At 47.4% G+C, this 144,179-nt stretch overlaps 1 protein-coding gene and 1 long non-coding RNA gene across 3 annotated transcripts; one reads left to right on the top strand and one right to left on the bottom strand.

Annotated features, from left to right (window-relative positions):
* Nucleotides 1-75,717: 75,717 nt before the first annotated feature.
* LOC111846986 (teashirt homolog 3) lies at nt 75,718-114,229 on the bottom strand. 2 transcript variants are annotated; one of them, XM_023817768.2, is made up of 3 exons: nt 113,936-114,229; nt 113,220-113,561; nt 75,718-80,340 (listed from the first exon to the last, which is right to left on the bottom strand). In XM_023817768.2, the coding sequence occupies exons 2-3, from the start codon at nt 113,257-113,259 to the stop codon at nt 77,081-77,083; spliced, it is 3,300 nt and encodes a 1,099-aa protein (XP_023673536.1). In that variant the 5' UTR covers nt 113,260-113,561; nt 113,936-114,229; the 3' UTR covers nt 75,718-77,080. The 2 variants fall into 2 exon arrangements, with proteins under 2 accessions (XP_023673536.1, XP_023673546.1); XM_023817778.2 differs by lacking the exons at nt 113,220-113,561; nt 113,936-114,229 and adding an exon at nt 93,448-93,614.
* A 184-nt stretch (nt 114,230-114,413) lies between these two features.
* On the top strand, nt 114,414-128,698 carry LOC140593452 (uncharacterized). The gene is made up of 3 exons (XR_011993829.1): nt 114,414-114,552; nt 114,751-114,840; nt 122,385-128,698. It is a non-coding gene; the product is annotated as an uncharacterized lncRNA (long non-coding RNA).
* Nucleotides 128,699-144,179: the final 15,481 nt, after the last annotated feature.

Raw genomic sequence — 144,179 nt, 5'->3', positions numbered from 1 at the left:
TTGGATGTTAAGTGCTACTAACTGAATAGTGAGAACAAGAGTTTCTATGTACTGATTTACAAAAGACAAATAAAGTAGCTCTCTACCTCCTGCTTACACACTCATGTCTGCTGAAAAAGTTTTACGACTCAAGACTGATCTATCCCCTGCGTAGAATCAGCACAGCCGCATACCCTATGCTACAGGCTATGCCGCTATGCTACAGGCTATGCCGCTATGCTACAGGCTATGCCGCTATGCTACAGGCTAAAGCTTACCTCCCCAGAACTGTATACCTACTGTACATGCTGTGCTGACGTAGACCACAACAACTGTGATTGGTCCGCTTGGTAGCATCGTACTTCCTCCAACGCAAATTTTTTGTTGTTGTTTGTTTTCAGCTGGGGGGATTTTAGTGTGGGACAAGTTGTGTTTAGCTTGTTGCTAGCCTGTCGTTTTTCCCCTGGTTGCAACCATTCGCGCTGTCAAAAAAAAAACATGGTTGTACGCATTCATGCTATTGGGAAATTGCGATATTTAAGAAATCAAGAAAGTAGTTAAAAAATAAATTTCTTACAAACCTATGAGTATGAGTCATTTAAACAGGAAGGATGAAAATGGATTGTGATTGGTTGGGAGAGTGCATGCAGCGCACATGCAAAAGTAGCAGCGGTTAACTTAACATATACTAGATAATCGTGAAAAGGAACAATCGTAATAATCGCAAAGCTTGCTGAGTTTTGTTTCCTATGACAGAGTTTTACCAAAACTTTAGCAAAACCTCCTGTGTTCAGCTAACTAGTGTTTCGACAGCGTAATTGCAGGACGACACCGGCACACCAGTATAAATGCTGGCAGCGGCGTAAGCAACGGCGCAAGGTATAAATTAGCGTTTATGCAGGTTCTGAACACACATCAGGACGTGAGGATCTATACCGCACCATTAAAACGATTCCTGTGATTATTACTCAAAAGTCACTTCATACCTATATAACTCACTCAATTATTTAATAGCCAAAGTACATTACGAAACTGATTACAGTTATGGTAGTAGGCTGGTGCAGTAGGTAACTTCTGCTGTGGACTTCTGTAACTTCCTAGCTAAATAAACCGACAAAAACAAAGTCACAGCGCAAACACCATGGAGTATCTGACATGTCAAAGTGAGGCGTGAGTTTTTAAAGGCTGGCTTTAAGATGCATCGCTGAAATGTAAACACAGTATCAAAACTGACACCATCAGGAATTCTCTATGATCTTTATTCGCGTGTAAGGAAAATGCCTCTTTCCACATTTATAATTATCTCTCACGTCCCATCCAATATTCTTCAAACGGGTTTGACTACTGAATGTCAGCGGGTCGCAGAGTGGGGTGTCGGGCTTTGGGGAGGGTGGTCCTACGGGGGTGACAATGAAACCCCCCCCCCCACCACATTAACTGCGTTATTAAAGGCAGATGTACTCATTTCCAGCTACCTGGTGCAGAACAATCTGTAACGGTCACGGCACAAAGGACAATATTTAGCTCTATTAATGACGATGGCACAGAGCTGCATTAGAGACGTTACTCTTTTAAACAGAGTGATGTTCCATAGTGGGGGGAAAGGCTGGAGGGGGCGCCGGGGAAAAAAATGCTAATTGGAAATACCTCACTAATGCTGAAGAGTCAAAGGGAGGAAACGTTAAGTTATTATTTTTAATAATGTTTACAAGTATATCCAGCTATTTCCACAGACTGAATAATGGCCACTTCGGGAAAAGCTGGCAGCCTAACTTTTCACCTGCTACGCTGCGCATCCTCTCCCTGATAGCGATCATTAGTTTTATTTTTTAACCCAGGTCTCAAATGAAGACGGATGAGAGCTGGGGTTTTCAACGTGCGACTGCTTATTGGCACCGGAATGGCGATGAGATCGCGGCCCCCTGGATCATAGACAGACCGGAAAACTGGAAGGCAGAGGACGCGTCATAGAAACGTAACACCAATGCAAACTTTCACGGTGCCGAAATGCTGCATTTCTGGAATAATTCGTAACTTGATGGCAGGAGTCTTGAACCCTTCCATGTTGGACCAGTAGGGGTCGACGCGATATGGCTGAGCGTGTTTTTATGGTCCTTTTAATCTGCTGATATTCTTTACTCCCACACCCTGTACCACTCGGGCAGAAACGCCGCTTCGGAAGCTTCCAGATGCTGGGGCGGCAGTGACGGGCCAGGGGAGGTGCATGCAGAACCATGCAGCAAGTGTGTCTGGGTCATCACTGTATTTAATCACCTGAACCCAGAAATCCGTGATGGGGGGGGGGCTGACAGAAGCTTATTGATCACTCACCTGTAGGTGTAATTACGGCATGTACCCCCACCCCATGTGACGGGCCCCCTCACGTGGCCCGTTCCCCAGCTGAGTCGCCCAGATGTCGCTCCAGGCTGCACCCCTAGACCTCCAGCTGCCTGCTAACAAAGCTAATGAAAGCCCACAAGCCACCCCCCCCAGCCGTCAGGGAGGGAGGGACTGATATTCCCAACCCCCTGCGCCCCCCCCCCCCCCCCCCACGTTAGGAAGGGAGGGCCTTGTTTCCCAACACACCCCCCAGCCCGCTTTCTAATGAGCGGCTTTTTAAGGGTATCAGGCGGATGTTAGCACAGTGCCCACAGCCCGTTTGTCTTTCTCGCTTGTTCGTGCATTTCCTCACTCTCTCTCTTTCTCTTCGGTCTTTCTTCTTCCCTCTTTTTGAGGCCAGACCTTGACTGGGCATCTCATTTCAGGTGGGTGGTGGTTGTGCTCTACCACCCATCCCCTCTTGTCTCTTAATGCCTCTCTCCCCCACTGCTGCTCTGACTAACGACACGATTGACTGACAGCGAGGGGTGGCTCCTCTCTACTGCCACGTGTCAGTGGGCCCCTTTGTCAGCGGGGGCCCCGGGGAGCCCCCTGACGACACTGGAACCCTCAACACGCCTCGTTAACCCCTAATGGCATTTATCTGGTTGAAGCTGCTTTCTCCTGTGACACTGGGCAGCAGGTGGGGTTTACGAATCTGCGACTTGGCACAACAAGCCGTCATGCCCAACCCCCACCACCACCACAGGGAGGATAAGCCGGGGCCTCCTTGGCTGTCTATCCCAGGCGCCTGCATTGTGGAGGGCGAGACAGGAAGTGATGCGTTCAAGGTGCTGGGGTTGAAATGTCCGCCACGTACTGTGCAATATAAAATGGGCCTCAGAACCTGCTGGGGACACCTTGTGAAGTGGGGGGGGGAGCTTGTCAGTCTCTCCTGTATCCGATCAACGTCAGGAGTGACTGAGGGACATGCCAGATGTGGAATTGATTTTTATATATTTTTAATATGTGACTGACAGGTAGGCAGCATAGGAATGTCAGACAGGGGGACTGAGAGGAGCTCTGACAGGGTCTGGGATGCACGGCAAGAAGGTGCCTGACGGGCCTGTGACTGTCACTCCGCCGTGACAGGCTTCTGACAGAGAACAGAGGTGTGTCACATCTTTCGGCAATAATTCCTAGCCTCGGGGAGCGCCGGCTGTACAGAGCGCGGCGTCCCCTTTTGTTCCGGACGCATTGAAAATGTGCCAAAGCAAATAAACCGAGAACCGAGGAAGGGGAATTAAAAGAAATAAATAAAGAGGATTATGTCAGCGGCATACAAAAAGAAAAAGAATGAAAAACAGAACAGGGGCAACCGTAAGTCTGTACTGTTACAGGCCAGGGCCTGAATTTTGGGAGCTGTGGTTAAAGTATGAGACATTGATTTTGGGGCTGGGGGGGGCTTGTTCTTCTGGAGTATTCTGGGTCCCTCGGCCTCTTTGCTGACCTTGAGGGATGTATCGGCGCCCCTGACTTCCGGCCAACGCCTCCGGCATGATTATCGGGTTTCGGAGCCGTTAAAGTGTCACGCATCTCGCCATGAATCACAGCGGAAGTTGCCGGACCCTCTGAGGCCCCCTTTTACTTGCTAATCCCTAACCGCTCACATCGATTCTAACGCCTTTGAGCAAAATACCGCAAGATTGATGTAGCCCCCCCCGCCGGAATCAAGGAGTGTATGTCTGAGATGACAAATTGGGGGGGGACAGTGCATAAATGCGTACTTTAAAGTTCCACGCCTAAAGAGATGCGAGTAACATCATCATGAAGGAGATGGAAAAGCGGTGGAACAGGAGTGCATTGTGGTCGCGGCCCTGACCTAGGGGAGCGGAGTGGACATGTGGTCGCGGCCCTGACCTCGGGGAGCGGAGTGGACATGTGGTCGCGGCCCTGACCTCAGGAAGCGGAGTGGACATGTGGTCGCGTCCCTGACATCGGGGAGAGAAGAGGACATGTGGTTGCGGCCCTGACCTAGGGGAGCGGAGTGGACATGTTGTCATGGCCCTGACCTAGGGGAGTGGAGTGGACATGTGGTCGCGGCCCTGACCTAGGGGAGTGGAGTGGACATGTGGTCGCGGCCCTGACCTAGGGGAGCGGAGTGGACATGTGGTCGCGGCCCTGACCTCGGGGAGCGGAGTGGACATGTGGTCGCGGCCCTGACCTAGGGGAGCGGAGTGGACATGTTGTCACGGCCCTGACCTAGGGGAGTGGAGTGGACATGTGGTCGTGGCCCTGACCTCAGGGAGCGGAGAGGACATGTGGTTGCGGCCCTGACCTCAGGGAGCGGAGAGGACATGTGGTCGCGGCCTTGACCTTGGGGAGCAGGGAGGAAGGGAAAATGAGATGCTCTGCATTTAGGTAATGCGTCTTTGCTGTGAGAGTGGCCACTAGATTGTCTGGAAGATGAAAGACAGTGTCACACCAGTACGCGACATGTACCTCAGACAGCAGGGCACTCAGTTTTTAGGGGGTACAGTGGGAGAATTCTTGTCTGCCACACAGGAGACCTAGGTTTGATTCACATCCAATGCAAGCACAAGTTTTGCAGCAGTGTGTGGCTCATCAGGTTGGCATTCTGTGTCTGTAATTGGAAGGTCATGGGTTCTAAGCCCTGGGTCAGCAGAGTGATTTCACCATCAAGACCTTTAACCCCCAATCATTCCAGTATTTATCTGACCCTCCTTTCTCAAAAAATATATGTTGCTTTGAAGGAAGCATTGAGTAAATATAAATAGGCTTGTGTTGCTAGTTTAGCTGCAGTTTCTCTGGTACCACTGAGCGGAGCATTAAGTTGCTTCAGCATTTTATCCCAGTAGATAAATCGGTAAAATATTTGAAAAATCTGTAAGTTACAGAATATCCAGTGAATTGCTTTGGATGCCGCAGTTGCCTAAGTGACTAAATATGAAAAATATCTGTCGTGTTGTGCCTCTCCTGTCAAATTGTACTCTGCACTTGTGAGAAGGCTCATCTATTCTGTTGTGCTAACAAGCCCGGAATTTTCTAAGGAATGAATGAAAAGGCTTTTGCTAAAGGGAGAGGAAAGAAATGTCATGCACATGATCCAGTGGAAGCACAATTTCGTTATGTGGGGGGATGGGGCCCGGAGCAGATGAATGGCCCGTTTGGGGGTCCCCAGGGTTTTGGGTCGGTTGAGGGGGGTAGCTCGGAACAGGGGTCCATGGTCCAAACCTCCAAGTTTGTTCCATGGGCTGATTATCTGTATGTGCGTGTGTGTTGGCTGGGAGGGGTGGTGGGGGGCATGGCCTCCCCAGGGGTGGAGTCAGTCACGCTGCCTTCCCAGCAAGCCTGTGGGCAGAAGTCGGCCAATTAGATGTCAGGCCTGCTGATCCTGGACTGAGATCTATCATTTTGACCACAAAACTCCAAAAATCATGTGACACATATGTCTGTTTTTATGAGAACCTGCAGAATCTTTACTCTCATTTTTTAAGTCTAATTGCAGGATGCTGGAAATTTAATGTCTAAGTACAGCGGTGCTCAAAACAGTGAAGGGACAGTTTTGTTGTTGTTGTTCTTTTTCTTTAACTTCTTCTTCTTATTATCATTATTATTATTATTATGTAAAATGGTGAACTAGCATTTGGAAGTTGAAGGGGAATAGAGCCAGTGTTTTGACACTGCTATCATCATCATCATCATCATCACCGTAGTTACAGAGTTGCTGAGGGATTCCCTCCCGACCAGCCAACGGACGTTGTGGGTAATCAAGTTCCACAGAGAAATCAACTGGAGAGTTTCAAATTTGCACTTCACTGTCACAGAGTCCGCCCCACAGCCGATAAACATCTCAATTTAAACTGTATCTAATAAGAAAAATAATTACCTTTGACTTCAGATGACTTTAAAGTGCATTTTATGTATTGCTTTTTTTATTTTTCCTTCTTGAGACTGAAAGCTCAATCAATCTTAGCTTACGGAATTTGCATTTTGGGGGGCGGTTGGGGGGTGCGACAGATTGCGATTGCTTTATTTTAATGCAGAAACCCTATCAACAAAGTCCAGATTGAGAGGATCCCAATTATTACAGCGGCGCGAGGAGATTCTTATCGGCGGAGGAGAGCTTCACCCACTCGTCCGAGAAAGTAAATTATTGATCAACCGTTGGATAGCTAATAACAAGGGGTTATCTCCATGTAGCGCTACACGCGGACCGGTTTCAATACAGGACGGGTATCGAGATTTAATGCGCCCTAGAGTCGACTCAAGTGAGGACGAAAGGTTACAGACGTCCAGCAGTCACCTAGCGCTAATGCTAATGCTGACGGCTTCAGTGGCAGGCCGCATTTCCAGATGGTCTGAGCATTCGAATGCATTGAAAGCAAACATCAAGGGCATAATTACAGTTTTCTAGGGTTACGGAATGGAGTGCTGGCTTGATGAAAATATTGTACTTGTAATGTTGGTGTGTCTGTAACACTGTCTGCCAGTCCGAGGAGAGCGAGAAACGGTAAATTACTGATCCTTAACACTCAATTAGCCAGCTGACCGCAGATCAGCTGCGCAAGGCCTGCCTCTCCATAAGAGACTTGCATGGGATCCAGGGTGAGCTGCTGAACTGCAGCAAATGCACAGTCCAGTCAATACCACCCGCACCTCAGATTTACTCATTCTGTTCATAGCAATCCCCGGATAACACAAAGGGAAATTTAAGGAATTTTGTAGAACCTGGTGTATGACAAGGGGTATCAGGTGCTCAAATGAAAATGTGATATTGGCCATTGGTAGTGATACCTGCTTTTAGCTTCATGTTGTAAGCCTAGGAGTTTAGTCATGGGATGGCTCAGAACATCCTGAAATGGGCATGATATCATTACACGGTCAGACATGTGACCACACATTACCATAAAGTACCTAATAAGCTGGCCACTGATATATAAATATAAAACAGAATGTTTTTTTGTCTATGTGTGGGGTTCTTGTTATTCATTTATACTTGACGTCCATCCCATGGTGTTGAGATTTAGCTGCTTCAAGTCATTTAACAGAAAGTACATTTTCATCCTAAATTCCACCTGGTCTGCTAACTGTGTCTATCCAATTACACTGCTGAATTCACACTCCCTCTTCCCAAATGGATTTGCCAAATGGCAAACAATCTCCTTTTCAGGAGGAAAAAATAAACATCGACTTGTAAATGAACTGTTATGAAGTCGACACGGGTGCCGTCAGTTAGCTGCGAAAAGCTAAAATGTACTTTTTGGTGGCCTGATTTATTGGCTAGGAAAGCAGTGTCAATGCTTCAAACATTGTTTTGAAGTAAAAATGTTGTTTTTAAAAATGTGGGGTAAGAACTGTGCAGAAATTAGCCAGGTGTGGCCTCTTCTCTGCAAAGGGAGCTGAATGTATATTAGGTTATGGGTTTAGCTAAAGGTGGATGGAATCTCGACCAAATAATTAGCGATGGATGGAGGCAGATTCATTCTTTGAGCATTTCTCCAGCATCTTACATGGGTTTGCAAGCCATATCAACCAAGTGAAACCATCATTTCTGTTTGGCCCCTTTTATCCAAACAAATTCCTCCAAATTCAAACAGGTAAACTTATGCATAAATCTTAGAGAGCAGATTCTAAACGGTATTAATAATTCAATAAACTGATAATATAAGTCAGTAGTAAAATAATTGTACAGGATGGGCGACTTTGCGTTAACTGTGTTCCAAGGGGCGGCCAGCGTCACACGGACGTCCCTTGGTGCCACCGTGCAGTTAAGGTTTGACTGAAGAACTTGCCGGCCGGACGAGAAGGCAATATATCAATGCAAAGTTAATAACATCTATTTGAATCTAACTAAAAATCAATATTTCATTACCAAATTGTTAGTGCGAATGAAGAAAAATGGCGGAAGTCGGGGCGCGGCGCGGTGGAAAGGGGAACCCGTCCTGACGCTCGATGCGGTGACGGGATGATTCATGGAGCCCCCGCCGGGGGCAGGGTGACGGCGGGCGCGGACCGGGGACAGCAGCCGCTCGACCTTGATGGAGGAAGAAAATGGGCAGAAATATATATAAAATATATAAAGAAAGGCCTCTGTCAAATTCCAGCCGCAGCTCGGCCTATAAATCATGTGGAGAAGGCAAAGCCGGAGAGGGCTTTAACCCTTGGCGGGACCGGCTGCAGCTGGTCAGGACAGCATGTGGATTGTTCACGGAGAAAGAGCAGGGGTCTTGCTCAAGACAAGGTCTTAGCCTGCGCGTTTACTAAAAAGGCTTTTGTCTGTAAGCCGTCTTAGTGCGGATTTCATCGCTTCCAACTGTATTCTGTTTCTCACCGTGCGGATGCATAGCTTATTAAAGAAAACTAGGTACCTTAATCCTTAGGTATCAGGCCCGGTGTGCATTAACGACCACCTCTGATTACACATAGATATACACATAGATTACACATAGACCACCAGATTCACTATCGCAAATAAGACACTATAGAAATATATAGAGATGTCTAAGAGAGGGTCTCTCAATAATTATCTACACACATTGGTGATCCATTGCGCAGAGCCAGAATCGAGATTAAGTACAGTACGTCTTACGATCGTGACTCGGAGGAGCACAGCGAGGTTATATGCTCCTACTCGGCACTTACAAAGGCTTCTGCAGAACCAAAATGGGTCAGGAAACATAATGTGCCGCATTTAAATAATGCGGCATGGCTTGAATTAACTCAGCGGCTGAAGAGTGCGGCACTCCGAATTCATTCCGGAAGCATCGTCCTGCCTTCCGAGTCCTGCAATGGCCGGCACCGCGAAAGAGCAGGAATTCAATTTCAGGAGCCGTGTAAAGCAGAGGTAAGAGCGGCAAGAGCTGCGGTAAATCATGGACGAGAGTGTAGCGCGGAACAGCACCCCTGATGACACGGGCCGACCCTCCGCCGCTGTCTCTTCCCGAACGTGTTTCCGTGATCCCTGCACATGGAACTTTATGTATATTACAGTCTCTCTCTCTATGTCTTTCTCAGAAAAAAACTTTATTCAGTTCCGAGCCTAAACAATCCTTACACCAGAAATTACATATGCTGATTTCTGTGCAATTCCTTGTTTTTTCTTATTCGGAGGTGTTTGTATGTATTTAAAATTCATGAACAACACATTTTTTTATTATATTAGCTTGACGTCGGGGATGCTGAGAGTGTGTGACATTACAGGCATGTCATCACCGCTTCATTTGGCTTCATCCGAATTGCGGTCCCTGTCGAGCATAATAATCATTTTATTTCCCTCACTGATTGCAATAAAATATATTATGACAATAGCACCCTTGGAGAATAGAACATTAAATATTCCACTAAACATTGGGCAAAAAAGGCTAAAAAATTATCGTTTATGGACCCGGGACAAAATTACTGCAACCGGGCCCCCATGCATGAGTCCTCCCACCTGGGCCTGACGGTCCTGAAGGTTAGCATGTGTCAGTATCTAAATGTTATAACAAATTCCACGAGAGTTTAGCATGAGACTAACTGTCAGATACATGCACACTTCTGCCTTCCCAGGCCCATAGTCTTGTCATTGCACATTGCAGGATTTTTGTAAACTTAGGACCTTAAATCCAGACACCTGCACATTTCCTAAATATATTCATGTGCACAGGCTGCCTATCGCCCCCTATTTCCAGCCAGCCGAGAATGCCGCGCTCCCATTAAATAATTCATCGGCTGCTAACATTAAACAACTGTTAACATGCTCAAATAATTAGTTATGCTTGCTTGACATGTTTGGATCTTTAATAATTAATGCATTTGTCTAAATTACCAACAACAGTATTTTGGCCTTGTTACTCCCTTTTCAACAAAAAAAATAGCAAAAAGCAATTATGCTATAAATATTAATTAGATATGCTTATTAAAACCCAAACGGAAGAGAATTTAGAGTATTAGCTGCTTATTCCTTTTGGAATTGAATACAGTTGCAAATGTCTCTCTCCCCCAACCCCCCCCCCCCCTCACTCCCCACCCCACCCAACATAGGTATCTCTGCAAAGCAAAAAAAGCCCCCATTTTTAAAGGAAGTATAGTAACATAATGCGTTTAAACGTGAATATATTTGCATAACCGTTTTTAGTCTGTCAATGGGTGAGATGATTAATGTAATGATTTTGATAATGTTATTGAGTGGAATTATATATGCGTACACATTAATCACACTTCCGTGCAGAATTGCGTCAGACCTGCGCCACTGCCTCGACACCCCCTCCCTGTGAATAATCACGGACATCCCTTAATAATTACTAACTTTCTAATCGGTCATCAAGATGCAGTACCGTCTGGTAACCTGATAGAGGCGCCAATCCACACATAACCGTGTCCCAGCATGCCCGCCCCCCCCGCTGGGCCTCCCTGTGTCACCCATTGTTCCTGAAGCGGGGATCCAGCTCATTGTGAGTCTCAATGACAGGTTTCACGCGACACGTCACACATTAGCTATATGAGGAGTGTCACCAACGTATCCTGGGAGATACATTGAGGTGTATCCTGTCACGCGCGTACTGGCGGAGTCACAGCGGGGAGAGGCTTGCCTGGGACCCGAAATTGGGAGAGACACATGTCAGCGCCGAGGCACCTCACACCGAGACCGGGTCCCAGGTGCAGTTCTGAACCACATCCTAGATTCGCCGCCGAGCAACACCAACCGGACACCTTCAGATTCTGGGCCTCGTGGCAGCTTGAGGAATGAGCTGCGTGTCGCTGACACCGGTTTGATGATCAGTTATTTTTGTGAGCCCAGTCCCACCCAGGAGGTCATGTGGGCCAATTACTTAAAATTGACACTATGGTGGATCCTCTGCGAGTCTTACGCAAGGACGTCATCGTACTATGTTTCTGGAGCCCCTTTTGTGTATCTTAGTGATGCTACTGTCACGTACTATGGGTGTGACCATCTTGACAGCCCCAAAGAGGAAGAGGACAAGACCTGCCCCCTAATATGGTACCTGCAGACCCATTGACCCTGTAGGGACTGCAGGAATCCTGCATTCCTGCTTAGCCGTGTGGCTCCTGTTGTTCTCGCTCCTGGTTCCTCATGCAGAGATGCTCTTCCTGCTTTAATATTCCTCGTTACTCCTATCACTTTGCAGTTATCTCTCTCTCTCCTCATTCATCTATCTCATTGGGGTCCCATCCGTTGCTGGTTCCTGTTTCTCTTCCTGACTGGTTTCCCCTCTCTGGACCAGCTCCCCTTTACTCTCTCCATCAGTCCCCCACTCTGAAGTCCTTGTCCTGCACATCTTCTACTCGAAACTATCCATCTAATCAGCAGCCCCAAATCCCACCAAATTTCCTTTTCCCGTGTCGTCTAGTGTGACAGACTTAGGAACCATCATGCGGTGTATCTGGCAGTAGGGTGGGACGGCCTGGTCCGGGCGGTTCCCCGAACCCTTTCCTGTTCTCTGTCTGGCTTTTGAGGTAATAAAGTTTCCTGTGTCCAACGGTACACTTGAACTTTTACTTAAGGCCATTATTAAAGAATAATTTATAATCAGATCATTATAATGTTGTCTATACTTATATTTTTATATGCTTAACGGTAAATAATTAAAAAAAACCCTGTAATATTTCAGATAATTTGTATTATTCGAGAGAAAATTATACAAGAAAACAAAAAACCCTCTAATAATTTTCAACAATGACTCAACCTTAAGGTCAAAAATTAACTTCAATTCTTATCTCCACATTTTGTCGGGTAATGGCATTGAAAGGTGCCCTATCAGTGCCAACACAAATTGGAAATGTCCATATTAGGAAATATGCAAATTCTGTTGACAGCATATAAATTCCAGGGCATGACAGTGAACCGCCGTGGCCTGATTAAATCCAGCGTGGGGGCGGAGCAGATTGTGGACGAATGTGACGAAATCCCAGGAGATAGGCATCGAGCGACCCGGACCCGGTCAAAGAGGCGACCACCGAATTCCGTGTCCTACATGCGTGACCCGGCGGGAAGATGCAAATCCGATTCGATGACCAAAGAGACCGCCTGGCGACCTCCATCGCTTTTTAATTGGCACGTCCTCGGTGGGCGAATCCACGGCGCTTTAAGTCGGCCGTCTTGCTTTTCTCTGACGTCCTCGGCACCTTCACGGCCCCCTCCCCTGTCAAGCAGTCTACCGGGGATAAAATAAAATAAAAAAAATAAATAAAATCACCCCGGGTAAGGAAGTGCATCATATTCAGTTTGAAAATGTCACAAAAACAGATTTACAGTCTTTTCTTCTGAGTACATTATTTTAGCCCTGACAGTATTAATCATTTATGCTTTCCTCTTTCATTTTTCTGCCCGCCATGGATTATTGAAATAGAAAATAACAGCTGGAAAAGGCCGAGAGCTGTATCAAAATGTCAAGCCTGTACTTACAGCCCTATTCAGGTAGACAGGGTCAAGGGCTTCAATTATTTGTATATGTACACAGCGGTATAACATGAAAGGTTATGTCACCCTCAGCTGTTTACAGACAGATTTGAATGGGATGGAGATTCGACTCCGCAGGCTGGACACTTGTGTTATTTATTTTTTTTTATTTTAGCTGCAGACCATCCTGCACTGGGGGGATTGGGGGCCCCCGAACAGCATTGTGGGAAGGGGAAGACGCAGCTGGGGCCAACCTACTGGAGATGGGGGGGGGGTGGCGTGTTTTAAATTACCTCGCCTCGCCGCCGCTGACCTGGGGCCTGTTGTTTAGGAGTGGGGGGGCTGGCTGTCGGGGATGGGGGAGGATGGTGTGAAAAACGTAAGACATTTCCCAGAAATCGGATGATGGCATTCCACAGAGGACGAAATATGAGTTTATTCTGAAAATGTTATGATGTCTGTGCGCATGTTGGAGGGGGGGGGGGGGGTGGATGTGAAGAATTTCACCTGTTAGGCGATTTGAAAGGCTGGTACACAGAGCACGTAGAAATGGTGTGTCTATGTGCACACATTCTCCTACAAAAACATCTATTCTTGATTGGGTGATGCCTCACTAATTCGAACCCGTGACAGGAACACCGAAGGGGGACCAGCACAGATCACGGAGCAGCCCTAGCCAGCGTGCCCCCATAAAAACCTGCCGACTTCTGGGGACCGATGTGGAATTTCTGAATGTCATTAATTGTCACCTTTCAGGCAGGAAGATGACGCTGCGGGGGTGAGGCGTTTACGGTGTGAATAATGGCTGTCATTAAGGACGGGGATGGATGGTTATCCCGTCACACGCCCTTCGTGATACAGGGAACCTGCACCCAGAGCTGATAACACATTACATAGGTTATGTATTTATTTTACTTTCACCCTATAATGGACAATTAGTGATCACACCTTACTGTGTGATGACACCTGCAAATGGCAGCGAATGGCCTAGTCTTATGCTACCTTGGCGAGGTCCTTGAATGGTGTGGAAAAGGAGCACAAATGTTTATATTTCTTTTTGTCCTACGATGATAATGTTCTTTCATAAAAATACATTTTTAAAAACTTCTGGTTATGATAAGTGAAAATCCATAATGAGTGAAAACTGTGGGCAAGATGCCACTCTGTCTCAGGGCGTGTACACACACGCACGCGCGCGCACACATACAGACACAGAAACTACACACTTGTACACTAACACACAGACACAACACACACCTATACACACACAGACACGGCGCAAACCCTAATCCCAGTCACAACACCCTTAACCCTTACCCAGCCCTAACATTAATCATAAGTAAGGAACGGGGAGCAGTGGTAGTGGGAGGGGAGAGAGAGAGAGATAGAGTTAATCTGCCCTTCCCAAAAACGCCCAGCAGGAGCCATCGTCCTGTAGGTTTTCCGCATACGGCATTTCTCCGTGTCTGGTGTGTGTAGTCACTGTGAGACCGTAAGGAACGTTCCAGATTCTCTGCGACTCCGGTGCCGCTCAGCAGCATTAAAGCTGAAGCCGGCGTCTCTTTGGGCCGACAGATGTTTGTGTTTCAGCTCAGACCTCCTCGTTCGCTTTTCCAGGCATCTGGCACAGAGTGAGTGCGACGTGAAAGCGCGTCTTTCAGCCTTGAGGAAACTGGGGGGGGGGGGGGGCGTCCGGGGCCGCCGCCTGAGCTAAGCGGGCCGCTGTTCCCGACCCCCCCCCACCCCCGCGGCCATGGGGGGGGAGTCGGTTCATTTACACTGAATATTATGCTACATAACCACTTGGCATTTAGCTTGAAAAATGACTTTCTGCTTCACCTGTCAGCCAGCACGTGCTCATCATACAAGGGGGGGGCTTGCGGGGAGCTGGGGGGGGGTCACATTTCCCTATTTCCTGATGCTATTAAACGGTACTTCCTCTATCCTTAAGCAGCTCGGGGGGGCGTGCGGGACCCCTTTTGGTATGCGCACGGAACACCCCTCCTCCCTCCCAAGTGTCCCGCTGAAAGGGTAAGGAGATGCAGAGATTTTTATCGGGATGGTAAGACGAATGTCTCATCGGGACATGGGCAGTGGGAGGGCACTGCGTGTGTGTGTGTGCATGTGTGTGTGTGCGTGTGTGTATGGCCGGCCCCTTCATGCTACACTGAGCCCAGCTGTAAGGCCCTGTGCCCAAACCCCGGCCCTTAAGCCCCCCTGGATCTCCCCCCTGAGAGTCCGCCCACCTTCTGCCGTCGGCCAGATTACTGCACTCGAGCTATCGCTCCGTGTGATGCCCCCCCCCCCCCCCCTTCCGAAAGAAAAAAACATGGAAACCCGGAATGAATGCTGACGGGAATGAGATGAGCAGCAGAGTGACTTCCAGGCTAATCTTCCGCAGCAAAGAAGCTGAACGGGATAATGGCCATCGCGTTAAAGGCGATGCCGACCTGTGTTTTCTGAGCACCGGGATAATGAGATCACAATGCGGACTCATAGCTAATTATGGAGATTAGTCTGAGAAAAAGCGCCATTAGATTTAATAATTCGATCCATATCCCCTTGAATGAAGCCTGAATGTTCAAAGCCGCTTCAGTTTGAACCCGGATCTCCGTCTAGAGGGGATGTGTTTCACATGCCAAGACGAACAGCTGGAAAAATGTTCCAGAGGTTTTTTAAGGGTGTTTCTGTGTCTTGAAATGGCACGCAGACATCGGTTTCCCGAAATGTGGGTAACCTCGTCATAAAACAGTAAAATTGTCTGGGGGGTGTGGTCACACTCCTTTTAAGGGCTGAAACTGTCAGGTGACAAACATCCTGCTCCAATCCCAGGCTTTGCCTGCTCTCACCTGTCCCTCCCTTCGTCTGGTGCTTATACTCTATATGGACAAAAGTATTGGGACACATGGCCATTACACCCAGAGGAACTTTTATGACATTCTAAATCCTTAGGCACTAATATGGAGTCGGTCCCCCCCTTTGTAGCTGTAACAGCTGCCACTCTTCTGGGAAGGATTTCTACAAGTTTATGAAGTGTGTTTGTGGGTATTTTTGCTCCTTCATCCACAGTCATGCTGGAACAGAAAAGGGCTGCCGTCCCCAAACTGTTCCCACAAATTTGGAAGCATAGAATTGTCCAAAATGTCTCGGTATGCTGAAGCATTAAGAGTTCCCTTCAGTGGAACTAAGAGGCCTAGCCTAACCCCCCAAAAACAACCCCATGCCATTATCCCCCCTCCACTAAACATTAAAGTTGGCACAATGCAGTCAGGCAGGTAACACTCTCCTTGCATCTGCCACACCCAGACTCACCCATCATACTGTCAGACAGAGAAACGTAATTTGTCACTCGACAGAACACGTTATCACTGCTCCAGTGTCCAGTGGCAGTGTGCTTTATAACACTCCATCCTATACTTGGCACTGGGCTTGGTGATGTGAGGCATGCATGCAACTGCACGGCCATGGAAGCCCATTCCACGAAGCTCCCAGTGCACAGCTTTTGTACTGCAGTTAATGCCAGAGGAAGTTTGGAACTTGCAGTTATTGAGTCAGCAGAGCACTGGCGACTTTTACGCACAATGCGGCTCAGCATTTGACCACCCTGCTGTGTTACTTCTCCCACTTTTTGGCTGAGTTTCGGTTGCTCTTTAACAGCAATAACACCACCTACAGCTGACCTTGGAATATCTAGCAGGGAAGAAATTTCACAAATTGACTTATGGCATCCTATGACAGTACCACACTTGAATCCACTGTCCTCTTGAGAATTACTCATTTGTCCTTTGCAAACCTGACCTGGTGCTTGATTTTATACACGTGTGGCAATGGGTCTGAATTAAACATCTGAATTCAATGATTAAGAGGTGTGTCCCAATATTTTTGTACACATAGTGCATGTGTTCATCTGTGTTTATTTTTCAGGAAGACACTTTTTTGAACGATTATGTTTTTGTTTTGTTTCTCCCTAAACCTCTCCCTCGTTATCAATAAAACCAAGAACTCACATTCTCTTTCCTAACCTTAAGAAGGAAGTCTGTCTAGGAAAGGTGTGACATGGCGTGTCCTGTACATGTTCGGGGATGACCCCAGGCCCTCAGCTGCACTTCCATCACCAAAAACAAGGGGGCGTCAAACAGTGCAGTGTGACCAGTGTGATCAAGGTTACGGGTGATTAATCTCTCCTGGGACCTTTTTGTGATTCCGAATCCGATGGCAGTTCGTTCTTTTTATCAGTATGGAGAAAAGCAGAGTCTGGGTTCGAGTGCTGATGCTGAAGTGCTTAACCATATGGATGGTAAAAGTTATTAAATATCTTAGCACACGTAACTGTTCTTCTTCAGGATATTTAAGATGTGACTACAGATGAGAAGACTTGCCCAGCATTTTAGCAGAATGCTAGCAGCCATGTAGCAGCCAGTGTTCGTCCTGTTTACTAAAAGAGGACACCTTGCTTTTTATTTTTATTGTTTTATTTTGCTGTTTTATTTTATTTTGTTTGTATACTTATGTATATTTATTATTTTCCATCTTCTAGTATTTTTATTTCTTTGTATCACATATTTCCTTTTGAGAGGAATCCAGAAAGCCGTTGACAAGCATTTTGCTACACACATGTACAGTGTATGTCTGTGTACATGACACGCCACATGTCTGTGTACATGACACGCCACATGTCTGTGTACATGACACGCCACATGTCTGTGTACATGACGAGCCATATTCTGTGATAACGAAGGAAGCGTACTCAGTTAGCGTACAAAGCGTGTGCTATTAACACAGCATGTGAAGTTAACGTAGGAAGCATGTGCAGTTACTACAGGAAGTGTGAGCGATTAATGTGTGTGCAGTTAACATAGGAAGCGTGAGTAGTTACCACAGGAAGTGTGTGCAGTTAACATAGGAAGTGTGTGTAGTTAACATAGGAAGTGTGTGCAATTAACACAGAAAGCATGTGTAGTTAACACAGGAAACGTGTGCAGTTAAAGCAGGAATTGAGTGAGGTTCAGAACCAGCACATACAAGAGCGAAGGGAAAGAAACAGACCTCAGCATCCTGCCCAACATCACATCAAAGTATCATCTTCAAGATATTATTACAGCATAATTCTCAGCCATGCCCTGGGAAGAGGGAACCTGGGAAGGGCCCGGCAGGGAAACCAGAAACGTGGGATACGTAGTTTATTTATTACGTGGGATTATTGTTACACATGAGGACTCGTTATGACGAGCCAACAACAAACAGTAGCTTCCAAGTTTCCACCATCCCCTCTTGACATTTCCACATGCAGAAACATCCAAGAGGGCTTAATGAGGGTAAACCTTCTGACGCTAATAAAATATTAAAGTCTAATTTTAAACATTACAATAGCTGCCTTTCTGCTGATTACAATAAAACACTTTTATCACATACGAGGCAATTTTTTCCACATTATGGCTAAATGAGTTAGAGTTTACAAACTTTTTATGAAACTTTTTATACATAAATTTATAAGGCAGGAACATTTAATGAATTGTATTCAGGACAACAAAGTCTTTATTTGTTTTTCTTTTTTTAATTTAGTTTTTCATCGTCGTCAGACTTGGTGAGATAGAGAATCCAATATGTGGAATGTCTATTGCCTGTTTTCTTTCAGATGAAATGACTTCACTGCAATGAACTTTACTTTTAATAGTTTTGATCGAGATTTCCAGCACTCAGCACTGGAGAATCCCTCTTGAGGTGTTTCAAGCTCCAAGAAAGTGAGAGAAGGCATGAAAGCTGCTCCCTCAACACATTCTCTTAAAAACAATATATAAATTTATTTAGCAGCTGCTTTCACCCAAAGCAATATGCATATATTTTTTGAGAGAGCAGAGTCAGACAGTCCTTGGGGCACTGGGGGGTTAGGGCCTTGAGTGACATCACTCAAGCTCAGACTTGAACTGGTGGCCTTCTGATCACAGGCACAGTGTCCCGTTGAACCATAAATCTCCCCATCACACTGTATATGATGAATTTCAGTATAAAAACGTCAGGGGCTGGTGAAAAAAAACGTAACGCAGTACTATTGTGTGTTTGTGAGTGCGTAATTAGCTAGCATTCAGACAGCCATTATACTGTAGGAGGTCCACTTCTTCCTGGACTTGGCTATCATCACTACTTCACAATTCCCTCCAAAGCGTTCTTTAGTAGCCTGTGAAGTGCACTGTATGCTACTGGCGCTAGCTTGGCTGGCAGTGTGTGAAGTGCACTGTATGCTATTGGCGGTAGCTTCACTGGAAGTGTGTGAAGTACACTATATGCTACTGGCGCTAGCTTTCCTGGGAGTGTGTTAAGTGCACATTATGCTAATGGTGCTAGCTTAACTGGCAGTGTGTGAAGTGCACTATATGCCATTGGCGCTAGCTTGAGTGGCAGTGTATGAAGTGCACTGTATGCTACTGGCGCTAGCTTGACTGGCAGTGTATGAAGTGCACTGTATGCTACTGGCGCTAGCTTGACTGGCAGTGTATGAAGTGCACTGTATGCTACTGGCGCTAGCTTGACTGGCAGTGTGTGAAGTGCACTGTATACTATTGGCGCTAGCTTGACTGGCAGTGTGTGAACTGCACTATATGCTAATGTCGCTTGCTTAACTGGCAGTGCGTGAAGTGCACTTTATGATAATGGAGCTAGCTTGACTGGCAGTCTGTGAACTGCACTATATGCTAATGTCGCTTGCTTAACTGGCAGTGTATCAGGCCTGTGGTGAAGCTAGCACTGCAACGGTCAGCTGGGACAGACGGGTTCTGTTCACACTTTCGTTTTCGATCAGATGCTTTTTTACATAAACCAGTCGCACCTCGTCCATTCATACAGCTCCTGGTTTTCTTATTGCAGATTGTGTTTTCAAGGGGAATGTTAATTCAACATGCCTGTGCTTCAGTAGCTACGCCTGTAAGAGCAGAGCGGCAGCCCCTTTAGAGCGCCATAGCCTATGTGGGTTTATTACCTACAGGATCTCATAGGGAGCTGCTCCTGTGAAATACTGAGAATGACGGAGAGATGTTCACTGGGGATTGTGTGTAGCTACCAGTTACTGGCTCTGGTCCTGGTCCACAAGCTAGGGAACGTCACAAAATTCCTCATTTTATTCCTTCAAAATGTAAATAAAGTGGGGTAAGTCTCTGTGCCTATGAAAGGAAGGTTGCTGGTTTGAATCCCATCCTTGCCAAAATAGTCACAAGTGTGTTGGGCAGTTGAGCAAGACCCATAAGCCCTCCAGGATGGATGGCTGACCCTGCTCTCACGCCCCAAGCTTCACTCTCACCTCTATATGTACAAAACCAATTGGGAGCCACTTAAACCACCACTACCTGGATGATGTGACGACAACCATTCTGCACTAGTACACTCACCACACAGTAGCTAAGGTGGCGAAGGGGAAGGAGAGAATTCACCAGTTAGATATAGGAGATGCTTAGGAGGCCAGATATGATAGGGCCACAGTGGGTAATTTTAGCCAGGGTACCACCCCTCCCCTTTTATGGGGATCTTCTATGACCTCAGTGTCAGGACCTGGGTTTTCACGTGTCATTTGAAGAACAGCACTGTTTACTGTTTCCCAGACACTGCACAGGGTCATTGGGATCCACACAGACCACAGGATGGACTAAGCTGTAGGCCACACCAGGTCCTCTCTATGTACGGTCTCAAAGGAGAGCATGATGGGATATGTGAAAAACCAAAGAATTCCAAGGTACCTGTATTATTCATGGAAGCATATCCTATTGGGCCCCCAACCCGGACCAATCCAATTATGTTCCAAATGCTTTAGTCCTAACTTCCCCCTTTATGACGCCCCTGCTCGCACTTGTGCAAATGGCAAATAAAGCTTCACTTCATTTTGAATAGCATAGTAAATATGAAGAGCAGTAAACTGTTAATTATTTGAAGCATCATAAGCACTAGACTTCCTGATCCCACAAGAAGCAGATTTCCTGAAGGTCTGTCGAGTTCATCCATGCAGACGCCACCCAGGCACGATACCTGGGATGGGTTTGAGTCCCAGGCTTTACTTTGCCGTCAGTATTTTGGTTAGCGTGTCGAACAGAACTACGAGGTATGGGGATCAGAATAGAAATGGGGATGGGGGTTTTATTTGGGATGGGGCTGAAACAGGATTAACGGAAACAGTGGGGAAGATTTTTAAAAACGTAGTTTCAGCTTTGGGGTAAAAGGTGGAATATGGGTGACATTCTTTGGTCAGGGGACTGGGAGGGTATGGGAGGCTGAGCTGGATTAGTTCGGGGTGGCAGGGAGCGAAATCCAGAAAATTCTACACCCTGTGATTGCCAGGTAGAGGAGGAGAGGGTGCAGAAACTGGCTGGTGGTCTGACCCCACCACAGCCTCCTCAGTCTCACTCACACTCCACCCCAAACTTACATCAACATTTTATTTATATACATGATCTTTTGGTCACTGGGACAGTATCTCTCCCCGATGTCACCGCCCCATGCATGAACCCCCCCCTCCCCACATATATGCACACACACACACACACGTCGGGTAAACATATCTTTATGGGGACCGCTCATTCATTTCTATGGGAAAAATGCTAATGCTAACTATGACAACCTTAACCCCTACCCAGCCCTAACCATAACCATGTAACCAAGCAAAATACAAGAGTTTTTGCATTTTAAGTTTCCCCATAAGGTAAAAAAAAAAAATGGGTATTCATCACATTGTGGGGATATTTGGTCCCCACAAGGTAAGGTATACCTGGTCCACAAACACACACACACTCACACACGTGAACGTGAACATGTGCGACCCAGGTGGCAGAGAAACCGTGTTCATGGCCACGGGCTGAATCACCTGAGATAGTTTTCCCTGTGCTGTCATTTTCAATAACATCAAGTGATACAATCATAGCTCTGTGTAACTCAGACTGGCCGACATTTTTAGATCTTCTTACACAACCAATCATCGGCAGTAGAGCCAGTTTAAGGGCCCAGATAAACCTCCCCGGCTATGTGTCCCCCATCCCATCTCCACTGTCACCCCACACTGGCACCTACCTGGATGGACACTGGTCCCAGCTGAAAGCTGATTGGCACCCGGAGTGCCGCCTCCCCTGTCACTCAACAATTCAAAACATATCATTGGCTAATGACAAGGTTGGCCACTCTCTATGAATAATGGCCCCCACCTTAACAAAAGAAGGTAGACAAACAGGATATGACAAAACAGGCTCCTTTATGCTTCCTGCTCAGTTGGGTTATATAGGTCGAGCTCTGGTTTTTGCAGAATGAGCAGGATTTGAAATCCCACAGCTGTGTGATGAAGAAGCGACGGGCAGCAGTGGATTTATGCCAACGCAGGAGCGGGAACCCCCCCCACCCCACCTGGCGTGGATTTACGCACCACGTAATGCTTAGAGACAGCCATGCCCTTGATAGGCCCACCTGTCATTGGTGCTTAGGCCATGGGGTGGCATGGCGTGTGACTGGCGGCGTATCGTGTGTCATGCCTCACGCGAACGAACGTGTGTGCGTGTGCGAGGCTGAAGTCACACATCAAACATATGGGGAGTTTATGATCTGTGTATGGGTAGATAGCAAAATAATCCACCTCAGGGAATCGATAAAATTTTATCTTATCCTAAACAAAAGTATGACAGCATTCACTGTGAAATGTCTGCATTGTAAACTAGAAAAACTGTTTTACAAATATGACCAAGTGGGTCATCATTGTCCACGTCTTTTTGTCAAATCGTGTTGCTGTCGAAACAGGATTTATTTTTTAATCGCCAACTTTTGACGGCATGCTTTTAAAATTGACCGTGGCGGCCTCCCTTATTCCGAAACATTTTCTCTCAGCTGAGGTCTGTGAAATATGAGCCTGGAAAAAATACACGAAATGGTCACTGCATACGGCCACACGCTTTCCGGGATTTTCTAAATGGCTGGACTTTGGTATGTCTCTGATTTGATATATGAGCTTGAGGCCAGTAAATTACCAGGGTCCTTGTGTTAATGCGGCTCTCAGTGCTTCCCGCTATAATGTTGCGTTATAATGTTGTGACCGAGCTCTCTTTTTTACCGTGTTTCTGTGGGATCGTGTACCGTGTCGGGCTGCGTCTTCCTCTGAAGGGCCCTGTACTTTGTATTTTTGTTGCTTTGTAAAAGACGATTAAATAAAATGCGAAGAGCACAGAGGCTGAGGGACTTCATCACCACAGCAGCCTTTAAAGACGGCTTTTTAACAGGAAAAGTGTCCACCGGAGTCGGAAGGCGGCGTGACCCTCCCGAAAAGGGGCTGTTCCGTTTGGAGAGTCATTCTCCGCCCAGAGGTCTATGCATGAATGGCTGGGAGAGACACAAGAGCAAGAATGAACGATTAATTGACGAACGACAGAGGAAAGAAGCAGGGTGTATAGACAAAATGTTTAGAAATCCTCACTCTGTCGTCTGCAAAGTGGGGGCGTGTTTCACCTTTAGCTGGGACAACTTAAACTAGAAATCATGATTGTCCAATAAGAGTTTAGGTAAGGAGTATTCCTATTGGATAATCACAACATAACATCCAGCATAAATTAACCCAGCTAACTGAGAGATCCTGCTTTGTGGGACACCCCCCTGGTTTATTATAGTGATGTTTTTAATGTTTTAAGTCGCATTGTGCCACAATATGCTGGCTGCCATATGAGCATTCAGGGTCAATGTCACTGGACTTAAAAAGTGTCTCCTTGAAAGTGGTGTCCTGCTTGGGTGACAGGAAAACGGCACGCGCCCGGGTGTCACCGGCAAGGCGCTCTGCGGCAGCCGGAGGTGTCCGTCGGTATTCCTGTTTAACTGCTTCGCCAGGGAAACGCTGAGCTCAGGCTCTGCTGGCCAGCTTTGGCAGTCGATACGGTGAGGGGTGCCTCCGCCGCCGGGGGCTGGTGGGGGGGTGAATGGGGCCCCTGTCGGCATGCCCCGGTGCCCGTGCTCCCCCCAGCCCTCCATATGGGTGGGCTGGCATCGGCTTCGGCACCGGCACAGTCGGATCTGGCCCATCTGTGCGCCGGGTTGCAGGTGCTGTGAGCGATCGCGTTATTAGCTCTATCTGCCCGGCTCTGATTTTTATGGGGATTTCAGGGTCCTGGGTTTTTCATCTGGTCTGGAAACCGGGGAGGGAGGTGGATTAAAAAAGGGAAAAAAAAGCAGATATGCTCCACCATCTGTTTCAAAAATAGCATCTCTAGGAAACAGATTTTTTTTTCTTGCTTAAACACTATTCGGGCATTGTTGTTACTTAACTGCTTAGGTGGATGCCTTTATTATAAGAGGCTTGTGGTTTTACTGTGTTTTTACTGAAGCAGATCGCAGCTCCATCTGGGCTGTAGCCATTTCAGTTTCTTGGGTTGTTATACCTTTCGCTAAGACTCTTTAATGGGCCGCGCTGATCCACGTCCGTCCCGCATCTGTCCCCTCTCCGTCCCACATGCTCCCATATCACTCAGCCCCCGCCTCCCTGATGAGAGCCCCCGCAATGACAGGGCGCACAGATTCTAGGGCATTCAGCGCTGATTGCTGATGCTATCGCTGTAAATATGGTGGTCTAAGGCCTGGAAATCACTTCCTTAATTGCAGAGCCTTTTTTTTCTCCTTGTGCAAAGGAAAAATAAGGCAGGGTGTGTCTCCCCCCCCCACCCACCCACTGCTCAGTGTCCTACACATCCACCCACCCATGCTTGACAACATGGGGCCACTGTTGTGTAAAATCAGAGGGGCTGAGGATCAGCCCTGCTGTCTACCAGAGCTGGGGGGGGGGGGGTGCAATAATAAGCAGATTTTAACGATTTACTATAAATCAGCATTTTTGCTCTGTCAGTGAGATTGAGGAGGCCGGCAGAGCTGCGCTCGTCTGCTTTGCAAATGCCTCCCTGATGATGCCATGTGCCTGGAATCGCCAATCGCCGCCTCCCGCCGTGGCCGCGAATAATGAGAGGGGAGAAGCCCCCTCCCCTCTGTCATGCCTCTTTATCACGCACACGCGTGCACTCACACTCGCCTTTGCGTGCGACCTGATGGATCGGGGGAGGAGGGTGGTGGTCACATGACCGCAGACGTGCCCGGGAGAGCCTAATCCACTCCTCTCTCCATTATTGATCCCACTGATCCCAGATCTCACGCGCGATGAACACGGAACAGGACGGTGGGATACTGCTTTCGGCAGGATTGTTCATCTTCGGCCGCGTGGTGTCACAAAACATATAATCAGGCCTGATCCAAATGCCAACAGCCCTGCAGGGCTTTTATTTTATTCATTTTTGTTTATTTATTTGCTCGCTTACGTCCGAGAGCACGTCACCTGACTACCAGTCGCCCACTTCGGTTCAGTTTGGTTTTGAAGTGAAGTCGTGTCGAATTTCCTGAAAAAACAAAGATATGACGCCTTTCATTAAAACATGATGCCTTTGATGAAAACAGAAGTAATAAGGGCTGTGATATTCTCTCCCTGCATCGCGAGCGGCGGTGTCCTTCATTTCAGGTTTGCACTCCGGCCCTCATCGCGCGCCCGTCGCTCTGTGGAGCCGCTAGTTTGATAATGGCCATTTAGGGTAATCAATCGCTTCCTTTGAAGCTGCGAGATGAAGGGGGAGGGGGGTCTGACAATTAATGTGTGTCTATTCTGTGACGTGAATGGCATAACGATGGTGAGCAGGACAGGCACAGCCAGCCTGATCAACTGTTCTCTGTGAGGTACTTTCTGTACCCCGCTGTATCCTCTGTACCCCATTGTACCCTTCTGTTCCCCACTGTACCCTCTGCACCCCTCTATACCCTACTGTATCTTCTTTATCCCTCTCTGCTGTCTGTACCCCCCTCTATCCTTTGTACCCCACTATACCCTCTGTACACTGCAGTACCCTCTGCACTCTGCTGTACCCCTCTGAAACCCGTTGTAGCCTCTGTACCCCATTGTACCCTCTGCACCCCTCTGTACGCTCTGCAGCCCACTGTATTGTCTATACCCTGCTGTACTCTCTGTACCCCGCTGTACCCTTTGCACTCCACTGTACCCCCTGCACCCCTCTGTTCCCTGCCACACACTCTGCACCCCCCATACCCTCTGTATCCTCTGCATCACTCTGTACTCTCTGCACCCCGCTGTACTCTCTGTAACCCATTATACTCTACCCTTTGCACCACACTGTACTCTCTGTATCTCTCTGCACTTCTGTGTACCCACTATACACCAATGCACCCCTCTGTGCCCCCTGCACCCCAATATACCCCCTTGACCCCGTGCATTCCTCTGTACCCTGCTGTACCCTCTGCACTGCCCTATACCTATTTTACCCCCCTGTACCTCTGTACCCTGCTGTACCCCTTGATACCCATTGTACCCTCTGCACCCCATGGTACTCTTTGTACCCTCAGTACCATGTGTATCCCCTGCACCTCTGTATATATTTTGTACCCTCTGCACTTTGTTGTACCCTGCTATACCCTCTGCACCCTGCTGTACCCTATGTATCCCTCTGCACCCTGTGTATCCTCTGTACCCCGCTGTATCCCACTGTACCCCACTGTAGCCCTCTGCACCCTGCTGTACACCACTGTACCCTTTGCACCCCTTTTTCCCTCTTGTACCCCCCATACCCTCTACTTACAGACCCTGGATGATTTTTTCCCTCTGTTTACGTGGCACTCACATGTTCCCCTCATGTTATCATGGTACTTTTCCACATTAAAGTCTGCATTTCATGCCTGCTTTTCCCAGAGTGGAGTGACAAAAACAATAAAAGTCTGAGACAGTGTCACATGCTGCCACTTGCGGTTCTCTCCTGGAGCCACCGAGCCCAGAAGTCCAGAAGCTCTGCCAGCTCTTGACTTCACTCTGGAGAGCCATTAATATGATGTGCCCTCCCCATATCACTGCCCCCTCCAATGTCACTCGACTAAGCTGATGTTATTCAGGTGTTTATGCTACATCCTGCCTGCCATGTCCACTGTGACCCAAACAAGCCACGTTTGTCTGTTGTTCCTCACCCTTGTGTTAATCAATCCTAGCTGCCTCTCATTAGTTCCCTTGTATATATGTGCTTCCCAGTTCTGTGTTCCCCAGTCAAGTCATTGACATTGAACCTTCCTGCCTGTGCCCTCCCTAATTTCCAGTCCTCCTATTCTGATCCCTTATGGTCCAGTTTGTTTCCATACACTGTTCATTTAAGTTCAAAATAAACCCTTTTTGCTTCACTGCGGTGCCTGCCCCCAAGTCCTTTGTCCCGCAAGTCATGATAGTTTATACCAAATCTTTCAATAACAGTTTTTCCCATGGGGGTTTCACTAAGATCTGGGGGGTTCATACCAAGATGTTTTTTTTACAATAGTATTTTCCATCATATAATTTGGAATTCCAAATGTTGCAGAACCAGATGATTCTGGTGTGATGTGATGACGAGCACTGAGGTGACAGCAGGACAGGCTGCCCACACCTTCATAGCGTGTTAGTCATTAGCTGACTGAGGTGTCCCTGCTGGTCCGCCGCTGACCACAAAGCCGCTTCCCTGGCACAGATGCACCAGAAAGCCAGAAACATCCATGGGATAAGCGACCCCAAGACGTCCTGAAAATTAACCTGGGAGCACCTAAGGGACGCAGATCATCCGCAAATCTACAGCTTGAGGATTCTGCATCCTTTTAAATTTATAGACATCAATAAACAGACATATATAAATATTCTCCATATATTTATTAACACAACTTCAGCTGTCCTCTGTCATCTTTCTGTTAATACTTGCAAATTTCCATTCATCTCATATGTATGCATGATTATTTGAGACCATGCTTAACATAACAAAGAAATCTAACCCATCCTTCCATCTGGTATGTTCCCATACCTGTATAAGAGCACAATGACCCTAGAACCTATCTGAAGAAGCAGAGGACACGAGGGGAAAGGATGTCAGCCCATCGCAGGGCACGCACATGCAAACCCCGCCCCCACCACACACTCCCCCAGGGGCAGATGCAAGGTTTGAGACAGCAACCCCATACACTCTAGGTGACAGAGCTACAGACCACACCATCGAGCTGATCACCCCCAGCTATCATACAATAGAAAGATACACCGTATATGAAACATAGTCTTTCTTACGATGACCCTCTATGATGCTACTCCAGGGGCCTGGGCTTTCTGTTTAACCGCTACGGTTTGATCCTGCTTTTCCCCACCGTAAGGCTCTTTCTGGAAGCCCTGGTGATAGTGACATCCCGGAGGCTTGCTTATCTTTGTTTTACCTATTAAAGGTTTAAACCCCAGGCCACGGCAAAGATTTCCCCATAAGTTTTATCTACGCTCCTTTATCATGCACACGCAAGTCGTCGCTTTAATTCAAGTGTCATTTTCGGGGGAAATATCAGCGGCGTCTTTTGCATGTAACCTAAAGAAGTTTATAAATTGTTTACGCTTATTACCCCTCGGCTCAGATTAGGATAAGCCTGCATCCGGCCGTTCGGAGTAACTTAGGGGACATTTCTCAGATTCTTCCGAGAGACCGAATCACAGAAGGATGAAACACAATACTAGGAGTAATTTAAGAGGCTCGACATAAACAGAAGGGAAGGGAAAAAAAAAACCCTGAGAGGATTCGCTTCAGCCACGCTCCACTGTCAGCGCTTTCGGTGATTTGCCGCGATTTTGCCGAGGAGCATCGCTAGTGTGACGAGAATGTTATAAAAATGTAAATAGATCCGTAGGAAAAAAAAATAGGGTACATAGGTATTCTGGAGGCAATGGGAAATCAAAGTATCACATCTCCCAACGTTTGATTTATCTGCTAATTTGTTTACTGGGTGTTTCTCTGAGCCAAACTGCACCCACCGCGAGTATCCTGCAACTCAGCGCGGCTGGAAAGCCGTGCCTGTGATTGTCATCAACAGGGCGAGAGTGAATCACAACCCGGTTCTCTAATTGGTGGAATTCAGCCCGGGGTGGAGTCCCACCATGCGGCAGGTGCTCTCGTCGGGGGACAGTCAGCTCTGAACAAATCAACCCCCCCACCACTGCCTCTCCTCCTTACACATCTGATACCATTTCTTAGAAGTGGAGGTCAGATCCGGGGAACTAACGTGACAACACTCCCGGTCCGATGACAATGGCAGACGGAAAGATTTATGCCTTTCGGTTTGCTGTTGTGGGGGGGGGGGGAGATACAGGGGATCAAACGGTGAGTGCATGATAAAAAATGAAAAACAGCTTCCCGAGCCCGTAAATGAATGAGGGAGAGAGGGCGGCCGTTATTCGAGCAAGCCTTAGAGTAAGGGATGGAGGCCGGATGGCTGGGCCGAGATAGCCTGACGTCGGCTGAGTAATTGATGACTTAAAAATAAATAAATCCTGGGCTCGTCTTGGGAGGGAAGAAGGAAGAATAGTAGGAAGTTTCCGGTCAGCCTTTCAGGTCAAGAGCGAACTTAGCTACGTGTGTGTGTGTGTGTATGTGTGTGTGTGTGTGTATATATATATATATATATATATACTTTTCTCTGGCAGGGTGGACTGCAGCGCCCTGGGGCACTCAGGCAAAGAAGGGAGGGGGTTGCTGTTACAAATGCGTCTTTTATAATTGTCAGCCATGGGGCTGCCCCTCAGCTGACAGAGTGGGCCGCTTTAACTGAAGAAGTCGAACAGGTTAGAGATGAAAAAGCCGGCAGATCCCGTCAGCCGGGGCTAAACTTCCCCGGCTGTCCATCATTTCCCTTTGATTAGGCCTCTTTTGGACGTGTTTTTAGAAGTCTGACATGTTATTAATAAAACAAACTCTAATGGAAATATCATTTCACTTATTTTTCAATCAGGCTGCAGATCGCACTAAATCTGCGCGCCGCGACTTTAATTAAAGATTGATGGCTACACCATTCATCTCGAACGCCGTTGATCCAGTAATTAAAATGACAAAAAGATTTATTTATAGGAATTTGGTCGAACTCTTTTTCCTCCTTGCTTCCAATGTCCTTGATTTTTTTAATGAGGAAAAGTGTTGGTAATTTAGCGTTTTCTCCTCTCCCCTGGCAATCGATATGCCATGTCTGCATAAACACCACACTGGATTGCATTTGTGCCGCGCAAATATTAGCCTTTCAATTATTTTTTTAAGTAACTAAAGAAGTTTGTAACAATGACTTTCTTTTCTGACTGAGTTTGCATTTTTTTCCGGGAAAAGTTAGTTTTGTTTCAATGACCTTAGCTTTGCATTAATCAAATGGAGTATCCGTGCATTTTTATTTGGGTTAGTAATTATGAAGTCTCTTGGAGTTTTGACAACCCTTCTAATGAGTTCTCAAAGGACACTTGTTTTTATGTTTGTTTGTTATTTTTAAGCTTGATTAAGTCCCGAATATTTAGTTAACACAATAAACCAAAGGAAAAAAGAAATTCCTTTTCTTAACTAGGTATGGTTTTAAAATGCCTTCTGTATTCTGCCATGAAATTCGTTCTGGCATTAAAAACAGTTGAAGCATGTTTTGCCATATAACCCATGCGCTATTTGCATACAGTTTTGTTTTGTTGAAATATTAACACTTAGATCACAGGAGCGCACACGTGTCCTTAGCTTCGGGGGTGTGTAGCCTCAGGCAGTGCGCGCTTTCTCTCTCTTTGCTGTTAGGCTGGAGAATAATAACAGTGATCTTGTTGTCTTATTTCAGGCACGTTCCTTACAGACCAAACATAGCATCTCGAATCTGGCTGGAAACAAAACTGCTTCACACGTTTCCGAGGCGATTCAAATTAGCAGCGAACGTGTGGAAGCGACAGAGTCTGGGGGTACAGCTTTTTGTAAGGGAGGGAAGAATTTGCAAGTAGGAAACTGCAAAGAATGCAGCCCGTCAACAGAGATGTCACTAACAATGAAAACGGGGGTGACTGATTATAAGAACGGTTTACCCCAGTAGACTGAGATGCACACATGCACATTTGGGTAAACGAAAAATGCAACATTTTAAAATGCAACGTCATGTTGCCCAGTCAATAATCCATAGTGACGTTGATTAAAATCGCCACATCTAAATAATAATCCTTGAATCACATACACTGCGTGTCATTGTAACCCCCTAAAGCATCACTCTTAAACGAATTTCTGAGCATTTTGGCTATAAGGGGAAGAAGAATATAATTTCTCTATCCTTTTATAACTGTCAGGGAGACATCGTCAACCAGCCAGTATGGAGGACAGAATAATTAAGGAAAAAAAAATTGAGTTGATTCAATGGCCCCGTTTATCCACTGATCGCACCTACAGATGGCACACATTTTATAAATAAAACCACTTCTTTTCAGACCTGATCTTTACAATGAAGGGGGGGCAGGTCAGGATTTATAATCTTTGATTAAATTAGTGTAATACAGCTGAGATTGGTCTGCTCACTGCTGGCCCGACGTGATAAATACACATCGCGTGGGGTGATGAATGTTGTTATAAGTCACACCTGTGATAAGATTCACATGCTTACATTTCTATCGTGTTAGTGCGACGCGATAAACCGGCAGATCTTGTGTTGACCGTGCTGGTTATTATTCAACACCATAGCCCATTAGTCTGCCTCGCTGCGGTTACAGTAAGCGGCCGAAACGTGCCAGCAGAGCTGTTGTGGGCCCCTTCTTGCGGTTACTGAGGCTTGGGCCCCGCAGTTACGGTAAGTGGCCAAACCATGCGAGCCAAGAGCTGTTATGGTCCCCTCCTCGCGGTTGCTGAGGTCTGGCCATCGTGGTTATGGTAAGGGGCCAAAATGTGCAGACAGGAACCGTTTTGGGCCCCTCCTCATGGTTACTGAGGCCTGGCCGCCATGGTTACGGTAAGGGGCCAAAATATGCGGACAGGAACTGTTATGGGCCCCTCCTCATGGTTACTGAGGTCTGGCCACCATGGTTACGGTAAGGGGCCAAAATATGCGGACAGGAACTGTTATGGGCCCCTCCTCATGGTTACTGAGGCCAGGACCCCATGTTATGGTAAGGGGCCAAAATATGCGGACAGGAACTGTTATGGGCCCCTCCTCATAGTTACTGAGGCCAGGGCCCCATGTTATGGTAAGGGGCCAAAATATGCGGACAGGAACTGTTATGGGCCCCTCCTCATGGTTACTGAGGCCTGGCCACCATGGTTACGGTAAGGGGCCAAAATATGCGGACAGGAACTGTTATGGGCCCCTCCTCATGGTTACTGAGGTCTGGCCACCATGGTTATGGTAAGGGGCCAAAATATGCGGACAGGAACTGTTATGGGCCCCTCCTCATGGTTACTGAGGCCTGGCCACCATGGTTACGGTAAGGGGCCAAAATATGCGGACAGGAACTGTTATGGGCCCCTCCTCATGGTTACTAAGGCCAGGGCCCCATGTTATGGTAAGGGGCCAAAATATGCGGACAGGAACTGTTATGGGCCCCTCCTCATAGTTACTGAGGCCAGGGGCCCATGTTATGGTAAGGGGCCAAAATATGCGGACAGGAACTGTTATGGGCCCCTACTCATGGTTACTGAGGCCTGGCCACCATGGTTACGGTAAGGGGCCAAAATATGCGGACAGGAACTGTTATGGGCCCCTCCTCATGGTTACTGAGGCCAGGGCCCCACGTTACGGTAAGGGGCCAAAATATGTGGACAGGAACTGTTATGGGCCCCTCCTCATAGTTACTGAGGCCAGGGCCCCATGTTACGGTAAGGGGACAAAATATGCGGACAGGAACTGTTATGGGCCCCTCCTCATGGTTACTGAGGCCAGGGCCCCATGTTACGGTAAGGGGACAAAATATGCGGACAGGAACTGTTATGGGCCCCTCCTCATGGTTACTGAGACCAGGGCCCCACGTTACGGTATGCAGCAGAAACGTGCCGAGAGCGGTTCTGTCTGGCTTTATTTTTTTCTGTTGGTATTTACAAGGGCCGGGAAGGGTTACATCATCACACCGGACACTACAGATCTGGACGCGTGAAGGTGAGGTAAATCTGGTAGGAGGCGATGGATTTAGGCAGGGTTTTCTTTTGTTTCTTTTGCTCTCCTTCATTTTGCACAAAGCTTGCTTTCATAGGACAAACCTCATTATTCCGGCGCATTGGCGTTTGGGCTGGAGGGGGCCGCGTGCCCCCACTATGCCGAGTAGCCACATCTGATAAGGCAGGGCCTGTGCAGCCGGGTGTAATCATTCCCAGGAAGTGCGAGGCTCTTGGCCTGCTCACCATGCTAATTAGGAACAATTGGAAACAGCTCTTGATGGGGGGGAGGAATAATACCATGAGGTATAAGGGGGGGGGGGGGGCACCACATTGCCATGCTAGCTAAACCTCATCATCAGAGGAGGAGGGGGCACGGGGAACACACCTGCGGGGCATCCGGACGTTGGGCCGGACGCCGTTAATCAACTTCCCCTTAATGGGGGGGGGCATGCTGGGCAGCGCCGGTCCTGGCCGTGCTGGCAGTTGGCTGCACGGCGCATGGTAGGGGCCAGACGTGAAGGGCTGGCCCCCGGATCCCACCATTCCAGCCTGACAAAGGGCCCCAAGGCAACCTAACAACCTTGTAAACCAGAGCCGACGTCCGTGTACCAGCATCCGTGATGCTGTTAATTATTAAAGAGTGTGGGATGGCGTTAATTATTAAAGAGTGTGGGTCAGAGCAAGAAAATACAAGGAATGCGTAACTACTCCACCATGATATAAATGCAGTTAATTTCCAAAGAAAAGCCTTTGTATGGGCCAGAAACATGCACACACGCACACACACACACACAGAGCGAGATCTGGGAGGGCTCCCGCCATATTGGACAGCCTCCAGAATTAGCTATTTAAAATGAGAGGCAGCTGCTTGGATTATGAGATTACCGTGCTGCCCGTCGCACGCCATGCCATTAATACGATAAACAAACACCTTAACCGTGATTAATATTAGTTTCGATGTCTTTCCCAGTTGAAATGAGGACACGGTACTGAGTGTCAGGCCTGTACGGGGTATTATCCAGTCCCACCTCCTGGGCTCCTCGTAAGTGGGAGGGGTCTGTCAGACAGCAGCCAGCCTGTCCCTCTGCAAGTGGGAGGGGTCTGTCAGACAGCGGCCAGCCTGTCCCTCCGCAAGTGGGAGGGGTCTGTCAGACAGCAGACAGCCTGTCCCTATGTGAGTGGGAGGGGTCTATCAGACAGTGGCCGGTCTGTCCCTATGTGAGTGGGAGGGGTCTGTCAGACAGCAGCCAGCCTGTCCCTCTGCAAGTGGGAGGGGTCTGTCAGACAGCGGCCAGCCTGTCCCTCCGCAAGTGGGAGGGGTCTGTCAGACAGCAGACAGCCTGTCCCTATGTGAGTGGGAGGGGTCTATCAGACAGTGGCCAGTCTGTCCCTATGTGAGTGGGAGGGGTCTGTCAGACAGCAGCCAGCCTGTCCCTATGTGAGTGGGAGGGGTCTGTCAGCGGCTGGCCTGTCCCTATGTGAGTGGGAGGGGTCTGTCAGACAGCGGGCAGCCTGTCCTGTGTGAGTGGGAGGGGTCTGTCAGACAGCGGCTAGCCTGTCCCTATTTGAGTGGGAGGGGTCGGTCAGACAGCGGCTGGCCTGTCCCTATGTGAGTGGGAGGGGTCTGTCAGACAGCAGCCAGCCTGTCCCTATGTGAGTGGGAGGGGTCTGTCAGCGGCTGGCCTGTCCCTATGTGAGTGGGAGGGGTCTGTCAGACAGCGGGCAGCCTGTCCTGTGTGAGTGGGAGGGGTCTGTCAAACAGCGGCTAGCCTGTCCCTATTTGAGTGGGAGGGGTCGGTCAGACAGCGGCTGGCCTGTCCCTATGTGAGTGGGAGGGGTCTGTCAGACAGCGGCTGGCCTGTCCCTATGTGAGTGGGAGGGGTCTGTCAGACAGCGGGCAGCCTGTCCTGTGTGAGTGGGAGGGGTCTGTCAGACAGCGGCCTTCCTGCCCCTGTATGAGTTGGAGGGGTCTGTCAGACAGCGGCCGGCCTGTCCCTGTATGAGTTGGAGGGGTCTGTCAGACAGCGGGCAGCCTGTCCTGTGTGAGTGGGAGGGGTCTGTCAGACAGCGGCCTTCCTGCCCCTGTATGAGTTGGAGGGGTCTGTCAGACAGCGGCCGGCCTGTCCCTGTATGAGTTGGAGGGGTCTGTCAGACAGCGGCCGGCCTGTCCCTGTATGAGTTGGAGGGGTCTGTCAGACAGCGGCCGGCCTGTACCTATATGAGTTGGAGGGGTCTGTCAGACAGCGGCCGGCCTGTCCCTGTATGAGTTGGAGGGGTCTGTCAGACAGCGGCCGGCCTGTCCCTATTTGAGTGGGAGGGGTCTGTCAGACAGCGGCCGGCCTGTCCCTGTGCAAGTGGGAGGGATCTGTCAGACAGAGGCTGGGATTAAAACCATTAACCTTCCGATCAAAGGCACGCAGGCCTAACCCACCTAGCCATACACCACCCACCACTGAGAGACAGAGAAAGTTTCTTTTCCCTCCAATCTGCCCCAAAAGTGCCATTAATGTAACAACCAAAATCTAAAAACACAGGATAGCATTAAAATACAAGGCCCTGTACACGCACACACACACACACACACACACGCCGCCGTTCCCGGTGTGGCCCTCGATGTTCGACAGGGTCTCCCGGCACAACCTCCTTCTGTAGGCCATCTGACAGCCCGTATCCCAGAAGCATCAGGGGCCCAATTAGTAAGACACGTCTTATCAAGGAGCTTATTTTGCATAACTGAATACAAATGACGAATATGAATTTAATGTTTTAATAACTCAGTACAAAGACGACGGGGCTGTTGGTGTAGCGTGCCGGGAATTTTTTACGGCCGTTGTCAAACCCGGGATAAAAATGTAAGAGCCAAGGACAATTTGAAAAGGTTTTTTTTTCTCCATTACTCCTGTCTCAGTAATTGTGTTTTGAGAGGAATGCCACCTTAATGTAGTATGGGGTAAATAATCACTGTACCTTCAAATTTTTGTAAAACAGACATGAGTCTGACAGCTGTTTATGATGAATTTCACAGTGTTTCTCTTGTTCTGTCTCTTGGTGGGTTTGGTATATCAAGACAGAACCTCCAGAAATATCTATATTTAAATATTTCATGCAGAAACAGCAGTGGTACCGTTGTATGACTGTAAATCCAGTACTCATATAATGTTTAAAAAAGAATGAAAATGAAACTTAGTCAAAATAATTGAGAATGTGCCGTTTTTGTCTCGACGCCCACTGTCATGCCGCACAGAAATGCTGTATCCCAAACAGTGTTTATTCATTTTCTTTGATCACTTACCCTGTTGGGTGATGTATCCCATGATGCACTGGCGACCATAGTACAGACAACGCATCAGTCCATTATGGCTCTTTCCCTCAATACGGGCAATTTAGAGCCACCAGTTTGGCCAACAAGGGGTAGGGCTGGAAACCTCACAAAGAAACAGAAAAGCCGGTACCCACCCCGGACCCCACTCCTGCCGCGTTCATGCCTCTCACCCCCAGTGCCACAGCACCCTTCAAAATACATCGACCGCTCCTTAAGGACAATTTCCAGCGTTTCCTTGTTTTTCTTTCTGGAAATCGTCTTGAGCTAAACGACACTGACCCTGCACGTCCTCTGCTAACAGCCCTATCAATAAAGCCCGTCTCCGTGCAGCCCTTAGTACCGTCGTTTGGGAGTGGGGGGGACTGGGCCGATGGCGCCGCTCACTAAGTGCGGGGGGGGGGCATTAAATCTTCCGAATTGGGAGTTTTACCGGGCCGTTATGAGTAAAAAATGCCTTGTCAGCCACCTGCCATTTCCCCTCCTGGCGTCCGTATTTCCTGCGACCCACTGAGCGCCGGGGGGTGGGTTCCGGCAGGCCGGGCCCCCTCCGCGATTACCGTGCCGGGGCCAGCCAGCCGGCGGGTGAGGGCACGTCACGCCATGAGTACGCTCCGGATTCATTATGAATCCCTAATGAAAAGTGGTGACCCTATCACTCTGACAGACTGGCGGTTTAATGTATTATAGACTCCAGGAGAAGCAGAACTGGGAGGAAAAAAACACACACCGAGGCACCACACACGCATAAGCGGCGATGCAGCGGCACGCAAAGGCCGCAGGAAAAAAATCCTAATCACAGCTGATTAATCAGCTTCTAATTCCTCTGATCCAAAAAGGTTATTCAGTCAATAGTGTAAAACGAGCTCTCGCCTGCACGTCCGTCCCCGGCATGTGACAAGGCTCGGAGGGAAATGTCTCAGCGGGATCTCGAGTGCATCCTGCGGGTTTGGAATTGAGGGGGGACATGAAGCACGTTCTTTTCTCCTTGTTTCCCTCTCCGGCTCTTCCGAGGACTGGTCTCATTCCAGGTGTGTATCCAAATTTGACTTTTATACCGATGATCAGAAATATGTAGTCACGATGACTCGATCCAGCCCGGCCTGATCAAATCTGCTTCCAGATCTGCTTCTGCTCCCAGTAAAGGGCCTCACGTAACTTCCTAATGAAGATTGTCCAAAAGCTTCTTTTGAGTCCAAGGTCCAGGGGCCTTGTGCTCTGAGGGTGGATGCCTGGATCGGCTTATTTTGTCTCATTTGACGCACTTGTGTTATGAGGTCCCTATGTTGACACAGATGTAGTCATTTGCAGTTGCATATCAAGCCTGACGCTCCGCAAGGTGAATCTCCTGCCATGGACTCGCATCCAGACTGTTTGCTTTTATTCTTTACGGACTGCTGGTCTACAGAGGCACGGCGGTCTACAGAGGCGCGGCAGTCTACAGAGGCACAGCGGTCTACAGAGGCGCGGCGGTCTACAGAGGCACGGCATCAGCTAGAGCGAAGGCTTGTTACCAGCCGCTAGCAGCCGGCAAACAGCCCTGGGGCTGATGGCTTTGCCCCACAGTTCGGGCGAGACAGAGCGAGCGAGGGTCCGCTTTCAAATCAGCGAACCAGGATTTTGCTTTTAAGACAAGAGGCTAATTTCATAAGCACTGTGACTCTTTAAGCTTTATCTTAGTGACATATTACAGGATCCTTCTGTTTTGTTATGTCCTGTGTTTTGCACTTCAAGTCCTGTGAAAACCGTCCCTCTGTCACTTGCTGGTTGTTCAACACACCGTGGTCCTGGGGGGCATTATTTCATGCCACTGTGTGCCTGTATATCGATGATATGACATTAACCCTCAATGGGTCCTTGTCAGAAAGTTACGTTCCAGGTCCTTGGGGTTCAAGTTGCACCCCTATCCATTGGCATATATAATTCAATGGTACCAAGCTCAAATTCAATTAACTAAAGTTAAGATACATTTATTAGTTAACTGAATGATGCTTGCACAGCTTATGCAGTGAGATAGTGCAGTTAAAGGGGTTGCGGCAGTGGGGGGGGGCAGCAGAGGGGACTGGTCATATAATGCACATTCCGACTGTATCCTCTTGCAGAATGTGTCGAAGAGCTTCAGCTGTGGAATACCTAGCCATGGTGTTATATCTTTTCTAACAGTTGAAATGTAAACAAAACAAAATGGCTGACTTTTTTTAATATCCGAAAATGTTCTAGAATATAATAACATAAAAAATTATAGTAGCAATTATCACTAATTAACTGTATTTGTCGATCATATCAATGTCATAAATTAACCCTAAAAAGGGTTATGTAATAGCAACTGGACTTTGTTTTTCATAGAAGACGTTTTGCACTCCATCCAGAGTGCTTTCTCAATTCTGACTGACTGGCATAGCAGGTTGATGAACCCTGTGGAATCCTCAAGTTGTTAGCACTAGATGGTCACCTGTGGGTTTTTGTTGTTCCTCCTGGCTTTCATGTGTTTCACTGATACCACTTGAGGCCGAGCGTGAACGACTTTGGAAGCGTCTTGCCAAAGTTGAAAGAACTGCATTGTAGGTGGACCGGGAGGACAACTGCTTCAAATGAATGACCGTCGTTGAACAGAGGAGGTGGCCTAAGACGTCTATCACCTACCTACAATGCAGTTCTTTCAACTTTGCCCAGACGCTTCCACAGTCGTTCACGCTCAGCCTCAGGTGGTATCAGTGAAACACATGAAAGCCAGGGGGAACAACAACAACCCACAGGTGACCATCTAGTGCTAACGACTTGAGGATTCTACAGGGCTCATCAACCTGCTATGCCAACCAGTCAGTCAGAATTGAGAAAGCACTCTGGATGGAGTGCAACACTTCTTCTATGAAAAACAAAGTCCAGTTGCTATTGCATAACCCTTTTTTAGGATAACCATGACCTGGATAACTGAGAATCTCCACAGACATCTGTCATAAATTAAGTTTTTTTTGGGGTGCATTTTGCACCCCCGAAGAAAGTATGCCAGCGATAATTGACGTCAACACTTTTTCTATCATTTTCTGCATGACCGTATGTAAAACTGGTGCACTTACAATGTCCAAGAGGATAACTGCTGTAATTTTAATAACAACATGGTAGTAGCCATAGAAATGGGCAGGGGGTGCAGAACGCACCCCAAGGAACCATTGAGGGTTAAAGTCCACTTGACTTGACTAAATCACCTTGCAAATTAAATGTTCCCCTAAAACCTCCTACCAGACAGTGATTTTACCAGCCTGTCCTGCCAACAGAGTTACAGCCGGATCCCTTATACTGTGTCCCGTACCTGTGACAGCAGCCTGCCAGCTTGTGACAACTCTGAGTGTCACTGTGACGTTCCAAAATGGCGGCACGCAATGGTGCATGGCCTGTCATTCTTCTCTGTCGGGAAAAGGAGTGACGGATGAAACAGAGCCGGTGTTTTGTTTTCCCGAGCACATGTCGGGAGGCTGGACTGCGTTTTCTCACTGTCCCAGCTTATCCTCTGCAGGGCCTCCACTCCCCCCCCCCCAAAAAAAAAATCACTCTCTGGATCCAGGGGTATTCAGTGCATCTACCGTGGCGTAAGGTTCCTAACCCTGGGCTGGAACTCAAACCATCAGATTCCACCACCTGGCTTGACCGTTGACCATTTCTTTACAAAGCGATGATCCCTGCAGTTAACAGGCAGAGCTGGGATTCCTGGTGTTTTTATACAGAATGAAAGGCTGGCAGATGGAAAGAATGTAACATAAGCAAAAGCTGGCATGTATCGGACGGATTTTATTGAATGAGCTTACAGGATAACTGACAACATTGTACACAGAGTAATGCACTTGGTTAATGTGCTCTGCATATATTGGGTTTCCATTTATTTAATTCTTCTATGCAAAGCGACATACAATTGAGGAGGCAGGGTCAGTCAGTCCCTGGAGCTATTGGGGGTTAAGGGCCTTGTTCAAGGGCCCAACGGTGAAATCAGCCTTTCGACCCTGGGATTTGAACCGGTGACCTTCCGATCACATACAGAGTCCTAACTCACAGAGCATCAGATGACTATATAAAACAGCACAGCCACTCACATTCTTACATGATATTTGTGTTATAATTTGGCACTTGGAGTCACTATATACAGATGGATTGATTCCAATGGATATTAATGCCCAGCACTAAAATGTAAATCCAGAAACATAAATGTACATTAATATTTGGGCCAGCAAGCAGCCACTCCTGTTCTGGGTCCCAAGTCCGGTCTCTTACCCTCCCCCGTCACTTCTCTGCCATGTGCCTGCCCCGGGTGACGCCTCGCTTTCAGGCCCAAACCCCCCCAAGGGCTTTAGCTGTGATACATGCTAACCAGGCAGCCCTCTGCTTTATCTCAGGGCTTTTTCTGACACGGATCCCTCCTGTGGAACGTTAGCCTGTCACCGGTCCCCGTCACTGGTCCCCGTCACGTGTGGGATCGTTAAAAAAATCCTGCTGATTTATCGACGGCACTCGGCGACTGCAGAGGGGCCACGGATATCGCGCTCATCCTTCCCCAAGGCTAAATTTTCCTGTCAGGGGAAAAAGGGAGGGGCCCCAGCTCCCCCGCCCCCTTCTCCTCCCCCGCCCCCCTCCTCTGGGCTGTCACTCAGACGCCGTGGCAACCGCAGAGACAGCGAGCAGAAGCCCAGCGATGGCCCTGCTGCCTTCATTTTGTTCTAATATTTATTGCCACCCAGAAAATGAACATGATACAGGGAAGTTAGCGTATGCCTCGCTGATTTGTGGACGATGTCCGTCTGAAAGAGACCCGTGGAGATGGAGGATGTAAAATAAGTGGCCTTCTGACACATTTATGCCAACCCTGAAAAAAGCGACTCCGTTCGATTCATTCGAGAGAGATCTGCATAACCTGGCTTGCATATGTCAGCCTCGGCTGGGCTGAGAAAGCCTGACCATGTTTACCTCCTGCACAGTGTGTGCATAGCTGCACATTTAAAATAATCATTATAACCCCAAATTAATCTCCAAGGAAATTAGGATCAGCCCGATTAGCATCGGCCTTTTGGGTGCTTTTGTATGGTAATTTAAGTATATTCCCTCCGTGAAAATGTGTACCATTATATCAGCTGAACGCGGACATCGTGTTAACTTTATTAGGTACTTAACAACAAAATGAAGGCGACTTTAATTAGGCGGCTGATCAGATGTGGTTCTATCCAGTTGGTGAGCATTTTCATCAGGCAATGCTGAGGCAGCCCCAAGCTGGCTGTCAGCCTATCAGCACGCGGAGACGGCTCTGCCTGACAGCCCACTGCAGGATGCTAGGATGGCTGACATCCTGACACACTCTGTGTGACAGCTGGACCCGGACAGGCATCAGAGTCCAGCCGCACACGCGAACACGCAAACACATATGCTCACGCACACACACGTGTTCCTCGCCTTCTGTGGCTGGATCTTGACTTTGAAAAACAAACGACACATTTATGAAAATATTTATGTACGCATATTCCTGCGTCCTTGTACTGGATAAACATTTGGAAGATGGATAGATAGTTAATGAACATCACAATAAACTTATTAGCTGCACTGTAAAATGTTTACAGTGAAAATAAGTCAGACACCAATCACAAAGAAGCAACTTAAAGAAGTCATAAATCATTCTTAAGGGGCAGAATTCTTTCCTGACACAAATGTTTCTAACTTTCTATGTGTCTGTCGATCTTAGAACTCAGACAGGAGGTCTCTGTCCATACTGGTTTTATTACATCCCATTTATTACATCCCCTGGTCTTACTGGTCCTCTTGTTTACTAAGCAGATCGAAATACTCACAAGGACAACTTTTAGCTATATACTCTTCGTATGCATGCTTGTGTCCTCCCCCCCCCCCAGCAAATGCTTGCTGGTGATATTTCGTAAACGTGGGGTGGAATTACCTGCTCTTGAGATGTACCTAATCACTGAAATGTTAAAACTATCATAATGACAGGGCTAATTGAGTAATTAAGAAGAGCGGTTGGAGTTAGCGGAGCCCAGTCTGGGGCCCCTGATTTAGCGGCCTTCCCGCCCACCGCTGTGAGCGCAGCAGGCCCTGATTGTGCCTGTGATGATCTACTCCGGCTGCCTGCAATTAGGCAGCTATCTAATCAGCTGAGCCTTGAACTGCTCCAGGTAGGCCGATCGCCCCTCTCATTGGATGAAAGTAGTTACCTGACCCACCATGATTGGCTGTCGGTCCTTTTGATAGGACACCGGTGTCATGTTAACAAGGCCCATGTCAGAATGAGAGACTTGTGCATGTCAGGGGTGTACATGTATTTAAATGAGCTAATGCAGGGTCATGCGATTTGTTCCCCGCCTCTCGTTTTATCCGGTTGGTTTGGTGCACTGACTAAATTCTGACCATTAGTTTTGAACTGTGTTCAACATGCCTTTGACTATGTTTTAGCTGACTAACTGTGCCGAGTCTGTGTGTACAAAAACTTAGTTTCGGCTTAACCTGCAACAGCGGCTGCCACTGGGTCCTCAGAGGTTCTGAACACAGTTTCACCGACTGATAAACACAGGGGTGTTTGAGCACAAACTCTGCGTTATTAATGAAGGCCATCGACAGTACATAGTTTGAGAGTCGAGAGTTCTCCTTCAGGAATCACAATGGGGTGAAAATGCATTTGATTTCTTGTACACCACGTAAGTACAGACTGATGACTTTTTCAGTGTGCAGTCAGGGTAGTTTATTTGCCGAGGAAAAACACAGATTACTGTTTAGTCAGATGTTTTACAGGAAAACATAGGTATGCTTTTGTTGATCTTTTGAAAAATGCTTTATTGTGGTATTGTCCACCAGCATTCATTTAATGATAGTTGAGTTGGCTACCATGTTCAAGTAAAGAACTTTGAAATGGATGATCCATTTGACAGAATTTTCCCGGAAGTATCTTTGGTCAGATCAGTAGGGTTGCCAACTTCGGTCAGCTGGCTGGTGTGAGATTTTTAACTTATTCACATGTATGTAACAGTTTCGTTACCTTGTAAATAGTCTGTATGGTTTGCAAACAACCCCAACACTTACTATGTAGCTAACTTTAGGCTTTTAATGGAACGATACAGATTTGCCGTAAGATTTCTTGCGTGAGCATGAGAGTCTGAAATTGTGAGTGTCACGCCAGATGCGTGACAGTTGGTAACCCTGGATCAGAGGAGTGAATGATTAAGGTTTGTGGGTTTTGGGGGGATCAAATCAAATCTACTCAATACACGCTTTGAGAATGGGTTTTTTGATTCCACCTTGTTTCTTCCGTATTTGTTACATAAAAAAGTGCTTTTAACCTGTTTTCAAATATTTTCGAAGGACCGATCCCCACTTCTACTTTGGGGGTGGGGGGGGCTTCACAGTGACCAACAGCCATACTAGCCTATCTCCATATTAACCAGGATTGTGGTGTCTATGTTAGGCTCAACTGAAGGCATCTTCCGTCAAATAATGCAGAAGTATCAACTCGGCTTAGAGCTCTTTTATGGGATTCCTTGACAGTGTCCTTGTGTATTACTCGGAACTAAATTTTACGATAGTTTTATTAGCTTGATTTAACTGTTGCCTGCTGTGATGAGACTTATCTGCTTTTTTAAAGGAATCATTGACCTGTTAAGACAGACAACCCGCTTGTGGATCCATTCTTTAATCACTGATCCAGCAGTCATATGCAGTATGTCAACATGAGGCCTTTGGACAAACCCATCAGGAAGCAGCTCTGTCATCTAGCATGGGCTGTCAATCTTGCTGCCCTCTCTCCAAATCCGCTTGGTTTGCTCTCCCCTGCTCTCCTACCCCCCCCCCCCCCCCCAACAAAAAAAGAGCAGGGGTTTATTTTGGGACGCTCCCAAAGACGTTTTCGAGCACACCCCCGTCCGTGGCGGCGATGGATGGGCGCCGCTCTCGAATTCTTGCCGGTTTAGCGTCGTTTCCTGCTCAGCATCTGTCTTAAGCCGCTCGTGTTTCCCTCTCTTTCAAAAGGCGCTGTGTCTCCGATGAAAGACGATAGGGGGAATGAAGAGATAGGGGGGAAAAACACCTGAGAATTCCGGAAAATTCCATCTGGCCCCACGCGTTGCGATTGGTTAGGGAGATCTTTTCTCTTCTGGTAATTTATTGTCTCCTGGTGATCACCACTTCTTTCATTCGCTGCCATGATCAAATAAAGCTTGGGCCTCTTAATTTATATGTTTTTGATGTTCTTCATATTTGTTGATTTTATTATTTTTTCACCAACCCCCTTCGGTCAGGGTCGACCGCGGGTCAGCCATAATGATGGGGAGGGGAGGAATTGAGGGTGTCTTCGGGCTTCCGAGGTAGCACAATTCAGCGAGAGCGCCTTAGGGCAGAGGACAGAGTCTCAGAACAGGATTTCTCTCCAAAGCTTTATCTAGATCCTATGGCGATGAGGCTCCATGTCGGTGTTATGTATAAACATCTCGGAAGTAGATTACAGTGTAGATGTCGTTCTAACAGATACTTATAGTTTGGCAGGACTTTAACCGAAGAAGACCTTCGTTATTGGAATTACTTCGCTATTCTTGTGGTCCTAGCTAAGACTGAGGTGGCAACTTGACAGTGAAGATGTTTCTGTTGCCCAGCTGATGTGCGGTGGATGTTCTGTCACCCAGAGTGGCGACGGGGGTGAAAGAATAACGACGATCCCGCTCTATCCGTAAATGATGCGAAAAGCCTTAATGTTGTGTTTTTGATGTAGCGATTAAGCTAATGTTGATAAGGTGACAGCTGTGTTGCAGGTTGTTATTCGAGTTGCTAATATTAATAACAGTAAATAAGTGAAGCTTAGAATAATAAAATTTAGAAGAAGCATATGGTGCTGCGGAAAGTAAGGCACCCGGAAACTGACAAAAGTAACTGTCGTCTATCACTTCTTATCCCACAGAGCAGAAACTTTTGCTTTTGCTTTTGATTTATGACATATTATTGCAAATAAAACAAATGAAAATGGCATGCATAAAATTATTGGGATCCCTGAGAAGTCAACAGAAATAATTGGATTGTAGTGATATCTTAAGCAGTGAAAACATGCTTCCGTGCCACTAGAAACCCTGACCAGGGGGGTTTAGGGGATGGATGGATGGATGGATGGAGGGAGGGAGGGACGGACGGATGGATCTTCAGCATCCTTATACAGCACATTCACAGTTATCCCTCACTTTAAAGGCTGTGGATCGTTGGTGAACAGCATCTGCACTGTGTTGACACATTGGCACATCCCAGATTCCAAGCCTGAGCTTCAATCCATTTTTCAGAATTATAGAGGATTATTTTTTCTTCTCTGACCCCCTTTTTGTCCCACCCAACCTTTCTACCTCCACTTTATAGTATCTTGTCACAGGAATGAGGCCCAGCCAGCCCAACTTAAAGCCTAAATCCTTTGTTTCTTGGCAAATTTAGCCTTGACTGTTGACACGTATGTCACTTTAAAGAGCACCCGTGTACAAAAAGTTTTTAGACCCTGTGTCTGAATCTGTCAGCATATCTCAAATGTCACCCCTGATCCCTCTGCCATCCCATCAGACTTGATGCATCCCATCCCACAAACAAAGACGGACTCTTCCCCCGCAGCAGCCTGAGAGGGAAAAGCGACATGCCGGCCTCCACAGCGCCCCCAGTGGGTGGCCCAGTTCGGACAGGTGCAGAATGCTTAAGTGACGGATACGGGTGAAGTTCAGGAAGGAGATGGACACACGCGGACACCTTCAGACTCACGCACGGCCATATGACTGACATGTCGGCGCCAAGAGCCCAGGCACAGGAGTGACAAGTCTGGGGGCCACTGGAACAGGAGATGTTCGTTATCAGACAAGACAAAGACACCCACAGTTCTCTTAATGCCAGGCATCCAGATTGAATTACTTCAGCTGCTTTTTTTACTGTTCTGGTGAAGTAATGCTTCCAAAATCGGCCCATTTTATTGGCGGCAGCAGAAGGTTTCAGTGGTACCGTCATTTTAAACCAATCCCGTTCCCTCCCTACGTTCATCCAGCACGATTCTCCTTCGGTTTCTTTGCGGGAGATGGTCCACTTCCAGCACTGGGGATCCAGTGGCTCTTTTTGCCATTTGTACAAGTACTGCTACACTGGAATGTGTTTTTTTTCCTAACTACATATCCCAGCATGCTTCCTTCTTTAAGACATACACACACAGACGTATATAAAGCTTAGACAGTGAAGCTTGGGGTCTGAGCACAGGTGGTGGGGGGTGGGGGTTAAGGGTCTTGCATAAGAACTCAGTGGGGATGTGAATAGTCTGCTCTGCTGAGGATGGGGTTCAAACCAGCAACCTTCTGAACACAGGCACATGTGTGAGTCCTAACTCACTGAGCCACATACTACCTGCATGAAGCCGGCGCTTCAAAGCACGAGAAGGTCAGATGCTTGCAGGAACCGCCCACCATCTCGATGTCTGAGATCCAGGGCGGGAGAACGAGCGGTTTGGCTGGATTTTGATTCGTTGCTACGCGGTAAAAGCTTGGAGGGAGTGACAATATGGTGAATCACCCTGGAACCTCTTAAGTGGGGCCAAGTCTAGGTCAGGGGGGGCTGACGGGGTGAGGTGGGGTGGGGTGCGGTGGGGTAGGGGGGGTCCAGTCTGATTTCTGTGAGTTCTCAGCGGCTGCCATTTACAATATCTTTGAATTGGATTAGCGAAATGCTAACACACACAAGATCATCTAATTAGGCGGGGGTTGGAAACCCATGAAAAAGACAAACAAGGCTCGGCTTTTTGATTTTATATGAGAATTCTGGCCGTATATTTTACCCGCAATGAAACTGCACTCTACATGTAATATAAAATGCAAATTATTTTTCTGCATAATACATCACACAACGCAATTATTACTTTTATTATTATTACTGGAACTACTAATAGTAAACGTGATTTATATGATAATTTTTATTATTAATATAATACTAGATCTGATGCAAGATGTGATAATAAAAATGTCACCTGATTTTATTGTCCGTTATTGTAAAATACGTGAGAGGAGCATGTGTGCTGGCGTGTCGGGATAAACGTGTAACACGCGGTTTGGGAGGTGCCCCAGGGGTCAGGGGATCTTTAACCTCCTCGGGTGTCTTGACCCCGTGGGTGTTGCCAATTCTGTCTAGAGAAAATGAGAGCCAATCAGACGCTTAACTATCCTGCTGAGCAACCACCCGGAGTTTGACTGACCAATCACATGTCAGACTCAGTCATGGCTCAAGTACTGATTGGACGGCCTCTGTTTGGAACCCAACATCACATTCTTCTGCCCTTGTTGATCCATGTTCCTTTTTACTGCCAGCCACGCCATTCACGTTGCCCCATTTCCACAGCGACCAAGCAGAAACCGATCAGTGAACAATGTTTTAAACGATGCCACCGGAGCCCCCCGGGTTTTTATTTGACAGCAGAGTGCAGCCTCTCTTTCGGCCGGGGCGGGGGGGGGGTGGGGGTGCAGGGTGGGGCTGCCAGTCTTGTGGGGAGTCTCCCACTCAAAGTGCGGCAAGTAGTGATCAATGCGGACAGGCGGCTTCACCACGCACTTGGGGGGCTGGGGAGGGGGGGCTGGAAAGAGAGAGACAGAGCATGACATTTAACGGGGAAAAAAGGCCGACAGCGACTCCATCACTGTCAATGCCGCGGCCATAAGCAGCGGCAAATATTAAAACATTTTTCATCTCCGCTGCGTTATTGGCACCAGAAATTGTTTTCCTCTCCCCCGTGTGATACGGGGACCAGGCAGTGGTTGCTACAGAACCCCGTGACATGTTGCCGGCCGACGTTGGGGGTGTCTGTGTTCACTCGCCACTCACAGAGTGCCCAGCGACACATTCATCGTGATGGCCGCACGAGTGTCCAACTGTAAAAACACACGTGCTCACACACACGCACACACACACGCACACATCATGCATCACCAATGTAACACTGTGTGCCCTTAAAATTCTAACGGGACAGTAACATATTTAAATGTTTCTGGTTGTCTCGTATTGATCTATATGCATCATGAAGACATTGTTGGTCGCTTGTTGTGCTTGTTTATGGCTGGCGTCCATCCCATGATGGGGACATGCTCGTCACCGCCATCTTCATGATGGGGACATGCTCGTCACCGCCATCTTCATGTGGGGACATGCAGTGCCACACCTGCTGTTTGTTTCTGCGGATGGAGCATCTCTCACCAGCGATCAGCTCCAAACTGCCAATTGCAATCCTTAATCATACGCCCAATCAAACATTTTCCCCACATCCCACGTCCAAAATTTTTCATTTGGTAGATGGAAGTTCTAACTCATAAGCTGGATGATTTACCTCCCTATCGTTTGGCATTTAACGAGCTGCTACATCTTCTGTTCTTATCCCCCCCCCCCTGCTAAAGGGAGGGGCCTGATGCCCTTCATACCTCCCCCCCATGCCCATGCCACCCTCTCCATCTTAATAACGATGGAAGGAAACATCCTCGCCGTCTGTGCCACCCCAAGCTGGGCTTTACGATCTCCTCCACAGCTAGAAGCCCCCCCCCCCCACCAATGCTGCTTAAATTTGCAGCTCCCTGTGACTCATACAATGATTGTTTTCTATTTAATTTTTATTTTTACTTCGATTGTTTTTTGTCAGCTGTTCTCTGCTTTGGCTAGTCATGATCAGCTAGTCGGATGAAGATCCATCCATCCATGACCAGGTTAGGCTCTGCATATTTTAAGCCATCTTTCCAGTCCGTACCTTTTCAAATTTGCACGATAAATACAGCGCCGGGCCGGATGTCGCCCGTCCCGAACATCATCCCACTGCTGTACAATCAAACGGTGGGATTGTTCAGCATCTGTCTTTAATGCTCCGCTTCACCAAAACACGGGCTCACACAGGAGCCTGGGATGAAGTGGATGAAGTCATTGCTCTTCTTTAATCTTCCCTTTCCAGATTTTTCCAGCTGGGGGGTGCGAGGGCGGGACAGACTGATGCTCTCTGTCTCTCACCATACCGTCAGTCTTCTTCTTTTTTTATTTTTTTTTGTTCCTCAACAGCCACCGGTGTTCCTGACACGCAAACGACGTGGCGGGCATGCGGCTGATGTTCCTTGAAGAACATCCATCAGCTGCAGGACTCCCCGAGAACTCATCAGGCCATGGCAGGTCTGCCAGATGACAGGACGGGGGGGTAATGGGGGGGTGCCTGACGTGTGGAGCTGCTTTGATGGCCGAATCACAAAGCGAAAACAAAAAGTAATTTTGTTCAGACTTCAGTTAACAATACAGCGGATTGTGGATGCAGGGCCCGGCTCTTGGCCCCCTGGGTGGCCTGGACCCCCCCCCGGTAGGACCTTCCTGTCCTCCACATGTGACGGGGTGACTGTGCAAACCTGAACTCTGCCTGACCCGGGGGCAAGAAGGGGTCACTTGTCTATTGGTCAGAATAGATGGCACTCGAAAAGAAATTGCATTACGGACATCCCCTAGAGCTGCCGATTGTTAGTGCGATAATCAGTCATCGTTAGTCCCCTCCCCGCCTCGCCCCACTCTCCGTACACCAGCCTCATCTCTGCTACAGGGTCCCTCTGGATCCCTCTCATCAGTGTCACGGTTCCGTGTCCCCCATCACCCCGACCATGCCCTGCGCGGTGTGGCAAGAATGCCGTCAACATTCCGTGACTGCCGGTGGCTTTCGTGAATCGAGGAGTGGCCCTATGGGATGTAAATCTGAGAATTAGTGGAGCAAGCTCTTTGTTTATTTGGGCTTTATCCGGCAGTTAGATTAGCAATTAGATTTACATACATGGGAGAGAGATGTACTGCGTGTCACGTGTGCCTGCCACACAAACTACAGCGGTGTTCATATTTCTATCCTCGTGTCCACTCGTTGCTTGACAGTAGCTAATTTTTATGTCAGAAACTAAAATCAGCAATTTGCATGCATGTTGGCATGTAGCCAGTGGCAAAGCAACCCCCTGAACAGACAAAACCCAAGGCATCGTCTTGTTTGGTTCTACTAAGTGTTCCTGTGCTTAATTTTGCCACCTAAGCGCCATACTGAGGTAAAACTGGGTGTAAAAATTATGGATATCCATCAACTTTTATCCGTGAAGTTGTGCATTAAGCTTTGCTTCCCAGTGCGCTATTTCCAAAACGAGTATGGGGAAGTCTGTTCACCATCGCCGCTGACACTGATATGAGCCAGAAAATGGAGCTTCACCGTTAAGCCACGCGGGAGATTTCATTAGCTTCAGAATGAAAGCATAAATTTGACAGCATTTATTTATTTAATTATTGTATTCGTTTGACGTCTAGTGAGCGAGATACTGTACCATGCGCCCTGGCCGAGGCGTCGAGGCTTATAAACACGTGCAGAGCGGCGATCCACGCATAACGCAGCGGGCTGTGCCGCGACCGCGAATCCGGCACTCAGCTTGTTAGCCTCTGTGAACCGGCCGCTCGTTGGCAGAAGAGGACAACGGGTTTTTTTTTTAAACAAATTTATTATCAGGCCAAAGCGTAAACAAGCTCCATATGCGGCAGAGAGCCATTGGCCTGCACGTCCAGATGCACACAACGATTCCTTTCATCGATGTGAATCCTCGTGATCTCCTTTGCACGTTTCTGTCTCCGACTCCCGGCGCTCGTGTTTTCATTGTCGTTGTTTCCAACATCGGGGAAACTGCCTGTAAAACCAGGTCGCACCCTCACAAACGCCTGTTTTCTTTTTTAAACGCCTCACTGCAAAGCGGAACCTTCTGCAGAGCACGCTTCACATACTCCAGCTTATCATCTCTCTGCACTAACCATCACTTTTTTATGCAATTAAAGAGCAGCTCTGTGTAACGGTCTTTGTTATACGGTGAACTCGGCTGCCTCAGATAATGCACAGTTGAACATTTCCTTCTGTATGTCTCTCACCGGTTGGGTGTCTGAGTACAGGCGTATTACGTAACGAGACGCCGGTGTTGTGTCCCTTGGCCATGCCTGCTTCCAGGCAGCGACCCCGGCAGAACAGCGCCAGATTTCGTCGGGGAGTGCTGGCATGAGACAATGCCGACTGTCAGTGCTGGCGGGGTGAAACAGAGGTCACCTCCTGGCGGAGGAGTGCGTGTGGACGGTGTGGGTGACGGAGCGGGGAGCTGCTCCCCATCTCCAGCGCGTGGAGTCTGTACGCACGTGTTTATCTGAGCAGGGGGTCTGTTTTCATCCTTCCTGTGTTTAAGTTAAAGTGATATGGGGGGGGGCAGCGAGGTGAGGGGGTTAAGAGGGGAGAGGCACGAATGAATGCAGCCCGTGGCATGACCGCTTCATTCTGCACACCCGTGTCCCTCGCCATCCGCCATGTAGCTGAGCATTTTGGGAAAAAAAAACAGAGAGGGAAGAGGAAGGAGACCACACAGACGGTGAGCGTGTGCTGAACCCTGGCGGAGCCATATGCTGCGTCACGTGACCCCGCCCCCCTCCCCCGCACGCTGGCTGACAGACACTCCCTCAGCGAGGATCAGGGTCCTTAGACACGTCCATCAATCAAAATGGGGAAAGGGATCATAATAAAGCAGGGGACGAGGCAGGAGACGGGCTGGGGGGGGTGGGGGGGTCCGCAAAACTTAATCACGGACGGTCGTGTCATGGAGTGGGGGAATGGATTAAATTACCATGGTATTAGATACGGGAAATGATTTCTGTCAAAACCATCTTTACTGCAATTATAATATGTTAATTATGTATTTCATTAAGTAAGTGGATTAGGAGCCGCGCTGATGAAATCACGCCGAGGGCCTGGATCCACGTCTGCACCGAGAGGCGCTGCCGTGGAGACGGCGTTGCCGCGGCAGCCAGGGGGAGGAATGCTGACCGCCGTTGCCCCCTAGCCTGCCATCTCCATTTCTTGGCCACGCCGTAAACAGGAGGGTTCTTAGGTGGGAGCGATGGCACGAAAACCCGGAGCCGGTCCGATCCGCCTCATCCCAACCTTGTTTGCCTGACGATCGGACCGGTCGATGTGTAGGAGCTTTTCCGTTTGACTGGACGTGGTCGTTAGCGCGGCTCGATGTTCCCCTGCACCAGTGTGTGCGCTCTCCCGCTAGTGTTCATCGTGGGGGGGGGGTCCTGCCCGAGGTTTTAACCAACTTTGCGATCTGATGCCGAATTCCTGAGGCCCCCCTTCGACATTCTTCCCGGGAACGGCGTTCGAAGTGAGACAGCGAAACAGCAAATTACAGCCGTGCCATTAATCCGCTTTGGGCTCTTCGGGTCGTTTTCTCTGATTTATAAGTGGGATATTGCAATCTGCTTATTTTAGATAAGGGGGGGGGGAGCTGTAATTCATATAAGTTCCTATGGACGTTCATCACAACATGAATGGCTACAAGGTGGAAAATGGGGTACAGGGTTGAAATCCACTCTCCAGAAGATCATTGCATCATCATGTTTTCATGTATATATTTCCCAAAGCTTACCCACTAGAGCAGTCCTTGGCAAAAAAAAAACACTTTCCTTTGTCTTAACTATTCATTTTAACAGTACCAGTAATTTAGCTATTGAATAAATTTAGTCCAATTCAAATTTAAATTAAGCATTAATTTATTCATATTAAGGAGCGATAATATATGCAATCCAAACAGAAAAACATGAAATATGAATGCATACTTTTTTAGCTTTAATTCATAATTGTGATATGGTAATATATTTGTTGTCTGAAGCTGGGCTGAACTCATTTATTTATGTACCCTTGTTTACATATCATACAGTGTTTGATGTTTGTGAAATGTATTCCTGGTGAACAAATTAGTGCATAATAAAATCTCACGACCACAATCCCGTTGTATTTCCTATTGCTTTTGAACAATGCCATGTGCTGTGGTCCGTCACATGACTGGCTTTCTGGTCCATCTCTATAGTGTTAATGGACGTTAATGTCAACAGTATTGCCGTGCCCCGCCCCACCAACTTGGGCGGTGTGAGAGGTGAGGGGATGGGTGGGGTTGGCTGAGGTAGGGGAGCGTAGAGGTGGGGGAAGAGAGGAAGCTTTGGGTAATGTTGCTTGTCTGTTGGGGGGCAGGGTGTCTGGCAGGGGGAGAGAGTGATAACCAAGAGTGCTGGAAGCGAGGTGAGCTGGGGGCAGGTTACCCATAATGCACCAGGTAGGATGAGGATTCTAGAGAGAGGGGGACTGGCAAAGGCTGCTGATTTTGACGGGAACCCAATCAGACTCCCGAGGGAAGCATTAGTCTGCTCATTATATCACTGATTGGTCTTATTTCATCTAAGGTTCCCTGCACATTCCCAGCACAGTCAGCCTGCCTCTTCGGGATCGCGGTGCAGAAGAAAAAAATTAAAAAGCGGCCTGTTAATGAGAAGAAAATGGAGATGATTGAGACTCATTGCTCAGATGAGACAGCATGGGGGCCAAAAAATGATGGTGTCCACATTTCGGTCAGAAGCGATGGTTCCCATGAATCGTATTGGCTAATAAAATACATAGTCGCTAGGAAGGAGTTAAATTCCCTTAGTGCTGGGTTAAACAGATGTACAGTTCTAGTAGCTATCGCCGCGTTTACGGGTAACAATCTGCATCGCAAACCCGTCGCTGTCAGATGCTCTGTTTGATATACTGCAGCAGAGCCTCCCAACTAACATCAATTGCCTATGGATTCTCTTCTCTGAAAAGGAATAAAAATGATGTCAGGGCTTGGGAGGCTGTATTGATATCGACGCCGGGCGATATTGCTATTTTCCAGCTGGATCAATCAGTCACGGCGGCGTCTGCGTGGGGGACGGTCGCTTTGTCTGGCATCCTGAAGCCTGGCTCAGACATGGATCACCCGGCTGCCAGGAGGCACTGACACGAGGCGACGACGTCGTCCTGATGAAGAACCTCTCCTCAAGCGGCATATCCTGGAGGATTCTGGGATTGCTGTCTTTTGCCTCTTGTTCGGCGTGTCGGGCTGTAACAGGAAGAGCCTTATTTGTTACTTTTGAGGGAAGGACCAGCAGGAGGAGCATCGGGATTGATTTTAGGTGTCGATATGCGCATTACAGCAGGAGTGCATCGGGGTGCAGGGATTGGCTGACGGATTTAGGCGCAAGTCTCGCTGTTAAGCAGGACTGGGACCTGAGGGGGCTGTTATGCAGGACTGAGGGGGCCTCACGTGGGTCCCCTCAGCGGACCGTGGCAGCTGTGCCGAAAATGCACCAGCGCCCCTCGGTACCATTTAGGATCATGGCGCCTGAGCCCCCTCCCCCCCCCCAGAAGAGGAGAGCACTGATGGAGTGTGATGAGGAGCTCAGTAAGTAGAGCAGCGTAGCGGCGGGGGGTGGGTGGCTGGGTTGAGGACACCTGGCAGGCTGCAACAGATGGGGACCGATCTCTCTGCTGGGGAAGACAACCCCCCCCCCCCACTCACTCCCTCCCCATCCCCTTCCCCCTGGTAACTTTTCATTCAGCACAGTGGACTGGAAGTACCCTCAGCATGAACAGGGAATGGCCCTGTGTCCCGCATTCACAAAGTTCTCCACCTAGGGGGCGATATTGTGCCCCCAACACAAAAGAGAAGCTCCAGTCCCAGAATCCGTCTCCCCCGTGGTACAGTTTCGAAAGGAAATGTCTCTGGGGTCATGCCCAGGTCAGATGAACTGCATTTGAGATAAATAGTCCAAGGCAATTAGAGTACTTTACCTCACAAAAAAGCTACAGGGGAATTTTGTCATGTGACAGGATGTGCTCCCCAATTCGACCCGGAAACAAAAGCTTCAGCAAAAGAGTAATGTTAATGCTAATATACATTTTAATCACTCAGAAGCAGTCATCACTCCAGTGCGGAGACCATACGTTCATCCACGTTCTGCTCTATTCCCAATTAACAAAACAACCTTTAGCACCTTTTATGTATGTTAAACCACACTAATGGTCTTATGCTGTAAATATGTTCGGTAATCTTTAATGGATTTATGATATAACTGTGCGAGAAACATATGGAGTGTTAAGGAGCAGTTATAGCAAGCTGACATGCGCGGTAATTGGCTTTAGCTCAAGGAACGGAGGTGCCTCCGGCTTTGTGTTAATCCCCAGCGGTTAACCAGTAAGCAGTTAACCCGCCGTGCTAGCGATTTATTCAGCAGGAATATTTCACTGTGAAGCACAACCAAGACAGATCATCTAGTTTACAGTGTGGCCCCCATGAATGATAAATTAACATGGTACCAAGGAGGCTTGGTGCATCCCTCTGAGCCCCCCCCCCCTACATGCACATACACTGATATACTGCTGTTTTGTGTCTGTCCAGGTACAACAAATCCAGCTCCAAAAAGACACTCATGGGTGTAGGTCACGCGCCGCCTGGTCAAAGGATGTCCTGCCCGCGAACCTCCAGCCCCTCTCCCTACCCTCCCCTCTCCCTCTGGGCAGAGGATTTGTGCGTTTAAGCGGCCGGCCACGGTCCCAGTGGAATGAGGAACATTTCCTTTCACTGGCTGCCAATCCATCAGAAGTCAGCTACCGCTGTGAGCCTTGACGGCCGGCACAGAAGAGAACAAGACCCGGCAACAGACCCCCTCACCGCCGACATCACTCATCCCGCCGGCTGAACTCTGCGTGACCTTTGAACGCATTCTAGAAGTTGCCGTCTGTGGCACCTACTCGCGCTTAAAGCTACAGGCCCACATTTCCGTGCATTCTAACTCTTTTCCACCAACGTGAAACGTCTCTATGTTCTTTGGTGATGAAACATGAAATAAAATGTATATTTATATCTTGGCCTGACGTGTGATGGTATTTTTAGATCCTGAAGATGCAGTGAGCAAATGCTTTGGTGTGCATGCCCTGGTTAATGAAGGGACGGACTACAGCAGATCTCAGTGGTGGGGATTAGCGGGGTACAGACAGAATGCCAGACGGAATCATTATGCTAGGCATGCCTTGGTTCGGTGTGGGGCCTGTCCTCCATTGGGGGGGGGGGCAACAGCCGTGGTCTGTGGCTTCCTCTGGAACGGGATCTCAGCATCTAACCACATTTCAGCCTCATAGCATGCAAAAGGTTCCCCGAAAAAAAACGTTTTGTTCCGCTAAGACCACCACACAGCAAGGCCTGTATTTCCTGTATCTATAAGCTGTGGATTGGATTAGCTTCAGGTAGCCTGAGATGCAGCTCGACTGTATGGGCCTTGATATCAAACATCTCTGTCATTCACATTTGCTTTGCCGTCTGGGTTCAACTCCATATCAGTGGGCTAATTGCTTTTGCTCTCGCAGCCCGTGCCCAGTATTTATGAAGCTTTGGTGAAGCTGCTTGCTGTCCACGCATAGGGGGGGGGGGGGGGGGCAGGGCCAATTGCATTATTTTGATGAAGGGGGGTGGGCGGATAATGTGTGTGTTATGACATTGTGCTCAGTAATATCGGGCTGGGATAGTACCGCTGCCGTAGCAGGTCCATAAAACCCAACTTGTCCAGAGGGGACGTAATTGAATAAAACCTCAATCAGGCCACAATATTGCTTGAATTCTATTTGTATTGGTAAAACTGACCCAAGGATGGCGGGCTGTTTGTTGGGGGGAAAAAAAATCAATAAATAAAGAAGGGTGGAAAAAGCTTTTATTTTTTTTTTTAAAGGAGTTAGAGAAAGAGAAAGAGAGAGCAAGAGAGAAAGGCAGTAGGAGGTAGAGTAGGAGAGCTTGGCTTGTCTTCCAACCTAAGACGGATGTGGCACCTTCCAGTGTGATTAGAGACAGGGATAACTCACCAACATCTGTGCAAACTACAATAAAGAGGGATTAAGTGTTACCCCAAGGAAGGCAGAGAGAGCTCGTCTGTCCATTAAACGCTTTATTACAGCGCCAGCAGCCCTGTTCTAACTCAGTTATTCCTGCACAGGGACTCAACAGTGTGACTGCCTGTCATCCTTACCAGACAGTGCTGCAGGCTGTGTCACCCACCATCTTCCTGCTTGTATGTGTGTGTGCGTGTGTGTGTCCATGCGTGTGTGTTCATGTGAGAGCCTTGCTTGTGTACGCCTTAAGCCAATGACAATCACATGAGTCGTTGATCACCGTGAGTGCTTGACCCCTGCGAGCGAGTAACTACGGAAACAGAGCATGATGGTGTTATGATGATACTTTAGAATGTTCAGTGGCGGTAACCGAGGCAGCCAGACGGAGATGGGAGGGGCCTCCTGGCCTCTTAAAGGGAAAGGAATGCAAAAAATGGCCAGCATTGAATCGTAACTGCACGTAGAGGAGGTTCAAAAGCAACAGCGTATTTGTTGAACTTAATGAGATGGTTGCTAAATTTAATATGAGGCAGCTGAAAATAAGCTAAATTCCTTTAAAACATATTCGATTTTGTTTTATTTTCCTCACAGCTTTTCCGATAACCCAGCCAGAGCGCAGCTGAGTTGCAATGTCCGCAAAATATTTCCAGTATCGAATACATCGCAGGTGTTAGTAGGTGTTGAATAACTGAAGATGAGTCTTAGTCTTGGTGTTGGTCACAGTCAGGAAAAAGAGGTCAACAAGGAGATCAATACTCCTCTTCCAGGAACACTTGTGCTTTGCTGGGAATCTCACTTTCTCCACTGGAGCTGATTGATTCGTTTGTTCAGTTGTGTAAACACATGACTGAAGGTCATGTTGCGCCTTATGAAGATGACACACAATGGTGATGAAATTCTGGGCTTAAGCTCGCAAGCATTAAGTGCAGGAGCATTATGGACCTAAAAATCAGTTGGTGTCTTCAGTATCTTTCAAGTTATTTACAAAACTCAACCATAACCCCAAAAATAATGTTCTGTCATGATGTCACTTTCACTAACACTAAATCTCATATTTTTAATTGCAGTATTCTGTAAGGTTTCTTTAAATGTTACCTCGAACCAACTTTGCCCCTCAAAGGAATAATGGAAACACACCAATGGGCCTCAAAATGGACCAATGGTGTAAATAAAGTAGACAGACCTGGGTTAGTACTCTCCATTGAATATTATGTCATTATTATGACTGCAATCATGGGAGCAAATGACTGGCCATCTTGGCTTATGGCAGATTTACTTACACAAAAATGTTCTGAGGGCAGAAGGAAAAATGATTGGTTCAGAAAGATAACCAGATTATAGAGGAGGTGGGTTCAAGCAACTAGAGGAGGCAGGACCAACCAATCAACCTCTAGTTGCTTGGACCCACCTCCTCTACAATCTGATTGGTTATGTCTCTGAACCAATAATTTTTCCTTACACATTTTTTGTGTAAGTAAAACTCCCACAAGCACCATCTTGGTCCTCATGCTTTCTTCTGCAGTATGTGGTATCTAAACACCGGCTCCTCTCTAAAACACACATATCCCAGAACACCCTTAAAGAGCCACCGATACTCCTAGGATCTATGATTCCTCTAAACGCCTCTAGGACAGGCTCATGCCCTTGTAAGATCAGAGTGATGAGAGCTGGTGAATTCAAACTGGCGTATACCTGAAATGAGCGAGGATGTCCATGTTCTGGGTGTTCCGGAGTGCAAGCTCTCCACTTGTGTGACTGGCTGGCATGCCGACCACACACTACTGAATGCCCCCCCCCAATCTGTTTTACGCCTCTTGGATGGAGGTTGCTCGACGTATCTGTAGGCGCCTTGAGGTGCAATCTATAGGGAACAAGGGTCAAGTTTGACATATGCAGCGTGAAGTATAATCTCATATCTGTCTGGTATCCTTATTTATATAGACTAGCATGAAATTCTCACCAGATCAGTCTATGGAGGAGGCGAAGGACAGTGGGGGCGTTTTCACCTGCCGTAATCACACGCCACCGATAAACCCATCACAAGGGACGCATTCTAGACACCCCCTGTCCCCTCAAGTCAAGACTCTGAATTACAGGAGTTTATTAAAGTGGGGGGTAGTGTCAAATTAGCCCCAGTTAAAATCCAGCAGTAACTGGATTCTACATTGCTGAGGGGAAGCTTAATTGGCGATGGCCATGTTAGGAGGTGCCTTGGAAATTTAGTCGCTAATTGTTAACTGGAAAGGAAAAGAATAATTTCGTCTGGCAGTATACATCTTCTCGAGGATACAATAGCAGTTTTGTGGGGGGGTTTGGTGTGTATATTCTCAATGCATCTCCTGCATGGGGGGGGGGGGGGGGACACAGTGATGCAGGAGCATGCTGGCTGGCAGACAGACAGATAAATAACACCCTAGTTGAATAAATAAACAGACATAACAGACAAGGTGCCAAGGGCCCGTTCTGCCTACTCCGATGTGCTCCTTCGCCTCTGTTTGGGAACCGGGCCAGATATTTTGCTCTCATCGCAGTAAAAACATAGTTGTCATGTTATAATGTCTTCCCCGTGTGTCTGTGTTTGTCTGACTTCTTCAGGTTCTCAGATTTGCGAGCAGATATCCCTCTGAATGCGAGGCATTTTAAAGACGTGGTTAATAGGTATTTAGGAGTCTGGGTGAGATGCTGGCGATTGGGTTTTCTGTAGCATTCCCTTCAAAGGGACGCGATGAGTAAGAAAAATGAAGGATAAAAAGAGGATCCGATTCCAATCGAAATCCAGGCACAAGGCGAGGAAAGCCATGTGAGATCCAGGTCTGCCCCTAGGTTTGATCTCGACTTTACCTGTGAAGATGTCTCAGTTCTCATGTAAAGCTGAGCTTACGGTTTATCGTGGAACATGCCTGACGCTGGATTATCTCCTCCATATATCCAGTTCCTTATCTTGATTTCTGAAAATTCATGTTTTTTAAAGGGGCCCTTGAACCTACCAGGTACTGATAATTCTTTCGCTGATAAAAAAAAAAAAAACTACACAAGCAACTGGATAACAGCAAAAAAAAAAAAAGAAAGTATGCATGATGGCATTCAGTGTGCGACCTCATTGGCTAACGGACACGGGGAGGGCCGACACAGCTGAGGGGGGTCGACCACCTAGTGGCAGATTGGTGTACGGCTTCGTGTTGGTTGGTCAAATCACATCAAGTGGGCTCTACTGCCATACCATCCATACACAGATATACAGCCATCAAAATCCTTTTAGACGTACCTATAATGTTTTTCCTCATGGGGAATGAAATGATGAATCAGGACAATTTAAGGAAAAAAAATAGAATTTTGATATAATTTCCTTTTATTATTTAAACATTTGCACTTTATATGTTTTTATTAAAACTGGGTTCTTTTTAATGAAAACCCCCTACTTTTGGGTATCACTTACACAGCATAAAAAGCAAAGCCTGTTTAGTATGATTCTGTGGTGCTGTCAGATCCCCCCGTGAATATGCTGTGAAGTCAGGAGTATTAAAGCCTCTGTGAGCAGATGTTTACCGCCGATCAAACCTGGGTTTCCACCGCATGGATAAAAGGGATGGACCCCTTACAAGGCCCACAAGTGACAAGCTCTCCTGGTGGTCTTCATTATTCTTCTATGGACAGATCACTGGCGTTAAACCTTTTTTTTTTAAGAAAGATGAACATATCAATCACTCAATGCAAGCGTCCCGACATCACTGAAGCGATAGCTGGAGGATCGGAGGTCCAAAGACCCATGATCCCTGAACACGCAGAAGAGAGGGGCGGGGTTTGTGGTCCTAACTGGGTCATGAGTGGCTTCTGGGTGGTTCCAGGCTACCTCACCCAACACCAGGGTGTTCCAGCCAAAGGGACGGTGTACACCATGATTAGCTGAGCCTTGGGAAAATCTGTTCCTGTCATTCCCAATGAAATAAAAGTAACACAAACAACGGTGAAGTAAATGAGCGGTAATTGATGACGGTGCAGCTGTCTGTCACTCCTGGAGGTCACTAACTGACGATGGTAAATTATGTTTATAACAGCGGGGGTGTTTATATCCGCGTGCTCGGAGTCCACAAGGACTCTCATGGAGGGTCTGCTGCGATTATCTTGTAAGACTCAGAATTCGGCAGCTGTGGATGAATATCAGGCGATTAGCAGATTTACAACGGCGTGATGCATCCAGAAGTGCTCGCCGTGTCTTACGGCGTAGATGAAGAACGCCGGGCTGAGGCCGTCCCGGTTTGGGTATGGCAGCTTGCTCAGATGTACGGTATCCAGAGACTGCTGTGACATGAGCAGCCCTGACACTTAAGAGACTGGGACATCAGCGCTCGTGTCATCGCAAACAGGCAGCATGCCCTGTCTGCGTGATAAGGGTCCTCGCCTTGGTTTTCACCTGCAGGCACAAACCCCCCCCCCACAGACACACACACACACCACGACTCCCTGTTTGTCACCACGATGCTGGTTTTGTGTCTCACCCCGAGTGGCAGGTCAGGTGTCTCTTTCTTTTTTTTTTTGCCAATCACACGTCCTCCCCCCCCCCCAACCCGCCCTTTGTCTGACAAAATCGTCATTACACAGCCCCGCTGTCCCCCCCCTCGGCATCGCTGACTCATTATCGGTGAGTCGCCGTTGCGTCAGCCCCTCGAGGGCCTTCAGCACTCGCTCGCCCCTTGTTTACCGCGCTCCTCTCTGCACCGGAGATGCCCGCGAGACGGCGAATTCCGGCGGAGCCAGGCACCGGAGTCGCGCGCGGCCGGAGTGATTGACGGCAGATGATTCGCGTCTCCTTAAATTAGACGCCCGTGCAAAAATCGGCGCTTTTTCACGTCAAGCCGGAAAAGTGTCTTGTTTCTTATTTATTTATTTTTTCATCTGTTGATTTATTTGCCAATCAAAATGTCAATTTGTCGTGGCGGAGTGTGACAGCAATTTCCAGCAGACCCGGACCAAATGAGAAGGTTCTCAAATTGATTCCGATTCCATTCCGACTCATTTAAGCTGCTTTACTTGGATGTAGAACGATCAGAACCCGTCCAGAACATGACATGGTGATATAATGAGTGATATTACTTCTGTCAACGCTGTAATCATGCCTCATAAACGCTGCAGCAGAACCAGCATGAACGACGTGTACCCACTTCTTTGCATGTCCTTCTTGCTCCGAGCGGAGTATGTGTGTGTACACAGTGCACGCTTTCAAAGGGGATCATCTTCATAAACGTTCCCGAGAACAGAGCACTTTTCTGGTGCTGTATTGGCTAAAAGCGATTCATGGGCAAAAAGAAAATGAAATGGTTTCTATGTGTTTTTGTGCCACTGGCTATGTTGCACTTGCATGTTCTCCACGTGTTGTGAGGGTGTCCTAAGGCTACCATGGTTTCCACATGAAACGACCTCCCCAAATTGCTCATAATGGCGTCCCTTCAGAGGAACTCCACTGCCTGTGCCCTATGCTAACTGAGGCACGGCGACTCAGAGGCCCTGGACCCCATAAACAGTTTGAAGATAGATGGATAACCTTCATGGAGACGTTTAGAGATTTTTCTGTGTAAAGTTTAAAGGTGGCAGGGTTCCAGACTAATTAGTAACTTATTTATTGGTTATTGGGTTTGCGTGATATAAGCCTGTTACCATCAATTCTGGGGACTTCCGACTTTCTGAGACGGAATTCTCCTTGCCTTGGACTGAGAAGCCGAATAAGTCTGAGAAAGATGCCTCTGGCAAGCAAAGCCATCACAATGTACTGTGCATTTTCTAAAGTGTGAGCCCTTGATGGGTCTGAACTTCTGACGGGTCCCAATGTGACAGCATGAAAGTGTCGTCTGAGGCTGCCACAACTTTGCAACTTTGCTGCAGATGCAGGCTTCAGAGTCTTAACATGATGCAGCGGAGATGATGTTCCCACATTTCTCCCAACAGGCCGCGGTGATGATAGGACACAACAGGTCTTCAGGCATCATCTGGGACCATGATCGAGAAAAAGCATATTAATAGGACTTGCCAAAGAAACATTTGTCAGGAATCTTTCTATTTGTCTGTGTGTGTATGGATGCGTTCAGGAAATTCGTCCCCACAAGGACAGAAAACTTTCATTTTCATGACATAATACATGCAAAATACTGCCACTGATGTGTCGGACCATAAAATGAAGGGTAACACTATACTTAAAGCACTGATGTATAATGCATTATAGATATTTTCATAATGCATTATAATGGTTTATACTGACCATTACAATGTATTATGAAGCTATCTATAGTGCACTCATAATAAACATGCCTGTAATGTGTTATGCCTTTTTATAGTTATAACCATGTTTATAATACTTTATGAATGTATTATAATGCATTATGCAGGTATCTATAACGCATTGTCATCATTGTTTTAAGTAAAGTTACCAAATAAAGTTAGCATGATGTAACTCGAGAATTCTTTACAATACTGACCATTTAATCAACCTTCTTATGGTGCTGTTATATCCTCAAAATTGCATCCCAGACTGCGCATCAGTCTAAAAAAGACCCATTCCTGAAAAAACAACAGTAATGGCGATGCCCATTTACAGCAGTAACCCAGCCCACCCTGTCATGCCATGCAGCTGCAGTAATTAACCTTTGTTTTTAATTTGATTTTAATTTGAGTTCTGCCCTGCGTTTATCTTCAGACTTATACTCTCTAACTGAACTGTTTGTCCACAGTGCGACATGGGGACACGCCTGCTGCAGACTCAGGCATGTGGGAGGCTTGCAGAACGACAGCAGGACACAGATTTGAGACGTTTTTCGGATGTGTGCTGAAATATGTATGAAAATCAATCGCTTTCCTTCTGTCTGCTTTCACACGCTGCGGTAGCAGAAATGCTGTAACATTCTACGCAGGAGTGTCGGAAATTGGGGGGACACATCCCCTCCAATATTGGCAGACGCCCCGCCCTCTCCCAAAAATAAATAAACAAATAACACTGTGCCCCTTATCTTTTATTATGAATCCACACACCTGCAGAGAGTGAGGATGAAGCACATGTCTAACAAAGACTGTAGTCCTGTATCAGACCAGCTCATTTAATCACATGGATCAGTTATTTTTTGTTGTGTTTGGTTGTGAATCTGTACTCTAAACAGTGTTAGTCTTATTCTGAATTATGAAACTGATATTGTTCTAAAATTATTTTTAAATCTTTCTTGCATCGCATCTTTTCACGATGTGACTATTGCATGCGTGCCAAGATATACATCACACCCCCGCCATGCCACCGGGGCAAATTTGGTCCCCCACCAATGTAAAACTCTTTCCGACGCCACTGGTTCCACGCGATGTTTGAAGGTAAATGTGGTACAGAAAGCTGTGGAGCAGAACAGGACTAAGAGAAAAGGGTTCTTCTAACAGCAGCTGACCGTGGCGATATGGCCAGTGAACAGAGGCTGTATTTTATATTTGACTTTGTTGGTCATCTTTTTGGTGTGATGTGTCTCCCGTTTCATATCTGGTGTATTTAAATATTCATTGTGTGGGTTTGAGTCACCAGATAATCCATGTCATGGAGAACACTTTGAGCTTGAATAGGTTTGGAAACAAACATTTCAATTACAAGGACCTGTGGCCTGTACTACGAAGCGGGGTTACTGGCTTATCGGGGTAACTTGTCGTATTTAAGGTACCACAGTTTAAATGGACTTCATATTCGCTCACTTACATTTTGCCCAGACTACCTTAAATCCAACAAGTTACCCCGATAAGCCAGTAACCCCGCTTCGTAGTACAGGCCACTGGATTTCACTTAACTACTGAGTTCTTACTGTGTGCTGCTTGGTCAGTCTCCTCTAATCATGCATGTGTCACTAATGTTAATGTGAAACAGGTGGATTAATCTTTCAATCAAAGAAACAAACCAGTCAGTGTGCAAGAAGAACTGAACTATTTAGCCAAGCACAAGAGATTTTCAGTTTTAAAGTAGTTTGCAAAACCGGAAGTAGCTCAAAGTGTCCTCCCTGACATGGATTATCTGCTCACCCTAGTGTGTGTGGAGTTTGCACATTCCTCCTGTATCACAGAGATTTCCTCCATGTTCTCCGGTTTCCTCCCACAGTCCAAACACAGGCAGTATTTGGCACCTCCAAATTGCCTGTAGGCCGTTATGTGGGTGTATGTGCCAGGTGATGGACTGACATCCTATCTAGGACGTAACCCCACCCTGTGCCCCAGGCTGCAGGGGTTAGACTCCAGAGTCCCCACTTTTCTGCTCAGAATAAGCAGTTAGAAGACGGATGGAAGAATTATTTGGTGTCTGCTCAGATCCAATAAACGTGGGGGAGGAGCAATAAGGGAAAGAGGTAAGATTTCCTGTTTTACTCTCCCCCAGTGGTATGTGTGCCTGTCAGAGTTATTTAAGGACGTCTCGTGAAGGTTGGCCCTTAAACGGTGACTATGAGATCCAAGGCCTCTCCCTTAAAGGCCGACACTCTCCTCTCTAGAGATGCTACTTAAGGTAACACTTAACGTGCTGGGAGACAGGATCTAATAGATTGATACAGTGGTTTTGACATGCTATTTGAGCGTGTGTCCCACTATAATTGGTCACGTCATCATGCATTAAATTAAGATTGTACAGAGAAATGCCCCGAAACAAGTGTCTTTAGCGAATCCATCAGATGTCAGAGCAAACTGCCTGTGATGGCTATCTGGGGAGGAGACAAGCCCAGTGCAATGAGCCCATCCCCGACTATATTTTCCTGCCTTGAGATTTTTTTTTTTATTATGTGAAGTCTTAGAGGTCCTCTGTGGGGTAGGTGTCCTCATGAATAAATTATAGTGAACCAGCACCAGAAAGGCTAATATAGACCAAGTCAAAGGCCTTTGGCCTAATTCTAGTCAGAGTGGGCTAATGTAAGCCACCATCTCAGCATAATGTACGAGGCACTGTGCCTGAAAGCCTTCTAAAGGTACAAAACAATGCAGATGAATATTAAATAATAACTTAGATACTAGATGTTAAATAACTCAGTATTGGGTATCCAGTATTTACTATCCAGTATTGGTTATCCCGTAATGTTATCCAGTAATGTCATCAGTTTGGCCTCTTTGTCGTCACTATTGACTTAAATATTACTCGACCGATAAGTCAAATAACGAACTTCTGGTTTTCAAAAGTCGATGCCAGCTGCCGAGCTGATTGTGATGCAGGAGATGTGAGGCAGGGGAGGAGATGTGACCCCTGTGTGCGTACGGCGTGCGGTCAGATGATCAAAAGAAACAGATTAGCATAAAAGGCACGGCGATGCACCTGGGTCACTGTGAGAAAGCCTTCACATTTTCCGATAGCGTCGATCTTTATGGGAGAGTTACAGAAATGTCCAAACAGACGAGAGCCTTCGCTGTTCCCATTCTCACTGGGGAAGTCATATGGGCAATAGGGCATCTGCTTTAATGTCTCCCTTCCAGGTGCTGGCAGGTTTTTGGAGCCATAAAACTGAAGGTGGCGTTTCCAAACATAAACGTATGTATGTGTGGCCAGTGAAACAGCGGAAATGTGCTTCATGCCGGTTTATCTCATTGTTTATTGACTTCAGTTTCCTTTGATGTCTGAGGTTCCTCTGGTTGATAATATCACTCACGTCACCCCCCACCTCCCCCAAAACAGCACCCCCTACACTTACCCACCCACCGGGAAGTTATGAATACACTTTTCTGAGAAGATTTATTTATCCAAGAGTGAAATATCTATCAGAAACACATGCTTTATTTAGAAGGGGAGACTGGCAAGACAACAGAGGGGGGGGGGGGGGGAAATGGCTTTATATTAGAGAAACAATGAGGAAGTGAGACAATAGCATCACGCACAGACAAAGGCTCGACACGGGGGAGTAGGGGCAATGGCGCTGAGAGACCAGAGACGGGAAAGGTCAACGATCACCAAAAATCAGAGCGGCGTTCCTAAATCTGCCTCCTCCTGTAGCTATGCATATACATCCCTATGCATATGATGTTCAATCTCTCTCAGATTCGGCAAGAGCGGCAGTTTAACTGTAGCCTTTGACGGGTAATGCTTCATAGTTAAGGATCAGCAAACGGGCATCTTACTAACTGAGGGAGCATTTCGCTGAATCGTGACTTCCCTTGCGTATCTAGATGTTTCCATTCATTGTCAGCCTTGCTTCTTCACACTCTTTAGAAGACGAGGAGAATGCCGCCTCCTTCGGGATGTCCAAAAGTTGGAAGTCTCCAGGACTGCTGGAAATACCATAAAACGCGACGTCTGTTCCCAGGCCACTGTCTCTCGTGGAAACAGATCCCGTGTAAATCACAATGGAGCAGAGTTCATGTTAGACGCAGAACCTGTGATATTTATGCAGGGGTATCTGAGGGCTAAAGGTGAGAACAAATTGCAGAGTTCGGTCTAGTGTACAGTGGGTACGTATGACAGTCTTTCTTGAATGTCCTTGATGCAAACTGGACACTGATATCTGTGCTGAATTCATAACATGGCGATGTCACCACCAAGGTGCACAGTGAACCTATCTATATCTCAGAAGGTTTCGTTCATGTCGTGCTTGCTGTGATGCTGGGGATGCTGCTGTCTTGTTAGTGTCTAGGTACCATCCTTTTACACCCTGCAAATACTTCCTGTCATAGTCCTGAGCTGGACTTGGCACCCAGTAGGTTTAGTCATAATCATACTGGAATCTTCTAATAACATTGTCCTTGACAGGCTTGGCCAATAATAATAATTATAATTATAATAATCCAACCATCCATCTTCTAAGCACTTATGGCGAGCAGGGTCGCTGGGAGGCCTGGAGCCCGTCCCAGACAGCATGGAGCCCAAGGCAGGGACAGGAAACCAGTCTGTCACGGGGCAAACGCGCTCTTACACAGGGATGTGCTGATAAATTCTGGGTCCCCTGACAAAATGTCTCCTTGCACCCCTCCCCCACCCAATTATAGGCATTCAAGGGCCCCTGTCAAAAGCTGGGGCCCCTGAATCTGCCAGGGTGCCCATGCCCCTCTGTTGCCCCTGCCCTCTCTCTCTCTCTCTCTTTCACACACACACACAGGTTTGTAATTATATCTTTGTGGGGACTCTCCATTCATTTCTATCCCAGCATGACGACCTTAACCCTTACCCAGCCCTAACCTTACCCATGAGTAACCAAACAAAATAGACTTTTGGCATTTTTAGTTTTTTGGTTGCATTCACAGATCTTTGTGGGGACCTGAAAAAAATGGTAGGTTTTTATCAGTGTGGGGAACATTTGGTCCCCACAATGTAATAGAAACATAATACACACACACACAATAAGCAAATCAGAGACACCAGCGAACCCAACTGCGTGTTTTTGGGCAGCAGGAGGAAACCGGATTACGCAGAGGAAACCTGTGTGTCACGGGGAGAACACGCAAACTCCACACGTGCAGAGCGGAAGCCGGATCTGCACCATGAGACCTGGCAACCGCGATGCCCACTGAGTCACCACGCTGCCTCATAATAATGTTCCTCAGTATAACCGCACTCAGTATGCTACTCTAAATTAATACGCAGTGACTGTGTTACATCCATTTTTAATTCACTCAACGAGCTTGAACCTCGGCTGAGCTAAATAATTGTCTCTCAGTCTTGGCATATCTTGTGCAACAGAATTTACAGCACCCACGGAGGAAACAGGGTTCAGCCAATAAAAGTTCCACGTTGGCATGAGCTGAGGGTTTTGAACGAAAGTGTACGTCATTGTGACAGGAAAGGTGTGTAGAAACTCCTTGCTGCCAATACCTTTTAAGAGCAGCATCATAAATCCAGCACGGTGAGCGCCTTAGCGGCTGAAGATGTGGACCTGTAACCTGAAGACGTCCGATTAAAATCTTCACCATCTAACCTGACGTGTTCTAGGAAAATGTCCAAGCACAGAAACAGGTGAACTTGCTGTGTGTGCTAATCAACAAAAACGACACCCCTTGCAAGTAAAAATAAGGTGAGTTTGTTTTAATGCGGTAGGCGTAAGAGGTGACATAATTCATATAGAGGGGCCAACCAATGAAATATTTTGAATCGGTGAGTGACAGGTGAGGGGGCACTCCGGGGGCCAATCAGCTTTCAGCTGGGTTCACAGCCCCTGTGGCTCCGCCCCTGCACACACAAGGTTAATATCCCCGTTAGCGGAAATATGTCTTATGTGGTCCTGATGTTTCTCAGACATTGATGGGAGAATTGAGGCTTCGGTCCGCCAGTGGATAGGATTACCGTGCACTGACGATCGGCGACCGCTTTTAACATGCCTCACATCGGTCACCGTCCCACTGCGTTAAAGCAGACAGTGATTGACGGTAATCCCGCCCACCATGGATATCCAAGCTTCCTTGGTGTTATCAAGAGGTGCCACCGCTGTTAGAGTGATGTCCCGTGCGAAGGGCCGTACTTACGATCCCAGGCCGCCTGTCACTCGCAGGCCAACTCGCCTGGAAACCGTTCCTGATGACAGCAGAGTAGCCGGCCTCGCAGAACCTGTGAGAAGGTTATTTTTAAGTCTTGTGAAAGCGCCGTATTACCTCACTAGGATCTCCGAGGAAGCCGGAAAGAAAGACAGTTTTCTTAGGATACTCTCAGGTCCACGTTCGAAACTTATTTCTGTCCCACAAATGACAGAACCATGATAGTTATATACCGCTTTTTCTTTCGTTCCAGAAACCGCTACCCGTATCATTTTATTTTGATATAACACAGGATGATGCCGCTTGACGAGGTGAATGATGGAGGACAGAAGATCTCAAACATCTAATGACATCTTGCCTCAGGGCAAACGGTGGCATTTATTCATCTCTTAGAGGCAGGCCTCAGGGGCAGTGTGTGTGTAGAGTGCTTCAGGAAGTTTCTGCGACCAGTGTGGAGTGATGGTATGGTAATGGGCAGGAGTAAGCGGTGTGCGGCATACGTGCGTCAAATTCCGGGAATGACAAGCGTGAAAGCCGATGCAGCTGAAGTGTAATTGATTATACAAATCACGTAGCATAATTACATCAAACTCAATTAAAATTCCACAGTAATTGAAATGAATTACAAATGATGCATTTATTATGCGGGGAGGGCACAATACAACTGGCTTTGCAGCTTTTATGGAGAATTTGATATGTTTTCATTTCCTGCGTCGGGGGTGCCCGCATTGCTTAATCATACACGCATGCCGCAGCCTGAAATGCGTTGTGCAGTTTTTGCAGTTCTTGGATATGGATTTACATCTCCTGTAATATTTCACATGGTACAGAGCAGAGGGGGGATCCTGCACATACAGGCAGGCGTGTGGAAAATCTTACCTCAGCACAAATTCTAATTTCATTATGATGAGGCCACATTTTGCCCCTGTATGTTCATCTGGCACATGCCTGAGTTATGCCTGTTAAATAAATAAACAGAGATTAGATAGATAGATAGATAGATAGATAGATAGATAGATAGATAGATAGATAGATAGATAGATAGACAGATAGATAGATAGATAGATGGAGAGATATCTGGGCAGTTATCATCATGCCTTTTTCATAGGCTTAATATGTACATCCAGACATGGGTAATGCATCCCATCCCATGATGCAATGCAACATTATGCAAAGTGGCCTGCAGTCTTCTGCTTAATACGTTTTTGTGTGTGCGCGCTCCGCTTCTGTCAGTATTGCCCCTCAAAGCCATCTGATTGGGTCGGGTTGCATCACTGTGCCCCCCCCAACTTGCTTTTCATTTGTTGAAAGTCCAACACTCCCCCCCCCCCCCCCCCCAACCCCACCCCCGGTCCATCCATCCGAGCACCCGGCCAAGCGGAAGAACTCAAAGATGCGCGCAGATTCAATCGACATCCGAAGTCCTCCGATACACAAAGCAATTTAAATGATATTCATTACGCCGCTGACGAGCCTGTGGTCCTTCAGGAGGGCGGCTCTGTCCCCTGGCCAGTGAGGCATGTCAGGCAGGGGATGAAGAAAACACAGCCACAGCTTTAGGACTCTGCCCAAAACACCTATGGCAACTGCGCCCTCCCCCCCCCCAAGCCCATTCTTACAGAATACAGCATTTAAATGACCTCAGTGTCTCTTTTTTTCCCTGGGATTTTAATTTTTTTCTTTACCTATTTGCGTCTGTGGCAATTAACTGCTATCAGCTCTCCTTAATGCATGAGAACACTCGTCCGAACATGAGTCAATTAATGCGGGGCTCTCCTACGGCCCTCCATTAACCCCTGGTGTGCTGGGGGCTCCCTCCGATTCCACCTGCGAGCCAAACATCCTGCGCCAGCCTTGCCTGTGCCACCTGGCCAGAGGGGGACCGTTCCCCTCCAGCTATTCACCCCAAAAGCAGCATAAAGGTTTTCATTTAGTCTACGCGCTTATTTAGTTAGAACGCCATGATGGACAGAAAGATGACGTAAGAGGAATGACGATGTGAAGCGATGCAGTAATGCAGCATATGACCACGGCAGATAAACGCCTCTTCATCGTTCTGCACATACCGTTAAAACCCCTGAATTTCCTTTGCTCCATAAACCACCGGCAGGATCTGGCCAGACACTGTAATCTATTCGCACGGCCAGACGTGGTCTGGACATGTGTGTTAATTAAATCTGCTTGTGGCTGGACAGTAATTTAGCCATGATAATGAGTTTTAAGGGCAGAGTCGGACGTGCGGCCGCTCGCAGGCTTACGAGTCGCTGTGTCTCCTCAGGAATCCGGGTCTGGGGACTGCATGCGACAGACCCAAAATCCAGGCTCTACGGGGGGGGGGGGGGTTGGCTCAGGGGCTCAGGCCTGTGCGGCTATGATCAGAAAGTCAGCGTTCCTGATGATCCTGTCCTGGGTAGAATAGTTACATCCCTATGGGGCTCATGAGCAAAGTCCTTATACCCCACTGCCTCCCCCGCAAAATCCTCCAAGGGTCACAGGATAAACAGCCTTACCCTGCTTTCAGTTCATAAGTTCACTCTTGCTGGTGTGTGTGCATATATATATGTGTGTGTCTCAAAGGAGAGCATGATGGAATATAGGAAAATTACAGAGAATGAAAATACGGCTGATGGAGCTTCTCCAGGGTGATCCCGCCATTTCGCCTAATGTCCTGCGTGGGGAGGTGGACCAGGAAACGTCATCATGATCCATCGGCCCATTGAGCATGACGTGTACATTACATGGACGCGGCCGAGATCCATACCATCGCTCTTCCCCTACGCAGCTGCATAAATGCACAGATCGCCGACCTTCAGAAATGGGACAGTACAGCGTGGGCACCGGTACCTGTGACCCGACGGTCAGGTGTGGGGTGATCTCTCTCTCTCTCGCTCTCTCTGAGAGGAAAATACATAGGGAAAACATCAAGATATCAGGGGGCTGAATTTCTACCCCAATAATATTTTTTGTTATTCTGCAGAAAGGCAGACTTTCGTTTATCCCTGTGCGCAAAAGTCACCCTCACAACCATTTCAGGCTGAAAAAATCTGGAGCTGGGACAGTGCATTTACACTAATTCCAGCAGTCTGTCAAATGTTGTTTACTGTATGGAGAGAATCTTATCAAAATAATTTGCTACAGAATTTAAGATGATTTGTTTATATTGTTATAAGACTATCTCCTTTGCTAATACCTGATGTAGCTGTTGTTGTAATTGGATGCAGTAATATGTTGCCTGGAGATACTTTGAGTTAAATATTTGACATTTACGATGTCGACACTATGAAATGATACATGCAGAACTGCTGTTTCAGCACAAGATGAGAAATGACATTGAGTTTCCTGTAACCTGAAGAAAAAAAAAAATAGAATATATATATATATACATACACATGTGTATGTATGTGTATGTATGTATATGCATAATATCTGTGGGCATCCCGACTGGGCTATACCCCAGCCCTGTGCCTGGATCAGCGGTTCTAAAAGCGATGGGTGGAACATCTAGCATCTGAACGCTTCCCCTGTTGTGATGAGCACCTTCTATATGTAGATGTTCCACAGTGTGCCCGGTGTGCTGTGCATGTGGAGATGCGTGGATACTGTACACGTGTGACAGTTCTCGCTCCCCATGAACGGAGCCTCATCAGAGGTTGAGGAGCATGCGTCCCTTTATGCAGAACTGCGGGATGGCCAGCTCCCTGGCGTGAGGTGGGGTCCCACCCCGCCCGGCAGAGAAAGAGTGGGTGCTGTAGTGGGGACGGTGTGGAATACTAAAGCGGTCAGGCTGCCCCATCCCCTCAGGGGGACCACCTGTCAGAACGGATATTCAGAGCAGTCATGAAAATCCCATGGAAAGACAGTCCTGAGCTTCACAACACAGTTAGTGCTGCGTCCCTCCTCTAGGGGGAGCAGGAGGGCGGAAGCTATTCGGGGGTATGAAAGAAAACACCTCCATCTGCCTCAGAGCTCTTCAGGAGGCAGGGGGTAATTCTGGGGGGCAATTCTGAGTGATTGATTAATCAGTAATTAAGATCAAAGAACAACCTCATGTACTGATGGTATTGCAGGAGGTAGTGCTATCGTTTGCCAACTAGAGGGTTGCAGGTTCAAGCCCCGGGTCCTTCTGACCCCATTGAAGTGTCCTTGAGCAAGACACTGAACCCCAAATTGCTCCCGGTGAGCAGGTTGGCACCTTGCATAGCACCCATCTGTATATGAATGGGTGAATGTGAGGCATGAGTTGTAAAGTGATTTGAGTGCTCGTAGGAGTAGAAAAGCTCTATATAAATGCAATCCATTTACTCTGCAAATGGGGATTACTCAAACATTATGTCTAAAACCTTTCTTCACCTGGAGTGTCTGTGAAATCCGGGTTAGAGGAATCACTAAGCCTTTGTATTTATCCAGCCAATCGGGCGACACCTCATAAAAGCCTGTTTGCCATATCTTCTCTCGGTTCGGTTGAGGTTGACCCGTAATCGTCAGAAAGCTTCCCGTGGGTCTCTCTCTCTTAACGATCTTCTCGTGCCACTGAGAGAGCTGACTGGCTGATTGTTTGGTCCCAAACACCAGGGCCATCACAAAGCATCGAGATCATTCCGGTTTTCGCGTTGAAACGTCTTCCAAAGGCCGATTACAACAGACCAGAACCCTCTATAAATACAGTGTGCTGTGTCTAAGGGCGGACACGCGTCTGTGTGCGTGAGAATCGAGGCTGCGGTCTCGGCAACCTCTCTGGCAAACCTGCAACCGTCTCGAGGAAGGAGCTGGCCGAATGGCTTCCTCCGCGGCGGTGCCACATTTCACTCGCTGTCAGTTAAGTGGGCCGCCGCCGGCAAACACGATGCTATCTCATGCGCCGAGGAGTCAAAACAGACATGAAAGACTAAACGGGGGGGGGGGGACAGGGGCGGGGAGCACCGCTGAAAACCGAGGACATTTAATCCATACTCCACAAGAAAAAAAAAAAAAAAAAAACGAGAGCAAACCCAGAGAGCGCACACGCCAGCTTCCTGTCTCACGTACGCCCGGATAAATGTCCGTTTGTGTGTCTAACGGTTTAGCGCGGCTGATGTGTAGCGCCGCGTCTGTTCGGAGGGAAATTACAGCCGGGCCCCCAAGAGCCGTCTCCCTCGGCTACTGGGGCGTATTGATTTCTTGTTGTGAAGTGTGCTGTTCAAGCCCCATTTAAGATTTTCATCTCACATGTAGCCCTGAGCACGCCGAGGCACCATAAATTAAGGAAATTGCATATTTATCACATGTGTTATTCTGGTACACTTTGCCGACGTGACTGACGGCGGGCCCAGGGCGACACTTAACAAGCTGTGCCCCCCCCCCGGATGGGTCGCAGGGACACACCTGTGATTTAGACCCTTACTAGTATTTTTCATGTTAGTTCGGGAAGAAATTTACAGGTCTCCTTAAATTAGTGTGTGTAATGGGGCCGCTTCCAAGGCTGAGGGCCTGTGAGTTACGCGGCATGAAAATGAGATCGGCTGGCGTGGGATTTTCCGGAGTGTAGTCTTAAGCGGTCCTGATTCCAGGGACAGCAATGGCTCGATTGTTCAGACAGGGTAAAAAGTAAACAAAGTCCCACCTTCTCAGCACCTTTAAGTACAAGAAAGACTTCAAACGACACATAAATACAAAAATAAATAAACATAACATTCCCCCCTCTGATTTTTTTTGTTTGGATAAAATCGGGGCCCTTGGGATATTCTGCTTAACTGGAAAAATATTGAAATCCTCGAAGGACGGGAAGCCGAACTTCAAAGTCAGGTTTTCGTTGACGCCGCTGCACTGTCATTTTCGATGAGGCGTGCGAAACAGTTCGTTTTTGTGAAACGTAACTTCCGGAAGGTATCAGGAGTCCGGGTCTCGCAGGCATGCTTGTGTGAATGTGTGTGTTAATCACAAGCTGCTCAGGTGGACATTACCCAGTATTATGATATATTTTTGGATGTCCTCGGAGACCATTTAAATGGGTCGACATAACAAACCAGCATGTTTCCATGGCGATCTTTTTCGGAATGTGACACACCAGAAGCGTAGTACGACTCACAATCTACATCTTACAGTACTGCAGGTGCAAACCCATAACGGTGCACGGGTATAGGTGTGTGCTCAAAATGCCAAAGACCAACGTACCCCAGGCCTATAAGCACAGAGGTCTGATGAATCATGGGAGTTTTCCTTACATAAAAATGTTGTGAGAGCAGAATGAAAAATGATTGGTTCAAAGGGATAACCCATGAGATTGCAGAGGAGGCAGGTGCAAGCAATTAGAGAAGGCGGGACCAAGACATCAGATTGGTTAGTCTGACATCTGACCAAGATCTGACTGGTTATCTGTCTGAACCAATCATTTTTCGTTCTGCCCTCCGAACACTTTTGTATAAGTAAAACTCCCATGAGCAAAGGCATCCCCCCAACCCCACCCCTCAACGAGGACGGCTCCATACCCGCTGCCCGACACAACCGTGAGCCAGACATATTGTTTTGCAAAAAAAAGGAGAAAAACATTTTTAATGCTGCAGTACAAAAAAAGGGTTATATGAAGACATATCATGGGTGCTCCGATGTCAACAACGAAATAAAAACAGGGTGCAGAGCTCATAACAGTGTCTGCGCCGTTTACATGCCAGTATATAATTACAAATGCTGTCAGCTGTCAGTTACTTCTGCAAATTCGCCGCCGAATATGTAGAGGATCCGTCAATCAGTGGGCTGGCGACCAGCGGTCACTACTCGTATCGTTTAAAGATGCAGAATCCACGGAAGAGCAATTAGAACAAAAAAAGGCTTTTTTTTTTTGACCAACAGTGTGTGTGAATACATGGCGGAATGCCTCAGAACTTCATAAAGTAACATCGTCTTTACAAACCTGCCTTTTCTGTTGCCTTCAAGAAATACAGTACATTTGTGTACTAGAGGGTTAACCCTTTGAGCACGAGGTGGAAATATTTTTAATGTTTTTTTGTTTAAATATCTTTTTTTTAATATATTTTGATTAAATAGCATATTTATAAAACTATTGTGCAAAACAATTTAATTAATGTCTTCATATATTGTGCACCAGTACATAGTCATCTTAAATTAAAAATATAAAATGATGCATAATTTAGACAGGGACTGGTATATATATATATATTTATATATTTATATATACAATTTTACACAGACCTGAATTTATTAAAGGCCCCTGATTTAATGGCAAACAAAAACTGCACTTTTGAGTTGTATGCCATAGCAACAGATTCCTGTACAATGATTTACCGTTGAATAATATCTCCTTTTTATTCGAATACGCAATTGCGTGGCCAATCTGTATCTGGAACGTTTTCCTCGAAACTCGACGCAGAAGAACATAGCCGTACTCAGAGGGTTAAATGTTTAGACGCTGACGGGAGCACGCTTAGGTCACATTAACAAAAAAAAAAAATGGGATAAAGAAAGTGCACCAGCTTTAGGTATTTCAACGTTTAACTAAATCGTCCATTAATACATGCAGCTCAGCCCATCCTGGGGATGCGACAAAACTAAATCCAATTTATACAAATTCCAAACACGTAGCACTTCATTTTAAATGGTTTTCTTTTAAACCTTCATATTTACCAGTAACAACAGTGGATTATGCAGCACCTCTATATTAAACACTGTACAGTTAAAAAATAAATCTTAAAAAAAAAAGAAGGAGAAGAAGAAATGTTTTTGGGCCGGATAATTCATGTCCGTGTGCCGTAACTAAACAGTAGCTTAATGGCATCATTGTGCAGTTTATCACCTCTTAATACTTCTTATTTCTTCTTTTTAAAAATTTAGGTTAAAAAGACTAGAGCATGAGAGAGAGCAGTGAGGCGCATTTCGCAGTGCTACTGCTTCTCCAGCTCGCACACGTACAGGAGGTGGTCCTCCGGCGACTTCCCATGGGTCTTACTGAGGTGGAGCTTGACGGCATGCTTGCTCGCAAAAGTCCGGTTGCAGAGCTTGCACTGGTACGAGGTGCCGTTACCTTCCTCGTCGGGTGAGGATGAAGGGGAAGGGGTGGAGAACAGTTTCTCGGCTGAGCCCGGAGCATGGTGCGCGACCTGGCTGCCAAACGGCTCGCCAGATAGTTTGGCCAGGTCTCTCAGCCGGAAGCCCAGGTGCGACTCCAGGTGGCTGATGTATGTAGATGGAGTCCGGATCTGAGAGGCGCAGTCGTTACAGAAGAACACTGGGTGGCCCGAGTCCAGATTCTTCAAAAACTTGGTCCCGCCCGTCCTCCTCAGCTGGTACTTGACATTGGCCAACCAGTGGCTGATGGTGGTCATGGAGAGGCCCGTGAAGCGAGAGATATGCATCCGCTCCTGGGGACTGAGGTCTGACATGACATATTTTCCGTCAGATGTCTGCCGTAGGCTGGCTGCAAACTGGGCTTGCAGAATCAGCAGGTGCTGGGGATTCCAGTTAGACTGCCGGCCCTTGCGCTTTTGGGCTGGGTTCACCTCCTCTGGCTCCTCCGGAGTCGCGCCTTCCACGTCCGACCGCTCGGACAGGCTGGTTGGTGTGGAGGACTTCGATGTGTGGCTTTCTGTCAGGTTCCTCAGCATGTCAGAGATGTCCGACAGGGCGTTCTCACGCAGAGGTGAGTTCGACATGAACGACACTACGGTGGACGTCTTGGCTGTTGTCATGGTAGACGAGGGAGAGGCTGATGCCGACGTTGACATGGGCGATAGAAGCCCAGAGCCCAAAGTGGAGCTTTTGTCACTCTTGCCTTTGGTCAGATCGATGGGTTGATCATTATTGATGTGGTAAAAATAGCGGTCCAGGTGCTCGTTTTTTTTGGTCTGTGCGGGAGGTGTGGCCACTGCAGCCTTCTCTGCCAGGCTGTTGCTCATTTTGAAGAGCATGCTCATAGGGTCCAGGGCTGGCAGTGCCGGTTTCGCCGCCTTGCCAAGATGGACGTTCATGACCGACTGAAGCGCACTTAAGGGGTTGACAAAGGGCTGCTCAGGAGGGTGGTCGGTGATGATGGCAGTGCTGCTACAAAGAGTAGAGGCAGAAACCCTCAAGGAGTCGGCCCCGTTCTCCAGCGGGCTTTTGGTGAGGCCACCACTGGTAGCCTCCTTCCCGCTGTTGCTGTTCTCTGGGGTTTTTGCCCTTGGGTCTTTGGGAGAATTGCTGGCCACCGATTCTCCCGCTTCACTGCTACAGGGAGAGGGTGAAGTCCGTCTCAGCGGGGAGGCCTTCTTCTCAGAGTCCTTCATCTTCTCCTCCACCTTAGCCACTTTCTCGGTGACCTTCTTCACTAGTTCCTCCATGGCATGGAAGTTGTTTTTTGGCAATGGAGATGTCTGGCTAATAGGGGGAGAAACCAGAGGCTGGCTTTTGGTTGGTGATAGAATCTCTCCAGCTGTAAACATGTATTTCAATGGGGAGCTTTTCCCTGAGGTGCCCAGGGAGAGCTTCATGATGTTGGGCAGCTGGTATGCAGCATGTATGCTTGGGTAACCTCCCCAGCTTGGGGTGCCATTCTGAGCTTTGTTGATGGCAGATGTCACTGTGTTCTCCAGTGACTTCAGAATGTCAAGTCCCCCTTTTGGACTCTCCTCTAAGTCTTCCTCAGTCAGGTAGTGGTACTTGGAGGCAATGTTGAATTTTTCCTCTTCCTCATCTGCAAACTTCTTGTCTTTACTGCTACTTATCTCCTTTGAGCACTCCACCTCCTTCTCCTCTTTTTTTATCTCGACGCAGAGCTTGGGGGAGGTACTGGAGGGTGGGGCTGTGGGTGTTGGGGAAAAGGCGGTGGCAGCCAATGGCACAGACTGAACTTTCTCCTCGGTTGGGGTACTCAGCGTGGGTGTGACAGGGGTCTCCATACTGGACTTCCCTTTCTTAATAGCAGAGTTGGTAACTTTGATGAAGTGACCCGTGACCATCATGTGGGCTGTCAGCTCCTGCAGGGTATTGTGGGAACTGCCACACTCCATGCATTTCAGAATCTGTGACTTCCGCGACTCAAACTGCCAGGTGTAGCTGGCACCATTCTGGTGTCCGTACCTATTGTTAGGTGTGCTATAGGGGTTGGAGACCTTCTGCAGGGCATCGTTTGGGTCAGTCAGGGTTGGTTTAGGGGTCCCCACTGATGAATCTGGGGAACTGGGCAGTTCCAAGTCGATGGGGGCCCTCTTCCGAGACGAGGAGATAATTTTGGCTGCCACAGGGGTTACGGGCTCCTTGAGAGGCACTTTCTGGTAGTGTTTTGTCTTGATCATGTGGACACTCAGGTCCTGTAAGGACTCAAAGGAGTGTCCACAGTACATACACTTGAGTACCTTCTGGGCATCCTCTTTGCCTTCCATCTCCAGGAGGGAGCGTTTGCGCGGCTTGGACCAGCGCTTGGTGCCGTTGCTGTCTGTCTCGTGGTTGTCGTCACGGTAGTGCCCCGTCTCATTCATGTGCACCGTCAGCTCCACTAAGGTGTCGTAGGCAGCGCTGCAGTCCTTGCAGCGGAACTTGCTGGCACCGGTGAAGATGGAGCCGTAGAGCTTGGTGCTCTGCCGGTAGAGCTGCACAGTGCTGAAGAGGCTGGGCTCCTGGTGGAGACGGTTGTGCGACACCTGCTGGAGGGTTTTGGCCATAGCCGACTGATGCCAGTCGTAGCTCCCGCTGCCACAGCTACTGCTGCTGCTGCTGCTGCTACTGCTGCTGCTACGCTGCTGGTTTTCCGCTGGTGGCTGGGCGAGATTCAAGTTGAGCGAGGACCAGTAGGAATTAGTCAGGAAGCTGGTGTAGATGGCCTTCATCTGCTCCAGACTGTCTGGGCCAGCGGGGGAGCCCTCGCTGGTGGCAGCGGCAGATGCAGTCGCCATAGGGGGCTCCTTGACCACCTCCTCCTCATTCTTGACGGAGGCACTCTCAAAGTCGGACATGCGATCGCTCGACTCGCTCAGGTGGGACTCGCTATCGATCTCGTGGCCGGAGAAGTCAGCCATTGGAGAGTCCTGGTATAGCGCAGTGTCCTTCGGGAGAAAGTCTTTCTCCGAGCACAAGAATTTGACTGGGGGCTCTTCCTCCACAGCAGAGTCATCCTCCTCGAGGTCCTCGTCCAGCATGGCCACCTCCTTCAACTCATCGGGAACATATGCTGTGGAAGACAAGGATCAAATTACCAACAGCGAACTCAGTGCATGCTCTATATACCGCACATGCGCGCACACAGACACACACACACACAGTAAAAAAATAATTCTAACTGTTTATGTAACTCCTTTTAACAACTGTCCCTTTTTATCTATTCCACCCGGTGAACAATAGAAAGTTTTTCCATTTATATATTTTATTGCAGAAATAGGGAAAAATCTCTCTTCAAACATAATTTGCCAACTTATTCTTCTCAAGGGGCAACAGCTTGAAATTAAAACTAAATTTGAAATTAATGAAGCACATTCTGGAGGTGGCATTCATTTCTAAAGTAATAAATTACTCCTATCAACCTCCGAGACGGCAGTTCCTGTCTGTCAATTAATATGTCTTACGCTTCTTCAGTCCCTAATGCATTTGTGAGCAGACATATCCACCATTTAAATTAAGCATGCATTTTCACTCATTATAGACCCAACGCTCATTCTTTGTAAATAAACCAAACATACATGAAATTTTAAACAGCAAATCACCCCAAATGAAATACATCTGTGTCAATTACGGGATTGAAACTTTATTCCATCCACCTTCTGCACTGGGTTCCTCATGCTGAATATCGGGAGCATCTTCTGACTTTAATTTTCCTTAATGGTTTGTAAAGAAGATTGTAAATAAAAAATGTTTCTGTGCAGAATTACCCACTGTTAAATTTGGTAATTGAATAATTCATAAAAAAAAATTCTGAGAAGGAATTTCATTACTATTATTGTTGTTATTATTGTTACCTTGGCAATAATACCCGTTATATTACATGCTTGTCTGAGTGAACTGCAATATATTTTAATAATAAAAAAGGTCTGTTTCCCAGAGAAGCGAGGAGGTTCTGTACATAACTCTAACTACAAAAAAAATCAGATTCAATGTTAGGCTAAATGCTTTTAACACGGAAAAATAAGATGAGGTTTAAAAAGTGCCAGGTCTGATTTTCGACATGGGATCCCTTTTGTGTCCATGACAGCCACTGATTATGGAGGAAGCAGCAAGTTAGATGGATGTTAAACAGCCCTGGTCCACTCCAGATCCCCGGTACACTATCCTGGTTGGCCTGTGACACCCCGGTACACACTCCGGCTCAGCTCTGACACCCTGGTACACACTCCGGCTCGGCTCTGACACCCTGGTACACACTCCGGCTCAGCTCTGACACCCTGGTACACACTCCGGCTCGGCCTCTGACACCCTGGTACACACTCCGGCTCAGCTCTGACACCCTGGTACACACTCCGGCTCGGCCTCTGACACCCTGGTACACACTCCAGCTCAGCTCTGACACCCTGGTACACACTCCGGCTCGGCTCTGACACCCCGTAACACACGCCGGCATGTTTTATTTGCTGCCCTCAGCAAAGAAGCGGCTTTGCGGGGGGAAATGGGGGCGTGTGCGCAGCGTCGGCGAAGAGGGAAGAAAATAGTCGTGGCAAGATCAGTCATCTGTCGCATGTGGCAGCGATTGGTGCTTGATGAAGTGGGTCAGGGGGAGACACACTCACCCGCAAACAAAAATACACACACACACACACACACACACTTGAATAACACACACTCTCACCCGCAAACACACACACACACACACACACACACACACGTACACACACACACCTGAAAAACAGACACTCATCCACACATACACACACTTACCTGCAACATACACATATGCACACACATATGCACGCACACATATGCAAGCACACATATACACACACATATGCAAGCACACATATGCAAGCACACATATGTACACAGTCCATGCATTCGTGTCTTTGTGGGGACTGTCCTTTCATTTCTATGGTCATAACCCTAATCCTGACTATGACGACCTTAACCCCTATCCAGCCCTAACTTTAACCATAAGTAACCAAACAAAATACAGACTTTGGTGTTTTTAGTTCTTTGATTGCAGTCTCAGATTTTTATGAAACTGAGGTAATCCTTGTGGGGACCAAAAAAATGTCCCGACAAGGTAAAAATCGTTCCCGCAACTCCACGGCTGCTCTTAGGGGTTGCAGCACACTTTCCTCTGCGGGTCGTCTCTGTCATTTAATCCGATGATCAAACAGCAACGGCTCCGGATGTGTTAAGCTCACACATGTGCGTTTACAGGGGAAAAAGTCTCAGCGTGGAGGAAATGGCGTTCTTATTAACTGTAGTCAAGCTGCTGTTTTTATGGGAACTGCTGCATTCTAACCACTTAAAGACACTGATATTTACTCAGCAGTTTGCCGCTTCTTTTACAAAGGGTCACTAATTTTTCTGAAGCCATGGCGCACCTGCATCATATAACGTCACCCAGTACCTTACGGCTCCTGTGTACCCCCGAGGAGAGCGCCCCCCCCCCCCCCACCGAAAGGAAAGCCAGATCCGGCAGGGTTGAATGTACGAACCGAGGGCACCAGGCCAGTCTGACAACCATACCGATTCCCTCTGTGGTTCGTTTGTTCACTTTAAGCTTAAATTTTAACTTTGCACAAGGTAAGCAATAACGGCAGTAATGAGGAGTAATGAAAACCCAAAGCCACGAAGCTTGTTCATAATTTAATTGTGCCCACACGCTGTCGTGATGAGGTGCAGGAGGGAGAAATCTCTGGAAGTCTGATGGCGGCCAGGCTCAAATCGCCAGGCATGCTTCACGGGACCTGTGCTCTCTCTGCACACATCATCGTCCCCCAACTCTCCCACCTCCCTCCACTGAAGACAGCAGCTAATTTTTTTTGTTTCCCACAGAAGTGTTTGTTAGCTGGGTAATTCCTGTGCTGTGAGAATAGCACACACTCGCAGGTAATGGCACCATGAGCAGCAGGAAAGGACGACTCCTATGGACGATAGATAAAACGCCACGTGAGGGACAAGCTTATAATGGGGAGACCGACACGCGGGGAGGACAAAGCCGAAAGCTTGGCTGAGGAAACCCTCTTGTGTGTGCTGTGGCCATCTCTCCAGATTCAGGGGAGAGAATCCCGGCATCAGATCAGGAAGCCCGATAGTGCACGTTTCACCACGGCCCACACGGATCACAAGGACCGCACACATGTCTGCACGCGCGCACTGGGACTGCCATCTGCTCCGAATCAGGCAGGACGGCAGCTGTTCAAGGGAACAAAGTCTGATTCAAGGACGTTGGACTTGCCGGGCCCAGACATCCCCCGAAAGATGCGGAGCACAAAGCCGGCTCTCACACGTGTGCGTGCATCTCCAACATGGCATCAGGAAGGGAACGGTAATGAGTAGCCAAATACAGACAGACGTAAAGAAACGCCCTCAGCATTAAAGGTCTAACAAAGGCCGGAATGCGATTAAAACGTGGTTTTAAACGGGGTAAACGCGGTGTCGTTTATCCTCCCCGTGTCGCTTCTGCCTGCTCTCTCAACTAACGAGAAGAAGAGAGAAAGGGGTCGGGGGGAGGGGCAGGAGAAAAAAAGCCAAACTCCCGGGGACTGACCTTGCCCTGAACTTGAAGGGACACGCTGGGGGAAGCCTCACGCGTGTGTGTTTGTCAGGCGTCAGTTCTGGGCAAAATGACAGACCGGGAGCGATCCCTGCTGCTATCTGGGCCGGGGCCCGCCGATGACGGCTGGGTAGCGGGGGCCGGCAAACACACTCAGGCGGTGGGAAAAAGACTGTGAGGGGGGGGGCGGGGGTGGGCCCCAGATCTGCGGTCACGTCGGGGGATGTGTTTCGATGGAGATTCTGGCCGTGCGCCAGACCGCCCTGCCTGAATGGGACCGGAGTCACTGTCTTCTCGCTGAGAACAATATTGTCTTTTTTTTATACCGGTTCTCACAGGAGTGAACTGCAAGCGGGGCTGATCGCGGCGTGCAGGTGCAGTGTTAATTAGAAACGGGGAGGGGGACGTGGTGCAGAGGAAATAACTGCTCAAATAAATAAATAAACAAGCAGCCCCCCGATTCACCGACACCTGGGGCACACGGGATCTGACCTCAGCGCGATTTTTGGGGAGATATCGCCAGCGTATCTTTTGTCGATTAATTTAATACTTGGGTACAAAAGCGAAAAATACATTCAATCTGATCACAAGATTTTATCCGTGAAACGGACTCCTCTGTCACATTTGCTGTTGCTGGGTAAATGATGATGTGGTTATTGATCATACGTGACCAGAAAAAAGCAACACTTTAAATCTGGACTTAAAGGCTAAGTTGGCGACAAAGAGCCTCACTGCATTATCAGGCCGTAAAAATCCAATTACATGTGATTATTCCATTTCGGCGCAATGATCATTATTTTCCAGTCTGTTTTCTGTTTATCTCTTAAATTGTTTTCCAGCATTATTGTTTATTACCTCCACCTCCATCTTACCTTGATTTTGTAGGACTCAGCTGTTTGGCTTCCTACCTTAATGTCCCCGTTGTTGTACAGCTAAACACCCCAGCGTGCAGCGAGGCGACTATTACACAAAATGCAGTTCTCACTAAATGCTGTTATAACGCCACGGTCCATAAAGGCCTTGTTGTTAAACTGCAATGTTTCAGAGATTATCAGGCTAATTGTACCATTAGGATGTAAAAATGCGATTCTGGGTACCTAGACCTAATCAGACCAAAATCTGTGACTGTGCTCTTTGGTTAATCACTTGAGTTTATCTCTTCAGGTTGGTTTTTAATAATAATAATAATAATAATAGTAATATATATATTTTTTTTTACAGAATAAATCGCTGAAATTGTTTAATTTTAAATAATTCAATATAATTGCTCCTTTTAGACCTTAGACTAATTTATATTATTTTAAAAAAGTTATATGTGATATATAATCAAGTGGCTTTTTCCGAAGGTTTTTGCCCATTTATAAGATTAAAATCTACATTTTTAACTGCCATTACATGCAGTCTAATTTACGCCAAGGCTAATTTACGCTAATCAGAGCAGCTGTCGCACGTTAGTGAGCGGAAGGAGGCGAGGACACGGCGACAGTAAACAGGCTCGCACGAGGCACACGAGCACGGGCCTCTAAAACAGAACATTAACCATTAAAAAGTCTACAGCATACCAACGCTCCGCCATAAAAAGGTGTGCCTTTAAATCATGCGACGGACACATGTGTGCTTGCATGGGCTGCACCAGCGGTTCTGGAAGCAGTCAGAGAGTAAGTAGGATGCAGTGATAACAGCCCAGTGTTCAGTCCTGGGTGCAGGGAGGATGTTTGAGTCGGGAACATCCTCGGAAATCCGGGAAACGGCCACCCGCACATTCAAATAAAAGAAAGGACTCATTCGCTATTTATTTATTTACTTGTACCAATTGATAATTGACTAATTATAGCTTTTAATTCAGTCATGTGATATACAAAATCAAAAATTTTATGAATGTATTTTTTCAGGGGTTGTTACTGTAACACAAAACACACAGCAAACATAGCCAAACCCTATTCTACTTAAGCTCAGGCTGGGTGCAGAACGGTGTAGTGCACACACACACACACACACACACACACACACATACACACGCGCGCACGTGAGCACGCACACACACACAGCATTTCCTAGACACCAGATGTTTAGTGAGCACGGGCACTGAGGAAATCGCCCAGGAAATTACCGCTCTGCATAACAGGAGCAGGCCTAGCACGCCACACGTAGCTGTTTATAACACAGAGCACACTGTCATCTCTCGAACGAACCTCCTGCACACGCGCGCTAATGCCTTTTAACAAGCAAACGTCTCGCCGAACCCCATACAGCAAAACGAAATGTAAATTGTTCACTCTGGAGTCCCAACTGGATCCCAGTCAGTGTACCTGCAAACATTTCACTCTATTAAAGCTGTCAAGTTAAAATATAAGCGCCCGCAGGTTATTATTTTATTAGATTAAGCAAATGAATAAAGTGTGAAAACTACAGTTAAAGCGTCGACTAAACATTTATATAAATAATGTTTTTTATCCTTAACGCCCTTTTGGTGTTGTTCGAAATATTTAGTTCCTTAAATAAGACGAGAAGGCTGCACTAGCATAGCATCTCTATGTGTTACACAAGCAGACGCCCGGCCTGTAACAATCCCAGAAGGCTCACTGGGGGGGGGGGGGGGGCATCAGGCAGCTGTCGTCGACGTGAGTGCAGGCCTCGGCCTCGGCTACGGCAGTCAGGAGCTGCGTTTGCGTGAGGCTCTGTATGTGTGCATGCGTGTGCGTGTGCTTGTGCACACTTCATTACTGCAGTCGTTAGATGTCTCAGTTGAGATGTGTGGTGGTGTCCTGGCATGGGGAGGGGGTAACGGCGACACTAGAAGCCTCGGCCTATCTTGAGCGTGGTTAGGGCCGCTGCCTTCGGTGTAGGAGACTGAGGTTTGGGTCTAACCAAGGCCGTCTTTCCCAGAGGAACAGCTACGGTATGTTGGGGGGGGGTCGGCTGGTATTTATAGTGCCGTATGCCTCCTCAAGAACGTTCCTATAAACAAAGTCCTGACAGGGGAGTGGGGGATTTTACCGGCTGGCGGCCCAGTGACGCACACTCCCGCCCGCCCTGTTGGCCCCCCGCCCCGACACGTGATTTGTGAGGAAGAGATCCAGCCATCCATCCGACACACGAGGAGAGACCAGCCCCAGTGTGCGCCAAGAGCTCGCTGGAAGCACTGCAGCGGGATCCTGGCCTAGCCCTCATTATCAAACGCACATCCCAGCATGCACTGGTGCTGTGAGTGACGTGCCCTTCGCTGATTTTAGCCTGGCGTCCATCTTGACCTCTCGTCTACCCCTGACATCTCTGCAAAAGGGCCTGGAAAGTCAGCCTCCATTCTGTACTTTCACCGGTGACTTCGGGATGTCTGTGCATACAGGGTATGGAGGGTAATTAACGGGCTATATATAGCGATGAATCTCGCATTAGTCAGCGGTTCCTCCGCGAAGGCCGCATCCGCTGTAGCGTGGCGTTTCGGGTGGGTCTGTGGGCACGAGTGGGCGTAGGGCTTCCTCAAAAGTTCGGTGAACATGGGGAGAAGGGGGGTGATTGCCCGTCCCCCCTCCCCCCAAATCGCAATCACTCCCTCCTTTTAACTTGTCGTTACCGTGACCCGTGTTAATGAAGTTAATTGAATTTGGGATCAATAATGCTTAATTATTGCAATTTGACACGCAGAGACAAACTGGTCTGGTCTGAGGACGTGCGTGTGTGAGGGGTGGAGGGTCCCATGGGGTTGGGGGGGTGTGCAGGAGTTGGGGGGGGGGGGGGAATGGCGATCTTCCCGGCGCTCCATCGATCCCAGAGCGACGGCATCGACCTGGGGGCCTGATGAATGGGCCCCACTTTCCCAGCCTACAAGCAGACGTTCAAGCAGAGTACTCTAACCCCACCCCCCCCCCCCACACACACAATGGCAGTGGGGGCCACGCCTGGCAGCCAGGGGCCACAGAGATGCACGCGGCATATGAAAAATGGCCGTCCACGGTGGCCGACAGCAGGAGGAGGAAGGGGCTCAGCAGCAGTGATCACCGCTGATGTGCGTTAATGTGGGAGAAGATGGGGAAGAAAGGCCTGAAGCCAGGATACGGGGTACAGAACAGCCCAAAAATGCTGGCAGTAGGATGGCCACCTCCTCGTCTCAGCTACTGCACCCAATAGCCCTACCATGATTCCTAGAGATGATATTTAGACCTGGTTGGAGCTGTTCTGGTGAGGTCCCCCATTCGTGTGGGTGCAGGTTGTGTCACAAAGAAAGCCAGCAATGCACTCTGGGAGATATAGTCAGTGCGGACGCGTCGGCCACATGACGGACCTGGGGGTAAATGCTAGCGCGGCTGTCCGCGCTGTGAACAGGGGCAGACGATGGTGTTACAGGCCACACAAAGCGACCTCTGGAGTACTCATTCATTCTCCAAGCACCCACCCCCGCACCCACCCTGCCCCAATTCAAAGGCACTGCCACGGGGCAAAACCCACCGCGAAATAACCCCTGTTACCCCCTGACCTTCAGAGTAACCCTCACCTAAACACAACCCCTACAGAATCAATCACCCCCCTCGGATCAACATCTAGGGTATGCATTACCTCTAAAATAACATCTACTCAACCCTTCAGCCTCCCCTCGCCCTCCTCGCCGACCTCCAAATAACCTTTCAGGCAACCTTCAGCTCAAAATAACATCCAGGGCAGCCGCTCGACTGTGTGACATGACCTTTGACCTTAGAATAACCCTGCTCTCCCAGAGCACAGGACAGGGGCAGGCTGGTGAGCACAGGACAGGAGGAAGGCGATGTAAAGCGCCACGTGTCCCTCTACATTGTGCTGTGCATGCGGCACTGATACCTCTGCCTAATTTCCTCCTGTAAATGTGCCAGGCATCCGCTGGCTGTTCCCCATCGATAATATCATTTACATTTATTTTATTTAGCAGATACTTTTGTCTTACAAACATTCGACTCGGCATTAAGTGCAGCTAGGCTCAACTAGCAGCAACTAAACCAGGAAACCTTCAAATCATGAACTGGGCTGTTCTACTTGAGGTTCCCACATAGAGGTGATGTGGCGTGGTCCAGGAGCCCGTGGGTTAGGCGCCCCCACCCAGGCCATGAATCGGGGCACTCGCTCTGACATGGGGCACTCAGTTTGAGTCCCAATCCCGACACCCCTGAGACAAATTGTTGTTCGCTCACAAGAACAATACTCCTGATTATTCACGAATTAAAAGCTGCAAAAGCCAAATTAATACAAGATTAATTTCCCTGACAATATTGTCTTGTCTTCCGGGAGCGTGACCTGCAACGCGAGAGTGTGAGGAGGTTTCGAGGCCGCGAGGACTCCAGTATCTACGGGACGACTTTGAAACGATCAATCGTGGAGTGACGACAGACTGCGTGTGAAGCATTTAGCATTTAACATGACAGATGAACCAGTTTTAATTTCAATTGACAGAATTTACATAATTAATCAGTGATTGATTTCCTTTGTTTTATTTATATGTAATTTATAACTTTTCTGGTGACTGACTGTCATTTGTGCATCAGTGTGGAAAGGTGTCGGATGTAGATTCACCGATCGGCTAAAGCATAATGAGACACGCGCACCTCACTCCTCACAGCAGAGCTTTAAGGCAACACCCCAGCAACCATCCACACGCTCAGCCTGACATGATAACAAATCTGCGAAACAGTCCAATCACATTTTTGCAGATTTTTTTTTGGTCGTGGAGATGTGCCCGTGGTCGTGGAGATGTGGTCGTGGAGATGTGCCCGTGGTCGTGGAGATGTGTCCGTGGTCGGGATCAGAGATGAAGTTGGGTATGATAAAGCCTGGTAACCCCTAACAAAAAGGCGACAGAGAATTTCAGGGGAGCATCCGTCAACGTCAGCCTCAATCGCGTCAATATGAACGCCCTCGAAGGCAGCGTCTCCCACACAGAGAGAGCACATGCATGCAATTCCTGTGCCGTTTGGCCCCGACGAATCACTGAGCTTGCATCATTACCGTGTTTTCACCACCATCTATCCATGCTATTCACTGGAAAATCATCGCGAGCGTGCAGACAAGCTCAGGAATATAAAGCAGACCTTATAATATCGACTGACGCCTCTGACTTTATCCATACTGATACACTGATCACTGTCAGTGATGAACACTGACATTATATATCATTATGAAGAGCATTTTCACTGCGTTAAATAAAACAAAAACAGTCTCATGTCTTTCTCTCTAACAGGATATTAAACCTGACTAAACAGGAGACACTGAAGGATAAAATTCTCATTTGGACACACGTTTAACACTATAGGGAAGCAGGGCTGCTTTTTATGAATGGAGGAAAGAGAATGGCCACAGACCATACAACCAGGGGGGCGGCGATACTGAGCAGAGGCCAGAGCCAGACCCCCGCAGCCTCTCCCTCCCTCCTTCTCTCTCCTCCTTCTTTCCATATTTTCTGGGCTTGCTCAACAGGATAGTTTTAATGAACACCCCTACAAATACAGTCACACTCACACGCACGTCCACTGTCGACACCCGGCAGAGATCTGCACTCCCAGCGGAAGAGCAGTAACTAAGCCAGGAACCCCGCAGAAATCGTAAAGACAACCGATGTCATCTGTACCAAAGGGGGGGGGGGGGGGCACCTACACTTACGGGCTGCCCCCTCATCGAAGCTCATACCACAGATCCCCATCCCCAGGTGAAAGACTGGAGTAGAAACCCAAACACACACACATGTAGTAACTCCACTTTTGACCCATTTCTCTGACCTCATTGCCTAAGTATACACGCCACGGCGCGCAAACCCACCTGCCCTTGTTATGAACAGATACTTCCTGTCCCCACACCCGCCCCTGGAGGTCAAAGGTCGACCTTTTGGGGCTAGCCTGGTTACCGGAGCAACAGAGTCCACAGGCGTGGAGGAGAGCAGCATGGCGTGGCCGTCGGGGCGTGCTGTGAGGCCGACACCAGACGGGGAGGTGTTTGAGGCCCCCCGTGGTGTGGGGGGCGGGGCTTAGCCAGCTGCATGGTCCATGAATGAGCCATGCAGCTCCGCTTATCCACCCCCCCCCACCTATCATTTAAACACGCAAAGCCATAGGGGTGACAAATGCCACCAAGACACCCCCTGTGCCACCGTCCCGGCTTCCACTGTCAGTTAACCCCTCTTCCTGTCCAGACGCAATACTGCATGTTGACGAACCCTGGGCAGTAGGGGGGGGGGGGGGGGGGGGAGTGGTTGGTGCGGCATGCCCACATGCTCTGACCCCCCAGTGCTGTTCTAACCCGTATGGACCATGTGACACTGCAGTGGACTCTCTCACACACACACACACATACACACGAAGAGTCGTGTAATCATATCTTTATGGGGACCGCTCATTCATTTCTATGGGAAAAATGCTAACGCTAACTATGACAACCCCTACCCAGCCCTAACCATAACCATAAATAACCAAGCAAAATACAAGAGTTTTTGCATTTTTAGTTTTTTCATTGCAGTCACAGATTTTTATAAAATAGTTTTCCCAAAAGGTAAAAAAAGATGTCTTCATCACATTGTGGGGACATTTGGTCCCCACAAGGTAAGTTATACCTGGACCACACACATACACACACACGCACACACTCAGAGCTCTGCACCTTAAAACAATCCTACTTCATCCATCACCGGGATAAAACAGCAACTCTGCTTATGTCTGCATCTCTAAAACTGCATGTTTATATAACAGTATAATATCGTCATTCCCAAAATTAGCCGCTTTGGATGCAGAGAGATGCAAGTGTGAGCCCTCAGGATCGGGTCATTGGTGCTGCATAGGGAAGATGGGGTGGGGGCATGTGCCTCCCCACACACCCCCAACGCCGGTGAGCTGCACAGGCCCTGAACGGGGGTGGGGGGAAGCTAGCATCCCCTGAAACCGCCATCTTTGTTACCTCGATGCGGCATTTGGATTAGATCAACTGCATTCCAGGGCCGCAAAGGGCAGCCTGAGGGTCACATGGGTGGGGGGGGCGGGTCCTAGCTAGCAGCCAGTTTCCCCACCTCAGATCAAACAGCTGGGTGGGGGGGGGGGGGTTGCTCTGGCTGGCTCTGTCTCCTCTGATCTCAGCCCGACCTGCTACATGTGCCTGGCGAGAGGGGGGGGGGGGGGGGGGGCATGGAGCAAACCATGCTCAGCGGGGGTCCACAGCTCATGCCCGCCGTCAGCCCCCCCCCTGCGCGCACCCTCTAACACAAACGTTACGGGCCGAATAATAGCCACTTCCAGCCATAATACGCAATCTTAAGCGTGGGCGCTCAGCTGATTTAGGCCGGCGACAGGCACGTCAGTCAGGCCGTGCGGCGCGGGGGGGGGGGCACCCTAATGGGCGAGCGCCGGGCGTCTCGTCCTCTGTGCAAGATTCGCCCTGTCGTCGGGTGTCCATTACCCAGCGTCCCGCACAGATCCTTCCAGACAGGCCTGATGAAAAGACGCTACTTGGCCTGGGGGGGGCGGGGGGGGCTCGAAATAAACTGACATTATTATTTTACTGTCCTATCATGTAGATGTAGACAATTATGATAATGCGGGGTTTGTCAATGCCAGGGCAACAAATTGCCAGATATCTCGCCAAAACGGGGAGGACGCCCCCCCCCCCCCACCTGCACCCCCCACTCTCATCGTCATCTCCGTGGGTCAGTTATTCGCCTTCCCAGAGCAAGCGGGGAGCGGAAACACGGCTCTGCGTCCCACTCTGGGCTTTGCGGGTCTGGAGCCCACCTGAGCTGGGGCAGGGAGGTCGGACGCCAGGCGATGGGGAAATAGGCCCGGGGGGGGGGGGCACCGCGACTGTGCTTGCCGGTAATAAAACGTCTGAAATCAGTGCGGTTTGCAGGAAGAAAAACGGGTTGCAATAAAGCAGCAAAGAAGCTGTGCTGTGAGGCAATTTAGGCTGCAAAACACAAACCATTAAGTTTGTGCATTATCTTTTAATTTAATCTTGAATGATTTATAATCCATCACGCAAGGCTTCAACCATATCCAATTATTCTCTGCGGCTTGATTGACAACAAAGGTGATTTATTTAGCTAATAAAAAGTGATGGGAGCTGAGCTCATACTGAAAATAACCAACTGGACGCAGCCTTTAAAGAGACAAGCACCGTTTTTTCATGTGGCCACGCTGACGATGTCATTTCCTGCCCACAGATCGAATCCTTCGGACAGCAAAAGGAGCAGAGCCACCCCCACCCCCCCTCCAAATTGACTTAACCAGTTTCCTGTTCAGAACGGAAATGATTCAGGTGGGGGTTTGAATCCCACATTTTGGCAGTTGGGATTCTGTGGCTACAGACAGGGAGCCCCCACCCCTCAGGCGATTAAATCATGCTTTAGTTTCATCATGCGTGGCACACGTGTGATCTTAGCGGGCACTTTATCCGTTAATGTTCTGCTCAATCACGCGGTATTAATGGAAAGCAGAGACGCCGCAGTCCGCCGGCTCCTCAGCGCGTTCCTGGGATGACACGCTGAAATATGAATCTGTTTACGGGGCCAACATGTATGCCGAGCTAATGAGGCTTCAATCCGCGGAATTTAACAGATGTTCTTCCCTAATTCCATAAAAGTCCACTTGCTAGAGGATGCACAATATTTACCAAATGGGCACACAAATCAGCTCCCGGTGCGGGGCGGCGGATCCGCGTCCCATCGATCAGCGGCCATCCGACACGGCAGCACAGACGTGCACTTTTGCCCTCCAGGAAAAAAAAGGGGGGAAAAGGATTTTTACAGCCTTTTAATTAGCATTTCATATCGCAGTCAAGCGTCTCCGCTGTGGAATTACCCTGATACCAGAGTGGCTGGTCCTGATGGAGTGAAAGGGCTCTACTGTGTTTCTGCATGGGCATACGAGCACCAAGGCACACACACACACACACAGGAACACGCACACACCAAAGACGGAAACACACAGCAGTGTGTCTATGACACACATTTACTTAACGCCTCAAAGGAAATAAAATGACAATAAAAACACCAAGATGAGGAGAACGCTGAAGGCGGGCACGGGGGGGCCGGGCACGGGGGGGCTGGGTTATCTCATGTAACTGTTTACCTCCCGTGGTCGTTGCCCCCCGGGAATTAGGAATGGGGTGGTGGGAGGTGTGGGGGGGGGGGGGTGGTGGTAAGGAGATGAAGTGGTGAATAACAAGCCTGCCTCTGGTGAGATCGGGGTGGCACTTTAATAGGCACGCGGGGGGCGGTCTCTCTCTGGATAATGGTGCAATCAGGGGGGCTTGCCAGTGGGCTGCCCCCACTACCGCCCCCCTTGGTACTGCCCTGACGGATAAGGGGAGGAAAGGACAGGAAGGGAAAAGAGAAGGAAGGGGAGAAGAGGAAAGGGAAGGAAAAAAAAGATAAGAGAATAAAAGGAGAGGAAACTAAATGAACGGAGAGAAAAAAACTAAAATAAAAGGAAAGAAAGGGAATTAGAGGAGGAGAGATACAGAGCCGTGGGATGAGCGCAAGGGTCCCTGCAGACCCCTGGGGGTGGGAGAGGTGACGTGGTGTTCAGGAGAAACACACAGACACACACACACACACATGTAGGGTAAACATATCCTTATGGGGACCGCTCATTCATTTCAATGGGAAAAATGCTAATGCTAACTATGACAACCTTAACCCCTACCCTGCCCTAACCATAATCATAAGTAACCTAACAAAATACAAAAGTTTTTGCATTTTTAGTTTTTTCATAGCAGTCACCGATTTTTATAAAATAGAGTTTTCCCTTATGAGGACCAGGAAACCGGTCCCCATAAGGGAAAAAGAAACAGATATTTATCACGTTATGGGGACATTGTGTCCCCATAAGGATAGATAAACCCGCTCGGACAAACACACACACACACACACATGGACACACGCATATGCAGAAACAGCAGAGAGCTTTTAACCGCCCAGACCAGCAGCCTGCAAACAAATGCCGCCCCCCGCGGTGTCCACCCTCACCCGTCCACCACACCCCCTTCCGTTTTCTAAAGCCCCCCCCCCCAACCCCTGACACTAAGCTGGCAGCATCTTCTTGGCAGAACGTCTCCCCACTCCTGAGGAAAGGCTTTGCCGGCAATCCTGTGCTACATTCACAGCCCCATCAAAATAAAGCAGGATGGACTCCCCCTTCACCCCCTGGAACAGGTCACATGACACCCGGGGAGGGGGACGGGGGGGGGGACAATAAAAACGCGTAACACTGACGCTCCCCAGTGCCCGCCTCTCACTTCACCACAGCAGTAGGAGGGATGGGGGCTACGTGCCGAAACTGAGCACAAAAGGATGTAAACAGGATGCGTAATTAAGACACCATTGAGCCGACATCATGACTGCAACATGACAGGGAACACATTCATGTTGATGGGGAGGCGGGAGAGGAGGGCAGGGACAAACAGAGAGCAGCAAGCCCACCAACCGCACCACCACCTAGTGCGCTCGCTACCGCCACCTACAGGCGAGGCATCTGGGTGAGTTAACCCCCCTTCTTTACGGCGTCTCGGATCTCTGTGCCTCCTGCCACTTTTCCCACAATTCCCACAATTTACTCCGTTACCGGATCGGTCGCTCGTTTGCACAGTTCTCATTAAATATCTCGATGGTGTTAATAGAAACCATTGCTCTCGAGCCTCTCTGTTATTCTAGGTGTACCTTGCATCATTTCAAAGACAATAATTATTATAAATGTAAGGCGGCATTAAGCATTTAATTTAAAATGATACACAGGGCTGCTCAGGATGCCTCGTCCTGTTTACTGACACATTTCAGAAGGCAGCAACGGATCGTTCGTTTTCATCTAGACAAGCCATCGTAAGTTAAACATAAATAACCTGTCAAATACAGCTTACCATTATTTGTAATATTGCTAATTAAATTTAACCCGTGGCTGTAAATTCCAAAACTTATTCAACCTGAACTCACCTGGTTTAAAATACCTCAACCTTAACTCAGCCAGTTTAAAAATGATATTTGATTTTATCAGACAATCGTCTGACTGCAAGCTGATCTGGTCTAGGTGTGACGGCCTCTGTGTCTCTAAAATGCGTTGGTTCCGGTCTGTTTTCTTATCAGTGATGAGTAGGAATCTGATCTGTGTGACGGTGTGGTACAGCCAGTCCACGAGCGAGGAGTGTGGCCCCAGATCCAAACCCCCCCGACCCCTCCCAACTAAGATCCCGTTTCTGTGGCAACGCACGGCTTGGCCCCCGAATCGGATCAAACATTCCTCAGACATGTGCTTGTACGGTTGTATACAGCCACATGTTATTAACTTGTTTCATCGTGTGCTCGTGACCTAAACATCTCCTCTAGCTTGTTCTGCACGTGCTGCAGTGTAACAGAACACTCTAGGGGGGCATCGTGCTGCAGTGTAACACCGCACACTAGGGGGGCATCGTGCTGCAGTGTAACAGAACACACTAGGGGGGCATCGTGCTGCAGTGTAACAGAACACACTAGGGGGGCATCGTGCTGCAGTGTAACACCGCACACTAGGGGGGCATCGTGCTGCAGTGTAACAGAACACACTAGGGGGGCATCGTGCTGCAGTGTAACAGAACACACTAGGGGGGCATCGTGCTGCAGTGTAACAGAACACACTAGGGGGGCATCGTGCTGCAGTGTAACAGAACACACTAGGGGGGCATCGTGCTGCAGTGTAACAGAACACACTAGGGGGGCATCGTGCTGCAGTGTAACAGAACACACTAGGGGGGCATCGTGCTGCAGTGTAACACCGCACACTAGGGGGGCATCGTGCTGCAGGATGGACACACTCATGGGAAAAGGTGTAGATAGCTCTTCACCCCCCTGTTTCTGTATCATGCATGGGGAGGAGGGGAGGGGGCTGTGGTGGGATTTTATTGGCCAATCAAGATTTAGGAAAAAGTGGACGAAATGCAGATGTACTGGTGTATTTATATTGTGATTCGATACTCAATGATACAAAAATTCATCTGTGATTTACAGTGACATCAGAACAGTGTGTGTGTGTGTGTGAGGGGGGGGGGGGGGTGGTCAGATTGCAAAGGCCCGGTTCTGTGGCAGTGTCTCGGACCTGGCATGTGTGAGTGGGCGGGGCTCTTGAGGACAGCCCCCGCTGACCGAAGGCGAGGTTAGTGGCTCTGGCGAGCAAAGGGCCGAGTTCCAGTGCTCAGACAAACCCCTCCAGTTCCAACTTCCCAGGATCCTCTGGGGCCATTAACCTCCAACCGCAATCGGGAAGCTCGTTTTATCGGGAAGGGGGGCCGCAAGGAAAAACAGACCCACAGCTGGGAGCAGGCTGTACACACACAGAAACACACACACACACACACACAGGAGCGGTTGCACATCCCACCAGCACTTAACCCTGTGAAAAACACCCTCTGCAGGTGGTGTTGCCGCAACACACCGCGTGCCGGTGGCTGGGCGGGCTGGCGTGTGCACGACAGGAGCGCGCTCAGAACAGCCAACCAACTAGTCAAGAGGGGGGGCAACGTGCCGCAACATAACGACTAACGCTCTGACCGATCCCTGGGGCGACTGGGAGAGAATGATGCAACCACTGCGAGAGGGAGAGAGGATAGACACAGCGGGACGAGCCCCCACCCCCCCAGCCCCCCTGACATTACGGCTGTCTCTGATTCAGAGGAGCATTAGGTACATCTCTCCCAGACGTCGAGACAGCCCCCCAGCACTTGGCTTCCGGAGGGAAGTCTCCAACTAAGCGGATCGTAAACGGTGCAGTGCCGGGCTTAGGCGTTTCCGTGCTCGTGTGTCTGAGAATCTCCTGTCACGAAGGTCCTCTTTTTTGCTAGAACAATCGGACGGGAACCTTAACAAAATGGAGCCCTAACCCTCCTGCTTTTGTTTTATGGCTTCTCTGCGGGTTAGCAGGCCGCCAGAGGCACCCCCGAACGATAAATAAGGGGTAAACGGCGCCGTCGAGCGGGCGCAGGAGATAATGCGGAGGCCGCTATCTGTGCGGACGCAGGGACTTATCTGCATTGTAGAGCGCGGCGGAGCAGACAGGACCCATCACGTGTATTAATGTTCTGCAGGTGTCCGTGTCACGATGGGACGATAACTGCGAGGCGCAGGCCCCATGCGCCCAAAGCTGCCGCAATGTTTTCCTCCCTCACCGGCTGTGGAGCGGGGCAAGCGTGTCATTTTCCGACACGTTGGGATGGCGATGCCGGGGGAGGGGAGCAAGTCTCCGATGCTTTAACCCCCTGAAAGGTGACGTTCTGACCGGCGATCAAACAGATTCCACATAATTGTTAAGGTTACAGAAACACCTTAGGCAAACCATATGAATTACCTGAATTGTTTTTGGCAATTATTAATTAAAATAAATGTTACATTTTTGCCATATATACAGAAATGCTCATTGAGATTTATACCACACGTACATAATCAGTTGAATTGTGATTAATATAAGCTGTTGTTTTCTGCAATGTAATAAATTAAATTCATCACGAGGGACAAGGTAAAACTCGTTAAAACTCACAACTAGTAAACGAAACTTGTCAACTGCCGTTTCCGTGTCAACAGCCGGTTTAATGTAAATAGATTAATTAATTCAGCCTACGAGTCTGAGGTTGGAAAGCACGATTCTGTCGTGTTGTGGGGGCATGGCACAAAACTAGCTAGGTGCTCTCTATACGTGCCAGTTCACCATGAACAATGCAGTTAATTCTATTGCACATGCAAAATTAAAAGATCCAAAATCAATTTGGTACATTAATCATGTTTTAGGAAAAGAGAGAACGCTAACAAACCACTTTCATACGCTGCCCTGGTAGCATTGCTACAACTACAATGCTAACCATGATGACATTTAATACAATCTGGCTTTTTCTCCATAACACAAAAAGGCACAGGGTCTACACTAAAAACATGCACTTTTGACCACAGGTTCTAAAATAATGCCGTCAAGGTCAGGGTTGGCCTGAGCACCAAACTGGACCTAGAGGTCACTGCTTTCATTCACTGGTGACTTCTTACGGTTTTCGGATTTATTTATTTTTTTATCTGAATCTCTTTTGTACATTTAGCTGGAAATGATTATTAAACTGATACATTACGAACATCACGCAGGATCCAGTGAGCCTCTGAAACATTAAAAGATGTTGCCTGTTAAGCAACCCAGACGAGCCCCAAACAATGTTAGAGCACAGGACAGGAAGATAACCTCAGCGGTGCTGCGAATATGGCACTTCATTATAATAATAATAATAATAATAATAATAATAATAATAACGATGATTATTATGATGATGATAATGATGATGACGATGATGATGATGTCCACCTGCTAATGACTTCCACCATATCTGGAGCATTCACACTTGGGATTTTCACTAGGGGGTGGATACGTTCCACTCGGGTCCTGGATTTTGGTGGGTGTCAAGGGCTGTGAACTCGATACCCAGCAATCACTTAACACGCTAAGATGTGCTACAGGCTGCTATGAATGCCCTGTCTATCAATTGTGATTTTAAAGCCCCTTTCTAACCTCTGTGAGAGTTTCTATTGCTGCAGAGAGATGCTGAGAGATTTGCTGAGAGACCAGCGGGGAGATGAAGGAGCACATGCCCCGCTCAACACCAACGCACCTTAAATCAGGGTTCCCCAATTTCCAGTCCCGGAGAGCTAGTCCACAATTCAGTTTTCCCTGCTCAAATGCATCTTAATCAGCTGATTACCAGCTTTAGTGGGTATGTTTAAACAGGAAAATCTTCAAACTGTGTTGCAGATTGGCCCTTCAGCACCAGAACTGGAGATCCCCCCCTTAAATCTTTCCTTAGTGCCGGGCAACACCCTTAGTGGGCTTTTACTACACAGGGCAGGGTGTGTTCCAGTACCAGCTGCAGACCAGCTGACCTCAGCCCTGCAAAACACCTCATTTTTACACTCCAGCCTTTTCATGACCTCTGACCTCTGACCCTTCTACCATACTCGCTCCTCTCCCTCCATGGCTTTGACCCTCTGAGAATGAGTATGGGCGGTGGGTCCATTTTCCCATCATTTTACCGGGCCGTGGGAAACACACGCGAGTAGAGAGTCCTTACGGGGAGAAAGCCACGGCGACGGGCACCAGCGAGGCGTGGAGAGGTGGAGGTCAACAGAACGCGCTGCCTTCAGACCAGAAAAAGAACGACCTAATAAAAAAGCGCCCCGTAGACTGTTTTGTGTGTGTACTGTAGTACATCGCCCTAAAAACAGTTTATTTTGAGAGGCAGGCTTTATTTAAAGCGTAAAGCGGGCCTTTCACCGTGGTTGCCTCCCCCATGCCAAACAGATGACATCACCGCGGCCCACACAACCCACCTAAGCGGCAGGACAGGTGTGGCCACATCCGCGAGAAACATTTATGCTAAATTAACGCGGCGGATACGAGAATATCTAAAGCTGAAATGCGGAAGACGCAGCTTCGTGGATACATGGATAATCCGCCCATGTCAGAAATAAATCGGGTGCGTACTCTATCCAGCACAGCAAGATCTCTCCATCAAGAGTAACACGGACCTACGAAAAATGCTTTTCCGTGTCTGCTGGCCAGCGAACGGCTATTTAGCAGAAGGCAGCAGCGTGTCTGTTCCTGGGTGTGGGGGTGGCCCTGCCTCACGGACGAGGGGAATGATAGATATGACACAATTTGGTCACTTGCACACACTTCTCATTCTGTGGCAGTATAACCCAGCCAGTTATGGGCCTTTTATGTATCTACTCCTTCACAGGCTCACAATTTTTGCAGTATATGTTTACATCAAGTTATATGTATACATTACACCACGTTTACGTATTTATTGCCATAATTAAACTGAATTTATTGTCTCATTGGCTTAGTATTTAATTCCAGTCTGCTTTTAGCACTTTAATTTGTGTTTTGTGTTTAATTTCTGTTTCCCTGTGGTCAGAAGGACATGCAGAGTGAGATTTCCATTGTACTGCAACTGTCTGTTTACTATGCAGATGCCGATAAACTCTTGAATGTGGAATCAGGAAAGATCTCTGTTGTGCGCGCTCACAAGCCCAGAGTCTCGCGGCACCCTCTCCGGCACCGCGGTGAGCCGGCTGGCTCGTTCAGTGGGCCAAAGCCAGCCGGGCAGGTTGGATCTTCTCCGTCGTGTGGCCCTGCGTTGGCAGCAGGATGGGCGGCAGATTAAGAGCCATGACATATTGCGCCTTGCCCGGGGCCAAGCCTCAGGAGAACCCCGGAGGGCAGGAAAAGGCACTGTGGCTCCACTACTATGTCCTCCTTCCCGGGTGGGAGGGGCCTCCTCTCCTCCAATCACATCACCCCTCATTGAAGAGGGGAAAAAAAAAAACCATGAGCATCATTTACGGGAACACTCGGCAACCAAGAGCTGAGCAGGGGCAGAGAAGGCACTCATATCCCAGACTGCACTGCTGCAGGCATCTGCCTGAAGTAGCTCTCAGTATTGGGGTATGAGAAGAGACCAGCACAGAGCAGACAAATACAACAAACATGATTCCTACAGATAAATCACAACAAAAAAAGCAGGCGAACTACCGAGAAAGACGGCTGAACATTCCAGCAAGAGGAGTACAGGAAATAATGGAGTACAAGAAATATCCACCCAGTATCCACACCATGTCCAGTGTGGCTGCCCTGTTTCTTCCTGCATGGTGCCTTTGCTCCGGCTGAACCTTCTCCCCGTCACTAATTATGCTTGGCCATGTTGAGCCTGAACGGCAGGATCAGTAGTAACTTTGGGCTTCTGGGGGGAGGAGTCACATTCTCCTGCCAGCTGGAAGGGAGGAGAGAGGCAGACTGCGTCTAACTTATTTATCGGTGCTTCATGAACACAGCCAGCTAAGTATCACACTCAGGGATCATCCCAAGATCTGACAACCTGTGTGTTCAAAGTTCACTTCTTTAAATGTCACACTGCCCCCTATGTATCAGAGGTCAAAACTACCAGTCAGCCCTAACCCCAAAACACAACCCACCATCTTTGGCAGCCCCTCACCTGCACCACTACATAACACTAACTTTGACCAGCATGCAAGCTGGTATGAGCTACGGTGTGTCTCAGCGGTTTGAGATTCTGCGTCTGACATCAGAAGGTCACTGGCTCAAATCCTAGGGGTGGCAGTGTGATGTCACCATCGGGCCCTTGAGCAAAACCCTTATCTGCCAATTCCTCCAGGGAACGGGAGTCCATGCTTTCTCAAAAATGCCTGTTGTATTGGATGAGAGTATTTGCTAAACAATTACAATGTAATAACCAAACAGACTATGTTACTGAAGTAAAAGAGTGCCTCCATTTCACTCTCACTGCCTTGGTGCCAAAGTTGTTTATATGTAACTGTTTTCTCAAAGTGAACTTTGTGATCTTGTGACCTTGCCTCACATGTCAGGTCTGTGTCTCCACAGGTCTATGTAGTGGAGTAACTCTAACGCACAGCACCCATCTGGTAGGGGGGGCCCTTTTCTCGACCCGGGCACGTCCCCCACACCTTCCTGTCCTCAGTACGCCCCTGCTAGTGACAGGAAACCCCCCCGACGTGGTGACAAAGCCACCCCCACACACACACACACACACACACACACATACACACATTGAAAGACAGTAGGCGTCAAAGAGATCATCAAGAACTCTTATAATACTGTTGCTTATAAGACACACTGTACGCATCATCGTGGACCAGCAGGACTCGGACCGATAGCCTACCGGAAAAGACGAGAGGGGCAGGTGCGGGGGCGGGTGGGCGTCACGAGCCAGGGACGAGGGGGAGTTCTGGCGGCTTCCTCACAACCCCTCCTTTCCCCGGTAACCCAGAGCAAGTACTTGAAAGGGTCATATCTTTTTAATTATCTTTTCTGCCTTTGATTAATTATTACCTCTGACAATGGCTTGTCCCTAATGCTATTCACCTGCCGCCGATGATTGACAGTGTTTCTGTCTGATTCGGAGCAAACAGCTGCTTCCATGATTGCCTAGCAACCAGGAGGTGACGGATGAGTCCCAAAGACGGATGGCTACCATAAATCATGTCTCCTGCTATAAAACGGGAAGGGGGGGGGGGGGGCAGGAGGCAAAACAAAACAAGCCTTTCCTATTATGGAGGTGAGGCAGAACTGGCCCCCACCTGACCCCTACTGTACTTTTACGTTTGTATTATTTCTGCTCTTTTGTGGAGGCAAAAAAATAATTAAGGAAAGAGGATCGGGTTCGGCTTGGGACATGGACACGAAACGAGGCACAGAGACGATGTCACCGGCTGTCTGGGAAGCCCCCCACCCCAGTCCCCGCCCACGCAGCGGTCAGGACATCAGGAGAATGACTAACTCGGCCGACGGAAGCCTGTTGATCAGAGAGCAGCCAGTTAATACTTTATAAGCTGACCAAACGGATTATCCTGTCATTTCAGGAAGGGGGACGAACAGAAAACGGCTCATTAATTTTCAGGAAGAAAATAATTGTTACAAATCTGTGTCACGGATGCTGAAAAAAAACACATCTGACAACATGAGTGCACGTTCTGCTTAGAATAAGATTAAATTGCCCTTTATTATTTTATAATCTATGGTTTTCACTGTTTACCTGCATTCTGGGTGTTAAACTACTTCTTCATAGTGAGAGTTATTAAATGCCAGGATTATCCACCAAAGTGCCAAAGGTCGAGTTTTAAATATGCCAAAGCCGATGTCAGCGACACTTCCTCTGGAGGTAAAAGCCTGAAACCCAGACACTTCCACATCCCGTGGAATCAACATGCAGAAGTCTGCAAGAACCCCCTGGAAAATAAAACGATTCGCCGGATTTTCCCTGCGTCCTAATTAACGGCAGCTGGTGTCCTGCCTCTAGCGGTGGTGACACCGGTCCGTCTCGGGCAAACCATGTGGAAGCCATGGGGAAACACGTTTATCAGAAATCCTGGACCGAGCCGGACGGGTTCCGAGACGGGTTCCGAGACGGGCACCTCCGGCCCGTTCCTTAAACATCTCCCCGGCTTTTTTCACTATAGAACGGAAAGCAGACAGCAGAGTGGGGCCCATTAGGCCGACAGTGGGCTTGGCCCGTATCTGGTAACAAACACGCAGAAAGCAGAGCCATCCATCACGGGGTGCAGGGCCCGGCTCCCCTCTCAGTCCTGCTCGCCCAGCTCTCGAGTTACAGCTTTACTCGCAGAGTCTAAATAATATTCAAAATGATAAATGGCACCATAAGCCTCATATCCATCATCAATCTTTTTTTAAGAAACATCCGTCTTCGGTAATGCGCGTTCGGGATCAAGGCGAAACCAAGAGAGGCCCGGATTCGTTTACACAACCCCCAGTGAGCTGCCGTAGGCCGGAGTGATGCCTGTCAGCTGGGCTCCAGAGGGCGTCGTGCGCACACTCACACACACACACGCTCACACACACACACACACGTTCGCACTACAGGTATAGCACCTAAGTGATCAAATGCAGCTACACACAAAAACACACGTGTACATGTGCAAACTTTCTCACAACCACTACTATATTAAAGACACATTCCTCCAGCAAAACACTCCCACCCCCCCAAATATTTACTGTGACATATACTGTCACACATGTCCCCTAACCCACACCTCTCACATTCCCCTACCCCCAGGCCACACCACCTGACTCTCCTAGACCATGCACCATCTCTCTCAACGCAACCCGGCCCCCACCATGCCAATCGGTGGGGGCGTAACTCGGACCCCCCACCTCAGCAAGATCGGAGGGACAGACCCCCTCTCGGCCCCCCTCCCCTTGCCCCCCCCCCCCCATGTCTGGCGAGGCCCGTTTGATAAATGACACACGTCATTCTGTCAGGAGCGAAGGGCAGGTCAGTGATATACGACTGCTGAATAGGAAATCGACTGTTTGGCGCGTAGCAGTGCGGCCCGGCTCCGTCAGCGCTCGCTTTCACGACTCCAGAAAAGAAAATCTACTTCAGTCCCCGTGCTTCCACCACAGGAAGTCCTTCCTCCTTCTGCCCCCACCCCCCCACCCCCTCCCCAGCCTGCCTGCCAAATCCCTGCTCATGACAAATAACATTACATTTTTTAAAAAAAAATAGGCATAGAGATGGCAAGCAAAACTTCATGGCTGCATCTGCATGCAGACAGGGTCAGCCTGGCCACTTACGAAGGAATCCCACAATGATGATGCCACTATTTCACATGAAGTACAGAATCTGGGACTGAGGGGGTGGGGCCAAGGGACAGCGGCAGCCAATCGTGGAGAGCCACCCGGGGCAGGAGGCTCCTCTTTGTTCCCGCGGTTCTCTGCGCAGTTGTTGTCGTCCCCCCTCGCCCGTTACTCCCCCCCCCCCCCCGCCTGCCTCTCCTTTTTCATCCCTCCCTTTTTAATGCAAACCCCCGGTCTGACATCTTCAGAGTACATTTAAAGGAAAAATGTGTCAGATGAGCAGGACGCCCCCCCCCGTTTCATTAGCTCACTGGCAGGGTGGCACTTCTCAGCCTCATTACAGAAGCAGGATTTATGGAGCTGAACCCAATGGCAAAGATGGGGGCATCTGTCAATAATTGCGGGGAGCTGCACTCCCATCTCTGGAAGCTTTGAAATCTCATTAAGTATGCAGTTATCAGGCATAAAGATCAAAAACATTACTCAACTCCGACAGACTCGTACCAAGGAACATTAATTAGCAACAGGGCTACAGTGGAAAAACAGACTTCCTCTCACACCTGCCTGCCCCCACAAAGGAGGGGGGGACGTGCCACCCGCCCCACCACTGCTAACAGCACGCTTGTGAACACACATACGTGCGTGTGCACACACACACACACACACACACACACACACACACAAACACACACACAAATGGAACAGGAGCGCGTTCCCAAAACCTCCAGTTTCTCTGACTCTTTAATTTGGAAAAGAAGGAATGTGAGGTAATTTAAAGCATAAAGCTATAAATTATAAAGCAGCACAACTGCATTTTGATCTGTGCCCTGTCTAACATCCATCCATCCATCCATCCATCCATGTTCTAATCACTTCTCCTGATCAGGGTCGCAGGGGCCCAGGCGCCTCTCCCAGGAGACGGTACGGAGTGCACCCTGAACGGGATGCCAGTCCAAACAGAACAAAAAAATAAATAAAATGTGACATGACATGAAAGTCAAACTGTACGCGAAAGACTGAATTCCGTCTGTTATCGCCGACGCAAAAAATAAATCAGGCAGATTTATTTGTGTTTTTAATTCTCATCGCATGACATTCTGACTTCGCACGCTGAAAGCATTAGTGCTAATTTATTCACAAAATTCACGCTCGACATTTAATTGTCAAAAGTGTCAGTTTGCTATACATGATCAAATGGAAAATCCAGAGCTGTCAAAGAGAGAATTTTTTTTTTAAATGATGCCTTACCACATTATAGGAGCATTATGAAAAGTGGACACGGGGGGGGGGGGGCAGTGAGCACGTGCGTATGTCGGCACCATGGAGGAAAACCAAACCCTAAAAACAAAGGCCCCTTTCCATATATACCTTTTGCTAAATAATGTGGAGAAAGGCCAATCACATTTCTACATATTCTCTCTTTTAAAATATCTCCTTATTTTTGTGAATTCCATAACCAAAAGGCTACTTGTACAATAATTTTAATTTAAAAACTGTTAATCAAAAAAAAGTCATCATATTAGCAAGAATGGTTAAAACACGTCTGATTATGTATATTATCTATACATAAAACCTAAAGAGGTAAAAACTAAAACCAAACTAAAAAAGCAGACTCCCTCTGCCCCCCCCCCCCATATCAGGAGCCTCTGGACACTCGCAAACCCACGATGACCCCTATCAAACAGGCGTGTGACAGACGGCAGTCTGCCTCTGAAATGTCCTGCAGAGTTTGAGGGCCCTTAGTCATGCACCCCCTCCAGCGGCGACACAAGGGATCAAAGGGCCCCCCCCCCCTGACCCCGTGCAGCCCTGACCTCCCTGCCCCTGGTTCCTCAGGCACTCACTGTTTCGCACCCATGCCTGATGCCTAGTGTCCTGGGCGGTGCGGGACTCGATAGGTGACTCCTCGCCAGTTCACTTGACCGTGTGGCTGCGCATTCCACAGCTGAGTAAGCCACAACAGAAATTACTAATTACTAATTACCCTCCCAGAAGAATCTGAAATACACCCACCTAGAAGAGCCTGAAGACACACAAATGCAGCAGCCTGCCTTCATTCCAAACACAGTCAGTGCTATATCTCCTGCATTTGTATCTATATTCTTGTTATTCTTATTATTAACTGTGTTTATTTGCACAAATTTCAGTTTATCTAATGTTTGAGTACCTGGTATCTCTGTTCAGGCACCCACCCACCTCGCCCCACAGCCTTCTCCAGTTCTTTCGGTCAGCCAAATTCTTCAACCACTATGCCACCCGCTGGCAGGTCTGGGAACTCGCATCGCCTCCATCGAGACCGACAGCGTGACCCGATATCAGAGCAGCAGCAGCACGAGTGTACATCGCATGTGATGCCAAGTCACTCTGTCACCCTCTAAGGCACTCTGAACATATTAAGTAACACTATTTCATATCGGGGCTGGAATGGTAAACGTTGAATGATTAGACATGAACCTATGCATAAACACACAGATTAGGTATCTATATTTGTGGGGACTGTTCATTTATTTCTATGGGCATAACCCTAGTCCTGCCTATTAGAACCTTATCCCCTAACCAGCCATAACCTTAACCACAAGTAACCAAACAAAACACAAGACTTTTGGCATTTTTAATTTTTTTGATTGCAGTGACAGTTTTTTACAAAACTAAGTTTCCGTTTGTGGGGACCGAAAAAATGTCCCCACAACTTCAAAATAACTGGTTTTTATCACATTGTAGGGACATCTGGTCCCCACAATGCAATATATACATGAGAACACACACACACACACACACACGGTTCATATACTTTCATCATTGTGGGGACTCTACATTTGTTTCTATGAGTATAACCATTTTCTTAACTATGACAACCGTAACCCCTACCCAGCCCTAACCTTTACTGTAAGTAAACAAACAAAACACAAGACTTTTGGCATTTTCAGTCTTTTGACTGCACTCACAGATTTTCTTAAAATTTAGGTGTATATTGTGGGGACCTGACAACTGTCTCCACAAGCTAAAGAGTAACAAGTTTCACCATATTGTGTAGACATTTGGTCCCCATTATGTGGAAAAATACAAACCTACACACACACACACACACATACACACACAGACACACACACACACATACATGCACACACAGACACACACACATACATGCATGCTTCCCATGGGACCCACTCGAGAAGGGCAGTCGATTGCATGCTTACACGACCTCAAAAGGACTTTCTTTCAGGCACGCTGTGCTGCAGTGTCCCGGTCTGCATGGAGCTGCAGGAAATGCGTTAGACAGTTTTGGACACGCAAACAGCCATTGAGGACAGCGTGTCCCCCCCCCCCACTGTTACGAGCACAAACCCAGGAGTGTTAAGGGATCACTGCACAAGCAAGTACCACTAACATTAAAATTGTTCCCTTCCATTTAATAACATATTTAAAGGATAAGACTATGCATACAAAAAAAAACAACAAAAAAAAAATTACAAGAATCACTGTTTTTTTTCAGGTATTGTTGACTAAATAAATATATCGTATGCAAATTACAGTATCTTAAAAATGTGATCCAGTGAGTGGTGCCTTTATTAATATACAGATTTACATATTTACAAAAATTAATGTGATATTTATTACGTTTAACCGAAGTCAAGCAACTTATTTATTTATATAATTACTTGTAAAGGCCTTTGGTGACAAGCCAAGGTATGTTACGCGTGTGTGTCTGTGTGGATGTGCACAGCTCTCCGACACAGTCCCTAACCCCGACACAGTGGCTATTCATCGCAATCCCCTCACAGAACAATCTCCGCCGAGGAACAGAGGATGAGAGCAGGGCAGGAAAAATGAGGGACAGATGCAGCCTTGTGAGCCAATTTAAGAAATAACTGCTGATACATCAGCTATCGACTGGTTCGCCGTCCGCGATAACGCTCAAGGCGAAACTGCGGGCGAAATGACAGCATCAACCGCCGGCAATAAACCGCGGCCCGCTAGAGCAGAGGAGGCCTAATTGACAGCTGTCAAGCTAATGGAAGCCTTGACGGAAGATTCCGGAAGAAAAAAATAATAAAATGTTTATCAGCTGCAGCTTGGAAAGGAAAGAAACTTCCCCCTTCCCGGGCTGTCGTGCTATTCAAGTCTTAGTATTTGCTGCTCCCTCTACACTCCTTCTTTTCTCCCTTTCTTTCATTTTTCTTTTTCTTCCCCACTCCCAGCTTCCTTCATTGTTGTTCACTTCTTGTGGTTTAAAAAAAAAGAAAAACGCCAGGACAGCCATAACTAATCGCACTGTCAGGCCGCTGCTCGAGACGGGGCTAAGCCGAGGAGAGTGATGGGAGGCAGGTTCGAGGGCCAGGGATTCGGAAACACGGGGCAGCCCAGGGAGTGGGAGGAGAGGGCCGGCCTCTCCGCCCCGAGGAGCGGAGGACTTGCGGAGGGCGACACAAACCGAACAGGGTGAATCAAACGGCAAGCCAGCTTATCCCAGTCCCTCACTTCCTGTTACGCCCCCAATGTGGACGTCACCTTTCCAGCCCGTGAGCTTTTCTGGAGAGATCCGCGACCCTCTCCCTCCACATGCTCGGCCCGTGATGTATTTCCCATGAATCCTCCGCGATCAATCAAACGCGCATTCTATCACGGATATCGGTTTGTTTGGTTCACAGGTAATTTAACTTATGTTAAGCATAACTGGATCTGTCACAGACAAAGCATGTGTATAAATCGTCCTCGGGCTCGCATCCGGGGGGCTACTGGAACAAACGTCGCCTTCCGTTCTGGGAGGAAGTATCGGCAGCTTCGATCACGCTTCGAATTGTGGCGTGATGACTGACTTCACCGTGGCGACGGCGGTGTCGCTAAAGGCTAAATGCTGCTGGTTCAAGGCCCTGCTTTAAGATTGTGTTTTACCCTGACTGCTGCCATATTGTTCGACTAAATTGTACGCTGCATCCAATCTAAGCACCCAGATGATGAAGCACATCCAATGAGACAAAATTTAAGGCACGAATGAGTCTCCAGGATCCTACGAAAACCTTACTACACCTCTCAAGCCCCAGCGATGCCCTCGCTCTGTTCCGGAGGCCTCCTGAATCACCTAAAAGCTAATTCTGTGTCTCCAACACGTAGAAAGCTTTGAAAAAAACACAGCAGGCTCAGATTGCACGTTATTATTCCCTAGTTGTCTGAGAGTAATCAATATCTTAGCGCTTGCAGACTCTGAAGCCAACAAACAAGGCATCGTGTTTGCCGTACTATCTACCCCTAAGAAGAGGAGGACTTTGAGATCCGCGGACCTGCCTTCCCGGGCATTTCCCCCCTACACAACTCCGATGGCCCCAGTATTGTTATTCTACCGGGCCGCCATTAAAAGCGCCCTAATTCTCGCCAACATGATTACCCAGGTAGCGAAACCCATTCGTCATCGGCTGCAGAAAATTGAGTTAATGCACAACTAAAGGCAGGCAGGACTGTGTAATATCAAGCTGATTACATCAAACTAGCTGCAAACCCAATTCAGCCACATGAGAGTGCGAGCAGCCTGTCATATCCAATCATTAGGCCTGTCAGGAATCCATCAGGTTCACAGCTAATTAGGTGAACACTAATGAAGCTGGCGGACCAACTTTTCTTTTTCTACGGCTGAGCGGACCTTTCCGGGGGTGAGGGGGAGGGTGCAAGACAGAGAGTGAGTGAGAGAAGGAAAAGGGAACAGACATTTTCTCACGAAAAGTCTCAAGGTTGCTGCGGGACTGGATTTCCCCAAGTTCCTAATCAGCCTCTGTCATCTGACATCTTCCCTGGCTCTTTCCAAACACTGCAAAGCCGGCAATTTGTCATCAGTCTTCACAAAAAGCAATCGGGGGAACCCTGCAACCTGGAGGCGTGAGAGGAAGGGGGGTGGCAATGGGGGGGTGTGGTCGAGCCAGGAGTGTATATAAATAAATAAGCAGGCACATGAAGGAGTGGTTCTGTCTAAAGGTAAAAGCCTCCCCCTACCGTTTTACGTGTCTTCATCCGCCATCAGCAGAAACAAATGCTTCACTTTTGTTTCACTCCACAAATAAGAAGGCTTTCAGTCATTCTTCACCCCCCCTCCAAACCCCGCGAGTGTCCATTAGGCAAAAGCATTTCGATAAAGCAAAGCCCAGGCCAACGTAGGAGAGCGAGAGGAAAGGCGCTGGCTCTGCCAACCTCTGATTGACCATTAGGGCTATTGATGAATGTGCCTGTCAGGGAGGAGACAATTAAATCAAATATGAAACAAAGTCGTTCTGACGGCTCGTTTTTGACGGAGCGGCCTGCTCTTCCGTCTCCCGATTACACTATTAGTTACATTTTTATAAGAGCCCCGCGCGCGCCTGCGTGCGTGTGCTCGTGTGCGCGCGCCGGCGTAAGCCGCTACGTGCTTTTTATATAACGCAACTGAAAATTAGTTATTAAAAAAAATAATAATAATTTTAAATGACCAAAATACTAAAACAAAAAAACAATCTGAAAAAAAATAATACTCTGCTTTCGGCGCCACACCTTACTGTAAGTCCTAAACCCAGAAAGACTGATAAAATAATTTAGCATGATATCAAACCAAAATAACAATAAATCCATTAATATAAGCAAATGCAAATCGACTTGATACATGAAAAATAACAAATCCGCCCACGACAGCGTGTGTTGTTTAACCGGCCTCGTCTATCTCACTACATTTCACGGGGCAGCGGTTCCGATTCATCCGGGCTGACAGGACGTTTGTCCGGCGAGCTGCTTCGAAGTGTCTTTGCCTATTTTTTTCATGTGTTTTGTTACCAATGCTTTTTTTAACGTAAACACCCTAACATAAAATTATAGCTGAATTTAAGGAGACAACTTTGTGAGGTAGCTCTTGGAATTCGTGGAAAACACCACGATGATCGCCTAGATTCAGATACAGGCGTAAACTGTTGATGTCTTAAGAGCAAACGACTTCTAATACACTGAAATATACAGCTGATATATTGATTTGGATTTCTATCAAAAAGACAGCCATGTAATTCAACTCCTCTGAAAAACAATTCAAGATTACATATTATGGTCTATCCATATTTAAACCTCAGACATGGATGGTCAACACTTCATCATACACTTTCCACATGTATCTTATTGCTGACGTTTCTCTGTCTATTCCTCTGAGAATAGAAAATATGTACATCCTGCATATCTTAACGACGGCTATTCATCTTCAGGTCTGTTTTTAATGTGACCCCAAGCACTTGCAAATTGAACAAAAACTACAAAGACGCAATTAAAGTTGCCTAATAGGTGGTTGTTAGAGCAGACGTGACGTCACAGAGGGTGGCGTTGCCATGGGGAGTGATTTATTGATGTTTATCGGGAATGAATAGATCAAAGGCAGGCCGGATGACAGGGAATCTATCAGCCGTCAAATCAAAGCTGGCAATTGTCCATTATACCGTCTTCCAGTCTGCGTACTCCCATCTCAGGAGCAAGATAATCTTTATGCCTTCCCAGAAAGAGAGAATCAGTCCAGAAACTAGGCGAAAGTTGACATTTCTTGATCAAATGTTTTAGCACAAAGCCCCAAAACAGCGAAGGCGAGCATCAAAGAGATTCATGACAGTCAGCTGACACAAGAGTCCAGTTCCCTTCGCTTATATATATATATATATATATATATATATATATATATATATATATATATATATATATATATATATATATATATATCAAATCTCTAATTCATAAAGTCGATACGATAGCCAGAGGAGAAAGAAAAACGCAAAAAGGAATGAGTTCGTAGAATCAAATGGGAAAACTTGAAGACATATCAAAGGCGAAGTGCAAATACTGAGAGCTGCCTACCAATCCACATCAGAAGGAAGCATTTCCCTTCCCAACAAAAACAGTACCAATCAAAACCGACCCTAACATGGTCTCTCCATACAACTTCGAAGAAAGAAAACTTCACACAATAAAATCATTCCCGAAAACCAAATATCCGATCATCAGTCTCACCCGAGCTGCTAATAACGGAACTAGGAGAAGTACTGTTTCTAAATCCCTACCGCAATCATATAAACCGAATAAGGTGGCGGAACAAAAAAAAAACTTTACACAGTAAACTACAAACACCCATATCAGCAGAGCTCGTATTTAATGTTTATGTCAAAAATCATTCAAGTGTTGATTGTTCTACCTGTATAATGCAACGGTCGCGGACACCGCAGCGGTTATTAAAAACGGGGAGGGGAAAGGCGAAAATATGCAGCTGCGTACCTGCTGCGCGCCGCGGCGCTTGCTGCTTCCTCCGCGGCATGTTGGCTGCAGGGTTTCGGGAGACTTTTCTCTTTTAGCCAGAGAGATCCCGAGCTGGTCCGCTCCTCTTTGATTGCGGTGCTTTCATACACGGTACCTGGGGCGCTTTCAGGAGGCTGACATTAGATCGGCAGTTTTCAAAAAAAAAAAAAAAAAAACTCAAAGCGTGGAGAAAAAGGCTGATCTGAAGAAAAAGGCGGATTTCTTCTCTTCCCCTCTCGACTCGGTTATCGCAGTGGGCAGACTTAGTAGTACGCCTCTCAGCGCGATCCTCACTTCGCTTTGGAAGCTGCAACAGGCAAACTTAAAGGAAAACGAGATGATCGCGTCACTCAAAGTCTGCAAACAGGGGCAAACATCAAGCAATGTCACGTTAACTCCTTGCACCTCGAACGAGTCGCTGAATGGAAATGTCGTGTGAGCATCGGCAATCATTTTCCCTAAAAGGGATTAGCGTGCTATGAGAAAAATCCGTAACGACAGTCAATATCCACTGAACTGACAGAGTAAGTGTTTGCAATATTGTTGAAAAACTGTCCATAAACGGGAAACAAATTCTAAATAATACTACGCAGCTATCGGCTCTTGCCGTTGCACTAAAATGCATAATTAGTGGTTTTGCCAAATATTTATGATTACAATAATATGATGATAACACCTAATGATTGTATACTTACTTCATCATTTAGCCATCAGTGTTACCCATGAGCATGCGATGTCCAGAATGATCTCGCTGATCAAAAAGCAGTACGGCAGTATACATGCGCCGCTGCCACCATCGCACGAAAATCCTCTTGACTTGCAAGACCTCTCAGCGCCGGAGGCGTTATATTGTTCTTGCTCCCTTCTTTCAAGAAGAAAGAATGAGAAAATATTAAAAAGTGGGGATGAACGAGCGCAGTCGCATCTCGCGCGGTGGCTCGCGCGGCTATTTTGTCCGAGCGCATGCAGAATCCATGGAGAACCGTTCGAATCGATGAGATACGTGCTTGATTGGGTGTCCCTTGTTGTAATAATGTACATCAGAAGGAGGGGATGGACTCTTACTGTGTTTCAGCTGCTCTATGAACATGGATCAGCAGCTACTGCCAAACAGTTTCTTGGCTGCTAATAGCACTTTTCCCCCCTTTCTTTTTGTGGCTGATAGTAGGTATTTAAGACAGCAACAGCAAATCAGAGGCGACTTCCTTGCTCCAAGATGCGTTCTCCGCTTCAAGTCAGGCAAATTCCATAACAAACAATTTCCTTGTCTTTCTCAACACCATAGGAAAAAGATTACTCTCACTTTTTGAAGGTAAGATAAAAATATCCAAATACCCCATCCTTCAATATATGGGATCATTCCATAATTAACGCATTAAAATTGTTTAAATTTTTAAGCTTAGATTTTTTTTTTACTCTTTCTCTCCCCTATTCAAGTTAAAGGGTAGTCTAAATACCCGAAACGCATTCTTTAAAGAAAAGGAATGGATAAATTGTCCATATTTTTCAGATCGTCACTAGGATAAAACAATCGTCCGTTCTCTGCAGGAAGGGCTACAGTAAGGGGAAATGCGAGTAATTCCTTGTAAACAAGAAGATGGTGAGTTGTCAGATTCTGATTCTGCTGTCAAATGTTTTCAGTTCCATGCAAATTGCTGTATCGGTGGTCTCTTCTCGTGCTGTAAGTAGTCAGGTCGCCTAAATTGAAACGGGAAGGCTCTCGAAACGAACAAGGATATCCGATCGGTGTGTCAGTCTCGCTTTGGGGACGAGGAAGAACTGACTTTCACCGATTCGGGATGTTTTAGCCCAATCTGGCTGCGCGTGCTGCCACAGCGTTGCATGCCGTTAGATCCGCCCAAACATCTGTCCGTCTAACCATTGGCGCATCCATCAGTGTCACAGTCGCTGCACGTTGCAGCGACAACGCCTCAGACACAACAGAGACACGAGCTTGCATTCAGCATCCAGAATAAAAAGGAAAATGGCATCAGGCAGAGCGCATAAAACGGGTGCTGAGGATTAAATGTAGTAAAATGAGTGCCTTCGAGCTGGAAACCATGTGCACCAAACTGGGGATGGGGGGGGGGGGTCTAGTACTCGATGTATTTTAAAATATTAAATATTGTATTTAAAATATATTTTCTCTTTACTGCATACATTGATCTCGTAAACGGAATGTGTTGCTGTTTGTGGACTTGCGTATGTTTTTTTGGGAAACGCATTAAAAAATGCATGCTACGTGCATAATATAACAGGAATTATTTATTTCCAAACAAAAACAAAACTTCTACATCAGATTAAACAAATGCAATAGTAAGCATATAGCCATCATCTTCGTGTTTAAAGTCTTTTAAAAAGTAGGCTTTTTACTTAAACGTAGGGTGTAAAGGTTATTTCGTATAATTGCATGCCGAAGGCTTTATGCATACTTTATATCAGCGTCTTCCACAGCAAACTGGATGAACTAGGTGAGTGAAAATGATCTATGCTAAATGTAGCGTACTTTCACTGTGCTGATACGTTTATTAGAAAAACCATAACCCCCAAAAACTACAGGAATACGCCCATACTGTAAGAAGATGTTGTTCCCGATAAAAGAGGAAACCTGTTTCGATGATGAAATAAAGTTTGGTGCATGAAATCGATATTTGATTAAAATTGAATAGGACTGAAAGGCGGTGAGGGAGCGTTACCTCTTGCGCGGTTTAATAGCTGCTCTTGCTACTTGGCACGTTCTTTCACCCGCGTTCTTAGTACTAATTCGGAGTCCGGTGAAATCACACTTAACCTTAAAAAGCCTGACTGCGATACTGTAAAATGCATATAGTTTGGCGGATCGTCGGCCACCGCAAGCAGCATTAAGAGAAAAACAGACATTGTTATAGGCGATGAATATTTGGGACTTTCCAAAAACAAGTTTTAACAATCTTTCTTGGTCCAAAGAAATCTAGCACATGATTTACGTTTGTATTTTTAATTTCTACATTTTTGAATAAATGGTTATTTACAGCTACAAATGAAAAAATACATAACAGTATTGTGTATCTGGGAGTGTGTGTGCTCTGAACTGTTCTTTATTATGTGAGCGAGCGTGTGAATGTTTCTGAGCACAGAGATAAGCATATGAACGTCAATATATTTCTGCACATATATGATACACGCAACAATTAACTTAAATATAATTGAAAACGCATTTTATCGAAATTATTAACACCACAGTTCAAGTTTATGAATTTAACCTCCTTTAAAAACAATGGCATACTCTCGTACATCCTGATGTAAATATTTTGCATGAAGTTTTCCTATAGAGTTTTAAGGCTTTATTTCGCTACGCAGTGTTGCGCACTTAAGCTGCACTTACATACCATACATTTTAACTAAACTAATAGTAAAAAGTATTTGTAAGCGCCGAAGCGATCTATGCTTCCTAATCAGTATAACATATCACGTGTAAGATGGTGAGGGGAGGAGTGTAATTCAGCACGCGTTTATTCGTACATTTATTATTTATTTTTAAGAGACAGTTCCACAACTGAAAAGTTTTATAATATTTTCATACTTTACGTTACGCAGGGGGAGTGCGCATTCATACATGTAATAACTAAGCGTTATAATAGTATTAAATCACTGTCTTTTTTTAAATGGATTAAATTCTGTTTCCCTTCTTTGAGAAAACAGCGGAAACGGTCTCCTTAAGTAATATAATTCTTCTGTAAACCTTTTAACTGCTTCTAAAACACGCGCACTGGCATTTACACATGTAATTGGATGTTCAGTAAGGTTCTGAGTATGTATTCTAGCGGCCTGTCAAATAAAACGCTTTTCTAATTAAAGCACTTACGTGCACTTTTTGGGTTTATTACAGTCAGTTAGAGACATATAATTATTGTCTAAAATGGAGAGTATGCTGTGGATATTTAAATGGTCTGTTCCAATGGAACATTTTCGTTTGTTTTATTCGATTTACTCAGGTAAATTTCCTGCACGTGTTAATTAACTTTTTATACCATAAACATACAATGAGAGTAAGCGTTTGATGAGGTAAATAATTTAAGTAGATATATACGTATATACAGGTATATGATACAGTTTTAGGGGTCCATTGCTTCGCAACTCCTGTTTTCACGAAGTACAGTAAATTACGTGAATTGCACTTGTAAAATAATACGGAGAGTAAACAACAAAATAACCTTCATTTAAATCTTATAAAGAAAGAAGAATAAACAGAATTTTATTTTAAGTTGTAAGCCACCCCTTAATCATACTCACAATAACCCGAAACCTAAATTTAGTGATCAATCATACCACACAATTCATCTCTAAAACAAAATGTATGTTGTGCTACAAAGGGGATGTTTCCCTGGACTATTTTACAAAAAAAAAAAAAAATGGGCCTACACGCCAAGCTGTTAAAAAATCACACTACTTACAGACCGCCCTCTATCAGTGGAACACACACATACACACACGTGCGTTCACACACTGGTGGGTAAAACCCACCAGTTCCTTTGACACACTGCCAGCTCATCCGCCAACTCACTTTGGGTACCTGTTCCTGAACTTTCCAAATCCAGTTATTTATTTAAGTGTTCGACCTGCCACAGGAGGAGTTACATTATTATTATTATTATTATTATTATTATTATTATTGTTGTTGTTGTTGTTGTTGTTATTGTTGTTGCGTGAATACTCAGATCATGTGTCAGACTATCGCTGAAAAGGGATTTCTCTAGCGCAGAAGCACCAAATAGGCCTACAGCTAATTTTATTCATGCACAATAATAATTACAGATGTTTGCGTATATATATAATGTATATTATGGGTATAACATTGATATTCAAAGTTATGTAAAAAAAAAATAATTGTTTATGGGGTGTTTTGTGGGCACTATGCTGCTGACGACGCACGGTACTTGGAAATGACATTGGTAAATCGCTCATTTGCCAGAGGAAAAAAATATAATAAATGCCCCCGTCTTTTCCCACCAATCAGAACACTTTTACAATGTAAGATAATATCGGTTTTCCCCCAAAGTGTCCAAGGAGGGCGCAGAATCTCAGAATGTAAATTAATCATATTTTCGTTTTCGATAAAATATTCACACATGGTAATTACTTGAATATGAACATATTCTTACTTTGGTATTCCAAAGGTTCGCAAAGGGCGTCGTTTTTTTTGTTTGCTGTGTTAGAAGGCATAAGTCATTTCAAATACAGTACAGCTTTACAGAAACACTGGAACATTGTATTATTATTATTATTATTGTTATTATTGTTATTATTATTATTATTATTGATAATAAAAATAATAAATCGGGATGTTCTCATCAGTTACTAATTTTGCGTAATTAGTCACATATAAAACTGTCAAACTACAGACGTCGGATGTGTACCGACACGCATCGTTACGTTTTATATAGTCTATGTTACTGCGCATCATTCCGCTGGACCAAATTATACGAACGCTTTAATTCGTCGTAAGTTGCAAAGTTGCAGTAAATATTTGTCGAATTATTCGGAATCAAATGATTTCTATCTTTAAATTTTAAGGGATGGAACAAATCCGAAATCAATAAGAAAAAACTTTACATTCAACGTATAAACGATCATTAAATTGTAGATTTAATTTATGTACCAAATTTTTACATGGAATTTACATGGAATCTAATTTCCTTTAATAAAAATGTTGTTCTTATTGTGCCTTTTGTCTTTAATACAGACAAACATTACTTTTAAAAACGCTTAATAGTAGATCATATGAAAAGGGAGAAAGTTGGCTTCATACTGACGTAACTAAGTAACTATACGTTACTGCACTAAAATATGCTTTTCCGGTGTCTTGAGGGCGCTCCTTGAAAGACCCGTGAAATGTGTTTAAGTGTTTAATCCTACCTTTAAGTTATGCTTGGTTAAAGACTAACATACGCAATTCAGACAGTGTCTTAAAATTTATGTTATTCAACGCGAATCGAAGTTTTTTTTATTGTCCTCAGATATTGAATTGTATTGAATCATACCACTTTAAATAGAGACTTGTATATAAATTCAGTTTAGACGCGTAGCGACAGGTTATCTGATTAATCTGACGCGTTCGGAAGACGCTTCAGTAATTCGAATCTTTCGTGGTTTTCAACTTCTCAGATTCACCTTGAACGATAATACATCGATTAGAAAGTAAAATAAATAACACTAACGCGTTTTGGACCTGGTAAATAATATAGTAAAACATGTATGAAATGTTAACTATTGTGTCCTTCTAATCTGCAGCAGTTAAAATATACATATAACTCTAGAAATGGTTGCATTACACTAATTAGCAGATTGTTTCTATTTACTAATGAATTCATTATAAACATTATGCATATTTTCCTGGAAATGCTGAGTAGAAGCGATTTAGTTTTAAAGTGTATTTGACCCTGTAAATGCGGTCTAACATTATTTGTACTGGACACTTGCGTTCATGGTAAAGTCTCCCTGTGGCGCTGCCCAGCGCAATGCAATCGATATGTACTGACTGGTCACACGGATTGCAAGCCAGTAATTAGCTGTAAAAGTAGGACGGTGAAGTGTCGGATTGTAAGGCGCGGGCAGCGGAGCAAAGCGCAGTTTTTACTTAAGCAACATGCTGCTTACTGCAGATATTATGTTTGAGATACAGTTTCGTTCTTTTAAAGGGTCATAACTGTCGTTAGAGTGGTGATCTTTCCCTTATTTTTTTGCAATACATTCTTCTGCTGGCGGTTCAGTGAATCGCAGCCCGCACAGGTCTTGTATGTTCTCTTCTGCACAGAGGGTCCCAATCCGATTTTTTAAAAGTATCTAGCGCGCTTGTGGTTGCGTGTGTGTGTGTGAGTGTGTGTGTGCGCGCGCGTGGGGGTGGGGGGGGGGGGGGTTCCTGGAACAAGGAAGAAGAGGGGAAAAAATCCATTGCGAAAACGCGTATGTCTATTCAAGCTGAAGTTATCTATCTATCTATCTATCTATCTATCTATCTATCTATCTATCTATCTATCTAAAAAAAGATGAAACTATGAATCATTCTCCAAATTTGCACACTATGTTGTTCTTCACACAACTGAACAGAAAGCCCCTATTGCTGTTGGCGCACGTGCACAGGATGGATGTAACAATGACAGAAAATGAGAAGGAACAAACAATGAGCTGCCGTTTATATTCACCCTATTTATATTTACCAGACCGAGGCTTTCTATAGGTTTATTTCTGCATGGAGAGCAATATGTCATAAGGAGTAATTGTGCGTTGAAAAGGCCAATAGCGGTCTGTCTGAAGTGAAATTCAGAGGCCTGAGAGTTTTCGGTGAATAGCGAGGACGCAAGCCGAACATTCAATGCCAAGAGCAGGGAATCCGGAGGTGGACACAAGCATATTTTTCTCCAGAGGAGGGGGGTTTAGAGGACAAGTGCTGACCACCCCTCTTTCTGTCTTTTACTGGGTCACGCTGCTCACTTGCCTGGGAATCGCTGGGGAGCGGGTAATTTAAGCTCTCCTTGATGCACCCTATTCATCATTGTCGTCAGGACTAGCTTCAAAATTAAAGTCTGATCTACAGAGTTAAAAAAAATAAAACAAAAATTGACAGAGGTGAAAGAGGGTCGGGGAAGTCAAAACACAAGGTAGTCTTTTGCTCCGTTTGATTTATGTTATGGAGGAGCACTGAAAAATTAGTATGTTAACCGGTTTTACTAGATATGCTAGTTTCACAACTAGTTTTGTGCTTCAGTAGAAACAGCGGGCAAGCGGAGGGAAGCATCTTTCAGAAAATGAGGAGACCCAGGACATTATTGTCTGTATATGCAGCTTGCTGTTATGCCGTGTGGCAGGGATGGGAGTAATTGTGAAGGCCTAATTGTTCACATTCTGCCACCGCACATGCCTTTAAACTTTTTCATACACAACGAGCTTTTAAAGAGTACTCCTTTTGGGATTTAAAGTAAGACGTAATTATAGCTCCTTTTAAACCGGAGATAGTACTTCTGGATGGTTATGTGGGAATGAACGGCTGAACAAAAGCAATTCCTAACTGAAGCATTAAGTTTAAGTGTGTAAATGATCCCCGCGACCCGGTAGGATAAGCGGGTTGGAAAATGGATGGATGGATGTGTAAATGATTAAAGGAGGCGGGCGTGTGTCGGTTTTTTCTGAGCTGGATTTGGGGCGGTTTTGCGCGCTGGGCGAGGGGTATATGCGAAAGGATGAAGTTCACTTCTACTCCAGGACATGGTGCCCTGCGCCCGTACGCGATGGCACACGTTTGGGGTGCGGGGGTCCGGCGTGCCATGCATTGCTGCGGAGCGTGGCGGATCAGACGGGCGGCCGCTAATGAGCCACAGCCGGCCCTGCGGTTTCCGCTGCTCGCCTGTGATTCATGCTCCAGCGTCGGAGATCAGAAGTTGAGCAAATGTTTACCCCGATGAGAAACAGACAAACGACAGGAAAAGCTCTACCCCCGTGACGTGCAAGAAGAAAACAGACAAACAAAAAATAAATTTAAAAAGTTTCTGTGATCCATGACTTCCGAAGTAGTTTGAGACTTTTTGACGTGTCAGTTTTTTAGATGATAAATTATTCACATAAGGCGTATACAAAAGTAGCCTACTTTAATTTAAACTCATTTCTAAGTTCTCTAATTTTGTAATGGTCATATTACAGCCTCACATTATGATCATATTGTGTGTGTGTGTGTGTGTGCGTGCGTGCGCGCGCCCTCTTGCTATTTATTTTGTGCCGTTCTAATGCAGTTTACACATCTACTGTGCAACATGCAGATTGAACAACATTTAACACGTAATTTCAGATAGCTATCCATAGAATGCGGTGCAGTGTATGTATAGCCTATAAATTAAGATCAGTAAAGCATTTCTTATATGACAGTACTCTGCTGTTTTGTTGAATAAACCGGATCATTGTAGATGATTCATGACCAGTTATTGCTGCGTAGTTAGGGGATCGTACGGTTAAGGTACATAACGCTGCTGGATGTGCTTTAAGGCTTCTGACGTTATTATTATATTTAAAAATTTGTCAATCGAGAATGCTTTGACGACTGACCCACAAGTATAACTATTGACGTGTAACAAAAAGTTAATATTTTTTAAGTATTTCCCATTTCTCTTTGTTTAGGTCCTTCCGTCAAAGCCCCAATCAGTGAAAACTAAAATCGTCTAATCGGATTGGGATCGCTTACAAAGTTTTAACGAGGAGAGCCGGTAAGATAGCGAAGGCGTATTAGGCAAATGTTGCGAAATATTAACATTCACGACCGGGAAGTGGGCAGTCAGGGAGGAGAAGACAGTAGCGTAAATTAAAGGAAAGGAACTTGGTGTGTGAAGATATTCCAGCGCATAACATGGTGGTACTCTTACTGTACTGTATATCTGGCTGTTCAGGTACACATATTTTCCCCACACCACGTGACTATAAGTCAGACATTCTGTGTACTGATGCAATGACATTAATTACTGTACCTTAATTAAAATTAGAATACGATTGATCAGCCTAACTTAACGGAGCCTAATACCCACTAGGTTTGTATCTTTGGGTTACCCTGCCAACTAATTTCAACACATGAGCTGAAGTTATTTAGCTAGTTACATGCCCAGTTGAAGACCTACATGTGTGCATAATGTAAGGCTGATTTATACCTCTGCGTATAATCTACACCGTTGGTATGGCATAGGGTATGCGGCGACCGACAGCTACGCAGATTCTACGCAGAGGTACAAATCAGCCTTTACACAGGGAGGTGGCCAGACACCATCAGGTGATAATCATGACTGTAATATAAAAATGATCATTATATAATTACACTCAATTATAAATACAATTACTAATACAGTAGAATTGTTGTATAATATTGGGTAAAAGAGGAAAAAACCTAATCAAGATGGCAGACTCAACCCAACCCAAGCTGTTACATTTTCACGATCTGGGTTTGAAACACCTCTATTCTGTTTTATTCTGTCTAGCCTCCTTTGTCAAACCCTTCCTCTCTCCCACCCACAAATATACTCCCTGTTCTCTCCTCCCATTTCTGTGTCATGGGCTTCTGTTCGCCATCACACTTTGAGAAGATCTTACATTCATTAATATTTCAGTTACTGTATAACTACAGAGCGGACAGCTGCATGAAGAACACCTTGTGTAGTGTTTACTTTCAGCCTTTCAGAAAGGATAAGATACGTGTATGGCCCCAGTCTGGGACGTGAACTCACTACATTCTGGTCATGTTAGGTACTCCAGTACCATTTAAAGTCCCCCCCACTCTGCTCCCAGTAGTCTAGAGAGCATTTGTGAGTCGACCACCTGTGACACTGACACATGTAGAGGTTGCTGTCACTCGAGTTCGTCCCTGTGGGATCTAGACTGAGATCCTGCCCCCCAGGCAGCTAACAGAGAAGACCAACAGGACCCCACCAGCATGCCTTCTACATCGCCAAGGAGTTACTTTCTGTAAAATAAGAGGGCATTATAAGTTCACCCACCCTCCATCACTTCCCTTCCTGTTGGGGGGGATCAGGCAATAGGAGGAAACCCAGAACCTGCCCCCCCAATCATTCCCAAAGGCCCTGGGATTTATCGTGAGACCACAGGATGAAACACTTGACAGAAATATTAGCCCATGCCGGTTTTATCGCCTGGTGCCATCGGAGCCCTGATCGGTCCCATTGCGGTGGTTTGTTTTGATCTTTTTACGGCGCGTTGCAGGAACGCGTGGCCGTGGGCATCGGCTTTCCCCGTAAGACCGCTATGATTCCCGCGGCCAGGGGGAGATGTTATCACAGCTGACTGCACTTTGCTGCCCCCCCCCCACCCACGCCCCCCGGCGAACACCGTGTGTCCTGAGTAGTCCGCTCCAGCCCACATTTTGCTGGGGTCAGTGCGCTTTGAAGGCGGAGAAGTGACCTCAGCTCACACACATGCCGAAATAATTTCCTCCACGTTGTGAAGTCCTATTTTTTCATATTTCCTTTATTTGTTTCTGTGTTTTTTTTTTCTTTTTTGTTTCTGCCATTGTTAACATTAATAAAGGGATAATTAATGACCCCATTTACAATTAATGATGCAAACGAAACACCATTTTTTATTTGCCTGTTTATTTGTTTGTTTGTTTGTTTGTTGTCATTTTTTTAAGATGGCTTTGGGCTTATGGTTTTGCATGGCCATTGAAACAAGATCCCGACCAAAGAAAGGAACCAAATCCATCTTTCCAGAAACAAATGATACAAGTAGCTGTGCACGCGAATGTTCCTTTGACGGCCTCCCCACTAAAGGGGAAGCGGTGAGGTCAAAGGTCAAACACACGCAGTGTGGTTCAGTGGGCAGCGGCCAAGGAGCAAGACCAAGCCCTCCTGCAGAGCTGAAGGCGGTGTGTGTGTGTGTGTGTGTGTGTGGGGGGGGGGGGGGGGTCTGGCATGAGCCTTGTTCGTCACTACCGGGCCCCCCTCTCCGATGGCCTCAATTAAATCCACTTTAACTTCGTATAGCACAGCCAGTCCATAGCTGCAAAGTGCTTGACAAAGATTTATCAAGAAGTGCATCATTCGTCATGTTTAAAACATCAGAAAGGTAAAGAGAATAAGAAACAAGGTCTTTATTGGAGCATAACGTTCCTGGGATTCCAAGACCAACTGCACCAGGAATTGTGGGAAGGTCAGAATGGCAGGTGCCTTCTGTTCTGGAGGCCCTGCAAGTTTTGCTTCGTTATTAATTTAGCATGTAGCTTAGCTCTTTGCATAAGTAGGGCTTGCTGTGTCCTGTTACAAGATGAAATATGAATCAATCAGTAGCTAACAGCAAATTAGCTTAATAACGTGCGCGGATCTCTCTTCAATGTCTGCTAGAAAAAGAGGCGCGATTACGAGGCTGCAGGCCTGGCCACGCCTTACCGACGGCGTTTTAACACGGACATCATCGTGTATCTCCCAAATATAACATGTGGATAAAGGGGTGAAGTTAATTTGGAGTAAGTGAGCAGATGCTCTACAACAGCTTGTATCGGTAGCTAATTAGATGATGAAACTGTCAAAGAGGCCACATCGTAACAGAAAACTCCGCCGTATACTGTGGGAAACTTAACTGTTCTCGGAACAGGTAAGAAACCTTTATTCTCTAGTTTGTTCCAGTCTGGCTTCCCTTTAGTTTGTTATTTCCAATGAGTTGAAAATAAATCATCACTTTATTTTCCTCTTCTTCAGCTGCAACGATGGGGAGGGCTAGACAGGAGTCGTCTCTTTCAGGGAGAGAAAATGTCGGGACTGACTTCATACATCTCCCCCGAAATTAAAGCATTACCAAATAAACCACATGATGTAGTGGCACAATGAATTTAATCAATTATACAAGGAGTTCAAGTAAAATAGAAATAAATTAAATGTCTCCCCTTCAAAATGATCAGCTTTGACCTCTGGCATAGTTCCAAAAATGTAGATAACCTCTAATGTTCAGTCTGTCCCGGGATGTAAAACAGGAAGCCTCTGACACTAAGGGCTTTGTTTTTACCTTGGGGATCACCCACATTTCCCGGACCCCCCCGCATCTCCTGCTGTCTGACCGGTGGGCTTCAGGTAAAGGGAAGTTATACCCCAGTCACTGCCCCCCCACACACTTTATCTCACTGCCACCCCTCTTTTCCCAGCAGTCGCTAGACCTCCAGCATTCACCCATCTGTTCATTATTTTCTTTTTTTTTTTTTTGTGGGGGGGGGGAGGGATGCAGGAAGTACATTAGGTGGGAAAAGGCCTCCCTACATCCGAAGCCGATCTCGTGCCAAGAGCTGGGACTCTCACTCCACTTTAAATCCCGCCTCACGCCGGGGTGACATTTTACGCAGCGTGTGACTGAAGACAAAGGTATGAAATATTTAAATGAAGAGGAAAAAATGGGAAGGAGACGAGTGGAATCGGCTTTCTCGTGGAGTGGTGGACAGGGTTTGCGATTAGTGGATTTTTATCCCTCTCTGGTCAGATCTTACTTGAAAATATTTGTGTTTGGTGTGTTTAATAGGAATTATATTTTTCCTTTTTTTAATATCAGTCTGGATGGCTGAAACACCCCTCATTGTAAGTACATCGCATGTCACGTAGCAATCTCCGTCAGCCTGGCTAATGAGGGCATGTCGTGTGCAAGGTGCCCGCGCCGCATTAAACGTGAGGAAAAATTTGCCACTTCAGCCTGTGTGCAGCGGTCAGCGTGTTACCCAGCACACAGGTCAGGCCTAAACCCCATTAGCACTGGGCTACAGCACATGGGCTACATACAGGCCCCGCTAACGCTAACGGGTTGTATGTACTGGCCTGGCCTGCTCTTTAAGCTAATGCTAATTTTAGCTCTATAACTGACAACTGCCGTGCAAATGGTTTCAATCACAGTGGAAAAATGTTTGTGGGATGTATTGAGTGTGATTTATTTGCCTCTTTTTGGGAGATGGCAGCGGTCAGCAAGGGTGTGGCTGTAACTCAGCGCCAAGACTCCTGAAGAGGGACCTTGAACCTTCCCTGGCAGCCGAACGATGGCCACAATCGGTCAGCCAGCTTTAAACAAAATCCTAATAAATAAAATGAAGTGTGTTTTTTTTTTCCCACTATCAGACATTTTGCAAGGCTCTTTTATTTCAGTGTGCCTAACCAGGGAACCTAAAGTGCTGCCCTGTTTGTGGTATGAAAATACGCACATAAAATTTGGGTTAGCACAGATCCTGCAGTCAATCTTAAATAGCATAGTAAGACTGTGAGAGGTGAACATGTAACAGAACAAACCTCAAGCCTATACTCTGCAAGTTACCATGTAACATGTCCAACGCATCAGACCAAAGGGCAATGTATTTAACTGCAAATTTTTGTCGATGTGCGGTTTCCTACATTCTTTTTTCAGGACGTGTGCAACGCTGGCGCGGCTGGCGGGCAACCAGCTCGTAAACCTCTCCCGACCCATAAGGGGCCACATGCTTTATGTACGCTCCCACGAAAACAAAACTGCAAACCGTTCTGTGTGTCCGGCCCCATTGGGGAAAATCCACCAATGGGGACGGGGCACGGCCAGCAGCAACAAGCGATGACTGGCGGCTGTCAGCTCACGGAGCGCGCGATTGGCCGCTGCCTGCACCGGGAGTGAGCTCAGTGCATATCCCACCCCCTACACCCCCATGGCAGCGAGCCAACGGTGAATCACCAGGCTCTCTGAGAGCAGACAGCAGGTAGGAACTCCCAGGGGGGGGGGAGATGATGGGCTGAATCAGTCACGAGTGGAGAATCAGGCCAGTTCCAGAACCATCCGCTTCCCAGTCTACACTCTGGGAAAAACAGCCTCTGGACGCCACACCTTGGAGATCCAGCAACTGAAGAGCAACAGCTTCGCATTTTAAAATCTCAGCTTTGGGTGTGAATAAACAACAAAAGTCTTAATGATCTTTCTAAAATACGCAGAACGGTAGTTCTTTGCGCAATATACTTTCCATAAACAATTCATCTCCAGCGCTGGGCCTTGAATAAACGTAAGAAAGCCGTTCCTTCCTCTAATAGTCCACAGATGTGAGGCTCGGTCTGGAATTAGTTAAATGTTAAATAGTTAAGAGGGAAATCAAGCATGATTCAATAAATAGAGACTGAAACAACTGCTTTCTGAATCACAGAGTTAGACCCATGCAATTTTGAGGGGGGTACATCTCTTAAAGACAATACTTCACCCCTTTCTGTCTGATACGTGTTTGTCCTGGATGGGATGCCGAAGTAATTTAACTCTATGCGTGTAATGTACTAATAGTGTATTTTAATAACAGTGAGTGTAAATAGGTAAAACAGAGGCGTAACTCATTGTGTGATGTCCATGATGCCAACATGGGTTCTTGTCCTGCCTCAGAACAAAGAAGAGTTTGTTTGGCCGCAGTAGTCTTGCTGTTTCCTCGTGGTCAGGAGTCTTTGTTCCCCACATTAACCTCGTTCCTTCCTCCTAGTGAGCAGCTCTTTGTTTCTGGTGCTGCTGCTTCCTGCAGCGCGGACAGGACACTGCGGCCCAGCCGGCAGCCCCCTGGGGCTTTCGAGACCAAGGCGTCCCTAACGGGAGGACCGAGAAGAAATCAAGTGATTTGTTCCGGTTCCAGAGCCACCTAGATCTGGGGGGGGGGTAACCAAACCTGGCGTCACGCACACACAGTCTCTACCCCCACAAACCTACCTGCACATACACTGCCAACAAGTCACCACTAGACTGTAGAATGTTCTTTACCGTAGAGTTTGTGAGCTGTGATCTGTACGCGGATAAAAACTGTTTTCTAAGAGTGTTACTCTGTTTGCTTTGAAGGGCAGGAATTTCAGGTGATTGTCTTCGGGGAAATTTAATTTTTTTGTGTGTTTTTTGGGGTTCTCTGTAGGTGTATTGTAAAGAACTCTGTGACAGATCTCCTGTGATAATATAGTGGTAAATAAAATGAGCGACTGACACATACACGCGTTTTTGCCTGTCTGTTGTGTTGGTATGAGGGGGATATGGGGGGCACTGTCCCACTCCCCTCCACGATGCAACAGTTCATCCTGGCAAGGAATTCCACTCCTATACACCCAGCGTATTTATGTCAGGCAGTCTAATCATCGCATGGAAAAATCGGATTTGATTCCTGCAACAGGAGGCAAAAGGTCAGTAAAATGAATGAAGGCTAATGATTATTTCAACCTTTACGTAATCAATAATCATTTATCCTGCAATATCGTGCACATAATATCCTATTTTTCATTAATCCCCAGAGGCTTCTAGGCTGTTCTTCCGGGGGTGGGGGTGGGGGGGCGGGGGTTGCCTCGCCTCGACTCGTTCATCCCATGTCCTTGTTTGAAAGCCAACAGGTAATGGCTGCTATTACCAGCCATACAGAGGCTCTCTCTCCAGCACGAGTAACACATCAGGCAATTTTACACATGTAACAGACAGTTGGGTTCTCATAAAATAATCCTGCACAGACCTATTGGTCAGCCCTTTCTATAAATAGGTCATAATAAAATACATTCTAGAGTACAACAGAAGTATTCAAATAGCGATTGTCATTCTTTCAGTTATTTTTGGTTTGAACTTCCATAATAATGGTTCTCCTATGGGTTTAATGCCTATCATGTTGCTGGAAACTTATTGATAACGTCTGTGTGTTTTTGTAAAGAAAACAGAACCGTATAAAGACACAGACAGCTATTTCAAATCGCACCATAATGAGTATGGATCTTCAAGACTATAAAAGGTGGTCTTTCAGGGCAGTTTGCACACAATTTACAGCTGTACTCCTCAGCCTTCAGGACTTCCTGTGGTCTGCAGACGGTGTGGCGGACGGACTGTCCCTGCCAGTTTTATTTGCACGCTTGTGTTTTCTGTCTTTTGTCGTTTTTATGACGGTGACTCCATGGAAGTGACACCATCCTTTGTGGGTGTCTTCCGCGCTCTCTGTCTTAACCCCCTCTCCCCGTGATCCAGCCTACATAAAGGAGACTTATATCACCCTCAATGACTCGCTCTTTCCTTCCATTAATTCTTTATTGATTTTTGGGACGTCTGGTGAATTAATTTTCAATTACAGAAAATAAAATCCACCCCCCTCCCCCACCCCGTCCCCAGTGGGTGTACGTGTGAGTAAGCAGGTACTTGAATCTGCGTGTGGTCTGGAGACGCTTCCTAAGGCAGTACCCGCCCCCCCCCCCCCCCGCCCATGCCTTGGGTCATGGTTTATAAAGTGCTGAGAGTAAAATCTAAATCGTCTCAGCCTGGAGACACTCAGGAGTGTGAATCTGGCAGCAAAGAAATCGCACTAAAGGTCACGCTGAGCTAATAGCCCGCGTATCTTACATGAAATAAGTGCAGACGTTTTCGACAGGTTTCTCAATGTCACACGGCAGCCTTCAGCCGGCCTGACGTGACTGGAAAGTGCATGGCGCCAAGATGCGAGCATCCCGAGGACGACCCGGGGCCAGAGCGCCTCGCGCCTATCTACTGTACCTCGGGAATACAGAATGAGCGTGACCTGTTTGTAGGCAGCCACACAGAGGGGGACGCACACACAAAAATGTGAGATAAATACCTTCAGATATCCACAAGCAGCATTAGGAAGACAAGGAATTAAAAAAGAAAAACAAGGTTCTTTATGATTCAAGTACATAATTAGAGCTTAAATATTTTTATTTCATCTTACATTTCATTACTATGGGAGGTGAGGCCAGTGATTTACATTCCTTAAAAATGTGTAAGGCTACTCATTCTTTATAAAACAGTGTATAAACATCCAATTATATATTTACTATTCCTTAATAATAATAATTATACATTATTATTGTTGTTGCTGATTCATCCATCTATCCATCAATCTTCTATACTTAATTGTGCAATGTATAGTCAAAGCCTATCCCAGAAGATATAGGAACAGGGCAGGGAACAACCCAGGACAGGGCATAATAATAATGGTAATAATAATTATTATTATCATTATTACTATTGATTATTCCTTCGATCCTGTACTGGATAAGCGGTTGGACATGGGATGGATGGATGGATGGATTTAATAACCACAATTTACAACACCTTAAGTGATAAGGATCCTGGCAGCGAATGGAAAGCAGGCTGTCTGCTGCATTCACTCTCTCACTCACCCTGTTATTAGTCGGGCTTGTTTAACAAGCCATTAAAACAGAGAGAGATGTGGCCTTGGCATGTAAACCCGTCTCACTCAGCCCAGAGCCCCCCCACCCCAAACGGCCATGTGTGTTTGCGTGCGTGCGAGTCCCGCTATCGCCCCCCCCCCCCCCCCGCCAGCCTGCCACATGAGAGAGGAGTGTGAAATATGACCCGCTAACTGTCAGGTCTGGCCCTGGGGGTCCCTGCCGGGTGCCACTGCGTCCCACTCAGTGTCACTTTAACAACATGGAATTACAACCAAAATGGACGTTTGAGGTTAAAAGTACCTCTAACAGTATATGGATACATTTCCGTCAATAAATTTGCTCCGTTCCTCCGCCTCCCGCAGCCAAATAGCCTGCAGCTTGATTGGCGTTTTTACCACAAAATTATACTATGTGCCGTCTGTAGATGGAGGGGTGGGGGGGGGTTAGGGGGGGTGGGGTGTTCAGGCAGAAATCGTCTCCATTCCGAAATTAGCTAACCATCAACATATCGTAAAATAACTCGAACATGGTGTCATTTCACGGGGGTATCGATTCCGAGCGGATTTCCCATAAAAGCAGTAGCCACTCTGTCTTGCTGCGGAGACAGGGTGGTGCGGAGAGAGCCCAGAGAGATGGGCCCACCGGGTGGGGTGGGGCGTTCAGGAGGCCGGAGTCAGAGGGACGGCCACACGCCGAAGTTTGGGGACCCCTTCACCCGTCTTTGGAGGAATCCGTGGCGCCGAGGACCAGCAGGAGAGGTACAGGACAGAAGGAGCGAGAGCCGTCCTCGCGATCCGCAAATTCAATCTGCCGGTCCGGGGCCATTTTTTGGATTATGCGTAATTGGATAAGATTAACTGTCCTCTGTGGTAAGTGCCACACATTACTCCCGCCGGTAATGAAATAAAGTACTGGCGAACGACGGTGGCATTTTAACGAGGGTGGCGCGGGCGGGCGCAGGGGAGGAGCGGCTCTGAGCCCCGCGTGGGACGGAGTGTGTCCCTCCTGTGAAAAGGCCGCGACAGAGAGGGCGTGTTCGGGCCCGCCGATGTAAATAAAAGTTAGTTTAAGCCGCTTCAGGCACGACACCATAATGAGAGACACGTTCAAAAGGGTTTGGTTGGATTTCCAACATCTTGACTTAATATCCTGAACTGATCACTTTAACCTGCAAAATATATTTTGAAAAATAAATGCAAGGCACACATGGGATGGGGGGGGGGGGGGGTTCTACTGCTATTCAATATTTTTTTGCAGCCAATCAGAGGCAGGAGTTTGGCAAGCAGTAGCGGTTGTTTTTCACACCGATAGGCTGCACTCAGAATGCTGATAACTTACAGACATCCTCAGCCAATCCATCTACAAAGGACAGATTAAAAGCAGAAGAATCTTCTTCTCCTTTTTTCCACATTTTAATCTGGGAGAAAACAGAAAACCTTAAAATCTCCCTGATTCCAAAAACTGAAGTGTTTTGCCCTCACCCTCCCCCCCCCCCCCCCCCCCCCCCCCCCCCCGCCTTTCAAGGCCCCCACTGGGACTGACATCTTCACATCCAACGTCTTCATCTGAGATGCTGCCGCTGTTTCCAGTGGGCTGAGGAGCAAAGCTTCTTATTCACATGCGACCCTCCTCATCCTCATCCATCCCAGCGCTGAACACCAGTAACATGTCCTGCAACAGTAACCAGACACTTATACAGATGATCAAACTGATTACAGAGTCTTTCCCTGCTGCCTTCGGAGGACATGAACCCAGCATCACCCAAGTGCTCGTTAAGCTGTGTTAAACATGGTATTTTTCCAACATGGACAAGCACAGTAACTGGAACTCCTTGCAATCGTGAACAGAATAAGACAATAAGCCCAGTGGTGCGAGACTAGGTGGGTTTGCACCCTGTATCTGCAATCAGAAGGTCACTGGCTCAAATCCCATTGGGTCCCTGAGCAAGGCCCTTAACCCCCAATTGCTCCAGAGTCCGGCTGACCACATTTTCCTCAAACTTATATGTTGCTCTGGATAGAAGCATCTGATAAATAAACAATAATAAAGATGAATAGCCAATTAAGCTTTGACAGTAGTTCCAGCCCCAACAGAAGAGTAACTCATGCTGTAATACAGGATATACACAGCCCATTACCGGCATAACGTACGTCCCATGTTTACAGGCGACCAAAGATGTTCACTTGCCCCAACACCAGTGAGTGTGGGCCCGTTCCCAGTATCCTGACCGCTTTAGTATGCTCCACGCTCCATGCCGAAGACACCCATCCCTCCGCGGGGCCTCCTGGTGGCCGGCGGAGATGTTACACTACAGCGCGGCGGGGAGCTAGCACGACGTTCTGCAGAACAAGAAGGATGGAGACATCCCGGCCTTCCAGGGCCGTGGGGGGGGGGGGGGGGGGAGGTGGGGGGGACGCCGTTGATCAGGTATATAGATGGCCCGAGGAGGCCGCCATCATTCATAAAACATGCCTTTGCACGCCGAATTGATTTTGCAAAGAGCCAGGGTGGCACACCACTTCATTAGGTCTCGCGGACCACAAATCAAGCACTGCCAACCCTGGGGGAGCGTCACCCCTACTGTCACTTTGTCCCCTCGAAAACTGGGGGGGGTGAAGGAGCTGAGGATGGGTGGGGGAAGCATTGTTCCAATGTTGTCACATTTCTATGGGAATACATTGCAGCTAGCTGCTCGGAGAGGTGTGTGGGAGGCAGGGGGGGGGGGGTCGCGTCCGGGGTATTAAGCGGTATCCGGAATGAGGCCCCCGGTCCTGCAGGCTTCGACATTCCTAGGAAAGCGGCGGGCAAATTAATTCCAAGAGTGATGGTACCCAAGTCAGCACCTGGATCCGGACGGGGTAATGGATGGCTTGTAGATGTTTAGGATATCTGTGTTATTTAAATGTCAAATATTAATCACACTTTCTTCAGGTGCCCGAAAATTAATTGCACTGCTCATTAAATACTAGAATGACTGCGGTGAACATATTGTTTATTGATGTTTTTACAGTTGCATCCTGCAAGATTTCTTTTTTTTCCCCCAGAAGAAGATCTACAGTAAAATTAAGCTGCTGCAATATAAATGCTATACTAGCCATAAAAAACTGCCACCGTTTGAGATATGTCTAATTTTTTTCATACTAATACTGAGCACTCTTGTAATAAATTTTGATCTTCGTTTGTCGAGCAGGTCCTTTTATCCAAAGCGGCTCACGCAGTTTAATGAAATCTGCACCCTGTTTTGTTGGGGATACGCCGCTGAGTCTCTTTGCTGAAGTCGTTTGTGGTAAGTGGCTCGCACAAAGGTCCAACAGCTTAAACAGGTGATCAGGAGCCATCAGCACATCAAAGTTCCACAGAGCTGTGAAGGATTGCATTACGGAAACAAACAATCACTGATGACAAAAGCTCAGTTTTAAACGGTCAGGCTGTCAGCGATGAGGATGCCTTGCAGTACTGTTTACAGAATAGTGATTCTTCAGTCTCACGAGTGACTGTTAGAATTCATCTTCGAAGTGCCGTGTCAGAAACCTGGGGATGAAAACGTACTTGTAGCAGCCAGAGTCCTCCCTCTCAAGCTTTCAGCCTCTGTGTGAGTTGGGACCTCCTAGGAATCCTACCTGTCATCTCCATGTGGGATCAGAGAGCAAACAGACCCCATGTTAGGTATCTTCAAAAGCAATGGCTTCCAGATCAATACACCCATGAAATGTGTAACAAAGATGGTAATGGGATATCGTCACTGGTTGGGAAATTTAGCCTTTGTGTTTCCCTACAAGCAAGAAACTGTGTCAGGAACTCAAAAGAAATATCAGTTTACAAAAATCCCAACAGAGGCAAATCCAGTGGTAACCCCATACACAGGAACAAATAAGCATTAACTCGTGTGCTGGAAAGACTTTTTATTAGGTTTTGCTGAGATATGTGCATATAGGACAAAAAAAAAAAAGATTTCAACTAACACTGATTTTCTATACTTTAAATAACATTTTATGGTGCCCGCTTTCTGGAAAAACTTCCGGATTCGCCAACTTGTTTCTTATTTGCTGAATATAACTCATCTCCCTCCATGATGAATTGTAAAAAAATATGCTAATAAGCTGGATTACAGGCAGTGCTCTTGGGTAGAGAGTTACAGTTCACTGAAGGACTGGGGAGTTGCTGATCTATGAAAAAAGTGCAGCGCAGTGATGGCTAACAGGACTCGGGCTTAAGTGATCCCCACTCCCAGCTAATCCGACTTCTGATTTAATATTTGGGGCGATTTCCAAGAGCCGACTGTCCACATCACACATGCTTTTTATTCCAGGGGGCTTAAGCACAACATTGCGGGAGAAAAACAGGACGTGGAAATCATGGAGATCAACTGGCTGAACGAGAACATTCCAGGCAGATTTACTGTGAGCCGGCATGTGAAAATTGCATTGTTTCAGGCTTGCAATATATAGGGTATATAAGTGAAGAAAGAGCAAAATGATTGGATTTAAATGTCACAGGACATAACTCCCCCGACCAGTTAATTAATTTTGAGGGGAAGGTAATTGTCCCCAGTCTCTCTCTCTCTCTGCTGTGAGGTGACTGTCACCATCAGAGGCCACAAAGCCTGTGACCCAAGCAGCTGGAGGGGGGGGCGCTTTAGCTTGTTTAGCACCCAAATACCTGGAGGACAGGGGCAGAAGGGAGCAGAGGTGGGGGTGGGTCACACCGTCATTTTTGTTCCTTAACCAGAGCCTCCCCCCAGCAGGTGACACTCCCACCGCACCTCCTGAATCCTCTGGACGTAAGAACAGCTCAGTCCAAACCATGTAGCCTAACGAACACATCCGAGGGCAACATCAATAATTCAGGCCTGCGTCGGGGGGGGGGGGGGGGGGGGGGGGCGTGGGGGATGGGGGTAACAGGGGGAGGCAGCTCGGAGGCAAACGGAACAAGTCCCCCCTGGTTAGGCTTATTTAAGGAGCAGCCTTGGAGTCAAACTGGAGACAACGCTGGTACAAGAGCGACGGTCCGAGGGGAATTTGGACAATCTCCATTATAGCAGTGGAGCGATTTGTGCAGAATTATGTTAAGGCACAGGGATGCGGACCTTTGGGGAAAAGGGTTGTCTCAGATACAAGACAGGGCCTTTTTTTCCCTAAGAGAAGCGTATTTAAGCTGTAAACTGAAAGTGGCTTAATTTCACTTAAATGACCGGACATGCAAATGAATAAATGGACCCATCGAGATAATTGGCTGGGGGTGGGGGGGGTGGGGGGGGCGTTATTACCAGCGTGCAGTGGTGTGTAGTGAGCAAAGAGGTGGGTGCCCCACACAGTCGTGCTCTTAGCCAAAACGATGGGCCAGAGTCACATGACTCTGTCGGGGGGCAATAGAGGAAACTGGTGGATTTTACAAGGAGCCTTATCTGTGCGGCAGTGTCCATCACAGCCGAGTTTCAATTAGATTTAAATTAAATTATAGTTAATCAGATTATTTCTCATTGTTTTGATGTGAGGTGGGTTTCAGTACAGTTACAGCACAGAGGTATAAACAAAGACATTTTCTAACAGCCTGAGATTTCCTAAGGTTTATGGGCGCTGCATTATGAGCTTAAACATCATTAAGGTTTTTTAAGATTTCTGTGACATGGGATGGACGGATGGTATCTTCTGAATAACCTGAACACGTTTTCACAGTTCACCGCAGTAACATTTAAGAGGGAACGTGCGTGACGAATCACAAACACGAAACGTGAGTGAAGGACCGTGTCCAGCCCGTCACCTACCGTTAATCTCTGAGGGCACGTAGCGTCTGCCGCTCGGCGAAGGCGGTGAAGTGGCGTGACGGGGGTGACGTTACCGTGTCGACCACCGGGGATCAGGCTGCCAAGAGGTCACCCACCTTTGGGGTGAAAGGTAACATCTTCGCGGTCATCATTATTTAAAGCCAGACTCTTGCAGAGAGGCAAGGGAGGACAAAGAAGGAAAGGGGGGGGGGGGGTGGGTGGCAGTTATGTTCGTACTGTTGTTTCAGCAAATGGTATGTGACACGGCAAAAGAGAGTGCCGAGGGGGAAAGCGGGGGCCTCTCTCTGCGCGTGTGACAGCAGCGGGAGGCACCATGGGGTCCCCCACCGGCCAGGCAGCAGGCATCCATCCATAATTAATGCCGGGCTCCCGCACCGGCGCTGACGGGACACGGCCGCCACAAGGTATCCGAGCCCGGCCCGTGGCTCAGCCCGGCGATTGTGCAAGAATGCCGTACGGGAGGCCCATTAAACCCAAACGGTAGGCAGGTGGATAGAAATGAGCCGGGCAGCATTTATAGTCCCGGCCCTGGAGCTGCTGGTGTCAGACAGAGGCGAGCTTCACTTAGTCAAAATGCAGGTCCGTGTATTTCCACTCTTTGGTGACCCTCGCACTGGAACACAGGGCACAGCACAGAGTAACACTCACTGGTGTATTCTTAGGGCTAAGCACAGTTTTAGTTGACCTCTGTATGTAAGTAATGGCTCCACTGCGATACGCAGTCTGCATCTTAGCTGCAGGTGTCCCAGAAAAATCACAGACTCAAAGCAGATATATATTTTTGGACATAAGGAATTCTATTCGTAAAAAAAAAGTGATTAAACCCTGAGAAAAGTTACTATTACTTCTCTTTGTACAAGAAATTGTTTCTGTATTGGAAAGGCCCTTGCAGTGCTCTTATTGTGATCTGTAGCGTCATAATGGGCCTTGACTACAACCAATCATAAGAAGATGTGGCTTATGGCGCCCCTCCAGGGCACCGGTCACATGACATGAACAGGCATTTGATCATGTTGATTCTATTACCAAAATTCCGTTTCGTTTACATTATTGTTTATTTCTGATCCTCGTGGCAACTCCCCCGGCTCCCTCTCCGGCAGAAGGACCCACCCATTCAGAAAAAGTATTACCTGTTTTTCAGCCTAAGCAGCTCTCCAGCTGCTACTAACGACACAGAATTTTGTGTGTGTGGTGGGGGGGGGTACATATGGAAGCAGGGCAAGGAAGGCCCAGGGAACTGGAAAGACAGAGAGGGGGGGAGGTTAGGAAGATCGCTGGCTATATCCCCAAAGCTTTGCGTAACGCATCAGTGTAGGACATCTTTAACTAGTCAAAAGTGGAAACGGATGTCGATCGGAGGCACCATAACATTTTTCATTATACCCAACATGTTATTCTGATTTTTTCTTTTCTTTCTCTGAATCAGAGCCCAGATTCAGTCATTTAGGGGGAAACACTGAAACAGGAGGTCTTTTTTCCCCAAGCAATGCAAAGGGCAGCGTTCACAAAAGTCATTGTTTGTCCTAGATGAGTGATATCAGAAGTGCGTTTTTTCATTGGGCCTGTTTTTAATAGAGCTCTACTCCGGGTTATCTGCTGAGTCACTTGCAGGTATTCTCAGTGTTGTTTTGCAGGACTGGAGGATCATTCCGAAGACCGATGGAGGCGCGGGACATGGGTCTGTGTGTAATCTCATTCGCATCTCGGGGAAAACATCTGTCAGAGCATCGGCCCTTTCTGTAGAGGCCGGCGTACCCGGAACATTCCCACGAGGTTACCGGAAATGCTGTGCAGAGCCAAACCGCAGGCTGACCGATACCCATTCAGCCTTGATTTGATTTTCCCCAGTCATTAGCCTGATCCAAATGCCCAGCAGATATCTACCCACGGCACCACGGGATCCCCAGTGAGCTTCCGTGAAGAAGATACCTCGCATCGTGCGGACAGGGGTAGGCAGCTTAGTGCCTGGTGGCAATGTGGCATCTTTGCAGAATGGCGCTGTGGCACGCACACTACCCCTACGCATCTGCCACGGGTGCCATGTCTTGCCAAAAGGCGGGGGGGGGGGGGGACAGAGGAGGTGGGAAGGGGAGGTGTCACCTTGGTGGATGGAGGGGACGATGAAAGAGGCTATGACAGCGTGATCTCCTGCAAAAGGAGGGGGGAGAGAGACAGAGAGGAAGGGCAGGAAAAAACAGTATTTTCTTCCCTTGTCCTTATCAGAGTCCAAGTTCCCCCCCCCCCCCCCCCCCCCACACCCTCTCTCTGCTTCACTGGACTGAGTGTCTAAACAAACTAATTAATCATGGGCATTGGGAGAAGACAGACAGGTCTAGAGAGGTGATGTTCATCAAACTCGCCCAATTTGGTTTTTAATCCCTACAGCAATTTATTTGCCGAATAAGCACATTTCCCCGCAGAAATCTCCGTGCCACGGCCAAGGTTAACTGTACACAGACTCATTCACTATTTATGATTTTGCATAGTGGATATGTTTTTTTCCTTCTCCTTCTACCAGAGTCAGAGAATCCGGGGGCATTAATCAAAAATAATGAATAAAATGATCCATCTGACAAATTCACGCTGCCGCTTAGGTTTCAGGAGAATAACGAACTTACTTTATTAATCAACAGTTCCTAATTAATTGTTACAAAGTGTCATCCATAAATTTCCCTTCATTTTAATAATGCCGGGTGAACACTAACAATATCCCCTGTGATTTCAGATTTATTGAGGCCTGGGCGATCGGAGAGGAGAGGTGGTACTGGGAGACAAGGAAGCCACCCCCCCCCCCACCCCAACGTTTGTGTCAGTGAAGGGGTGGCTTGGTGTGTAAGGTGGGGACATCTACCCGAAATTTGGAGTGCTCCCTTCCTGCCTGTTACAGGAGACCCCCTCCCCGCCCGCCGCCACACCTGCACCCAGCCGTTCGCCCCCACCCCTGCGATAAGGTGAAGCGACAGAGTAAACCATTAAGGGTGACAGTTTCACTTTTCTCCCCTAATTACTTGTTCCTGCCTATTTGGCATTTCTTAGAAAAATTTGTTGAATAATGACCGGCATTAAAATGGAGGCTCTTAACAATTTATATGCGGCAGTTAATTTATTACGCGGCTTCCTTATCTGCTGGCTGGATTTATATCCGAAGTGTCTCCGGCCCTCGCTGTATGACAGGCCGTCACTCGCTTAAGGGCACCGCATGTGTATCAGTAACAAATCTGCAAGACACGCCGTGTTTAATCAGAGGCCGGGACGGGCTGCTCAGCGACTCCTGTTTGTTTATTGTTGCTGTGCACTTGGCACGAAGTAATTAGTACTGATTGCTGAACGTCACCCCCTACCCCCCCTCTCCCATTCTAGTAGAATCGTCTCGAATCCCTATACTGGTCCACACCTCAAAACCTCTCAAACCCATCTTCTGAATGAGTCGATCCCTGTGTTTTTCAACCGTACGACCGTTCGATAAAAAATTCATAAATGTGTCGTCCTGGTGCTTAATTTTTCTGAAAGTCAGTACTGTGCAAGGGCGCTGTGGACCCAGAGTAAAGTTATCACCCCTGGTAGATCATGCTGTCCCAGTCCTTTGGGTCTAGATAAAAGCCTGTGGTCTATAATGATCCCTGTATGTGTAGGAGGGGTCTGTGCCTACTGTTGGTGCATGTTGTTGGGCCGAAGTTTTGGGGCGTGTTGTTTGGGCATATTTTGTTGGTGTGTGATGTCAGGGTGTGTTGTCAAGGCCTGTTGTCATTGTGATGTTGGGGTGTGTTGTCAAGGCCTGTTGTCATTGTGATGTTGGGGTGTGTTGTTTTTGCATGTTGTTGGTGCATGTTCTTAGGGGGTGTTGGTGCGTTTTGAGACATGTTGTCATTGTGTGCCGTAAGAGTGTTTTGTTGGCATGTGTTGTTGGGACCTGTTGTTGGTACATGTTGTTGGTGCATGTTGTTGGTACATGTTTTATGGAGGTGTTATCATCATGTGTTATTGGAGAATGTTGCTAGCCTATGTTGTTTGTATGTGTTGATGGGGCATGTTGTTAATGCATGTTGTTGGGTTGTGCTGTCAGTGTATGTTGAGGCCTGTTATCTTTGTGTTATTGGGGTATGATGTTTATTGTTTGTGCATGTTGTTGTTGCAGGGTTTCAGGGGGTGTTGTAAGGGAGTGTTTTTAGGGCATGTAAGTTGTGTGTGTTGGTGCATATTGTTGGTGCGTTTTGTCGGGGCATGATGTTGGTATGTGTGTTGTCAGTGTGTTGAAGGGGTATGTTTGAGTGTGTTGTCGGTGTGTGTTGTCGGTGCATGTTGTTTGTGTGTGTTGGTGTGTGCGTCAATGTGTGATGTTGTGTGTTATTTGTGCGTGCTGTTAATACATATAGTTTGGGTGTGTTGGTTGTTGTGCGTGTAGTCGGCGCATAATATCGGTGCATGTTGTTGCAGCGTGTTGTTGGTGCATTTTGTCAGGGCATAATGTCGCTGTGTGCTTCAGTGTGTTGAGGGGATGTGGTGTTTGTGTCAGTGTGTTGAGGGGATGTGGTGTTTGTGTCAGTGTGTTTAGGGGATGTGGTGTTTGTGTCAGTGTGTGGTGTTAGTGCGTGTTGTTGGTGCATTTTCTCAGGGCATAATGTCGCTGTGTGCTTCAGTGTGTTGAAGGGGATGTGGTGTTTGTGTCAGTGTGTTGAGGGGATGTGGTGTTTGTGTCAGTGTGTTGAAGGGGATGTGGTGTTTGTGTCAGTGTGTGGTGTTAGTGCGTGTTGTTGGTATGTACAGCAGGCTCCTCCTGGCATTTCAGCCCTTATTAAAGCATGCACACTTTTTAGTTAGGCATTAGGGTGATTTATGTAATGTGCTGGCCAGCTCGTCCTAAGAGCCACCTAAAGGCGCTCGTTTATTTCTGTTGTTTATAATATTACCGGTGGCTTTATGCAGGTAATTTACCGCACAGGTCTCGGGAGCAACTCCTGACGTCCGTTTGCTTCAAGGGCATGTGTCTGAGCCACGGGGCTGTGCGGATCCAGGGTCGCTGGGGCATTTTTAGGCAGAAAGGCCGCAAAACAGGAAGATCAGCCCCGGATATACAGCCTGGTGAGGTGCCCAGCCCCGTCCCTTGCTAGCCGAATGGTACACAGGTCGATGAGACCATCTTTCAAAACGAAAGGTACTCCGACCTCAGCAGACCTTAACCCTGGTGCATTTTTAAGGCTGAAGGGTCACAAGAGGAAAGTAGTTTGTTGAATGCCTGGGGTCACTGAGGCCGTCCTTCAACACAGTCGGTGCAATGACCTTAGGGGACGCCAATGTGTGTTGCTCCATGCCATCCTCAGGGCCCCTGATTGGTTCTTAGCGCTGTCTGTCCATCACCGGCCCCTCCCAGGATGATCACACGACCACCATATACAGATTCGCTCCCTCTCTCTCTCAGAGCACAGCCATCACCGCATACATTATTGTCAGTTGCAAGTTAAACACTTTGGTTTGTGACCTAACAAAATTACAGGTTCTCTGCTTAAGTGGATGCCACTGCCCTTTCTGAAATATTATGCAAATGAGATGCAAATGAATGGAAAATACGACTGCGAGCACAGAAATGTAGCAGAAATAAGCAGATTTTTAAAAAATGTTATGAGGGCTTTGGTTAATGTATCGCCACGTCTCAGTTCCAGCCCATTCATTCAGACTGAACAGATGTAGCTCAAAAGTAGCTTAAACCTCAACCCCATTTACATAATTTAGATGTTAACTTAGTGAGTAACATTATTTACTCTAGACTCAGTACTCACTGAGGAGTCGGAGCTCATGTCTTACCCAAACGTTTGTGTTCGCCTGATGTTAAATGACCTGCAGATGTCCATAGAGGTTCCCCACTCATCCTGTAACAGGCAAGAGCTCTTACCTAAATCTGAAGTGGCCCTGTACACATTGCGCCTTTATCAGAGTCAACCGAAAAGCCGAACATAATGGCGTTAATGAAGCGGATGGCAGGTATTGTAGTAAGAGTGCCTGATAGTAGGTTAGGCACGTAGAATGATCTAATTTAGGAAAGTCAGCAGATGTGGTGTGGTGGGGGGGGGGGAGAGGGGGGACTCCCAGCTAACAAATAATGTTCCTGGGACGTTCGTGAAGCATGAGGGCAATGGCGTCCTCGGGGTATGGGGAGTCCGAGGCTCTGTCACCTGTTGTCCTAGATGTCACGTGCTGGAGCCGACGAATCCCCCCCCCCACCCCCCCGCGTTCGCCCTCCTTCTGTCGGGGAATCTCGTTCCTTCTCCTCCTCCGTGATGCTTTATCTGCCGCATAATGGGGAATTAGCATGCCAAGACGGCGCTCACCCTGTGGGGCGGGGGGGGGGGGGGGGTCGCCTCGCCGCACTCTGAGGCATCGCGCCCATCTGTTTGCGTGTTGGTCCGTTGCTCCCAGCGTGTCCCCTGCCCCCCCTCTCCCGTGTACATGGACCCTTGTCCCCCTTAGGGCACAAACATTGGCGATAAGGCATACGGGGCACACCAAAACAAAGCCTGGACAATGAATCAAAGTGCGCATGCCACCCCGCAGGATGAATGAGGGGCTGCATAAACACCCGCCACTGGTGGGGGGCACATTTTCTGCCCTCGCCTCTTGTTGTTTTTCAGTTGAAGAGGGCAGCTTTTAAATCTGAAGCTCTGACAGGCAAGGAGACTGGCTCTGTGTGTGTGGGGGGGGGCACAGGGGGGGCTTCATTCATAATGCTAATAAAACTCTGTGGGACAGCAGAGCATGGCAGCTGGAGAGGAATGCCCTGATGCACTGTTGCCGTGACAGCCACCCCCCCCCCCGCCCCCCCACACACACACAGCATTTCTGAATGGGACGGAACCTGTGCCCATCCCTCATCGCCACGGCAACTGCCTTGCAGTGGCACATCGTCCTTTCTCTGTAGGCCAGACTGGAGACAGAGCGTGCCCACCTCTCTCCTCCTTACCCAGAGAGGCTGTCGATGCCATAGTTAGCTCTCTGTTTGGGGAGGGGGGGGCGGCAAGAGGGAGAGTCACAATGAGATGGACAGATAGAAAAACAAGAAAAAAAAAATCCGACTGTAGTGTTTCCCCAAAATGCAGGAAATAAACAATTTTGTTTAACTGACACTTTTATCCAAAGTGATGTACATTTTTGAGAAAGCCTATGGAGCAGTTGGGGGTTAGGGGCCTTGCTCAGGGGCCCAATGGTGACATCACTCTGTTGAGTTTTGGATTTGAATCGGTGACCTTCTGATCACAGACAGCGTGCCAACCAGCCGAGCTACACAATACCGCCTAGGGGCAGTTTTAACAAAGCTTGTAGGCTGTCCTAAGCTGAACTGGAAAGCATGAGTGCTTTTGCTAGATGTTTGCTTGAGTTACCTGGTATAACATGTTCTTGAACCGACAGCCCTCTGTGCAGAAGTCCTGTTTCTAGCTGTAGACATGAAGTGCTGCAGGCAAGAGTCACACAGCGTCCCCTTCCTGTTAGTCTTGTTATTTTCTGTCTTCAGAGTTG

The sequence above is a fragment of the Paramormyrops kingsleyae genome, chromosome 11 (assembly GCF_048594095.1).
Source record: "Paramormyrops kingsleyae isolate MSU_618 chromosome 11, PKINGS_0.4, whole genome shotgun sequence".
Classification (NCBI taxonomy): Eukaryota; Metazoa; Chordata; class Actinopteri; order Osteoglossiformes; family Mormyridae; genus Paramormyrops; species Paramormyrops kingsleyae.
The sequence above is the reverse complement of the archived record's forward strand: the minus strand, read 5'-3'. Positions and strand labels throughout refer to the sequence as shown.

Excerpts from the sequence above, each read along its gene's own strand:
- LOC111846986 (XM_023817768.2), bottom strand. The coding sequence starts at position 113,259 with ATGCCGCGGAGGAAGCAGCAAGCGCCGCGGCGCGCAGCAG. Across the intron at positions 80,341-113,219 it reads AGCGCCGCGGCGCGCAGCAG|CATATGTTCCCGATGAGTTG; the intron begins GTACGCAGCTGC and ends TGTCTTCCACAG.